General features: G+C 38.1%; 4 protein-coding genes and 1 long non-coding RNA gene across 9 annotated transcripts in view; 4 read left to right on the top strand and 1 right to left on the bottom strand.

The window, feature by feature from the left end:
- Positions 1 to 1612, top strand: part of LOC137877749 (MAPK/MAK/MRK overlapping kinase-like) — a 10035-nt gene extending 8423 nt beyond the window's left edge. For all 3 annotated transcript variants that reach the window (XM_068717824.1, XM_068717823.1, XM_068717825.1), the window contains exon 12: positions 1 to 1612. This exon is cut by the window's left edge and continues 576 nt beyond it. The gene's annotated coding sequence lies outside the window, so the exon portion shown is untranslated.
- Positions 1074 to 7262, bottom strand: wdr20a (WD repeat domain 20a). Its single transcript, XM_068717822.1, has 4 exons — positions 6673 to 7262; positions 4888 to 5070; positions 3290 to 4621; positions 1074 to 2150 (listed from the first exon to the last, which is right to left on the bottom strand). The coding sequence occupies exons 1-4, from the start codon at positions 6934 to 6936 to the stop codon at positions 2097 to 2099; spliced, it is 1833 nt and encodes a 610-aa protein (XP_068573923.1). The 5' UTR covers positions 6937 to 7262; the 3' UTR covers positions 1074 to 2096.
- Positions 7263 to 29029: 21767 nt separating this feature from the next.
- On the top strand, positions 29030 to 30406 carry LOC137877888 (uncharacterized). Its single transcript, XR_011103581.1, has 5 exons — positions 29030 to 29196; positions 29308 to 29341; positions 29431 to 29599; positions 29716 to 29837; positions 30116 to 30406. It is a non-coding gene; the product is annotated as an uncharacterized lncRNA (long non-coding RNA).
- Positions 30407 to 31469: 1063 nt separating this feature from the next.
- On the top strand, positions 31470 to 48072 carry galcb (galactosylceramidase b). 2 transcript variants are annotated; one of them, XM_068717815.1, is made up of 17 exons: positions 31470 to 31642; positions 31797 to 31865; positions 31946 to 32009; positions 33070 to 33183; positions 33519 to 33658; positions 37263 to 37301; positions 39965 to 40095; positions 42537 to 42692; positions 43062 to 43186; positions 44105 to 44232; positions 44456 to 44545; positions 44631 to 44720; positions 44808 to 44952; positions 45390 to 45570; positions 45787 to 45950; positions 46511 to 46587; positions 47239 to 48072. In XM_068717815.1, the coding sequence occupies exons 1-17, from the start codon at positions 31502 to 31504 to the stop codon at positions 47380 to 47382; spliced, it is 1998 nt and encodes a 665-aa protein (XP_068573916.1). In that variant the 5' UTR covers positions 31470 to 31501; the 3' UTR covers positions 47383 to 48072. The 2 variants fall into 2 exon arrangements, with proteins under 2 accessions (XP_068573916.1, XP_068573917.1); XM_068717816.1 differs by lacking the exon at positions 39965 to 40095 and adding an exon at positions 37526 to 37653.
- Positions 48073 to 48156: 84 nt separating this feature from the next.
- Positions 48157 to 65731, top strand: ak7b (adenylate kinase 7b). Of its 2 annotated transcripts, XM_068717813.1 has the most exons (18): positions 48157 to 48632; positions 48836 to 48988; positions 50677 to 50785; positions 54236 to 54330; positions 55355 to 55456; positions 55549 to 55632; positions 57063 to 57151; positions 57326 to 57416; positions 57575 to 57652; positions 58067 to 58216; positions 61042 to 61170; positions 61854 to 61959; positions 62340 to 62468; positions 62571 to 62636; positions 62816 to 63013; positions 63679 to 63899; positions 65383 to 65541; positions 65630 to 65731. In XM_068717813.1, exons 1-18 carry the CDS (start codon positions 48534 to 48536, stop codon positions 65666 to 65668), a joined length of 2097 nt encoding a protein of 698 aa, XP_068573914.1. In that variant the 5' UTR covers positions 48157 to 48533; the 3' UTR covers positions 65669 to 65731. The 2 variants fall into 2 exon arrangements, with proteins under 2 accessions (XP_068573914.1, XP_068573915.1); XM_068717814.1 differs by lacking the exon at positions 57575 to 57652.
- The last annotated feature ends 56769 nt before the right edge of the window (positions 65732 to 122500 follow it).

Below are 122500 nucleotides of genomic sequence, written 5' to 3'. Positions count from 1 at the left end.
AAAAAGTTGTCACAACCCTTGGACTTGTTCTGGTTGTCTGGTCTTATTTGACAACTTTGAATCGCAAATGATAAATTCAATAATAAATGACAAAAAAAATGTTTCACTGATCAACAGAAACAACAAATATCAACGTGAACAACACATTTAATTAAAACAAAATATGTTTAGGTATTCACCACTTCTAGCTGTGACACACAAAGTTTATAAATAGGTGGATTCAAAGTTGCAGAGCAATAAACATAAACCAAGGGTGGGATTGAATACTTTTCATAGGCACTGTATACTTATGATAGTAACTTTCCAAATGCTGCAAATGAACTCCTCAGGACAAAGTGTTCTGAGAAACAACATTACCTTTGGAGAAGTATGTTAAAGGCACATTGAACTGTAATGTAAATAAATAGAAAAAACTGATTTGGAACAGTCAAGAAAAAATAACTTTCCTTTTAGATCAATTATGTATGTGATCTGTATTTTATATGGCCTTAAAGAAAGTCCTAAAAAAAAAAAAAAAAATTAGCTCAGACAGTTCTTCCAATTAAAGCATTGTGGCTTTAAAAGAGTACCGTCTAATTCAGAGCTGAGAGCTCAGTGAAATGGACTGACTCTGCCTGCACTTTATTATGTTGGTTATTGTGAAGAATTACCAGATTAAAAAGTTAAGTGTCATTTGTACGATGTTGTCATTAAGGTGGTACAACCTCCTGAAACAAACATGTTACGGGGTCACTGAAGTCTTCATAGTATTAAAAAAAATGATTGGTTATGACAAAAAAATAAAGTACATTAATACGACAATAGTGTCAAACAGGAAAGACCCATCTGTTATCTGAAATCTTTCATGTGGCTTTTGTTAAATTTCTTTCAAGAAGAGAATCTGAGGCATAATGCAAGCTTGTATCAGTTTTGAGATTCAATTGTTGCTTCAAAGACTCCATACATCACAGCTCCTTCCTTGCAGCTGTGGCACTTTTTTGACAATGTAAGCAATTTCCACACCAGAAGCATTACAGCTGTCTTATGTAAATAGAGTACATGTGGGTGAACAAAAAAAGGAACAGAAAACAGTGTATTCAAGATTATTTTAATATTATTAATATGTATACTTTAGGCTTTAGAAATATATCTATCATGACAAAACTTCCACCGGAGTAATGGTAGTTTGCTTAGGGCCCCATCAAATCAATTAATTACAATATGCACATTATGATACAAAGCAGATTTTAATCTGAAATAATATTAAAATAAATGCTCAATAGATAAAAGGTTTTAATCATTTTTCTTCACCTACTGTTATTAGCCATCTGTGAGTTCTGAGCACACCCAAAATGTAAAGCCATTTTCTTAACTAAATTAAGTGCAAACTTTTTTCTTCTTCTTTAAAAAGACTGATTGCAGCATCCAACTTTATAGATTCAGATTTAAAGACTGAAGAGGACAAAGCCCAGTGCAACAAGGCAGTCCTCAACCCTCTTTTTTTGTTCCATTAGAGTAGTTATAAAAACAAACACAATAACAAAATCAGTGCAAAGTTGTTGATGGTGAGATTCTCCTAAAAAAAAAAAAAAAGACAGAAGGGGTGGGTGAATGTGAATGGATGCAAAATTTTCAGATGCTTACGCACTTGGTCGTAAAAAGGATAGTTCATCCAAAAATCAGTCAGTAACCCTGAGCCAAGACTGGGCTACACCACGAGGTTAAAAAGAGTACACACATTATGAAAATTACATGAACTATCCCTTTAACCTCAAGCCACAATTGTCTGGTTCACATCCAACAAAGCACCGCTGTCTTTCCAGAGGGGACAAACAGTCCGATGTGATTTGAAATGAAAGAATCTAAAATGTGTTAAAACTCCAGAGAACATTAGAGCAATAGTCCACAATTGCGCCACACCGTTTCTTGCTTCATTCCTCCTCTAGGTCAAGTGAGTGATAAACAAAAAAACAGAAAAGAAAAACAGAAAAGCCATCAACAAAATCAGGGGGGAGGGGAGGGTTATAAAAGAAAAAGGAAAACTTGCAATGCTTGCAGGGTGAAGAGCAGCATCAGACTCTGGGTTGCAGGGTTCTTTAGCAGCAGAAATATTGTGGCTATACTACTGTTCCACTGGGAGAGCTGGCTTGGTTTTGGGATGACAATAAACCCTGGAAAAAGGAAAACAAGGAGATTTGCATTGGGAAAGTTGACACACAGTAGCAAAAAAAAAAATCAAGCAACATTAGCTCATCAAAAAATCAGCCTCTTTCCACATCCCAGTCCCCTGCATTTAAAAAGGCTGTGCAGCGCAGTCAAAGTGGAGGCTGAGTACACGGTGTAAAGACTCTTTGAAAGGTTTGCTTGATCAAGGCACTTCTAATGTACATGACCAGATCATGAACTGGTTCTTCCAGGCCTTCGAGGGAATTTTTGTCCTTTTTTCAGGGAAAACTGTTAAGCATTACATTGTATTACAATGAGGTTTGTTTGAACTTCTTTCCTATTACTGAACTCTAACTGCACTTTTATTGTATTAAGTAGTTATCCAAACGTAGTAGTTATCCAGTAGTGGGAATCCACTACTGTGTGGTGCCATCATTTACAGCTGCTGGTGTACTCCTCAATAACATGACATTGTCTGTGTTCTGTTTGAGGACAGACTACCTGTTAATGTAACAATCTCACTAGACTAACTAGCCTTCAGACTGCCTGTATGTTCCAGATCCAGACTATCATGTGCCTCGTTCCGACAAAGTCTCTCAAAACACAGACAAAAAGGGAAGTATAAGGGAGAGTATACACGTTAAAGCTGTAAGCATGTGAGGAACTGCAGAGATTCTTTGGGCAAATACAGAGCATTTTGCATTAAAAGCTGAAATGTGAAAGTGTATGCAGATGACTTCTTGGCTATGCTGCTATGCATTGTGGGATGATTATGATGAACCAATGAACACACTTCATATGGATTAACGTCTTTGTTCCCCCCTCACAGGTCTACACAGGAAATCCTCCTTATCAGAATGTATTATATAACCAGACTAATATTTCCATAGCAGTGGATAGACTTAGGCATAATGAGTCTTTCCTTGGAAAGCAAAGCAGATATACATTTAACAAATCTGATATGTTACTCGCCTGCCTGCAGAGATCCGACCTATAAAAGCTATTCCAAATATCCATACCTATATTTTATGCTTTCAGAATATGTCTTGCTATTATTTAGTTACAGCCCATCAACTGACTTAAGGACAGCTTAAGATTGAAAGACACTTTTTCCCCCACATTTCCTACATTAAAAAGAACTTACCACTTTGCCTGGCCTCGCCCATGTGCAAATAAATCCCTCCTGACAAGCAGTCACTAAACAGTCCTCTAAAAATATGAGTACAGTCAGTCTCTCGTGTGCTATCTTTTTACAGATGAGGGGCTCAAGGAGGGGTACGTCCTCCATGCGCGGACACAGCAGCGTGCCCAGAGTCTTAGCGGGGTCCATTTTGGTTTTGGTCAGCAGGTTGAGCTTGTCACTGCTCTTGCTGCTGATGTGACCCATGCTGTGGTTGCGTTTGTGGTCCTTCTCGTGGTGGCGCTCCTTCCGGTCGTGGAGTGACAGCGTGGCAAACTTACTCACACCGGTAGCAATGGCACTGTCCATAATACCACTGCCGATGCCACCGCCGCCCTTGTTGGTATTGTTTGCCGTTGTGGTGCTGGCTGAATGGGGTAGGCTGTTGGAACGTGGTAATGCAGTAGAGAGGGAGTTAATGCCGGGAGTATTGGCACCACTGTTGTTTCCATTAGTAGTGTTACTAGAGGTGTTAGTGATTATTGTAGCACCCGCAGGAGGACTGGTAGCATTCATCACGTTAGTGTGTGTCCGTGTCCGTGAGAGCGGGAGATGGGGGAAAAGGATGTCCTCAGTGAGGTCCCATAGGCACAGCTGAGTGTCCTGGCCCACTGAGCCAAACCTGTATGTGACACTAACAGGCCGGCTGTCCGTGGAGTTGCGCTTGGAGAGTCGGGACTGCGTACTGTTGGCCCGGTCTCGTCCAAAGTGTATCATCTGATCCTGGAAGTCCTCGTCGCTGCCACTGAACTCCATTGGGTCACTCTCTTCCACGCTGGTGGTGTAATGGTCAAACGCCACCACACTAACCCATGACTTGTGCCCGTGACCTCGGGCGATGACTCTGCAGTCCAAAAACGACCACACGGTCACTAAATCGTCCTCTCCACCCGCAACTATGTACTTTCCGTCGGGGCTCCAGCACACGCACAACAAGCCGCCGAAGTAGCTCTTCATGATGCCATGAAGCTCGACCGCGTCAAAGTTGAAGACTCGTAGGAAACCGTCTTGGCTAACGCAGGCGAGGAACTTCCCATCTGGAGAGAAGGCAAACTCGTTCAGAGCCCCCTCGCCCACTGTCCATTTAAGGAGAGGGTTCCGCGTGGATTTACTCTTACAAGTGTGTACAGAGTAGTTCTCTCCCTGTTTCAGCAGTTGGTAGTGTGGTGCCGTGGTGCCACAAGTATGCTCCACGTTGTACAGGTACATATTCCCACTGGCGTGAGAGACCAGGAACAGGCTCTCAGAACCTGGCACCCATTTCACACAGGTTACTCTGGACTTATCTATTAGTCTCTGGCAGGAGAGAAGGGGGAAGTTGAGGGTTGAGAGGCAGTTGGCAGGAGAGAGCGGAGGGAGAAGGGGAGGGAGAAAAAAGAAATATCAGCAAAGTACCATCAAGAAAACTATGTTGAAAGTTAATTCGTCTATGTGGGATTTGACAGGATGCAACAAAAACAAATACGCTTTCACCTGCAATGGCGGACAAAAATATGTAGATCTCTATCTGACAACATTCCCTCTACTCACACAATCTAACCTCCATCCCTCAAGTCACCTACCTCCTCATTGAAGAGCTTGCTTGTCTCCTTCTTGATAGGGTCAATGAGCTGTACCTGTCCAGCAGAAAAACCCACCAGCAAGGACACACTTTCTGCTGTGGCCGTGAGGTGGTTGAAGTCATGACAGGTGGGCTGCGTTCCCTTGTAGATGCGCTTGTCTATGGGCTTGCTCAAGTCAGCAGCCTGAGGAGAGAAAGCGTGAATGCACATTCTTAAAATATCTAAAATGACTTAACTTTGTTGCATGACAAAGGCTGAAGGGACCATATTAATTCAAGTCCGTCAAAGTTTTCTTAAGTCGAGTATCTTGCAACCAAAGTGTACAAGAAGTGACATCTGAACTCAAAATAGTTCTGTACGACCTTTAGCAACACATCCAATAGCCAACAGTCACTGAGCAAAAAGAGGAAGGGCTCAAGTATAGCGGTATGCTTTTCTCTGTAGATGGAGAGATGTTAGTAATCATTCTGTATGATGTACAGTTTGTTTTTTAATGTCAGGTAAACGTTATTTTACTGCAGCGAACAACGCACCATGGGTATATACTGCAGATAATAAGCATAATAACAGTTCCATTAATGATTGACAGTTTACACTACTGGAAGAATGGAAAATGCATTGAAGATAATGAGTCAGTGGTTAGATGAGACACTGAGTGGTTCTGTCTCGCCTCAGAGTGACCAAATGTCACACCATGTCTTAAAAGTATTTAAAAATCAAGACTACAGTCATAAGCAAAGCTCTTATGACAAATTACATTATGCATGATATCAAAACAGTGCTTTGATGATTAACAATATCAGCAAAAAGGTTAGATAATAAGCCTATGTCAAGAGTGGTGAAGGATACTTCGAAGTAAGAAGGTAAAGTATATACACATACAGAAAATAAACAGGTCGATGTGATCTGATAGTTTTTACATATGAAAAAAAAAAACCATGTAGCCATGTATCTGCACCACACAATTGTGTCTTTTCCTACGAATTCTGTATTTTTTCTTGTGTTAGTTCAGCCTTTAGCCAGTGAAACACATGATATGCATATGTTTCTGTGCGAATAACTATAACGCCATGACACATTGATTTAAGTTAGAAATCAGATGATTCCTGACAACTTGATGTCGGGTTAGTGGCAAAACATATATGACTGCTTTATGATTTATTGTTCTTGTAGAATGTAACTTGGGACAGCAACTGAATTGTGACAATGCTGGATAACTAGTTACCAGCTGATTTCCACCTTGTTGTCTCTTTTGGCATATTTGTCGTTAGCATTTCCCTACAAGCAGAGCAAACTAAGCGCTAAGTGTCATTAGTCAAAGGGTGACGAGCCAAACGACTGTCCAGACACTGAATCGGCAGCATTGTGATTTGTCGACACCTGTCAGTCAAAAGGCGTCGACAGTTGTTACGGGTGGCACCGTACGAACTGTCACTGTCAACACAAACTAACGTTACAACGTTAACCGGTACAGCAGCAATGGCAACCCTGACAACTTAAATCAAATCAAACGGTCAACTATAGACTGGGGACGGAATTTAGCCCCCTGGCCTCGGGACTAAGTTAGCCGCTAACGTTAGCTTAGTGGCGTTGGCTAACGTTAGCTTCATCGTAGCATCAAGCTAACTAGCTGCAAGCTAATTTCAAAGTCAAGCACCTGTTAAGAGTTATTTAACACATATAACACAAGCCTGAAGTTCAGGCAGCAGCTAAGACAGCAGTGGTGTTGTTTTTTACATCCAGTATCACGGATTTCCGTTGACCATAGCCGCGTTAGCATGTTACCTTTCTAACGCCTTTGTAGATGTAGAAGTAGAGCTCACGGCCCACATTGAAACAGATCCGGTCGCCGTTGCCCGACTGGTCGTTGACGTTCACGAAGGAGACCTTGACGGGGTTCGAGCCTTGTGAGTTGAAAGGCACCCTGTTAGGACGGCTGTATTCGGAGTGAGTGAGGAGTTTATAGACGCCTTCCCGAGTGGTGAACTGAGTTTTAATTTCGTTCATCTCCTTCCCTCCTCCCTCCGCCGCCATCTTTGAAATTAACATTCATCCCTTTCCCCCAGGCCGGATCTTACGCACGGTGGGGGGAGCGGGCCATGTAGCGGACTCTAACTGGTTCACCGGGGAACTCGTGGATTTAGCGCCATACACACGACTGTACCTATTTTAGAATAACAAGTTTACCACAGCATTGAACTTTTCTAAAACATCGCAGTATTAACCGAATTGCAAACCATATGTTACTTATATTACATGTCGGAAAAGAAAACGTATACAACAATAAGTGCGTTCGTGGGTCCGTGTACGTTTTGATAGTCTGTTTTACCGTTCATTCGAAAAAAAACAAAATATGGAAACACCATCGTATTCTCGTTGTGCGTTTCAAACCGAAAACGGAAATGGGCCGTCGTATTTCCGTTTTTGGTGTCTGAATTAAAAAACGAAAAACCACAGAACCAAAGTCAAATAACGAGCCGAATTTCGTTTTTGCAAATCCCTTTTCAGTTTTTTGCTTTAAAACGAGACGCAGAGCACAACAGGTAACCCGGAAAGAAGAATATTTAAAAATAAAAATGAAGGCAATATAATGGCCGTATGCAATAAATAAATGAATAACGATTTCAGAATCAGAACCGTTTATATGCATGGTATGTTGAACATACAAGGAATTTTAAATGACGGGAGGTGCATAACATTTAACAATCAACAACAATCAAGATTATTATTTAATATTAATTTATCTATGTACACAGAATCAACTTTTCCATTGATCGGTGCATTGTTTGATGCAATACAGTTCGTAATATAGTTAAATCAAAGTCATTTTTGTGTTCACAGAAATGTTGCTGTTGGCACTGATATTTGTTTGTCCACTTTATTGTGCTGTTGATTAGTGACCGCAGAGCGTAGCCTGTAAGGACACGCAAAGTAAGTGTTCACCTTTCTACCACTAGATGACAGTATTAGTGTTTAAACCTATTAACCTGTGTCTTTGTTAATTATCTAGGTTATTGATACAGATGTATTTAATGCTGATTATTAGGGCCCGACAACGTCGGGCAGCGAGGTCCCTATTGAAACTGTAGGAATTATTATTATTATTAGGGCCCGAGCACCGACAACGTCGGGCCGCGAGATCCCTATTGAAACTGTAGGAATTATTATTAAGGCCCGAGCACCGACGTAGTCGGAGCGGAGGACCTATTGTTATTCTAATGTTTATTAGGGCCCGAGCACCGACATAGTCGGTAGCGTAGGACCTATTGTTCTTCAAATGTTTATTGTTGGAATGCTGATTCAGCATTCCAAGTATTGTTCTTCGAATCTTTATTCTTCAACTATTTCTTCCGTACGTATTTTGGCACTTAATAACGTCCACATTTCTTAAGCTACAGAAACCGTTCAAATATGAAAATGTTCAGCTTTTTCAGGAGAGGGGTGCTATTTCTCATAATTTTTTCAACTTTTTGAATTATTAAGCATTTTGCAACTTATTTTTTGAATGGGATGTCTATGGAGAATATTTTTAAATCCTCTTAAACTTGTTCAACTTTCAGATCCTTCTACTTCCTCATACTTTCAGCTACAGACACCATTTAAACTTTCAAATGTTGAGAAAACCCTGATCAATGATTGTATGTTATAATCATTTTGATATCTTTTACACTTTTTTAATAGTAGCATTTTTGCTTTCATGTGTTTTTCAGTCCTTTTCTGCTTTTATAATGGGTGTGTATTGCGCAGCTTAGAGTGCGTGATGTCATCGCTAGAGTGAAGAGAAGCCTGAGATTCCTGTGAAAAAAAATATTTGTCTTTTGCGACTGACTCCTCAATTTTCACTCTACATGCATAATTTTTGGATGGAAACGTAGCTAATCTTGTCCTTGTCGTAGACATATGACTTTGGAATCCCACAGGTTTACACATTTGGCTCAAGAGCCTTTACTTGAGAGGAAAACCAACTTTCTCCTCCATAGACCCCAATGTTAAAACGTACTTCAAAAAAGGCTTGCACAGACAACCGTACCCCATTTCTAAATTGCCATTGAAGCCACTTTTTTTTACACTACAGACACAATTTTCGCATGATCTGTTCTTCAACTCATCCTCCCTCTCCAGTATTAATATTGGAGCAATAGGGGCTATGGTTATGGGGTTTTGGGGGTTTTGTTTGACAGGTGTTTTCCAGTTTTTTTCTCATGAAAAGGCGGCAGGCTCACAGGTGTTCGTGCTTGAGCTAATTACTAATGTTTATAAACACACAGACTCACAGACTCTCCAACTGCTGCGTCGTCACCATAGGAACCAATGACACACACACACACACACACACACACTCTCTCTCTCTTTCTCTGTCTGTCTGTCTCTCTCTACACACTCAGTACATATAACTGTCTGTCTGCCTCACTCACTCACTCACTCAGTACATATAACTGTCTGTCTGCCTGTCTCACTCAATCACTCCATATAACTGTCTGTCTGCCTGTCTCTCTCTCCAAATCACTCAGTCAATGTAACTGTCTGTCTGCCTGTCTCTCTCTCCCTGACAGTCAGTCCGTCTGACTGTCTGTCTGCCTGTCTCTCTCTCCCACTCACTCAGTACATAAAACTGTCTGTCTGCTCTTCTCACTCAATCCAGATGACTGTCTGTCCACCTGTCTCACTCACGCACTCAGTACATATAACTGTCTGTCTGCCTGTCTCACTCACTCAGTTCATATAACTGTCTGTCTGCCTGTCTGTCTCTCTCTCTCCCACACACTCAGTCCATCTGACTGTCTGTCTGCCTGTCTCTCTCTCCAAATCACTCAGTCCATCAAACTGTCTGTCTGCCTGTCTCTCTCTCCCACACACTCAGTCCGTCTAACTGTCTGTCTGCCTGTCTCTCTCTCCCACTCACTCAGTACATATAATTGTCTGTCTGCTCTTCTCACTCAATCCAGATGACTGTCTGTCCTCCTGTCTCCCTCACTCACTCAGTACAAATAACTGTCTGTCTGCCTGTCTCACTCACTCAGTACAAATAACTATTTGTCTGCCTGTCTCTCTCTCCAAATCACTCAGTCAATGTAACTGTCTGTCTGCCTGTTTCTCTCTCCCACACAGTCAGTCCATCTGACTGTCTTTCTGCCTGTCTCTCTCTCCCACACAGTCAGTCCATCTGACTGTCTGTCTGCCTGTCTCTCTCTCCCACTCACTCAATACATATAACTGTCTGTCTGCTCTTCTCACTCAATCCAGATGACTGTCTGTCCTCCTGTCTCCCTCACTCACTCAGTACATATAACTGTCTGTCTGCCTCTTTCACTCACTCACTCAGTACAAATAACTGTCTGTCTGCCTGTCTCACTCACTCAGTACAAATAACTATTTGTCTGCCTGTCTCTCTCTCCAAATCACTCAGTCAATGTAACTGTCTGTCTGCCTGTCTCTCTCTCCCACACAGTCAGTCCATCTGAATGTCTTTCTGCCTGTCTCTCTCTCCCACACAGTCAGTCCATCTGACTGTCTGTCTGCCTGTCTCTCTCTCCCACTCACTCAATACATATAACTGTCTGTCTGCTCTTCTCACTCAATCCAGATGACTGTCTGTCCACCTGTCTCACTCACTCAGGACATATAACTGTCTGTCTGCCTGTCTCACTCACTCAGTTCATATAACTGTCTGTTTGCCTGTCTCACTCATTCACTCAGTTCATATAACTGTCTGTCTGCCTGTCTCTCTCTCCCACAGTCAGTCCATCTGACTGTCTGTCTGCCTGTATCTCTCTCCCACTCACTCAGTACATATAACTGTTTGTTTGCTCTTCTCACTCAATCCAGATGACTGTCTGTCTACCTGTCTCACTCACTCACTACATATAACTGCCTGTCTGCCTGTCTCACTCACTCAGTTCATATAACTGTCTGTTTGCCTGTCTCACTCACTCACTCAGTTCATATAACTGTCTGTCTGCCTGTCTCTCTCTCCCACACACTCAGTCCATCTGACTGTCTGTCTGCCTGTCTCTCTCTCCAAATCACTCAGTCCATCTAACTGTCTGTCTGCCTGTCTCTCTCTCCCACACACTCAGTCCATCTAACTGTCTGTCTGCCTGTCTCTCTCTCCCTTACACTCAGTCCATTTAATTCTCTGTCTGTCTGTCTGTCTGTCTGTCTGCCTGTCTCTCTCTCCCACTCACTCAGTACATATAACAGTCTGTCTGCTCTTCTCACTCAATCCAGATGACTGTCTGTCCTCCTGTCGCCCTCACTCACTCAGTACATATAACTGTCTGTCTGCCTGTCTCACTCACTCACTCAGTACAAATAACTGTCTGTCTGCCTGTCTCACTCACTCAGTACAAATAATTGTCTGTCTGCCTTTCTCACTCTCTCACACTCATTCATTCAGTCTCTCTATCTCTGTCTTCCTGTCATTCTGTGTTTCTCTCTCTGTCTTTCTTTCTGTCTCTCCCTCTCTCCCTCTGGCTCTCTCTCTGCTACCACTACTGCTGCTATTCATGCTACTACCAGTACCAATACTACTACAGCTATTAGTACAATTGCTACTAGTACTAATACTACTGCTATCACTTCAAATACTGCCATTACTATTACTACTTCTTCTACTACTACTACTACTACTGTTATATTAAATACTACGACCACTACTACAGCTATTACTACGACTACTGATACTACTACTTATACTGCTTCTTCTAATTACTAATACTTCTACTACTAATAATACTTCTACTACAACTACAACTTCTACTACTACAAATATCACTACTGCTGACATTTTTTAAGCCACAGAAGCTGTTCGAATATAAAAATATTCAGCTTTTTCAGGAGAGGGGTGATATTTTTCATATTTGTAATCTTTAAACTTTTTGAATTATGGGATATCTATGGAGAAAATCTTCAAATCCTGTTAAACTTCTTCAACTTTCAAAGCCTTCTTTCTCATACTTTCAACTACAGACACCATAGTTAGACGTTTCAACTAGAAGGGCTTTCAGCAGTGCAGTTTAAATGCTTTCGAGCTTCAACATTTTTCAGACCGGTAGTCTCTCATTTCTGTATTTTCAGCAATGTTTTTGCAATTCATTTCAGCTTTCAGCTTTCAGCATTCCAACGCATTTTCAGCAGGAAATGCATTTTCTAGTTATTATTCTTATTCTCCATCTTCCACATCAGAGTTTGCCGCGAAACTAGTCCCACAGCGTTGCCAACACCTAATCAAAAAGTAATTCAACACGTGCGGCTTGATCGGGAATCGTGAGCTATGACTGTTATAAGAAATTCGTCCAGCGGTTTCCCCGAAAATCGCGATCTACGATGAAAAATCGGCCCATTGACTTGAATGGGATTTCGGCGTGAAGAAAGCAAAAAAAACACTTAACTTTGGACCCATATTGACCAGCCATACTTTAACGTAGAAACATGATTCAAAGTTTAAAACGTAGACAAATTGATGGACGTTATTGAGCCAAATGGACATTTTGCTAGCTAGCATAGTTTTCATGAAGTCACCGATTTAGTTTCAGCAAAACTTTGGGTCTGTTTCAGATTTTATAATGGGTGTGTATTGCGCAGCTCGTTAAGTGCTAGAGTGATGACATCACGGTCAGAGTGAAGCAGAGCAGGAAAATGTTCTGTGATTTTTCCAAACAAATTGCTCCCATTCCCACAAGTTTTACTCTTTATACACCATTTTGGCCAAAAAGCTTGGAAATCTTGTGCTGGTCGCAACAAAGTGTCTATGGAATCCAACGGACTTACACATTTGGCTCAAACAGCCGTGGAGCGACATGAATTCCAACCAACTACTCCAGAAATTTCTTTTCTGATTTAACATGGGGTCCCATGTTAAATCAGAAAAGAAATTTGTCAAAGAAAGCAGACGGTACCAGTTTTGTAACTTGCGCTGGCGCTCACATTTATAACACTATGAACATAAAAAACATACCAGGGCGTTCGGCAGAGTCTTATCTCTCTCACGGTGCACTTATTTTATTGATTGGACTCATGGTTTTGGTATAAAGTGCATTTGTTTGACAGGTGTTTTCCAGTGTTTTCTCATGACAAGTCTGCCAAGCTCACAGGTGTTCTTAATTCAGCTAATTACTGATGTTTATAAACAAACAGACTCACAGACTCTCCAGGCCCTGCGTCGTCACCATGGCAACCAGTGACACGCACGCACGCGCTCTCTCTCTCTCTGTCTGTCTGACTCACAAATGCACGCAGAACAAATATATTTCTGCATTTGTATGTATTTGTGTGTGGATGTTTTCTATTTGTTTGTGTATTTGTGTGTATTTGTTTGTGGATCTCTTCACATTTGTTGGTGGGTTTTTTGAGACTCCCCTGCCTGGCAGGATTCACAAATACGTTTTTTTTAACATGGACCTATCTGTAGCCAATCAGATGTCAGCCTCATTTTCAAGCAATCACATGAGCGCAGCTCCCCTCTCCCCTCCCCACGAGGCTGCCAGCTGTGTTCACACCGAACGCAGGGCGAATTATTCGTGTGATGAGATTACATACAAAGTCTTTGCACAGACGCGATGAGACTGCAGTGATACGAAATTTGCGCGGCGCGTTTTGAGCGACGCGTTTGGGGCGTTTTGAGCGGCGCGTTTGGGGCGTTTGGAGCGTCGCGTTTGGGGCGTTTGGAGCGTCGCGTTTGGGGCGTTTGGGGCGACGCGTTTGGGGCGACGCGTTTGAAGCGACGCGTTTGGGGCGTTTGGAGCGACGCGTTTGGGGCGTTTGGGGCGACGCGTTTGGAGCGACGCGTTTGGAGCAACGCGTTTGGGGCGTTTGGAGCGACGCGTTTGGGGCGTTTGGGGCGACGCGTTTGAAGCGATGCAGTTGGCGCGATGTTCCTGCTGTCATCACTGACGTCCTGTTGTTGTTGAATCAGGAAGTACAAACTGTAGCCATCTGTGTTCACCCAGAGCTCTACACAGGGACGTGCGGTCAGGGTGTGATGATGAAATGTAAAAAACAAATGATGCTAAAATAAAATAAATATTATTATTTCTCTACTGATCTGCGCTATAAATGTAATTTCTGTATTATTCCAAACATTTTTATAATCAAAATCTCTGAATTAGCGCATGTCCTGTTCAAACAGAGAGGAGACAGTGAGGTGAGGCAGTGACCAGCTGTTCCTCACCTCAGACTGTGAATCCCTCACTAACTGGGTTGAGCGCGTGCCTTTTGCTGTCTCATTCCTGCACACACTGTAATATTTGTAGACACTTTTATTATATGTCCTTTCTTTCCATATAATAGGTACTGTATTTCACGTCTGTGTGGAACATATTTAGTGTTGCTGATCTGACATTAAGGGGAAGCAAACACTACTCTGCCTCAATGAAGGGTGCGCGAGAGCCCAAGGCTTGGGTTTATCGCGTCAATTAACACAGAGCAGATCGACCCAGGCAGGAAGTCAGACACCGATAAGGGATAGAGCATCCGGTAAGTTTTCAAAATAAAAGCGTCAGCTTTAACTTGGTTTAACTTTTTCAAGAGTATGAATCTAAAATGCAGAAAAGAGAGAAGCATTATCTCAATCGAACCTCAACGATACTGCCGGTAACATCAGCGTTTATGTATATATTGCGACGTCTTCGGGCAGTAGAAGCCACACTGTCAAAATTTCTTGCGAAATTTTCTAGTTATTATTAGGGCCTGAGCACCGACGTAGTCGGAGCGGAGGACCTATTGTTCTTCTAATGTTTATTATTATTAGAGCCTGAGCACGACGAAGTCGGGTCGAAGGCCCTATTGTTATTCAAAGAATTATTATTATTATTATTTTGCCTCTTAAATCGCATTTTTCAGGGCTTTATCATACTCAAAAACTCCCCAAATTTGGCAGACGTATCAGGGCTGCGTAGGTGATAAAATTAAAGATCTCATGTGGATTCTTGGCTTGATCGTTATAAATTGTCTCGATAGCGCCCCCTGCAGATTTTCAACAAAGCAGCCCCAGCGCCTCGTTTAACCTACATGTATGAAATTTGGTTGGCACATGTATCATATGGAGACTTAAAAAGAAGTCTCTTGGGACCATGCTCTAAAATTAACCAAAAGTCGGCCATTTTGATTTTTGTGTGAATTTTCCCTTGATTTCTAGTCGCTATACTTTAACGAACTCCTCCTAGGGACTTTGTCAGAGCCACTTCACATTTGGACAGTACAATCCAAAGACCTTTGTGATTAAAAGTTATCAAAAGCTTTATGTTTGATGGAATGGCGTAGCTGTGGCGTGGCGTTCATTTTATGCGACTCCCATTAAATTACATTTTCAGGCTTTGTATTTTGACAACTCCTACAGAGTTTATGCGATCAACATCAAATTTGGTCAGGACAATGTAAAGACCTTTGTGATGATAATGTATCAAAATGGTGAGTTTTCATTGAACGACCTTGACGTGGCGTGCGCCCACTTCGCTCACATTTTGTGCCATTCGCTATGAAAGAGGGAGTGTTGTAACTCCAAGGTACATTGTCCAATCTGCCCAAAATTTGTTATGCATAATGCTATTTCAGGCTTGAGCACATTTCTATGCCAAAATGTTCTCAAAGTCATAGCGCCACCTACTGGCAAAAGGAAATGACACGTTTTATACTTTGATTTACTCCTCCTAGCCAGTTGATCTGATGGACCTCACATTTTCGGAGGAAAGCCTTAAGACATTGATGATACTTCATCATGAATTTTGTGAGTTTTCGTTAAAATATGTTGCCATGGCAACGCATTATTCACCGTGAAATGGAAGCTCAGTTTTCTGTGGCTTAGGATGAACAAATAGTCATGGAGCTTTGCACATGTGTCAAAGGTGATAAACATAAATAATTAATATGGGGTTTTGCCTTTTCTTTTAGAAATTGCCTTGACAACGCCCCCTACTAATATTCAAAAGAGCAGCCCCAGCGGTACAGATCACCTAGATGTATGAAATTTAGTAGGCACATGTATCACATGGAGACTTAAAAAAAGTCTGTTGAGACTATGCTCTAAATTATACTGGAAGTCTGCTATTTTAATTTTTGTTTGAATTTTCCATTAATTTTTTACCATTTCGAGGCGCTATACTTTAATGAACTCCTCCTAGGGAATTTTGCAGATCCACTTCAAATTTGGTCAGTACAATCTAAAGACCTTAGTGATTAAATTATCAAATTCTTTAAGTTTTAATTGAATGGTGTAGACGTGGCGTAGCGGCCATTTTACGTGACTCCCCATGAAACAGCAAGCTGATGTATCTCCACTGGACTTGTTCAAATCTGTCCCAAACTTGCTATACTTGATACCAGTCATGGCCTGATGATGTCTCAAAGCCAATTTTCCATATAAGTCAAAGCGCCACCTCATGGCGAAAGGAAATCTGCATTATTTGACAAACAATATCCGATTCACATGTCATTTACATGATGTTGTCTACACTTGATGTAGACCCTAAAAGAGCACTTGATGTAGAGCAACATAATGCATGTTTGTATGTGTGCTCTAGCGCCACATAGTGGATTCAGGAACTAGTAGAATATTGGTGTAGCCCTTGTTAAAAATTAATTCAAATATCAGGATATAAATAGTTTTCTAAAACCAAGTTAAAACTGTACAAGTATGGGTAAAAATAGATATGGGTGGATAAAATGTATTTCAATAAGAGACTCAAAGTTCAAAAGTTGCAGTTCATGCAAATGAGCATAGTTTGTTTGATAAGTACATGATTCAGAACGTGTTCTCCCTAACAGCCTAACGTGTGTAGCAGTACGATATGTCAATCTTTGTTTTGACTTTGTTTAATTGGCTTGTCCTGAAACTAACAGCCAATCCAAGCCCATTCTCATGTAGAGGGGTGGGGCTTAGTCATATGCGGCCAGGTTCAGTGTGTTGGAGAAATGGAGAAACGAATTACCACCATCAAGTGACTATTGTGAGAGTGCAATAATGTTCATAACTTAATGGCTGATGACCAGTTATCCTGTGGTTTGGACTGTTGTGATATACAAGAGATAAATACGAGTTTGTGAATTGTTTTCTATACTGTGACTAAATATTATAGTGTAAAACAAGTTGTGTTGCTAAATCGCTAGTAGCCGTTTGCATTATCATAATAATCATTAGGGCCCGAGCACCGACGTAGTCGGAGCGGAGGACCTATTGTTATTCGAATGTTTTTTATTATTATTATTATGAGGGCCCGAGCACCGACGTAGTCGGAGCGGAGGACCTATTGTTATTCTAATGTTTTTTATTATTAGGGCCCGAGCACCGACGTAGTCGGAGCGGAGGACCTATTGTTATTCTAATGTTTTTTATTAGGGCCCGAGCACCGACGTAGTCGGAGCGGAGGACCTATTGTTATTCTAATGTTTTTTATTATTATTAGGGCCCGAGCACCGACGTAGTCGGAGCGGAGGACCTATTGTTATTCTAATGTTTTTTATTATTATTATTATTATTATTATTATTAGGGCCCGAGCACCGACGTAGTCGGAGCGGAGGACCTATTGTTATTCTAATGTTTTTTATTATTATTATTATTATCGTACCAGTTTCATCGCAAAAAGGAGGTACTTGGGATACTGGGAATCTTTTGAAATTTGGCACAAAATTCAATCGTGGTGAAAATTCCAGTATTATTGAGGTGTCCAGCTGCGGCATGACATTTTGGCTCGATAGCGCCCCCTACAGAGTAGCCCCAACTTTGGGTTTCACCTAGCTGTATGAAATTTGGTAGGTATGTGGAACGTGATGGGACGTACAAAAAAGTCAAAAGGAGGTATATCGTAAACCAAACAGGAAGTCGGCCATTTTGAATTTTATGACGTTTTTGGACCGTTTCAAGGCGCCGTACTTTAACGAACTCCTCCTAGAGATTAAACCCGATTGCCTTCAGATTTGGTCAGTATGCTCTTGAGACCTTGGCAGTGAAATGATACTCAAAGATCAAAAAGTTATCGAACTATGTGTCCGTGGCGTGGCGGCAAAAAAACACCATTCGCCATGAAACAGGAAGTTGTTGTAACTCGGCTGTACATTGCCTAATCTGCTCCAAATTTCTCATATGTCATAACATCCTGACCCTGAACACATGTATATGACAATTTAGAATCATAGTAATAGCGCCACCTAGTGGCAACAGGAAGTCATAGGTTGTGTACTTTGACACCCTACTGCTCACAGATTAATCGGATCCCTCTCAAATTTTGTCACAAAAGCCTTAAGACCTTGATAATGCTTCATTGTGAAAATTGTAGGAAGTTTTCGAAGCGTGGCGACGTGGCGGCTCTGCGAATTTCGATCCTTCGCCATGAACGAATAAACTGATGTAACTCGACTCTGCATCATCAGATCTTTACCAGATTTCACATGTTTGATTAAACTCCAGGCCTGAAGACATCTGCAAGCCAATTTTGAATCATAGTCATAGCGCCACCTACTGGCAACAGTAAGTTAAAGTCTTTATACTTTGGCTTGTTTCTCTTAGTTGGAAAATCAGATCAACATCAAATTTGTTCCACACAAATGTAAGAAGTTCATAATGCCAGTTCTCTAAGCTTTTAATGTTTCGTTGAACGCCGTTACCGTGGTAACGCAGTCTTCGCCGTGAAAAACGATGGTCATTTGGAGAGGTTAAAAAAGCTCGAAACACAAGCAAACTTGACACACAGATCACAAGGCCAAAATGTAGTTCTATAATATGATTTTATTCAATCAGAGTGTTAAATCGGCTCAATAGCGCCCCCTACAAAATTTCGACGAAGCAGCCCTCGCAGTACGTTTCACATAGATTAACAAAATTTGGTAGGCACATGTATCACATGTGGACTTAAATAAAAGTCTCTTGGGGCCATGCCCTAAACCCAACCGGAAGTCAGCCATTTTGAATTTAGTCTGAATTTCTAGTGTCGTTTTTTCAATTTTCAGGCGCTCTACTTTAACGAACTCCTCCCAGGGAACTAATCAGATCAACTTAGAATTTGGTCAGAACAATCTAAAGACCTTTGTGATTAAAAGTTACTCAAAGCTTGTTGTTTCGTGAAATGCCGTTGCCGTGGCGATGCATTCCTCGCCATGAAAAACAAAGGTGTTTTTGAGGGGCTAAAAATACTCAAAACAAAATCAAACTTGTCACACACATTTAAAATCCTGAATGTAGTTATCTGATGTTATCAGTTATCAGAGTGGCAACTCGGCTCGATAGCACCCCCTACAATATTTCGACGATGCAACCCTCGCAGTACGTTTCACCTAGATGTATAACATTTGGTAAGCAGATGTATCACATGTGGATTTGAGAGAGGAGACTGAATCATAATGTTAGATAAACACAAACAGGTTATTAAAAAATGTCAGCAGTCGTGATATTTGTAGTAGTAAAAGTTGTAGTTGTAGTAGAAGTATTAGTAGTAGAAGTATTAGTAATTAGAAGAAGCAGTATAAGTAGTAGTATCAGTAGTCGTAGTAATAGCTGTAGTAGTGGTCGTAGTATGTAATATAACAGTAGTAGTAGTAGAAGAAGTAGTAATAGTAATGGCAGTATTTGAAGTGATAGCAGTAGTATTAGTACTAGTAGCAATCGTACTAATAGCTGGAGTAGTATTGGTACTGGTAGTAGCATGAATAGCAGCAGTAGTGGGAGCAGAGAGAGAGCCAGAGGGAGAGAGGGAGAGACAGAAAGAAAGACAGAAAGAGAAACACAGAATGACAGGAAGACAGAGATAGAGAGACTGAATGAATGAGTGTGAGAGAGTGAGAAAGGCAGACAGACAGTTATTTGTACTGAGTGAGTGAGACAGGCAGACAGACAGTTATTTGTACTGAGTGAGTGAGTGAGACAGGCAGACAGACAGTTATATGTACTGAGTGAGTGAGTGAGACAGGTGGACAGACAGTCATCTGGATTGAGTGAGAAGAGCAGACAGACAGTTATATGTACTGAGTGAGTGGGAGAGAGAGACAGGCAGACAGACAGTTATATGGAGTGAGTGAGTGAGTGAGACAGGCAGACAGACAGTTATATGTACTGAGTGAGTGAGTGAGGCAGACAGACAGTTATATGTACTGAGTGTATAGAGAGAGACAGACAGACAGACAGAGAAAGAGAGAAAGTGTGTGTGTGTGTGTGTGTGTGTGTGTGTGTGTGTGTGTGTGTGTGTGTGTGTGTGTGTGTGTCATTGGTTCCCATGGTGACGACGCAGCAGTTGGAGAGTCTGTGAGTCTGTGTGTTTATAAACATTAGTAATTAGCTCAAGCATGAACACCTGTGAGCCTGCCGCCTTTTCATGAGAAAAAAACTGGAAAACACCTGTCAAACAAAACCACAAAACCCCCATAACCATAGCCCCTATTGCTCCGATATTAAAACTGAAGTGCAAGGATGACTTGAAGAACAGATCATGCGAATATTGGATCTGTAGTGTAAAAAAAAGTGGCTTCAATGGCGATTTAGAAATGGGGTGCGTTTGTCTGTGCAAGACTTTTTTGAAGTACGTTTTAACATTGGGGTCTATGGAGGAGAAAGTTGGTTTTCCTCTCAAGTAAAGGCTCTTGAGCCAAATGTGTAAACCTGTGGGATTCCAAAGTCATATGTCTACGACAAGGACAAGATTAGCTACGTTTCCATCCAAAAATTATGCATGTAGAGTGAAAATTGAGGAGTCAGTCGCAAAAGACAAATATTTTTTTCACATGAATCTCAGGCTTCTCTTCACTCTAGCGATGACATCACGCACTCTAAGCTGCGCAATACACACCCATTATAAAAGCAGAAAAGGACTGAAAAACACATGAAAGCAAAAATGCTACTATTCAAAAAGTGTAAAAGATATCAAAATGATTATAACATACAATCATTGGTCAGGGTTTTCTCAACATTTGAAAGTTTAAATGGTGCCTGTAGCTGAAAGTATGAGGAAGTAGAAGGATCTGAAAGTTGAACAAGTTTAAGAGGATTTAAAAATATTCTCCATAGACATCCCATTCAAAAAATAAGTTGCAAAAAGCTTAATAATTCAAAAAGTTGAAAGATTAGAAAAATTATGAGAAATATCACCCCTCTCCTGAAAAAGCTGAACATTTATATAGTTGAATGGTTTCTGTAGCTTAAGAAATGTGGAAGTTATTAAGTGCCAAAATACGTACGGAAGAAATAGTTGAATAAAGATTCGAAGAACAATACTTGGAATGCTGAATCAGCATTCCAACAATAAGCCCGCAGGATTACAGTCAGTGTGCTTTGGCACAGGCAGTATTACTGCCTTGTGCCACAAAGCCACACTGAATAATAAGCCCGCAGGATTACAGTCAGTGTGCTTTGGCACAGGCAGTATTACTGCCTTGTGCCAAGGAACTAGAAAATGCATTTCCTGCTGAAAATGCGTTGGAATGCTGAAAGCTGAAAGCTGAAATGAATTGCAAAAACATTGCTGAAAATACAGAAATGAGAGACTACCTGTCTGAAAAATGTTGAAGCCCGAAAGCATTTAAACTGCACTGCTGAAAACCCTTCTAGTTGAAACATCTAACTATGGTGTCTGTAGCTGAAAGTATGAGAAAGAAGAAGGCTTTGAAAGTTGAAGAAGTTTAACAGGATTTGAAGATTTTCTCCATAGATATCTTATTCAAAACAAATTGCAAAAAGCTTAATAATTCAAAAATGTAAAGATTATAAATATGAAAAGTCATATCACCCTCTCCTGAAAGAGCTGAACATTTTGATATTCGAATGGTTTCTGTGGCTTAAAAAATGTCAGTAGTAGTGATATTTGTAGAAGTTGTAGTAGAAGTATTGTTTGAAGTAGAAGTATTAGTAGCATTAGAGATATTTATAGTAGTAGTAGAAGTTGTAGTTGTAGTAGAAGTATTAGTAATTCGAAGAAGTAGTAGAAGTAGTCGTAGTAATAGCTGTAGCAGTGGTTGTTGTATTTAATATAACAGTAGTAGTAGTAGAAGAAGTAATAGTATTAGTAATAGTAATGGCAGTATTTGAAGTAGCAGTAATAGCAGTAGTAGAAATACTAGTAGCATTCATACTAATAGCTGTAGTAGTATTAGTACTGGTAGTAGCATGAATAGCAGCAGTAGTAGTAGTAGTAGTAGCAGTTGTAGTATAAGTAATAGTAGTACTGGTCGTATTAGCAGTAGTGGTAGTAATAATAGCAGTAGTAGTAGTGGTAATAGTCGCAACAGCAAAAGTTGTAGTAGAAGTAGTAATAGTAGTATTAGTAACAGTAGTAGTAATACTTGAAATATTTGCAGCAGTAGTAGTAGTTGTCGTAGTATTAGTAAGAACATTAATTATTTCAACAAAAAATCCTCATTTTGAGCTGTTTAAATACAGTTAATCCATGGGGCTTTTATTTTGAAAGGGTGGGGCTGGGTGGGTTGGAGAGGAGGAGAGGAGACTGATTCATAATGTTCGATAAACACAAACAGGTTATTAAATGACAGGCTTCATCACAAGCATTTCAGTTAGAATTCCCTCTCTGGGGCTTTTATTTTGAAATGGGTATGGGGTGTCAGGGGGGGGAGACAGAATCATAATGTTACATAAACACAAACAGGTTATCAAATGACAGGCTTCATCAAAAGCATTTCAGTAGGAATTAATTCGGTGGGGCTTGTATTTTAAAATGGTGTGAATGACTGTATGACAGAGAGACACACAGACAGAGAGAGAGAGACACACACAGAGAGATAGAGTGAGGCTTGTGTCTGTGAGTCTGTGTGTTTATAAACATCAGTAATTAGCTGAATTAAGAACACCTGTGAGCCTGGCAGCCTTTTCATGAGAAAAAGCTGGGAAACACCTGTCAAACAAATGCACTTTATAGCAAAACCATGAGTCCAATCAATAAAATAAGTGCACCATTTGAGAGATAACACTCTGCCGAACGCCTAGATGTGTTTTTTCTGTTTGTGGTGTTCAAAATGTGAGCTCCAGCACATTGTACAAAACTGGTACCGTCTGTCTTCTTTGAGAAAATTGTCGTCAGATTTAACATGGAGTCTAATGGAGCAGTCGGTTGGAGTTCATGTCGCTCTTCGGCTTTTTGAGCCAAATATGTAAATCTGTGGGATTCCAGTCATATGTCTACGACAAGGACAAGATTAGCTACATTTCCATCCAAAAACGATGCATGAAGAGTGAAAATTGAGGAGTTAGTCGCAAAAGACAAACATTTTTTTCATAGGAATCTCAAGCTCCTCTTCACTCTAGCGGTGACATCATGCACTCTAAGCTGCGCAATACACACCCATTATAAAGGCAGAAAAGGACTGAAAAACACATAAAAGCAAAATTGCTACAGATCAAAAAGTGTAAAAGATATCAAAATGATTATAACATACAATCATTGATCAGGGTTTTGTCAACATTTGAAAGTTTAAATGGTGTCTGTAGCTGAAAGTATGAGGAAGTAGAATGATCTGAAAGTTGAACAAGTTTAAGAGGATTTGAAAAGTTTCTCCATAGACATCCCATTAAAAAAAAATTGCAAAAAGCTTAATAATTCAAAAAGTTGAAAGAAATATTATGAGAAATATTACCCCTCTCCTGAAACAGCTGAACATTTTGATATTTTAACAGTTTCTGTAGCTGAAAAAATGTGGAAGTTATTAAGTGCCAAAATACGTACGGAAGAAATAGTTGAAGTTGAAGAATAAAGATTCGAAGATCAATACTTGGAATGCTGAATCAGCATTCCAACAATAAAGGCCTCGGCGGTTGAGATACCTGTAGGAGCCAGTTATGGCCTGTGCCATTTTTGTACACCCTTTTTCGTCACTTCCGTTTATTGAGTGACGTGGTGTTGGGGATAGCCACAATGGGGTTATCAGCTGTTCAGTGATGTTGGTCTGGTTGAAGGAATGGAAGGAGAGGGGGTGAGAGAGGGAGCCTCATTTTTTGTTGATCGCTATATACACGCTATTTTACAAGCTATATACACTATTATTGTCATTGTTTGATTTATGACTGTATGCTATCCAGAATCAAGTTTGTTTGTTGTCCCCGAATAAACTCACAACACTCAGCCACTGGATAGGCGTGAATCATTTACACCCAGTGCGTCCGCAGGTTGGTCTCCCCTTAGCCTCTCGGTGACTAAGTGGAAGTTGCTGATAGTCACCTATAATACCCATGCAAGCTTTTTACGAAGGGGGATTGCTTTTCTTTTTTTTGGGGGGGGAATTGTGAAGAATTTAAAGTTAAAAAGCAATGTTAGTAAGTTTAATAAGCACACCTAGTGGTGGATATAATGTTATAACATGTTTATTTGAAGAAGTGTTAAATCATAAAAGTATAATCATTATATGTATTAAACTATAAAATATAGTTACTGAATGTTTTGAGGGAAAGAGAGAGACCTTTGAGACGGGCTTTTCAGATCCGAAAATGACTGTATGGTAATGAGATGAGTTTGGAGAGCCGGCTTCAGGAATGTGAGATGTGAACAGTGGGGGAAGGAGACGTATTGATCAAGCAGAGATGTTGATGAATACAGCCCTATGGAAGCGTGGGGGTCGGGTGCACGCAGTTTTATGAGGAGGACAGGTCGGACCAGCGGACACTATTCAGACATTATCCGGATCACTTAGACCAATAGAGAGCATTGTCTGAAGACAGGAGGAGACAATCGAATTTCAGCCAATCACAAAGCTGATAATGGACTTTTGAAAGTAAACTACTGACTTTCGGGTATAAAAACATTGTTCGGAGAGACGTTATTCCGTTCGTCATGGCGATCCTCTTTTACAGTAAACTGGCGTTTGTCAGCCTGTTGGGGAGGGGAGTGTTTGAACTCGGTTTCGTGAATCCTTACTATCGATAGTGTAATTAAGTTTGTAACTGTTTTTTAGCTTCTGTGAACCTCCGCCGGTGGTCCTCAGGGGACAGGCCCAGACGATCCACGATGGCTTTACGCACGTCTGCGTAACTCTGCCTGGCCGCTGGAGGCAGCCCCAGGGCCGATGTCTGCGCCTCTCCCACCAGTAGAGGCAAGAGCCTGAATGCCCACTCCGTCGCAGGCCAGCCGCACAACTCCGCCATGGCCTCAAATGTGTCCAAAAATGAATGCACATCGTCGGCTGCCGTCATCTTATGCAGGACCACCCCGGCCAACGTAGAGGGGGCCGGCACCGGCGTAACTGCAGCAGTCTACTCTAGGGCGTGGGCCTGCCTCTCTGCCTGGGCCTGCAGTGCCCCCAGGAACTGCCGGTTGGTCTCCGCTTGGTCCTGCTGCATGGCCACGATCCCGCCCAGCATCTGCCCCAGCGCAACGATCGGCTGGGTCGGCATATCTGGTGCGCCAGTCTCCATGTGCTTGTGCTCCACGTTGGGCTCCAGTGTAACACACTTCGGGTTACCACCGGGGGATTCGTGGGCGCAGGGACTCCAACACACTCAGATATAGGTTACAAATTGCTTTATTCACCACACTTCAGCATTATTTGGTCGTGCAGTCTCCTGCAGTGCCTCCGACTGCACCCGTCGTCTGCTCCGTGGTTTGCCTCTCGTCTCCGGCCGCAGCTCTCCCAGCCTGTCTCTGGCTCTCCTGCGACTCTCGCGCCTGCTGTCACTGTTTGTGTTTAAATAGCAGAGAGACACTTACCATGATTTACTACAGGTGAGGCTAATAAAGCCTCTTACTGGCACCGTTTTACTGAACCACACCCCCCCACTCTGTCCCCTCTGCAGCTGCGCCCAACCACGCCCAGCCACCACAGTCTGCAAGCATGTTTCTTTATTGTAGCAGCACATGCTTTATATGGATGGGGTGTCCAAACACTATGGGGTATCGGCTGTCTGTGGTGTCTATTGGGGTTAGTGGGGCATATTTTCTGGAGGCTGTGCAGTTGGGTGATGGAAGGATGTATAATGTTGTTTACTACCAAATGTTGTGTTATAAAGACATGTTACTAGGGACTTTTTTTTTTTGTATTTAGAATGTTTAGAAACGGGGACGTTTCTTTATGGAGGAGGGGAGATATGTAAGCTATTATGTTGAGTATGTTAAGAAGCAGTGTTCCAGTGTATGTGTTTTGTGCTTCGATTGTGGAGGATGAGACAGAAGGAGGGAGAGAGGAAAGAGGTTCTGGCGAAGTGAGTGAGAAGGAATAAAGTGGCTGTCATCTTGGCGCCGAATACGGAGCCCCATGTTTGTTATTTTATTATTATCCTAAAGTATAGGCGCAACATAAACCCTCAGCTACACAAATATAAAGCTTGAGTTTAATCTGATCTGTCTTCACTGTTTACATGTTGAAAAAAATCGTATCAGTCCGATCCGATCGGCTGCAGCGTCCAATCACACAACTGATGAACAATGAGGGGGCGTGTCTGTTGTTAAAACACTTCCTGGAAGCCTGTTCTCGTGGGTCCTCGCTCATGGCTCCTCAGTGATCCTGACTCTCCTCGCTCCTCCGAGCTAAATAAGAGCTTTGGGACGGCCGTCAATATGGCGGCGCAGAACAAATTCCGGTTCAAGCGAGGATCGAGGAGCGAGGAAATGACAATCAAGAGACTTGGGATGTACCCAGAGACTTCCCAGGCAAAAAAAAAAGTACTTTTTTGTATTTAAAATATACTGACATTTTCAATAGTACACTGCAAATATACTATCAAAGAATTGTACTTTCTGTAAATATATAAAAAGTATACAAAAGTTACGCTTTCACCTATTTTCAAAATTCAACTTTTAACACACTTTAAAATAATTGTACTGTAGTATACTTTCAAGAAATATATTATTAAAAAAATATACTTTAAGTTAAAGTTCTGTGCAATTACTTAAATGTACTTCTTTGAACTTTGTTTTCAAACATATTTTTTTATATTTCAAAATGTATGCTCTAAATTACCATTGAAACAAATGCACCGGATGCACATTTTTTAACTATTTTGATATCTTGCCGTTTTAGTACATCTTATTCATGCTTATATTTCAGTACATTATGTGTATATTTCTTGAGGAAAATGTTAATTATTATTGATTATGTGTATTAGAAGAATGATGCACCGAAAGCCCCTTTATAACCTTTCCAATTGTTTAAATTGTCAAAATTGTATAAAGTACACAAATAGCTACACTCATAATCATTCAATAATATTTTTAAGTAAAATGTAGCTGAATTGTATGAAATCAAAAGTTTATTCATTCAAACACTTAAACATTAAGTAAATATGCAATAACCTGAAAATATGTATAACCTGAATGTAGGCAAATCAAGTAAACTTTATGTGACTGAATCATCACGTGACGCTCTGTGTAAGGAAACGTCACTTCACCAACGTGACACGTGACTGAGCGTGGACTTGGCATTCTGATCAGATTCTGACCGACCGAGCAGGACCAAGTTATAAGGTAAGTTCAATCATTTGCCATCTTAAGTAACATGTTATTTTAGAAGTATTTGTTTTACGAAGACGGATATGGTTCTTTTGACAATTATATTTGAGAGGTTGGTGAATTTAGGTTAGCACGTGTCCGAGGATGCTGAATGGCCTGCTATGTGAGTTAGCACGAGCTAGCGGCTTTGGCGCCGGTTAGCATAGTTGCGCTGATTGTGAAATACTCTGGCTTCGTCGCGACGTTGCTTCCAAAGCAGAGGACCTTCGGTAGAGAACACTCTGCTCACCAAGCTGCTGCCGCTCAGGCTGCGTGCGTCAACAGCTAACTTCCACCATGTGGCTATAGTCACATCGTGGTTCGCTAGCACTTGCTATCTGGCTCAGCACTAGCTAGAAACACCGCGTGAAAGGTAACAACGCTGGTTGTCGTGCACTGCGGGGCTTGTCGCAACCCGCGCCTGATACCATGCTTCGTTTCACGATGCCCCGAGGCGGAACGCCCTTCTGCTGCTAATGGTTATCTAGGCTATAGCCGGTTATGCTAATGCCGCTCAGGCTGCGTCATTTGCTAACACAGGCTACCTACATCTTAACCGGCTGCACCTGCTGCTCGAGTTCGGCACGAGCTAAACTGCAGAGAGGTTTACACAGTTGGTTGACATTACAGTATAAGTGGCTCGTTATACTGCGGTGGCCTGAAAAAAAACAAATAAAATAAATGCGATTTATTGCCAATTAATGTCATGGTTTCATATGCAGGGAATGTGATTTGGTGTTGTTGAGAGATCGTAGAAAAAGTATGAAAGCATAAAAGTATAACCATTATAACTTGTAACCTTTTTTTTATTCAAAGTGTAATCAGTATAACCTATAAACATTTTTTAATTTTGTTTGAAGTAATTAAACCTATAACTTGTTTTACTTTTTGATAGATGTGATGAACCTTATAAATTGTATATGTGTCTTTATTAGAATAGTCACTCTAAACTATATGCTTCCTCTTGTAAACGGGATCAAACCAGTTATGTTCTGTGTCAGCTCTAAAAAAGGGGAGGACTCGAGTGTGAGTTACTCATTAGCTTGAAGGAGGTTCCAGCCTGAGAACAGCATAAAAACAGCAGGGCAGCGCAGAAAAGAGGGAGGAGGGAGAGGAAGTACAGAGAGAGGGTCTGTATTATTCCTCATAGCAAAATCAGTGCGAACTGATAAAGAGGAGAACTCCGTATAGAAGGAGTGTTAGACTTATTACAGAAACTGTTTCATTGACTTGAAATTGTTGTATGTAATTGTTGTGCGAAAAATCTAAATAAAAAACCGGCCTTACATTTTGTAAGAGACTGAAACCAAACAACGTATTCTGGTTCTTTAAAACAATTTAAACCTCTTTCCCTGTCCGTTAACCGTGCGATCCAGACGTGACGACAGAAGCTACCATACGGTGCTTAAGGTAAGTAAAGGTAAGGGTGAAAACTGTGCAGTGTTACTCATAAAATAGTGAGAATGTTCACAATAGGCAATAGTAAAGTACAGACGAAGTACATAACTATTCTATACAGGGTGCTAGGGTTGCATCCCATTGAGAACGCCTAGGGCTTTAGCCGTAAAAGAATTTCAAGAAGACAATTAATCCGAAATCCTAACAATAGCGACGGGGTGAGATAAAAGGCCGAAGGTATTGTTCCAGCTCCTCAAAAAGGAACGTATATCCTTGCACAGCCGACGGAGTGACCACCGTGTTGGGTGCGAACGACTTCCCCGAAATATGGAATAATATACAATAAAATATGTACAATGCAAGATCAGGTAGACGCACCTCTGCAGCTGGTTATTTGTCATTCTGGTTGACAACTAACCTTGTAATATTTTCCATTACTTTCAGGTACAACACTACAGGGCCGAATCAACAAAGTAGATCACGTCTTGTCCAGGCAACCTCTCAATGCAGGTGAGTAACATAACATATGATGGTATTGATAAGTTCTATATGAACTAAGCCATAGTTTTCTGCAGAAATGTTGGCTCTATCTTGACCTTGTTGTTTTTTTTTCTCCTTTAGGTAGAATATGTGAATGGGCGTATGGGAATGTAAGGTGTGTGGAAAATCAGTAGGAAGTAGGTATGAATTGCTTAAACATTGCAAGCTACAACAATAAAACATTTCTTTCACTGTTTTTTTCAGGTAAATGCAGAATTCATGGGTATAACCACTTTGGTCAAGCCACGTTCCTGGCACAGCTTGACAAATACACAGGCAACATAATGATGGTCGTCAGCAATAGAGGAGGAGCTGGAAGGAAGATCCGGCTCGTCATATTCATATGTGAATAATGTCTATCAATTCATAATAGGTAGGTAGAGATCTTCCAACTGTATATTGTGTTCCATTTGTTCTCTCATATACAGCACACCTTGGCTGGCAGCACAGTGACAGTTTAATCGATCACGCATGACCCTTTTTTGCCAGGAGCTGGCTGCCCTGGTGTTCACAAAGGAGGTCCTTCCACTGGTCCACCCTGACTGGGAAGTCTGGGAAAGTGGGACCTCCTAAAAGACAACTGGACGTTGCCAAAGTGCAGGCCAATACAGGTCGGTAATTTGAGTTGTATGTAGACAATTTAAGGCTTCTGTGATTTATAAAGCAGCAGGATCACATGTTCGTGGTAAACACACCACCAGTGATGAAATATGTTTGACCTGCACTGGTAGGAATATTAGCATATCATATTGATATAGTTCCTCAAGTTAATCCTGATTTACTGTTCAAAAAATAATATTGGTTTAACAGGATTTCCTGTGTAGTCAAAATAGAAGAAAATGTTGTATGAATATGCTGTGACATCATCTCTCGTATCTTCTCTTAACAGACGCTGTTATTCAAGAGTCTCTGCGGACGAGTGCCTCGGCCGTGCGAGCGGCCATCAGACGGAAGTGAACGAGCAGTTCAACCAAAAGAAAGGAACATAACGTGGATCATGTTTGTGTTTCTATTTAGTGAGCGAGAGTCTGCAGCGTAGCAATTCTTTTTGATGGTTCAGTGTTCTTCTGTGTTTTAATCTGAAACATGGTCATTCTGTTTTGTTTAGTAATACATGTACCATGTAAACTTAAATCAGAACATGTTTTGCTCTCTTAAGTATATTTTTCTTATATTTCTCAAATGCATTATATTACAATTATTTGAAAGTGTTTAAAGTTTTAATTTGCAAATTGTTACATTTACGATGTTGGTACATTTTATATATTTGCAAATATTACAATTCTTGACAGTGTATTTGCAATGTACTATTATAAATATAATATATTAAGAATATATTTGAATTTCAATAAAGTGTTTGATTACTATCTGGGAAGTTCATTCAGCATTTAGGATACTGGTAATACATTTATAATATTGTGATGTAAAAGTATGTAGTGTACAAAGTAATATAGCATAGTAATAAGAAAGTGTGCTTTCTTAGTAATTGGAATAAGCCAAAAGTATAACTTTTGGTATACTATTACCACAATATAAATATATTAATGTTGTAATATTTACATATTTGTAAAATACTCCTAATATATTTCAAATATACTTAAAACACAAAAAAAGTATAATTTAAGTTGGCTATCAGCATGTATATTAATACATACAGTCATACTTAAATTGTACCAAGTATACTTTAAGTTGTTCCAATTTAGCACAAAAAAATATACTAAATACACTTCAAATTGTCCGTAACTAGTATTTAATCACAACTAAAATCTACTAAGTACAAAATAAGTTGTTCCAAAATAGCACTCTTTAAGTATACTGATGATTAGTAGGGCTTCAAGTATACTAGAGTATACTCAAGTATGCTAAGATTAAATATATTTAGCATATTTATTTTTCACCTGGGTTGAGATACCCCAGGACTGCTTAGACCCTGCTGCAGTAAAATGAGAGGTTTTTTTTAAACGGAATCCAGTGCTGAGAAACACTACCCATTTTGACCACAATAACCTCCTAAATCAACACAAAATGTCAGTTTCTTGTAGCTTTAAAGATTATGTTGTATAGACATCTTCAAAGAATTTTAATCCAAGAAAAAAAATGATAGTTTGTTATATATTGTTATCTATTTAAAAAAACAACTGAACTAGTAAAAAAAAATGTAAAAAACATACCGGAGGTGGCCTTGGAGATCACGTGAATGCTCAGCGTCGCAGTCACGTGATAGACAAAATAGTACACATCAGCCGCCGTGCGCACCTTCCAGCAATCTAGCAGGATGAAGCACAGAGAGCTGGCGGCGGTAGCTCTGATTCTGGGTTTGTCTTTGACTCTGTGCTCCTCTCAGTCTTACGTCCTTACCGATAAAGAGGGCCTGGGGAGAGCTTTCGACGGAATTGGAGGTTTGAGCGGCGGAGGGGTGAGTTAAGTCCGTTTATATCTACTTCCTGGTAACGTTACGATACTGTCAGCAGAAGGACGTAAGTTGAAGTTAACGTTAGTTGCTTATATATTTATGTTACGCTTACGTTACTCTTTTTCTCATGTAATATTTGATCCACTTCTTCCTTTAGGCGACGTCTCGGTTGCTGGTCAATTATGCTGAGCCTTACCGCAGCCAGATATTAGACTACCTCTTTAAGGTAGGACCCGGCGCACACCGGTCATTCACTGCTGCAGCGTTCACTTCTCCAGAAGTAAACCCGCTCTGTTTCTGTTTCAGCCCAACTTTGGAGCCTCTCTGCACATACTGAAGGTGGAGATTGGAGGAGACGCTCAAACTACTGGTGAGTGATATTGGTAACACTACAAATTATTAATAAAGTTGCAAAACCCCACATTTAAGGAGGTGGAAGCTGAAAAGCTTTTCATTTTCTCTTCAAAAAATGTCCGTGGATTAATTTTCTGTGACTTGACTAATAGAGCACTATCGTTTACTGGAATGTATGTTCCCTAATGTATCCCAAAATATGCTGATAATTGCTAGATGAGTGTGTTTGACATTAAATACACAAAATAATAATATCATCATGGTAATATAATTAAAAGAATCAAATATAAAATGTATAAAGTATAGTATTAAAGTGATAAAATGTTAACAACGTGGGGTTATGTTCCTGCATGCTGTGTTGGAGAGACTTCTAGATCATTTACTAGTGCAGGGCCCGTTCACATCGCATCGGTTCAGAACGGGCTTGACCCGCGGTGTTGCAGCTTGCAGCTTTCTTGAGGAAGTCTCATACAAACAACCTCACACTCAACGTTACACTGCCTTAGGCCTTGAGCAATACACCTGTTATGACATGGTTGCATCCCTTAGAAATGCTGGAGAATAAGTGTCATTTGGGTGCATAAGTTCTCTTTCTTAATTTGTTCTTGAATGTAATGTGGTGAGCGACAAAGAGCCAGCTGTACCCAGCATGCCGTTCAGAAGTTCAGTAAATAGGGGGCCCCTTTCAATACACTACACAATGTGTACATAATGCACTCCTAAAATATATGTCCAGTAGATCTGAAGAGTTTGCAATTGTCTCTGCACTGATGGACGGTTGTTGAGAAAAGGGAGGACAGACTTAGACAGACAGACAGAGACTCCTATTCTAGTTTGATGGTAGTGAAACTGTATTGTTTTCCATCTAACTCATTGTTACTATGTTCAGAACAACAGACCTCTGACAGGACACCAGATGTATAGTGTATTGTGATTGCTTTGATATTCAATTAGAGAGATGAAAGAAAGTGTTCTGCATCAAGGCCCTGGATAAACCCTGGATCAACCCTGGATCCTTAGATGACATACTGAGAAACAGGTTATTTTTGTGTTCTCTTATGATTTTGACGTTACAGATGGAACGGAGCCGTCACACATGCACTATGAGAACGATGAGAACTACTTCCGAGGGTACGAGTGGTGGCTGATGAAAGAGGCCAAGAAGAGGAACCCAAATATCACACTCATAAGTAAGAAAGAACAGTGTCGTTTGTTCTGCTCTAAACTGCTGGAAGCTCAAACAAATTGCTGGTAAAAGTGAGATCAATTATTGATCTAAATATTACTTTATTACCCTCTGCGAATGATATCAAGAACACCTGGTTGGATGTATGATGACTTTTTTTCATGCCTTTTTACAACGTGTTCATTCATTAAACAGGGCTGATGGGAAATGTGGTCTTACTGTGCACTCAGACAGAAATCACTGTATTGTCGAGGCCGTTAGTTTGACATTGATATTCCATTGATGCTATACAATGCATCTTCATCTTGCATGTGTCTGTCTGTTGGTGTCTTCACGTAGGTCTACCCTGGGCGTTTCCTGGGTGGGTGGGCCATGGTAAGAACTGGCCCTATGACTTCCCAGACATCACTGCAGCATACGTGGTGAACTGGATCCTCGGAGCCAAGCAGTACCATGACCTGGACATTCAGTATATTGGGGTACGTACTCATTTACTTTGAATCTCATTCATGTTCTAGCTCCACACTGCAAAGTAGAACTGCCTTTTTTATCAGATCAGCCCAAAACTTCAACAGAGGACATTGTTTTCATATTCATCTATATTGAACTTTTTTGTATGAGGTTAATGCAGTTAAAATGCAGTCACACCTACACACAGCAACACCTTTTATATTATGGTATAAGTGGGTAAAACGTACTTTAACAATAGAAGTCTGCTTTACGCATCAGAATGCTATTGTATTGTTGAGGTACAACTTGGATGTTATCGACGGTTCGATCCCCGGCTCCTGCTCTGTTAGTCTCATGCCAATGTGTCCTTGAGCAAGACACTTAACCCCAAATTATCCCGTAGCTGTCTACGGTGTATAGATAGATACTGAATTGTAAGTCTCTTTGGATAAAAGCGTCTGCTAAATGAGTGTAATGTAATGTATTTTGACAAGTCTGTTGCTAGCTCTCCCTGTCAGCTCCATGTGGGCCGTTTCAATGCGTTTACAGTAAATGTCAGTAGGGCTTTATAGTCAGTAAATATGGGTAAACTACAGTTTAAACATCTGCTGATTAACACAGAGATGCAAGCGACTGCTGTCTTTACTATGAACTGTCAAAATCTAAGAGCACAAATGAGATGCACGCACGCGTGCGTGCGTGCATCTCATTTGCGTGTGTGTGTGTGTGTAGAGGACCCGCGTGTGCAAATCAAGCAACTGCGCACGTATATTACTTTTACGAGCGCTCTCACATCACTCCAAGCAGAATATCTCTGCTCGCGCAAGCAAAATTTCAGCCTGCGAGGAGAAAACTATGCTTCGCAAAACTTTCACCTGCTCGCTTGCAAAACGCTTGCGAGTAGATTTTCTTTTGGACACTAAGTGGGCGGACCCAGTCACCATTGCATCACTATATTTAATTGGTTACAATCCTCGTCTTTGGTTTGACCGGATATCACTCTGACACAGCTCCTCCGCCACTGAACACTACTTCATTACATCTCAGAGGTATATAGTGTACTTTACTGACACCACAAACCTACAATGACCTTATAGAATATGATGCATTGCTGTAGATTAAACTAAACTACAGTATATAAAGGAGATAAAAACACAGGTACTTTTACTTTCGGTACTTAAAGTACATTTTGCTGATAACTTACTTGACTAAGGTTTTGAATGCAGGTATTTTACTCGTAGTGGATTGTTTCATCAGTATGGTATTGGTATGTTTACTGCAGTGAAGGATCTGAATAATTTTTCATCCACTATCTGGTCAGAGATTTAAGTTGGGCAAACAGTTAATATAGTGGTTCCTAACCAGATCCTCGACCGGGTTATTCTTGCTCATAGTATATACAACTACATTATATCTGTTAACTTCTGTAAACACATCAGTATGATTAAATATGATCACATCATGTTTTAATCAATAAAGAGGTTTGACTATCAAACCCATTGTATGTAATAGAATGATGGAGTGAATTTAAATCAATCTCTTCAACTTGACTCCGGTTTATTTACAAATGAAACACAATTGAGTAATTGTATTTCAAAACCCTATTCACACGCTCACTTTCAGATTTACCTCAGTATAAAGTGGTTTAGATCATCTGGATTACAGTTGTGATCAAAAGTTTACATACACTTGTAAAGAACATAATGTCATGGCTCTCTTGAGTTTCCCCGTTATTTCTACAACTCTGATTTTTCTCTGATAGAGTGATTGGAACAGATACTTCTTTGTCACAAAAAACATTCATGAAGTTTGGTTCTTTCATGACTTTATTATGGGTTAACAGAAAAAGTGATCAAATCTGCTGGGTCAAAAATATACATACAGCAGTGCTAATATTTGGTTACATGTCCCTTGGCCATTTTCACTTCAATTAGGCGCTTTTGGTAGCCATCCACAAGCTTCTGGCAAGCTTCTCGTTGAATCTTTGACCACTCCTCTTGACAGAATTGGTGCAGTTCAGTTAAATTTGATGGCTTTCTGACATGGACTTGTTCCTTCAGCATTGTCCACATGTTCTCAATGGGATTTAAGTCAGGACTTTGGGAAGGCCATTCTAAAACCCTAATTCTAGCCTGATTTAGCCATTCCATTACCACTTTTAATGTGCGTTTGGGGTCATTGTCCTGTTGGAACACCCAACTGCGCCCAAGACCCAACCTTCGGGCTGATGATTTTAGGTTATCTTGAAGAATTTGAAGGTAATCCTCCTTCTTCATTATCCCATTTACTCTCTGTAAAGCACCAGTTCCATTGGCAGCAAAACAGCCCCACAGCATAATACTACCACCACCGTGCTTGACGGTAGGCATGGTGTTCTTGGGGTTAAAGGCCTCACCTTTTCTCCTCCAATCATATTGCTGGGCATTGTGGCCAAACAGCTCGATTTTTGTTTCGTCTGACCACAGAACTTTCCTCCAGAAGGTCTTATCTTTGTCCATGTGATCAGCAGCAAACTTCAGTCGAGCCTTAAGGTGCCGCTTTTGGAGCAAGGGCTTCCTTCTTGCACGGCAGCCTCTCAGTCCATGGAGATGCAAAACACGCTTGACTGTGGACACTGACACCTGTGTTCCAGCAGCTTCTAATTCTTGGCAGATCTGCTTTTTGGTGGTTCTCGGTTGACTCTTCACCCTCCTGACCAATTTTCTCTCAGCAGCAGGTGATAGCTTGCGTTTTCTTCCTGATCGTGGCAGTGACAAAACAGTGCCATGCACTTTATACTTACAAACAATTGTTTGCACTGTTGCTCTTGGGACCTGCAGCTGCTTTGAAATGGCTCCAAGTGACTTTCCTGACTTGTTCAAGTCAATGATTCGCTTTTTCAGATCCATGCTGAGCTCCTTTGACTTTCCCATTGTAGCGTTTGTATCCAATGAGCCCTATTTAAATGGCCTCAGAGAAGTCACCAGTTGTAGTCACTCATAATCACTCACAAGAAGTTAAGAGGCCATGCTATGAAGCTCATTTCATTGACACAACTTTCTAAGTCACCAAAATTGCTAATTCATGTTGCTGTATGTATATTTTTGACCCAGCAGATTTTGTCACTTTTTCTGTTAACCCATAATAAAGTCATGAAAGAACCAAATTTCATGAATGTGTTTTGTGACAAAGAAGTATCTGTTCCAATCACTCTATCAGAGAAAAATCAGAGTTGTAGAAATAACTGGAAACTCAAGAGAGCCATGACATTATGTTCTTTACAAGTGTATGTAAACTTTTGACCACAACTGTACTTGTTGGCTTGTTTACAACCTGTCTGACCTTCTGACTGCTTGTGCTTCTTGACCTGCATGACTTTTTTTAGCGACTTCATCAATACAATAAAATGTTATGCTAACCAACAGAAATAGGAATAATAGCCAACACTATGGCAATACAACACAAGTAGTAGTAATAAACTGTAATAACTTGACAACTAACTTGGGGACAATGTTCCAGTAAGTGTAGGCGCTGTTACACCATGCAGCTCTAAAGTTCACATGTAACCTTTTTGCATGAAAAAGTTGAACATATAATGCTGCTTGATAGATTTGTTGTTTGCTGTGTAACTAAAATTTACTTTCTTCTTTTTAGATTTGGAATGAGAGAAACTATGACAGCAAGTACATCAAGGTAACCCTATCCTATTTTTTAATGCCCTCTCTTTGATTTGACTGATACATGTGCATTATGGGTAAGCTCAGCCTAAACTGTAAATTAAAGGTGAAAAACAGCCACCAACATTGAGTCGTGTCCCACGTGAGAGATGCATTTTAAATTACAGTGGTCCAGATCCTTTTGAAGTTGTAGCTCGACTTTTAGCTGGGTTGCTCTGAGAGCATGTCTTTGTTGCCAAGGTGCTCTGGAACATGCTGGATAAAGTTGGTCTCACCGGTGTTGGCATCATCGCAGCAGACGGCGATTGGAGCATCGCTAATTCTATGCTCGTTGACCCCTACCTTAATGAGTCTGTTGAGGCGATTGGGTGAGTACAGTTGGCTCGATGTCACACTCAGAAGTGGCACCATATAAAATTCTCACTGCATAGTCAGTCATTTGATCCAATGCCAGTGCAATCACGATGTAAAGTTGTGGGGTTTCAACCGTGTGCTGCGATTTCACCGAAGGACAATGTAACCCCTGACAACTGATTGACTAAACATGTGATGCACAGATGGTGAAATGTCCACTGCAACAATCTTCTTCTCTACAAATCCATCTGCTGTACTACCTCACAGCTGAATGTTTGTGGCTGTTTTTCTGTTGGGTGTGAAGAATTAAAAGAGACAAGTTCAATCATAGACTAACTTGATAAGCTGCATATGTGCATGCTCCTATATAGTGCGTCCATGTGCATGGGAGAGTATTTTTCTATAAAGCATGACATTTTTACCATTATGTATTAAACTGTACAGTATTCTGCTGCCATCATGTAAAACAAAGCAAAATGCGATGTGAAAGTGGTTTTAAAGCTGCACTAATCAATATGTTTATGTTAAAGATGGGGTTGGTAATCTTCCTCAAAAACATTTGTGTTTTGATTACATCCTGACAGCAATCAATCAAATGCTCAAAAAAAAAGGAAGAAAAAGTGGTATCTGTTGCGAGACTGTAACAAGCTTGTCCAATCATTTCATTTGGCCCCAATGAAATGATTGGTCGGCGTACCTGCCTGTCTACCTACCCGCCTTTGCGTATTCTGCCCGTGCACTCATTGCTCGTCACCAAAGTCTTCCACAAGCTGCTAGCTCAACAGCCGTGAGTGCTAACAGCAGCTATGTTGGTTGTTTATGTTCACAATGATAATTGTGGGGGAGTGTCTTTGGAGCGAGGCCTGATGGGGCGGGCTGTTAGGATTGGTGACTTTCTTGCTAGATTTATAAACTTTTGGAGCTAGTGCTGCTAGCTACTTTCATTAGAGAAGAGTTGGCAACACTGGGTTGGGTTTTTAGGTTGGATGGTTAGACAATTTATATAATCTAGCTTGATAGTTTTTCAAGATTACCAACCGTAGATTTAACAGAGGATCAAATTACGTGTGATGTGAAAGGTGTTGCTCATAGTGACAAACCCACCGACAAAAATCACTTGGCAGAAAAATGGTTTAATCCATCAATCTGATTAATCTTCTTTCAGTTGAATTATCAAATATTGATTGTTGAAATCTGATATCCATCTTTGCATATCTGCCTTTGCTCAGCGGATACTGTATGTGTACATTTGTGTTGTGCATGTTGCATGTAGGCCGTGGTCACGTGTTATAAATGGTACTGTACAATTTATTTCAAAAGGTCATTCAGATGATGGCTGCCTGGATACATTCTGTCACCAGTCATGTAAACTTTGACATCAATAGTAGCAGTACACACAGTGTGGCTCTCTGGTAGCAAATATAGAGAGAGTATCTTTGACAAAGATGGACTGCAGACTGATCTGAGCTCTCATGTTTGGTGATAGGATCATGTCTCTGGTTATGGGAGTTAAACAGGGAGCGATTTAGCGTTTGCAACCCATATGTAGCAGGGTAGCAAACGCTAGCTCACCAGATGTCTTCTAACTGGAAAATGTGTTTACAAGTTATCCTTTACTTACACTATACTCATTTTGCAATTTAGTGTTGAAAAGACAAAAACAGTGTTTCTTACGTGTGGAGTAACTTGTCCCCAGATTAAACTCTGGGAAGTACTTTGTGCAACACTGGTATTTATCTGCACTTGGATAATCATGAATCAATTGAAAGAAATCCAAGTTGAACTAGGAGACAAGTGTTGATATTCAGTCTCAATAATCCACTCTACAAAGGGTTTTAGCCTCGATTAGTTTTAGTTCAAGTTTCTAGCCCACAAATTCTGTTCAATTAACTTTTAACTATTTCAGTTGTAGCAGGTAGACGTTTTGTGCAAAAAGGTCTTATAAACCAATGTCACACCACCCACCCAAATGGCAGACACAGTTGGAGACGAGCTGGTGAACATAGTGGAGCATTCAGATCATTTTCTCAGGAGTTGGTGGAGACCAAACCAGGAGAGTGAATATTAGACTTTTGTCAGTTTCCCAGAAAGACCACAACAAATTAATTAATTAATGAATATGATTGTCCACAGTGCAAACATGTAGCCATATCAACTTAATCAGATGACGATATGTCAGATGCTTGGCTGGCTGCCCCCAAGTGGCCAAAAAAAAGAGTAAAAGCAGCTGCAAAGTCTGTTTTACATGGTCGCAGCAAGTACTGCTAAAGTTTGTGTGTTCCTCTGCTCTCTGTCTTCCTGTGTGACTGTCACCGGCTGTACCAGCTGCTGCGGTACACTCTGGATAAGAGTGGTCTGGAGACAGTCAGGATCATAGCCAGTGACAACCTGTGGGAGCCCGTAGTCCTGTCTCTGCTACTAGATCCCGAGCTCAGCAGAGCCGTAGACGTGATAGGGTAGGACCATCGTCTGCATGCACAGCCTCTGTTGTCAGCTTCTTGTGAGAATTGTCTCTAACACTGAGCTGTTAACAGGAGATGCATGTGCTGAATCTGTGCACATCTATAAAGACTTGGGAATATAGTATTTACCTGCATGGTGTGATATACATTACTAGCAATATTAATGTACCTGTGGTCTGATCTGAGTGCATGACCATCTTCTTCCATTTGTTTGTGTTTTTAAGCTACTAAAGAAATGCCAATCATATTTTCTGTTGCTGATTGTAATCACTTTCGTTTGTGTGTCAGGACAGAAAAAAAATATGTCTTAGATCGTTTTGAAACGGTGTCTCCTTTTTTATAGTTTGTCCACCAGATAGCAGTGACACGTTTATTTTTCAACTGTATAATGTGTATACGTATATAAATGTCCCACTCTCTACATGTATGGATCCAAATTATGTAGTTTCCGAATTTAAGGCATCTCTATCGTTAATGCTTATTTGTGTTAAGAGACAAATGTAAGCAGATCGGCAGATTGTTTTTTTGGATACCTGTCTTCATTTAACAAAATAAGCATTTTGAAATGGCCTATATATTTGATTTATTTATTATCAAATCTTCTCAAAGAGGACTACAAATCTTAAGAAGCCTTTAGTGCCAACTTTCAGTACTTTCTGATACCCATGTTGGTCAAAAATGATGGGAATCTATTAGGGCTGCAACGACGAATCGATAAAATCGATCAAATTTGATTATTAAAAGAGTTGGCAACAAATTTCATTATCGATTCATTGTGTCGTGCAACTATTACGCCACTCAATAAGTCAGAGATGTTTGAGTATAAAAAAAAAAAAAAAAAAAAAAAGTTGAGTTGAGCGCAGAGCAAAAAAAAAAGAAGAGCAGAGCGACGGTAGAGGAAAGACCATCAGAGAGACTCGTAACGTTGTTCTGAAACACATGGCGGAGGCAGAGAAATCAGTACGACCTAAGTCATCCAAGGTGTGGGAGCATTTCACACCAAATAAATCGGAAGTGTGTTAATTGCAAGATATGCAAAAGCGACATGGCATGGCACGGGAGCACCACGGTGATGATTCAGCACCTAAAACGTAAACATGTTGGAGTCCTTGATGAGGAGGAAGGGAGTTCAACAGCAGGGTTAGTCACTACAGAATCCTACTTTTGTTCCGTTTTGAAGTGAGGAACGTAACGTCCCTCCAGTAGCTCTTCTGGTGCTGGTGTTTACTCGTTATCCAGCTTGACAAGCATGACAAGTTAGCGTTAGCTCGTTAATAACAGTAGTAAAGCAGGGGTGGTATAGTTTGCAAGACTAAAGACACGTTTTTATTCACTCGCCTTTTCCCCGCCGATACATTGATTCATTGAAAAAATAATCGACAGATTAATCGATTATTAAAATAATCGTTAGTTGCAGCCCTAGAATCTATTCTCCCTCCAGTATTAGCCAGACAGTATGTTAAAGTTTCAGCACATTGCAGTGTTTTCCACATTGTTCTTGAGGCTGTGTGACACAGCTGCACTTCTCTATAAGTTTAATTTAAACCATGTGATTACATGTTGGTATGTGCTGAGTCACTGAGGTGTTAACTCCTACTGTCTTCAGCAGTGAATGACATGTTTTTTTCTTCTCTTTCTGTAATAAACAGGCTCTAAGTTATGAGTGTAAACTGAAATGAATCACAGTGTGAACCATGACCTTTGAGAGACAGGTGTTTTCCTTCTTAATATGTTGTATTGTTCTTTTTCTGGCGGTTGGCTAGTTGATTGGTGCACCGCTACTATCTACCAATACCGCCATGCATGAAACCCAGTAACTACATACGGTAGTTGGTAAAAGTTGGGTTTTGACATGAGTCTGTCTTTCTAACGTCGGCTCTAACATAGCCTATGAATATTAAATGCTTTGCTATTATATTGCTCAATCTAAATCTCGTACTTCACCCTGTCTCAGAGGAACAGACGACTACACAGCTAGAGCGAGAGAGATGTGTTAAGGAAAAAGGCTGTTGAGATAGCAATGGATACCCTTTGCTAGAGCTAAAAGGACTTAGTCATTTTCCTTGCTGTTATCTGTAATTGAAAATATGCATTTGGATGAACTGACTTCTGCGTATGTCAGTTTGCTATTCTACATAACTAAATGAGGCTTAAGTTAATCATGGTGGACGAAAGAAAACCCCACAGCTCAACTCCTACTAAAGCTAACTAGCTTAGCAAAGTATAGTAACTGCAATGTCAGCTTAGTGGAATTCATGTGATATGGTTAAGTTATTAAGCTACCTCTTTAAATGACACATTTAATGTGTACATGAATGTGATTGTCTTACATTGATATCTATTTATTTTATGTGAGCTCAGATCTTTTCTCATGACCTTGAGTGTTGGTGTGACACTGAAGGACCTTGACTGTGTGTTGTTGGTGTGCCATTCAGGGCCCACTACCCGGGCACCACCTCAGTGAAAGAGGCCCTGAAGACACAGAAGAAGCTGTGGTCGTCAGAGGACTACAGCACCTTCAACGATGAGGTGGGAGGAGGCTGCTGGGCTCGCATCCTCAACCAGAACTACGTCAACGGACTCATGACTGCGTAAGTAAATACACAAGCAGCGCTTTGTGGTGGAACAACGAGCATTTCTGACCAAATGTGTTGTTTTCATTTGGATTGTAGAATTTCATCAAATGCTTTACTTGAATGACCTGAAATGTATGCGTGTAGGGAATTACTTAGCATCCATTTTGTTTTTTATTAACGTATGAGAGAAAATTAAAAAAGGAAGTTTTTTGTACCCAGTTTTATATTGGTTTATTTTAAGCAAACATAAGAAAAAAAATCATCAAATACAAGAGGAAAAATCAGATGCCATGGTGGGGTAAGGAGTGACTGTAACGATGCAGATGGAGCCTGGGTTAGGTCCCTGTGTGCAGCTGTCTGCTTGATGACTGGTTCTTCCTCCAGCACCATCTCCTGGAACCTGGTGGCCAGCTACTACAAGGATCTGCCATTCAGCAGAGACGGGCTGATGACGGCTGAGGAGCCCTGGAGCGGCAACTATGTGGTGGAGTCTCCTATCTGGATCACAGGTGAAACCCATTCATTTAAAAAGTTCCAATAAGACAAATATGTTGCTTATTCACCCCGAGCAATTATTAGAGAGGGGATGTGTGCATACATCCAAATGCAGCAAATAACAAGGATCATTTAGCCTGGCTTTTAACAGTAACAAGCCTTCACAGGGCGGTTAAGGCACCAAACATGGCGGGGGGACCTTGTTGCATATCAATCCCTGTCTCTCTCCCCTCGTCTGTCTTCTGTCAAAATGTCTGATAATGCATAAAGATGACAACTGGCACCGTGGGAACACATGTTTCTGTTCATGTTTACACTCACTACTGTCAGTCAGTGTCCCTGTGTCTCCACAGCTCATGCGTCCTCACACACTGTGAAGCCGCAAGGCCTTGCTTCACACCTAACTCAATACCACTCCCTTGTTGCCTTTTATGAGATACCACTAGCAGAATTTGAGGATGTACTAACGCACAATCAGTGTACACGGTTGATTTAGCTATTCACATACAAAGCATTAAGGTCGAACGCAGTATTGAGATAAACATTTATAGTTTGTTTTTTCTTCTTTCCTCAGCACAATTTCTTTGACGATGTCTTTCTTTGGTGTCTTCCTTTTGACTCAGTATGAGTTACAAGAATATGCCTTCCTGTTTTTTCTATGTTTCACATGTGTTTTGGGAACATGTAATGGGTCAAATGTTTGACATGACACAGAAATCTAACTTTACCTCATTCATATGAACCTAATAGAGAAGTGATATGATTATTTTGTCACATTTAGTGGACAGTTATGGGGCCTCTCTGACTGATTGTTTTGGCTCTTAAAGAAAGAAATCTTTGAAAATGTTGAGCAAGTGTTGTTTTTAAAAATCTTTGTCATCTGAAACAGTTTATTAACTAAATGTTACAATTTTGCGCTGTTTTCCTCATAGCCCACACCACACAGTTCACCCAGCCAGGATGGAGCTACCTGCAGACTGTTGGACATCTGGCACAAGGTGGAAGTTATGTAGCACTGACTGATGGGAAAGGAAACCTCACTGTTGTCATAGAGACCATGGTAAGTTAGGCTTTCCCATTTAGATTTTTACTTTTTGCTTCCAAAGTTTTCCTTCTCTGGTTCTGTATTTTAAAAATTATGTTATAAAGTTGTTAAGGGTGTAGCTGAACAGAATATAAAAGAGAGCTACATGTTTAGGTTTCATGTTTTAAGCCTCTTGTACTATTTTACACAAAACCAACAATATTCCTCTTGAATGTTTTCTCCCCCATTTCCTTTACAGACTCACGATCATTCATTGTGCATAAGGCCTCCGCTGCCTCCCTTCAATGTGACATCCCAGAATGCAACTTTCCAGCTAAAGGGATCATTTGTAAGTTCCTCGGCGGTCTTCATCACACTGTTTAAAATTAGCCAATGGTTCTTTTGTCTTATTCTAGGTTATTTATTCTTCCTAGGCCTCCATTAAGGAGCTCCAAGTTTGGCGGTCACAGTTTAACTTCAAAACGAAAAAGTCCTCCTTCTTTGAGAAACTAACTCCACAGAAGGTAAAAGATTCCTTTTACAAAAAATGTTGGCACCAAATAACAACTTGACCAGTTTTTTTTACACGTTTGTTTGTCACATGATTTCAGCTTTTAGATGGATCATTCACTTTAGAGCTGGCTGAAGATGAGGTTTACACATTAACCACCATTACAACAGGGCAGAAAGGCAGCTACCCTGACTCCCCTCCCTCTGCTCGCTTCCCTAAAGTCTACAAGGACGACTTTAACGTCCGTAAGTACGGCATGTACAGAACCCAAGTCGCTTATTGAGTTCTTCAAATATCATACAATTTTAATAGATTTATATCAGACAAGGAAATGATTTCACTGGAACAAACTACAAACTAAGTTATAGTACACATTAAGAGCAATAGATGATGTTTTTTCCCCAATTGAAGTGAAACCAGATAATTATATCCTTTTGGAAAGAATGGTATAAACAAAGAGAAAACGCAGGAACCAAAGTTTAATTCCGAAAAGGATTTATTTGTAAAAAGTAATTTAATGTTGAGTTAAGGCAGGGCCATAGTGGAAACTATGAGTTTTCTCAAAGTATTAATAAATATAATAACAGTTTGATGTAATTCTTGTATTTCCCCATGTACTTTGTCCTGATACCTTCTTAACACTCTCCATCTATCTTCTCTGTCTGTATCCGAACTCCTGTAGGAAACCCTCCCTTCTCAGAGGCTCCAGACTTCGCTGACCAGACGGGGGTGTTTGAGTACTACATTAACATGACCGACCCCGGACCTCACGTCTTCACCTTACGGCAGGTTGTGACTGAGAGACCCGTCACATGGGTGGCTGACGCTGACCAGACCATTAGTGTCATAGGAGACTATCAGTGGTGAGGGGATGGTACCTTAAAGTACCTCATAGTGTTTGTGTCTCAGACTGTTATAAAATGAGAGGTTTTCTAAAGGGACTCTGGTGCTCTCAAACACTACTGCTTTTATCCACAGAGACTGCAAAACTCAATACAAAATGAAAGTTCCTTGTAGTAGCTTTAACTGTGTGAAATCCAGGAGCATGCCAGATGTCCATCAACACTGTGATGTTACAGGGAGAACCTGACGGTCTCATGTGATGTCTTCATGGAGAGCGTTAAGGCGGGTGGTGTGTTTATAGCAGCCAGGGTGGATAAAGGAGGCCAGTCAGTCCGCAGCGCTAAAGGAGTCTTCTTCTGGGTGTTTGCAGACGGCACATACAAAGTTACCCATGATCTCGGTCAGTAGTATCACCCTCTGCTTCATACACATTGTATTATATCGACCAAAAATTTGGAAGTATTTCAATGGGAAAATGTTCTCAGATTTTTGGGTAGACTTATAAAGATTACAGCAAGCAATATTCTATAATTCTTATTGTCAACAAAAAAGACCAAAATCAACAATGTGTTAGTGAATTCCAAAAACTGGCCACTCCAGTTTTTAGCACATGTTGCTGGGATAGGAGGAAATGGTGCATTTGTTGGGGACTATTTTCAGTGGTGGACTAATCCACATTTAGTGCTCCAGTGAGTATTTGGGGTAGTGAGTATGTGGGATTGCTTTATTAAAATGCCTGTCAATCACTGTGAGAGCACATTTCCACTTGTGTTTTTCTGTCTTGGTTTTGGTATTTTAATGGAATGTGTTGATATTAGGAAAAGTACAGATTACCATAGGACTAGTCCTTTTAAAGAAAATAAAAAGTAATCTGATAACAGTTGTAAATAAACATATTTTTGAAGATGTTGACTGACCTGAGTACATGCCATTTACTGTTGTGTTCTCTTTTGTTATCAGCTGGACAGACTGTACTTGCGGAGGGACTGTCTGGTACCCGAGCGTATGGTTGGCACACTTTATCACTCACTGTAGAAGTAAGTGGAGACTTAAGATTCTTAATGTTTGGAAAGCTTTTACACTGACTCTCCTTTATGTCCAATTAAAAAATGTGGGCTTTTGGCAACTTGACATAATGGTTAATATGTTGTTAAAGACCAAAGAATATAGCAGGTTGACTGAATACAAATACTTTGAATCTAATCTAATCTCAAAGTCTTCACGAGCACTCTTCAGACTTCAGTTTGATTAAACCACAATCCCACATTGGATTCTTTTTGCTATCAAGTAAATTAAGTGACATTGAAAATAATCATTAGTTGTTGTCCTACTTGAGTGTTGTTGTAGTAAAATATTTATAGTTATTTAGCAAGCTGATAGCTTTAAATGATTGAGCAGGTCACACTATAATTTCCATAATACAAAAAATAAGCATGGACCTTGTTTTTGAGCAGTCTTTCTTAAACTCCATTGACTCACTCAGGTTTTGCTGGTTGCTCAGCTCAGTAGGTATTGACTGGACCTGCAGTGACTGTTGTTAATATTGGTTACAATGTAATCCCATGATAACTGAACCTCTCAGCCACACCTGCATGTGACAAAGCAGATAGAGTCCTGCTGTATAATGAAGTTGATAAGTGTATGTAGTATTTCCTGTAACTTGTCACTGTGATCCCTCCCCCCTGTAGGGTCAGTATGTGTCGGGGCTGCTGAATGGATACCCACTGTGGAAGAACGCTGTGGTACTGACAACAAAGAACGGCTGGGCTGCCATAGGAACACACTCATTTGAACTGGCTCAGTTTGATAACTTTGCTGTGGTGGCAGAATAGTGATTTAACTGTGAAAAAAATATTTACATTAAGATGTGAATATTTTTATCAATTTAATTAACACCTCAGTGTAGGGCTGTAGTGAATAGTTTGAATCTTCATTCATAATGTTGACATTCAAATTATTTATGGAAACATTGTGGTCTCTCACAGACACGCACAGCGAGCGACTCAGCCCTCGTCTCCGTAACTGCCTCTGTCCAAATGTAGTGTAATATTCTGCTTCAATCCATATTTGTTGGCATTTGGTCTTTCAAAAACATTTTCAAAACAGTCAAACAAGTTGTTGCTCTCTGGCTTGCAGCGCACAAAGGGAGGCACACACCGGTGTCAACAGGGCTGCTTAGCAACATTCTAACGTCATAAATTACATCTATATCACCACAATAAAATATAATCATGATTTGTCCCATCTTTTAGGCTGCTGACATTGTAAAATGTGATGTTAGACATTCCAAGCTTAATTAAAAAACATCAATAGAAGGTGTGCTAAATATGGATTTGATTTTGTTTTTCTCTATAAAGGTGTGACAAGAATTAAGAGGAAATAATAGGCACATAATGTAATTTCAACACTGTCTGATATCATTATAAATCATTGTTTTTTAAGGAAGATTTTAAAATATATTTTAATGTTTTGCTTTGTAATGATTTAAAAATGGCTGAAATAAAAAGGGGTTGTTCTTATAATCGTTTCATCTGGTTGATAAATAATTGGCTTCAACATTCCCTTGTCTAGATGTTGTGAAGAAATGATGAACACTGGTTGGATTCAAGGGGGTCTAAACATTTTATTTTGGATTTGATTTGGTCCGCAAGTTTGTGTCATATCAAAGTTTTGCAAGGTCTTCTGTATTAAGATCATAGACTATGTGAAGAGGATAATCATGGACTTGGGACCTGTGTGTAGGGTTCATGCTCGAATGCAAAGTCTTCAGCATGTAATATGCATTGTTGTGATACATTTATACTATATGGAGGCATGTGTCATGTCTCATGGGGTGTCTCCATTGGTATAGTATTTTACCAATAGAAACCGCTTACTGTAATAGCCATTTTGTTGCACTGTGCCGCGCGAACACGCTCTAGTCGCTGGCGCGAGGGGGCCATCTCCATGGCAACGGTCCACCAACAACACTTTTGAGGCTAATATGGCGGAGCCCAGGATGGAAAAACTCAAAGTGTCACCTCACGTTAGAAGAGTTTTTATCAACAACATAGACTCATACGCGTCCAAATGTATTGCTCAGGTGAATATATTCAATGTGGAAGGTCTGAATTGAGTTAGTCAAACTGGGAACGTTAGCTAGCATTAGATGAATTCAGCAGTTAACGCTAACTTTACATGGTGTGTAGCCATAGCGTACCTGCAATGTAATTCACGTAAAAACACTTTTGTGAACAACTTTGGCCAGCATCACTGATAAGTTCACGTATTCATCTTTCTCTGCAGTGTTTGTCTGAACATTTGGCCGAACAGACGGAGACTGAGGAAGAGGAGGAAAGGGTGAAAACAAGCCGCAGCGGAGCGCGAGCTTTTCACGTTGTTGGAACTGTTTCTGGCAAATATGACGTGGACATTCCATATGTTCTGGAGGAGTATTTAGTAAGTAACAGTTGGGCCTGTCCCTTCTTATATACTGTGTAAGTGCTACTTACGTCTGTCCACTAGTTGTGTTCTGTGTGTAGCTCACTGCCAATCAACATTATTGATGATAAAAGTAACTAGAAAATTCCGCAGGAAATGTTGACAGCGTGGCTGCTACTGCCCGAAGATGTCGCAATATATATACATGGCAATGTTACCGGTACTGTCGTTCAGGTTCAATTTGGTATTTCAATTGAGATATCGCTTCTCTCTTTTCTGCATTTTAGATATATACTCTTGGATTTAATCTTGTATTCGTGATAGACAGTACACAAATTGCTCCCGTCATTTCTGTATTGGAGATATACATCTTTGTTTGAGATATATCCTTTGAAAATTATATTTCTGTATTTGTGATGGAAAAACTTGAACTTAACATGAATCTCATTCTGAGCTAATACAGTTACTCTGTGGGGCTGAGAGAGAGAGAGAGAGAGAGAGAGAGAGAGAGAGAGAGAGAGAGAGAGAGAGAGAGAGAGAGAGAGAGAGAGAGAGAGAGAGAGAGAGAGAGAGAGAGAGAGAGAGAGAGAGAGAGAGAGAGAGAGAGAGAGAGAGAGAGAGACTGGTTGCCATGGTGAGGACGCACCTGGTTGGACAGGCAGACTGATTAAGAAACTTTACAGTAAACAGTGATTTTGAACAAAACTGCTTCTTTTAACAAAAAGCAGGAGTCTGAGTGCCAAAATATGAGTATCATGAGAGAGAGAGAGAGATAAGACTCTGCCGAACGCGTGATGTGGTATTTATGTTTGTGGTGTTACAAATGTGAGCTACACAACAATATACAAAACCGGTACCGTCTGCTTTCTTTGAGAAATTAGTGGTCAGATTTAACATGGAGTCTATACGAGCAGTTTGGTTGGAGTTCATGTCGCTCTGCGGCTGTTTGAGCCAAATGTGTAAGTCCGTTGGATTCCATAGACACTTGACTGCAACCAGCACATTTCCAATCTTTTTGACCAAAAATGGTGTATAAAGAGTAACTGGAAGCAATTTGTTTGGAAAAATCACAATATTTTCCTTCTCCGCTCCACTCTGACAGTTATGTCCTCACTCTAGCACTAAACATTCCATGCAATACACACCCATTTTAAAATCTGAAATGGACCCCAAATTTTCCTGAAACTTAAACGTTGACTTAATGAAAACAGTGCTAGCTATCAAAATGCCCATTTGGCTCAATAAAGTTCAGCGTTTGTTCAACGTTTTAAACTTTGAATCATTTTGCTACGTTAATGTATGGCTTGTCAATATGTTTTTTTTTTGTTTGTTTTTTTAAGTCTTCACGCCAAAACCCCATTCAAGTGAATGGAGAAATTTTGCTCAGTTTTTCGTGATTGTTGGGAAAACCGCTGGGTGAATCTCTCTAGAAAATACATAGCACACGTTTCCCGATCAGGCCGCACGTTTTGATGTATTTTTTGCGCAGGTGTTGGCAACGCTATGTGAGGAGAAGCGCAGCAAACTTTTGCCCGGGAGAATATTGTGATTAAGCGCGATGGATTATATACAGTGTGCTTTTGCACACAGTTTTACCTGCTTTGTGCTACAAATCCACACTGAATTATAATCATTCAAAATGTGTGCTTTGTGATGAGCTTTAGAAATGAAATTGGCTTGACTTTAATGCCTTGTTTGCATTCAAGCAACCGAACAGGGATGAACTACTTTCAAAGCTGTTGGACTGCGATGTTGTCATCTACAACATTACCCAGCATGCTGAGCAGGTGAACGAAGCCCTCTGGGCCGTTTCAGGTCAGTTCTCTGTCGGGGGGGGGGGGGGGGGGGGTTGATGGGTTTACAGGCTCTTCATTACATTACAGTCATTTAGCAGACGCTTTTATCCAAAGCGACTTACAATAAGTGCATTCAACATTGGTAATCAAAAGAACTACTAGTCACCAGAAGTCATAAGTACATTTCCTTTTCCAAACAAGCATCTAAGAGCATGAAGCAGAGCATAACTCAGAGGCAAAGTTCAGTGCAGAAACAAGTAAAACAGTTAGTGCTATAAGTAATACAAATACAATAAGTGCAACAAGCTAGTATGAATACAATAAGTGCTAAGTGGAAGGCTCAGGGTAGCACTTCCTGAAGAGGTGGGTTTTCAGCCTGTGCCGAAAGATGGGCAGTGACTCTGCTGTCCTGACGTCAGTGGGAAGTTCATTCCACCACTGTGGGGCCAGGACAGAAAACAGCCGTGACCGGGTCGATCGGCCGCCAGGACCTCTGAACGACGGGGCAACCAATCGCCCCGAGGCAGCAGAGCAAAGTGGTCGGGCGGGGGTGTAGGGCTAACCCTTCCCCGGAAGGAACAGTAGCTCAGTTTTGTCTAGGTTGAGCTTGAGGTGGTGTGTCGTCATCCATCTCTGTCGAGTGACCCACTTTGAACCCGGACTGGTGGGGGTCCAAAAGGCTGTTCTGGTGGAGATAGGAAGACAGTTGGTTAAAGACAGCACATTCAAGTGTTTTGGATAGAAAGGGTAGAAGAGAAACCAGTCTGAAGTTCTTGACATCAGAGGGGTCAAGTGATGGTTTCTTCAGAAGGGGGGTGACTCTGGCAGTCTTGAAGGCCGTGGGAAAGCATCCTGAAACAAGAGATCTGTTGATGAGGTGGGTGAGGAAAGGAAGGAGTTCAGTCGCAATAGACTGAAGAAGAGGGGAATAGATCGGGTCAAGGGAGCATGTGGTGGGGCGGTTAGACGTAACAAGGTTGAGGACCTCGTTAGGGGAGAGAGGAGCCAGATAGGGTAAGATGGGGCGTGGAGATGGGAGGGAGAGCTGTGGGGGCAGGATTGGACAGGGAGAGAGGGGCTGAGAGAAGGAGGATCTGATATCGTTTACCTTCTTGTCAAAGAAGTTGGCGAAATCATCAGGGAAAAAGGAGGAAGTAGGAGGAGGGGGTTGGAGGTTGGAGGAGTGAAGTTAAAGTTTCAAAAGAGTTTTTTAGGATTGGAAGCAGAGGTTAGGATTTTAGCGCTTTAGCAGTAAATAGAGAGGAGGAAAAAGTGGAAAGAAGAGCTTGGAAGTTAAGAAGGTTCTCCGGGAGTTTGCCTTTTCTCCATTTACACTCAGCCTCTCTTAGGCTCCGTCTATCAGTACGCACTGAGTCCGACAGCCACGGGGCAGGTGGAGTTGGCCGTGCAGGCCTCGAGGTGAAGGGACAGAGTTTGTCCAAAGAAGAAGTAAGGGTGGAGAGGAGAAGATCAGTAGCAGTATCAGGGGATAGGAGCGAGAAGGATTCAGGGTCAGGGAGAGCAGAGGTGACAGAAGAGGAAAGATCAGCAGGGGAGAGGGAGCGGAGATGACAGGTAGAAACCATGTGGGTAGGTGGAGGAAGTGATGGGGGAGAGGATAGGGAGAGGGAGTAGGACATGAAATAGTGGTCAGAGAGCTGGAGGGGAGTGACAGAGAGGTTAGCAGTAGAACAGTGCCTAGTGAAGATAAGATCCAGCTGGTTGCCAGCCTTGTGGGTAGGAGGAGAAGAGGAGTGGTAAAGGTCAAAGGAGGAGAGGAAGGAAAGAAGAGGTTCAAACTTATCGGTCTGGATGTTGAAGTCACCGAGCAGGATGAGTGCCGAGCCATCGTCATGGAAGTGCGAGACTAATGTGTCGAGCTCCTCCAGGAACTCACCAAGAGGCCCTGGTGGGCGATACACAACAGCAATGGTGAGCTTGACTGGATAAGCGACAGTAACAGCATGAAATTCGAAAGAGGACGGGGAGAACTGAGGAACAGAGACGAGAGAGTATTTCCATTTTGGGGAAATTAGCAGGCCAGTACCACCACCCCGCCTCGCAGCTCTGGGAGTGTGAGAGAAAGAGTACACATCTGACAGAGCTGCGGATGTGGTGGTGTTTTCTGGTGTGATCCAGGTCTCAGTTAGAGCAAGAAAGTTAAGGGAGAGCAAGGAAGCGTAACCTGGGATGAACTCAGCTTTCGGCACTGCCGACTGGCAGTTCCAGAGCCCCCCTGCCACCAGTTGCTCGCCCCGAGCTGAGAGAGTAGGATAGATGAGGTTAGTGGGGTCACGGCTCCTGAAAGATGGCCAATGTCTACGTGACCGCCGAGCAGAGAAACGGACAGAAATAGGATGCAAACACATGATAGTACACGCTCGAGAAGTCTTAGCTTGACGAAGTCGGGCTTGAAAAAGTCGGCCTGTTGCCTTTGTTTGCCAGACGCTTCCAGCAGTGGTTAAGTACAGCTATCTACTGATTGCTCATTGTCTGCCAGGAGTGGAAGCTCCGCCTTTGCAATCAGCAATCAAGGCTTGTTGAAACAAGCAGAAACTCAGAAAGCACTTCACAACTGAGGCCACTGAGACGGGCCTAAGTACAGCTATCGAGACAGTTTGAAGCAAGTTAGTTTAAAGCAGGCCTAAGTACAGCTATCAAGACACTTTAGTTTAAAGCAAGAACAAGATACTTATCAAATGCAGGTGAGTTTAGAAGTTCAGCTGTTCCTCCAGGAGATGGATACACTGAAGTTAAAACTCAAACTGGATTACTTATTGTTCATTGTTCGTTATCTTACGAATGTTCACACTTTTTCAATGGGTGACTACAACTGCACCTACAGTATGTAGGCCAACATAGGTTTGGTGTTTAATATTCAATCAAAATTAATATTATCTATCCTCTCATATTAATTGAGGTACTGTTTGTCGTTATGAGAGTAAAATGTATTTGACTTTGATTTGTTTAAGTTCTCAGTGTATATTTTGACACTTACTAAACTGTTTGAATTAATAACTCTTATACCTGTACAGTGTCATCAATAGTAGGAACAGCAGGCATGGTAGCCACTCTTGTTTTTATTTGCCCATAGTGCTACATGAGTATTTTCTATAATATAAATATTGCTGCTCAATGTCTGTTTTTAGAACTACTACTACAATAATTACTAATATCATAACTTCAGTCCTGGGATCAACATCAGTCTAGTGTCACACTATGATGGACCCTGACTCTGTGCTTTCTATTTCTGACTATTATGTCATAGCTGATGCCTTTTAATATCTATTTTTAATAGTCTCGGACATAATTCATGTTTTTTACCTTTTAAGAGTAACCTCTTCACCAATAATGACCTCAAATTAATGGAAACCGTCTCAATAAAATGTGTATGACATATCTGCATGTCGTGACAGAATAGTTTCATAATTAATTATTTAGGTAATAACCTCTTGTGCTGTATTTGTAGCTCTCCACAATGAAATGGGCCGTTTTTCTGGATCAAAGATGTTCATCCTCATCTCCACAGTGATGACCTGGGCGTGCAGCAAGCCAGTCGATCCTGTAAGTGGACACATACAGTACCTCGAGCTACTCTAAAATCGTATCTGTTTGTGTAACATGAATCACGGTTTATTCCTCTTTACAGATTGTAATGGAGGTATTTGTGCATTCATGCATTTATTTGTTTTTATTCTACTTGATTAAAATTGTGCTACCATCTCCAGTTCCATATCATGTAGCATGTCGTCTTTAAACATGTAAGAGACACCACAGAGTATTTTCCTCACATTTCTTTCTGATCAACAGCCAAAAATTGTTCACCTTATTTAATAATTATAGCAGCAGATCTGATTCCTCACACTATAACAGCTAGTGTTTGGTATTTGTATTTGATAAATTGTTGAATACATTCATATGTTTTTCTGTCAATAATAAAAGGCATGATTATTTTTTATGAGCCATATGTAACTTCCAACTTGTCACATGCTGTCAGGACACTTGGCGTAACTGTCTAACGCACTGGGTAGCCCAGCTCACGGTCGCAGTCAACACGTGGTTAACATTGTGAATTCAAACAGAAACATTGCAACAATTTGGGTTAAAAATACTAACTCTGCAAAGTGAAAGTGAAACTACGTGATGTGAACACAAAGACAAACAACAGGTTGTTGGTTTCGCATGGGACACAAACAGATGTCTCCTGATTGAAAGTCTTGTGTTTGTTTGATCCTCCCACCCTGTGTGGCTTTTTTGGTTTTTATACTACGTCATCACACTCCTGGAGCATTTTTATCTCCACATCTAATAATGACCTGGATGGGTTCACATCGTAGTTACTTGAAAGCCCAGTGCGCCTCATACAGATGCTAACAGGTGTCTTGTGGGCTGTAACATCTGAGTAACTTCAATATGTCTTTAATATATCCATTTTTTTTTTTTTTTACAGTAACCCCAATGAATGCATTACAGGTCCTTTTTAACAATGTCCCAGCTCTGTTTACTCACTAGTGCTGGTCAAATCAGATGTATGTTGAAGTTGGATACTTTTTGGTTTTTAGGTTTTGTTGTCTGTGTTGTGCTGCAGGATGTCCCTTTCACTGATGAGATTTTCTGGGGACGAAAAGCACATCCCAACTTTAAACCACACATTGACCTGGAGAAGAAGGTGGTCAAAATGGGCAAAACTGTGAGCTTCAATTTCCTTGGCATTTTGTGCAGGAGACACATGTGATTGACAGGTATGGCTCTGACTGTCACATATATGGCTGTTGCTTTTAGAAGAGGACATTGTTCTCCACATACGTGGTGGCATCAGGACTTCAGTACGGGATGGGAGAGCAGGTCTTCCACTACTTGTTCAAGGTGAGATTAGAAGACAGATAACTTTAGCTTTAGTTATCAACAAGATCTGTTTTATCTCCTCATTATACAGATGTGTCTGTCTATTTATCACTGAAACTGATAGCGTGTATGAGAGAGAGAGAGAGAGAGAGAGAGAGAGAGAGAGAGAGAGGAGACGAGAGGAGAGAGAGAGAGAGAGAGAGAGAGAGAGAGAGAGAGGAGAGAGAGAGAGAGAGAGAGACGAGAGAGAGAGAGAGAGAGAGAGAGAGAGAGAGAGATGAGAGAGAGAGAGAGAGAGAGAGAGGAGAGAGAGACGAGAGAGAGAGGATGAGAGAGAGAGAGAGAGAGAGAGAGAGAGAGGAGAGAGAGAGAGAGAGAGAGAGAGAGAGAGAGAGAGAGAGAGAGGCATGCAAGGATAGTCTTCCTGACTGAATTTACGCTAGAACTTAATTTCTGGCTACCGTCTTTGTTCTGATTCGGAATTATAGTCACAACATTTCCTTATGGTGCAAGAGACAGAATATTCTTTACTCAGATGGTTGGAAGAGACTTTGAAAACCTTCAGAACAGCAGTATACTGCTGGCTATTTATTTTTTATAAAAACAGACTTAGCTGTGTGACTCAAATATAATGAGAGTAGATTAGAGACACAAACGGGTGAAAACGTGTTCTGCTCTTTCTTTCATGTTGCTGCCAGTGTTGGTCTTGTCTCTATCTGTTCAGGTTTATTTTGGATCGGGATCTAATTAGGTGCGGGTCCCTTTTTAGATTCTGTCTTTTTCTCTATGTTGATGAATGTTGAATGGAGGTGCTTGGATTCAAGACAAATTTCAGACTTGATCTGACAGTAAAGTATCATCTCCATTATCATTTTTGAAATTTCGGTACATTTACACCGAACACGTTTCCCATAAATATGGCTATTGTGACTCTATAGGGTTATTGTGCTGACTTTGCACTTACCACCTCCATTTGTTGAAGTACGGGGAAGCCTCTCACGCAAAACAATGTACATCGGGGCGACCTGTGCAACCCTCCTACAGCATTAACCTGACTTTTACATGATTTCACAAATCATTACGAATGTTTATCTCTGAGTCTGACCAAAAGTAAATACCGAACGAAGCTGTCTGGAATGCTCATTATGGCTAACTGCATAGGGAGCTACATCCAGGGCAAGTTACCATTGTAATGTTGGATCAAAGTGGGGGAAGGAAAATTAACAACCAGATGCTGGTGTTTATTCCAGGTGGGAACAGCTTTTAAAATGTTGTTAATTGCTTTATTTCACAACATGGAGGGTCGACCTAACCTCAGTGTTTTCATCACAAATGTTTGTCCCGTGAAGAATTTGAGCCTGAATACCAACTAGCAGGCCCCATCACAAACAATGTGATATGTGTGAATTTGTTTCATATGTGTAATTAATTAAAACAATCTGTATTATTAGACATCATGGCTAGGACAAGAACATGAAATACTTGTCTTTGGAGACGGGACAAACATCGTCCCCACGATTCACATCACTGACCTGGCAAGGTTGGAAATGCACGTTTTTTTCTTGATAGCTTTAAAAAATTATGAGGTTATATATTCCACAGAGCCCTGCTTTGCAAAAAGCTTTAATAACTCTGATCCTTATTGACTTAATTCGGTGACATATACATTAGATATAAAGTAAATATTTATACAATGTGATTTCTTTGTTTTAAGTGTGATTCAGAATGTGATTGAACATCAGCCCGAGCCGTATTACCTTCTAGCTGTGGATTTTTCCAACAATACCTTGGAGGACATTGTGAAGGTGTGTATAGCAACTGATTATTAAATCATTATTAAACTTTATTGTTTTACACAAATGACAAATCAGTTTTACACAAATATCAGGTTTTATTATATTTGTGACAGACTCAAATGCTTGACCTGACTTATGTAATGATATGTGAGTTTTTTTTCCAAAAGGAAGTTGCCTCTATAATGAGACCAGGGAAGGTCCAGAAAAGGCCATTTGAGGAGGCCTTTCTCACTAAGGACTTGAGTGTACGTCGTACTAGTTTAAAATACACTGTACTGCAATGCTCAGGAGATTTTTTCTTGTAATGTTTAATTGCTATTGAACTAGAAATGAGAGCTGACTTCTTCCCAGCTCAAAATTTTATAAAGCCTTAAAAAAACAGTGCAGCATTTATAGAGATACAAGTATTTGCTTTTGTTTCTCTGGTAGTGAGATGAGAAGATAGATATATATCTCATGTTTGCATGTTGCTGGAGGCTGCTTGTTTCAGTGTTTATGCTAAGCTAGGCTAACCTCGTCCTGACTCCGGACTCAACACACGGACGCTAGGTTGATATACATCTTGTCATCTCACTCGTAAATAAATTGTGAATGAGCTTATTTCCCAAAATGTTTTATTATTCCTTTAAACTCTCTTGACGTATGTCTTCTCCTGACAGACAATGGAAATTGATTCCTTGCTTGTCAACCTACACATGGAGGCTGTCCATATCAAGGAACTATTCTCTATCAACTGGTTGTGTGAGACTGGTCTGGTGGACAACATAGAGCTGGTGGGAGAGGAATACCAGAAAGCCAGGGGACTACTGGTAAAGCAGACACACGTCCCAGTCCCAAGAATTTGCTAGTGTTAAAAATATGAACTGTTTAAATCATAATGAAATGGATAAACTATATCAAAACTTCATAGATATACAGTTGCTACTTGTTCTAGATCAGTGATTCTCAACTGGTGGGTATGTACCCGTTTTCAGTGGGTCTCGGACCTTTGCCTGAAGAAGGGAAAAAAAAAAAAAAAGAATCTTGTGCTTTTATTTTGAAGGGGATTTTTTATGCAGCGGAGTTATTCACACTCCTTAACAGTATTTGGCGTTAATGCCTTGTAATGCTAATAGACACCCATTTCACAGTATAGAAGAACACCCACAAAGTTTGTTTTCATATGCTAAGTGAGCGAAACGCAACTACGACACCGACTACAAGAGATATGGATTTTCTTACATTGAGGACAAAAGAGGGCAAAAACCTCAGTGCAGTGTTTTGTGCAGCAAGGTTCTGGCACAAGAAAGCATGAAGCTGTCAAAACTGAAGCGTCATTTGTTGGATCAATCCGCAGCAGATAAACTGAAAACTATACCTCTGTCAAATGACACTATAAGTAGGTGAATTGAAGACATGTCGGATGACATCAAACAACAGACCACAGCTCGAATTAAGGCAAGCGGTCATTTTGCATTACAAATGGACGAATCTACAGACATAACAAAGCAGTTTTACTCGTTTACGTGAAACATGTGGGACGGGGACTGACAGGAACAAGAGAGCTCCCTACTACTACGACTGCAGAGGACATTTTCAGCTCAGGTTCAAACTGCACCATCTTTTCATTAAATGAATTTCAGAAATTTAAAATTTGGGTCGCAGCTTGTCATTAAGGGGTGATGGTGGGTCCCGCAGCCAGACCAGTTGAGAACCACTGTTCTAGATAACCCATGTCGGTGTGTTCTTATGGGGTCAGATCGGTCTCAATAATTGCAAATGCACACAGAAAGACTCACAAATGCAAACAAAGATTTACAAATGCCCAAAAAAAAATCAAATATATTCGATTTACAAATGCATGCAGAACGATTCACAAATACATTTCAATGCACACATAAATACATTACGATTTATATAAATGTAAAAAAAAATCACAAATATATTTCTGCATTTGTATGTATTTGTTTGTGGATTTTTCTATTTGTTTGTGTATTTGTTTGTGGATCGCTCCACATTTGTGTGTGGGTTTTTTGAGACTCCCCTGACTTGGCAGGATTCGCAAATGCGTTTTTTTCAACATGGGGAAAAAACATCTGCAGCCAATCAGATGTCAGCCTCATTTTCAACCAATCACATGAGCGCAGCTCCCTGCTCCCCTCCCCACGAGGCTGCCAGCTGTGTTCACACTAAACGCGGCGCAAATTATTCATGCGACGAGATTACATACAAAGTCTATGCACAGATGCGATGAGACTGGAGTGATGCGAATTTCGATGGCGCAAATTTGCTTCAATTGCCAAAACGCCCCAAACGCCTGAGTTGAAATTTTTCAACTCCGGCGAAAAAAATGCTGTAATGCCGCCTATCAGCGTTGAGATGTTCCTCCTGTCATCACTGATGTCCTGCCGTTGTTGAATCAGGAAATAAATACTGTAGCCGTCTGTTCACCCAGAGCTCTACGATATCTCATATTAATAGAGACCGGACCAAACTGTGTGTGTGTGTGTGTGTGTGTGTGTGTGTGTGTGTGTGTGTGTGTGTGTGTGTGTGTGTGTGTGTGTGTGTGTGTGTGTGTGTGTGTGTGTGTGTGTGTGTGTGTGTGTGTGTGTGTGTGTGTGTGTGTGTGTGAGAACCATATGGTACAAACAATAAAAAAGACGCTGCCGTATTTATAACCAAGATGACGTTATTTTGAGTGTTGATGGAGCTGCTACAATGTTAGCATAGCCTAGCACCGATCGATCCAAGCTCCATTGAGAAAACAAGTATTTTAAGAGTTATTTGCTTGTCGTCTTGCGGAGAGAAACAAAACATGAATTCAGACTTTTTACAAATCATTATGTAGTTATTTCGGCATCCCTATTTGTCCGTTTATTGCAGTTAAATCACAGCCAAATCTGTTTATTTGGGGTTCATACAGCTGTAGTAAACCAGCCAACGTGTGGCTTTCTAGACAGTGAATACAGCTCGATAAAATTCACGGAGCTCCTCCGGACTATGTTATGAACCCAGACATGACGGCATTTAGTTTCCCGGGATATCTGGGACTTCCACAACAAATACTGAGCAGAAATATAGGTTATTTTGTCCATGGTTGATGGCGGACAGTTGATGGCGGACGGCTTAAGGACGATAAGCCACGCCCCCTCTCCGGCGAGTCAAGCGCGATTCACGCGAATGAACACAAATGGTCCCCGGTAAGACCCGCGGCGCGAATGACGTGATTAACGCACCGAGAATAATTTGCGGCGCGTTTGGTGTGAACACTAACGCTGGCAGCCTTGTGGGGAGGGGAGGAGGGAGTTGCGCTCATGTGATTGGTTGAAAATGAGGCTGACATCTGATTGGCTACAGATAGGTCCATGTTGAAAAAAACGCATTTGTGAATCCAGCCACGTCAGGGGAGTCTCAAAAAACCCACACACAAATGTGGAGCGATCCACAAACAAATGCAGTGCGATCCACAAACAAATACACAAACAAATAGAAAAATCCACACACAAATACATGCAGAAATATATTTGTGAATTATTTTTTTTTTACATTTATAGAAATTGTTATTTATTCATGTGTGCATTGGAATGTATTTGTGAGTCTTTCTGTGTGCATTTGCAATTATTGAGACTGATCTGACCACATATGTTCTCTCCAGCCCATCCGCCTGTGTGTATTGGGGCCTCCTGCAGTGGGAAAGAGCACGGTGTCCAGACAGATCAGTGAATACTATAAACTCCAATACATCACACTGAAGGAGACCATCTCTGAAACCATCTCACAATTGGTGAGCTTCTCTAAGGCACATACACATACACACATGTACTAGTGTCGGTGTTAACTTTGGCAGCTATTTTAGGTTTAATCTTAGTCTTTAGACCAAAATGCTTAACAGTTTGGTCATTTTTATCCCTAAAACGTTTTAGTCAAGTTTTAGTAGACAAAAAGTAATTACATTTTCGTCAACTTTTTAGTTATTAAGCATGCAGTCCTCCTGAATGTGCTCAGTAGTGATGGGCGGCTCAGTCGCACCCACCTGGCTGTTCAGCCAATCAGCCAACATGCTGAAATATGCCTTCATCAACCACCCGAACCAGATCCAACCTGCAGAATTTATGCATTACAGTAGCATAGTAGTCAGGCCTGTGTACTGAGACAAGAACGTCTGTCTGTCTGTCTGTCTGTCTGTGAGTGACAGAAAGAGGGGAAGAGAAGGTGGCTGATGACGAAAATAAAGAGAGATCATAGAGAGATCTTAAAATGTAATTTTAGTCTAGTCAACTTTTTTCGTCAACAGTTTTTATATGTTGGTATCACAATTTGTGCCGTCTCCTCATCGTCTCGTCTTCGTGATGAACAAAAAAAGGTAGTTTTCGCTAACAAAATTTACAGTGGCTATTGTTAACTAAACACCAATGGACACACATTTCCTGTACATGTCTTTCAATGTCCTAACAATTCCATCTCTAGGAAGATAATGTGAAGAATGCTGATCCAGATGCAGAGAATGAGGACTCTGCAACAGAGGCCCTGGAGCTTCTGAATAGCCTGAAGGACAGTATGAAGCAGAACGGAGGTACACACTGTGACAACCAGGGTTCACCCGCCTGGTACCACCTGCATACACCCCCAGAAAAATCACTGTCTGCTGCCCTCACTGATTAGTCATTGGTTCACGTCAGCGTTCAATCCCCGTCTTTATCTGCAGTGTCAGTTTGCAGAGAGCAGTGCAGAGACAACCTGAGCTGAACTTAGTTATATTTGAGGGGAGAAAGTTTTATTATGATGTCTTAGTTGCATTATGGGAAGTGTTTGCTCTGATCTTTTTTATTTTTTTTTTAAAAATTTTACAGTCTTTAACCATTCTTTCCCCACTTTATGAAAGATGTAAATCATTGGAATGCCCCTTTTAAGATTATTCTTCCACAGTGTAATGTCAACTTCTTTGTCCGTTAGGTCTTTTGGATGACCAGCTGTTGATGAAGGTGGTGAGGAACAAGCTGATGTCTAATCCATGCAGAAAACAAGGTTTTGTTCTGGACGGCTTCCCCAAGACATATGAACAAGCTCAAGAGCTCTTTTATGGTGATACGCTGACACATAGCTCCTACTACACTACTGCATACACTCAGTATAACATGGATACATATTATACATACATAAACATCTGTATGTTTTCATTTTTAGCTGAAGAACTTGAATCAGAAGACGGAGCATCCCAGATGTCTTCATACAGCAAGAAGATGATGCCAGGTCTGTGTGGTGGTATTTTCCATGTTGAATGTAAGATTGAAGCTTGTAGACCATATAGCAAACACAAGGACAAGCTACAAATATGTCACTGTAAACAAAGACCAAGGTGCTCTTTGCAATATTGATACAAAGTGTCCAGAGTTGTAGTATTTGAAATGGTTTCCTTGTGTGTACCACAGAGTTTGTGTTGTGCCTGGACGCGTCGGACGTCTTCCTGAAGGATCGGGTGATGATGCTGCCTGAGAGGCTGGTACGGGAGCACAACTATGAGCAGGAGCACTTCCTGCGACGACTGGCCAGATACAGAGGGAACAACGAGGAGGAGGAAACTGTTGTAAACTACTTTGATGTGCTGGACATCACCCCTCTGTACCTGGGTAATCCATTACGCATGACTATGTTTTACATTTTTGAAACCTTGAATTACAGATGGGTGAAATATCGAATAGACTTGATTTTGGTCCGCCAGATTTATGTCCTAACTGGTTTTTAAACTAACTTTTTTGTAAGCTTACGCACATTGTGTTCACCTAACAGCAGCAGTTGTGGTCTGCCTGTCACCACATTTGTCACAAGTTCACAAACACCAATATGATTGTAAAGGTGAGCACTACATCAAAGCCACCTACGAAAAATATGTTTTTTTTTCCAAGATCGTGTTGAGCTGTGTTTTCATATTTTAATATTTCAATAATAATTTCACTTTAAAATGATAGCAGACAACCTCAGAGTCACTCAGACAATATAATGACATGCTGTGTTCCCTCTAAATTCAGATGCGTTTACTATACAGATCAGCTGAATGTGTATGAACATACTCATTAAAGGGTTAAATCAAGCCGTCATATTATTTTAGAGAAAATACTGAGATATATATAATATCACAGCATTGTTCAAAAATATCTAGATAGTATTTATACGCCATATCGACCAGCCCGACCTTAACCGTGATGAGGGCAAAATAAAACATGTTTGAAGTAAATCATCAGAAATGCCTTTCACTGACAGATATTTTCACTGTTTTCCTTGTTGTCCTCTCCAGAGATCACCAGTAGTGATGAACCTGACTGCCTGCTGCTGATGCAGAAGATCTTCGACATGGTGGGCAAGCCCAGGAACTACGGCCCCACCAGCCAGGAGGTGGAGGAAGAGGAGAGGAGGAAGGCTGAGGAGAAGATGAGGAGAGAGGCCCAGGAGAAAGCCGAGGAGGAGAGGAAGGAGGCAGAGGAGGCCAAACACAGGGCTGCACACTGGGAGGAGTGGGTAGGTACTGGGAGGAGAGTTGGGGTCTGGTGTTGGGATGTTGTTTGAAGAAGGATATGTGATGCTTCACAAACATACCAAAGCTGATAATACACAAGTTGCAGGCATTAGGTGCAGGTCAGGCTGCGTGTCGTATGACACTTATATTAAACTCAACTTATTAGGTTTTACCAAGGCTTGGTCTTCCTCATTGGATGGAGTTTGCTCTGTTGTGAACTCGGGTCTAGATGTGCACCATGTGTATTCATCAGACAGACGCAGCAGTGTGCGTGTCATGTTAAGCGTTTGCAGTTTGAGTCTCTCTCCTCATTGCATATCCATTTAAGGGAGGATGTGGCTCATAATAGGGGGAGACATGTTAACAGAGGCTGATAATGTGTTCTGCTGGAATTGTTGAGGTCATGCAACTGTTAGTTTAACGGGGGAAATTCAGACTAGCCTAAAACATAGGGCAGATGGGATTTACTCAAGGAAAGCTGTAGAGGGTGACATTAACATGAATTAAGGCTAATGTATTCATGAAAATCAGTTTTTAGAAACAAATGAAGCTATAATGTAATTATGAATGAAGACAATATCTGATCGCTGTAACACAAACAGAAGGTGGACAAGGATCGAACTGGAATTTTAACATGACCTGTGAACTATAAAATAACCACAGGCTGCAACTGAACTTTTCTTAGTTTTGTTGAAGGAACAGTGTGTAAAATTTAGGAGGATTTATAGGCAGAAAAGGAAGATCATATTCATAACTATTTTTAGTTCATGTGTCTGAAACAAAGAATGTTGTGCTTTATTTAGCTTAGAAAAAGTCATTAATTAGATATTAATGACTTTGAGCGGGTCCTCTTCTACGGAGTCTGCCATGTTGCACCATCATGTTTCTTCAGCAGCCTAGAACGGACAAAGTGAACACTGGTTCTAGATAGAGCCTTTCACACTTTTACATTACCTAAAGGTTGCGTACCAAAACTCTGTATTACACAGGCCGGAGTAGTTATCAATACTTTAGTACTTTTTAATATTTTGGTGTAATTTATTATCACACTGCAGCGAGCATCTCCTCTGCTCTTAGTCTATAGTCGGGGCTGAGCTCCTCCAACTACGTGCAATAAAACATTCTGTTTGTGAACTGTGGTTTTCCTATTGAACAGTTATTGTGTAATACATTGAGAACCGAGAGACACAGATCCTATGTAGTACACAACTAAAAACATTATCTCTGTCATAGAAATAGATTGTGTTAGCCCGCTACAACAGTCACAGTTCTTTGCAATGGCAACAGTGCACATGAAAAATGTCCGCCGCGCTGATCATCCTGCTGTTGATGTGAATGTCTGTTCTACTCTCATTCTATTTCTATTCTATTTCTATGTCTTAGACAGTACACATGCAGTAGTTGTACTAAACCAGTGTATCATTCACGTTTGATAGTGTTTGAATATTAGATTACGTATATTAATGATGCATTAATATGTGTCAGACTAAGAGTTTGGAGGAGGTGAGGCAGCAGGAGGAGGAGGTGCTGGAGGCCGAGTCGGTCCCCATGAGGAACTACCTGATGGAGCATGTCATGCCCACTCTGTCCCAGGGCCTGATGGAATGCTGCACAGTTGGACCACAGGACCCCGTGGACTTCCTGGTATTACCCTCAGCACTGGTATTAACTCATTCTTATCATCTGTCTTCTTGGTTTTGATCACAATCTCTTTTGGTTTGTCTTGTTCCAGGCGGAGTTCTTGATGAAGAACAATCCCTTCAACTACTGAAAGTGGAGGTCATTTCCTCTCGTTCTACCTGATGCAAATACAAAATAAACTGAAAAAAACATTGTTTTTCTCCTAATTTTCCCGACAACCTCCTGGAGTCTTGTCACTGTATTTCAACCGTCACACGCCAAGTGTCCCTCTGTTCATGCTGGGATTTTGATTAGATCTGATTTGTAAGTGGCCCATTCTCCTGCCCCTCTTGTATTTACACACAGCTTTGTTTGGGCTCTTGTGTGCCGGCCATTACTTAAAAGCCCCCCAAAAAAGTGGATGAAGCCAAACGCTAAATCCGATTATCCAGTTAATTTGCATAATGAACTTGGTAAACTCCAAAGTAGACACGCTCGGGTCATAATTGCTTTGATTTGGCTTCAGATATCCAGGAAGGATTACAAATGGCTGCTAATTTGCCTCGCTCTCATGTTGCCACTCGCAACTCCAAAGTGTACATAATTGGTTGCGACAGAACACCAAATTATTTCATTGTACATACTGAATCACCACACGGTGAAATTGAGTTTATTTGGGAAACATTGTGACTCGAGCCGACGACTGGACTGCACCATCTGTGGGGCCCAGGTACAAACACGACATGGAGAGTTTACTGAAAATAAAATACGGTAATACAATATTTTCATAGTCTCATGAGTTCTGAAACATGAAGCAGATATTTAATTTTCTATCTCAGTGAACATACATTTGACAACACCTCTATGTTCACTGGGGGAGGAAGAACTGAGATTGTTTACTGAAGCCAAAGTAATACCACAATGAAAAAAATACTTTTTTTTCTGACTGAAACTGAACATTGTAGTTGTGAGAGCATCGATGGGGTGCGGGGCCGGACTGGGTCGGCTGGGGGGTATCGGCATGCGGTTGCTCGGCTCCCGGCCTCCCTGCGGTGTGGTGTGGGCCGGACTGCTTGGACCACCCTCCCTCTCTCTTTAAAAAAACACAAAACATACCAACAAAAACAAAACAAGGGTAACAGCAACCAATAGAAAGTCTGGTCATGGTTTATGAGATTTCTTTTTTTTTTTTTATTAATCTTAGTTATGAATATACATACTTTCTATTGTGCATTATATACACCATACTGATTGGATGTGTGCAACATCTAATGTAATAGGCAGGCACAAACTTTCCAGAGAAAGATAACTATGACAGTTCACGTTAGATATAATCCCCTCATGATTTACAACAGTGGTTTAGGAGAACAAACTATAGAAAATGTATTTTCATGTAGAGGTGATTTCTGGCATCTTCAAAGCAAAAGATTCGGTTTGGCTTTACTTGAATATATAACCACATGGGAACATTTAGGGAATGTTCCGTGAAAGTTACCTGTTTACTAATGTGTTAATCACTTTGTCTTTTTTTCATTTAAACTTGATTAAAATGAAACTGTCACATTTTGTAGTGGGCTTGAACACATAAAGAGTAAGCTGTATTGATAGAGGCTAATTGTCAGTTTTGGTTTGTTGTTAATTTAAAGTTTCTGTGAGGATTTTTCCACTGGTTTTAAACAGTTTCTTTTCAAAGAACCTTGAGAAGACTTTTTTCTAAAAGAAAGAAAAACTTAATTTTTCAATCTTCCGTGTTGTCACTTTCGCGCAACTTGAAAGTGACATTTCTTCTTGATAAAAGGAATGACTCGAACATATGCTTCTCTACGATGTATGGGACAGCAGCACACTTGGTCAGGGTAAACACCACTCTTACTGTGGTGGCCTGTTCTTTGTTCTTCTTACATACTGGGCCACGTTACGGGGCTCTGTTTCTCGACTCACACGTCCGAATGATAAGTTTGCAGACGCTGACTCCATTGTCGTCATTTGTTCGATTTATTTTCACTTTCATCAAACGCATAATAAGTCTAACGTGAGGTCAAAGACTGCCGATGCCCGTTCTATACAAAGGAAACAACTCGAGACTCAGTCCCACCCCTTCCTCATATCACAGCTGATCCTCATCTGATTAACAATAGTTCCCAAAGAAAAAATAATTATTCAAAATACAAATTTAACATCCATTCTTAAGTCAAAGGAATGTATTTAGATCACACAAATATATTAGCAAATTTAGAAAATATGATTTGTACTCAAAACTAAGAATATGTCTCTCACACTTACAGTACATTATAAACTGCAGAGTAGAGAAAGAAAAGGTGGTGGGATGGATAGGACATGTAGATTTTCCACACATTCACTATCAGATGACACAACAAAACTCAACCGCAGCACTGGCTACGAGCTGTGCATTGGAGTCATTTAACAGCATCGTCTTGTACACTTTTCTGTCATTTTTTATGTCAGTGAGTTGAAATCCGAATGCAGAAGAGGTTACATTTCTTCAGTATTCCCAGATACAGATGCAAGCTTAAGTTTCTTGTCTGGCGTCATGTAACTGACAAGAGCCTGTGACTTTAAGTCAAATTTTACATTATCTTTGTTATAAAAACAGAGCCCCTGAGTTAAAAAAACAGCTTCACAGGTATTTGGGGAACTATGCCCACTCGGCATGTTGATGACCTGTACTTACTGAATACCTTGGAAAACAAAAAAGAAGGCAAAAATAATATGACTACTCAAAATGTCAGTTCACAGTTTACAGACCCAATTCCTGCCTCAACTTTGACCTACTGCCTCTCTGGCAGACGCTTTGTTTGTGGGCGATCTTAGACACTGAAATAAATATAATATATATTGTTCACAAACACAGTATATAAACTAGAAAATGCATTTCCTGCTGAAAATGCGTTGGAATGCTGAAAGCTGAAATGAATTGCAAAAACATTGCTGAAAATACAGAAATGAGAGACTACTGGTCTGAAAAATGTTGAAACCCGAAAACATTTAAACTGCACTGCTGAAAACCCTTCAAGTTGAAACGTCTAACTATGGTGTCAGTAGCTGAAAATATGAGAAAGAAGAAGGCTTTGAAAGTTGAAGAAGATTAACAGGATTTGAAGATTTTCTCCATAGATATCCCATAAAAAAAAATTGCAAAAAGCTCAATTCAAAAAGCTTAAAGATGACAAATATGAAAAGTCATATCACCCTCTCCTGAAAGAGCTGAACATTTTGATATTCTAACTGTGGTTTCTGTGGTTTAAAAAATGTCAGCAGTAGTGATATTTGTAGTAGTAGTAGTACTAGAAGTTGTAGTTGTAGTAGAAGTATTATTAGTAGTAGAAGTATTAGTAATTAGAAGTAGTAGAAGTAGTCGTAGTGATAGCTGTAGTATTGGTTGTTGTATTTAATATCACAGTAGTAGTAGTAGTAGTACAAGAAGTAGTTGTATTAGTAATAGTAATGGCAGTATTTGAAGTAGCAATAATAGCAGTAGTAGAAGTACTAGTAGCATTTGTACTAATAGCTGTAGTAGTATTAGTACTGGTAGTAGCATGAATAGCAGTAGTAGTAGTAGTTGTCGTATAAGTAATAGTAGTAGTGGTAGTATTAGCAGTAGTTGTAATAATAACAGTAGTAGTGGTAGTAATAGTCGCAACAGCAAACGTTGTAGTATAAGTAGTAGTAGTATTAGTAGCAGTAGTAGTAATACTAGAAATATTAGCAGCAGTAGTAGTAGTTGTCGTAGTATTAGTAAGAGCATTAATTATTTCCACAAAATCCTCATTTTGAGCTTAATGTTTAAATACAGTTAATCCATGGGGCTTTTATTTTGAAAGGGTGGGCTGGGTGGGTTAGACAGGAGGAGAGGAGACTGAATCATAATGTTAGATAAACACAAACAGGTTATTAAATGACAGGTTTCATCAAAAGCATTTCAGTTGGAATTCATTCGGTGGGGCTTGTATTTTAAAATGGTGTGTGTGTGTGTGTGTGTGTGTGTGTGTGTGTGTGTGTGTGTGTGTGTGGGGGGTCCTCTAAAAGTCTCTTATACTATTAATACTACCTGAATGACTGTATAAGAGAGACACACAGAGAGATAGAGTGAGGCTTGTGTCTGTGAGTCTGTGTTTATAAGCATCAGTAATTAGCTCAAGCATGAACACCTGTGAGCCTGGCCGCCTTTTCATGAGAAAAGACTGGGAAACACCTGTCAAACAAAACCCCAAAAACCCCATAACCATAGCCCCTAATGCTCCAATATTAAGACTGGAGAGGAAGGATGACTTGAAGAACAGATCATGCGAAAATTGTGTCTGTAGTGTCAATAAAAGTGGCTTCAATGGCGATTTAGAAATGGGGTACGGTTGTCTGTGCAAGACTTTTTTGAAGTACGTTTTAACATTGGGGTCTATGGAGGAGAAAGTTGGTTTTCCTCTCAAGTAAAGGCTTTTGTGCCAAATGTGTAAATCTGTGGGATTCCACAATCATATGTCTACGACAAGGACAAGATTAGCTACGTTTCCATCCAAAAATTATGCATGAAGAGTGAAAATTGAGGAGTCAGTCGCAAAAGACAAATATTTTTTTCACAGGAATCTCAAGCTCCTTTTCACTCTAGCGGTGACATCACGCACTCTAAGCTGCGCAATACACACCCATTATAAAAGCAGAAAAGGACTGAAAAACACATAAAAGCAAAAATGCTACTATTCATAAAGTGTAAAAGATATCAAAATGATTATAACATACAACCATTGATCAGGGTTTTCTCAACATTTGAAAGTTGAAATGGTGTCTGTAGCTGAAAGTATGAGGAAGTAGAAGTCAGTAGTCATTCAGTAGAATGTCAGATCAGCAACACTAAATATGTTCTACACAGACGTGAAATACAGTACCTATTATATGGAAAGAAAGGACATATAATAAAAGTGTCTACAAATATTACAGTGTGTGCAGGAATGAGACAGCAAAAGGCTCAACCCAGTTTGTGAAGGATTCACAGTCTGAGGTGAGGAACAGCTGGTCACTGCCTCACCTCACTGTCTCCTCTTTGTTTGAACAGGACATGCGCTAATTCAGAGATTTTGATTATAAAAATGTTTGGAATAATACAGAAATTACATTTATAGCGCAGATCAGTAGAGAAATATTAATATTTATTTTATTTTAGCATTATTTGTTTTTTACATTTCATCATCACACCCTGACCGCACGTCCCTGCGTAGAGCTCTGGGTGAACACAGATGGCTAAAGTTTGTACTTCCTGATTCAACAACAACAGGACGTCAGTGATGACAGGAGGAACATCGCGCCAACCGCGTCGCTTCAAACGCGCCGCTCCAAACGCGTCGCCCCAAACGCGTCGCCCCAAACGTGCCGTGCAAAATTTGCGTCACTGCAGTCTCATCGCTTCTGTGCAAAGACTTTGTATGTAACCGCAGCGCGCGAATAATTCGCCCTGCGTTCGGTGTGAACACAGCTGGCAGCCTCGTGGGGAGGGGAGGGGGGAGCTGCGCTCATGTGATTGCTTGAAAATGAGGCTGACATCTGATTGGCTACAGATAGGTCCATGTTAAAAAAAAGCATATTTGTGAATCCGGCCAGGCAGGGGAGTCTCAAAAAACCCACCAACAAATGTGAAGAGATCCACAAACAAATACACACAAATACACAAACAAATAGAAAACATCCACACACAAATACATACAAATGCAGAAATATATTTGTTCTGCGTGCATTTGTGAGTCACATTTATTTGTAAATCCTTCTGTGTAGAGACAGACAGACAGACAGACAGACAGAGAGAGAGAGAGCGCGTGCGTGCGTTTCACTGCTTGCCATGGTGACGACGCAGGGCCTGGAGAGTCTGGGAGTCTGTTTGTTTATAAACATCAGTAATTAGCTGAATTAAGAACACCTGTGAGCCTGGCAGACTTTTCATGAGAAAACACTGGAAAACACCTGTCAAACAAATGCAGTTTATACCAAAACCATGGGTCCAATCAATAAAATAAGTGCACTGTGAGATAGATAAGACTCTGCCGAACGCCCTGGTATGTTTTTTATGTTTATAGTGTTATAAATGTGAGCGCCAGCGCAAGTTACAAAACTGGTACCGTCTGCTTTCTTTGACAAATTTCTTTTCTGATTTAACATGGAGTCTAATGGAGAGTCGGTTGGAGTTCATGTCGCTCCACGGCTGTTTGAGCCAAATGTGTAAGTCCGTTGGATTCCATAGACACTTTGTTGCGACCAGCACAACATTTCCAAGCTTTTTGGCCAAAAATGGTGTATGAAGAGTAAAAATTGTGGGAATGGGAGCAATTTGTTTGGAAAAATCACAGAACATTTTCCTGCTCTGCTTCACTCTGACCGTGATGTCATCACTCTAACACTTAACGAGCTGCGCAATACACACCCATTATAAAATCTCAAACAGACCCAAAGTTTTGCTGAAACTAAATCGGTGACTTCATGAAAACTATGCTAGCTAGCAAAATGTCCATTTGGCGCAATAACGTCCATCAATTTGTCTACGTTTTAAACTTTGAATCATGTTTCTACGTTAAAGTATGGCTGGTCAATATGGGTCCAAAGTTAAGTGTTTTTTTTGCTTTCTTCACGCCGAAATCCCATTCAAATCAATGGGCCGATTTTTCATCGTAGATCGCGATTTTCGGGGAAACCGCTGGACGAATTTCTTATAAAAGTCATAGCTCACGATTCCCGATCAAGCCGCACGTGTTGAATTACTTTTTGAGCAGGTGTTGGCAACGCTGTGGGACTAGTTTCGCGGCAAACTCTGATGTGGAAGATGGAGAATAAGAACTAGAAAATGCATTTCCTGCTGAAAATGCGTTGGAATGCTGAAAGCTGAAAGCTGAAATGAATTGCAAAAACATTGCTGAAAATACAGAAATGAGAGACTACTAATCTGAAAAATGTTGAAGCTCGAAAGCATTTAAACTGCACTGCTGAAAACCCTTCTAGTTGAAACGTCTAACTATGGTGTCTGTAGCTGAAAGTATGAGAAAGAAGGCTTTGAAAGTTGAAGAAGTTTAACAGGATTTGAAGATTTTCTCCATAGATATCCCATTCAAAACAAATTGCAAAAAGCTTAATAATTCAAAAATGTAAAGATTATAAATATGAAAAGTCATATCACCCCTCTCCTGAAAAAGCTGAATATTTTGATATTCGAACAGCTTCTGTGGCTTAAAAAATGTCAGCAGTAGTGATATTTGTAGTAGTAGAAGTTGTAGTTGTAGTAGAAGTATTATTAATAGTAGAAGTATTAGTAATTAGAAGAAGCAGTATAAGTAGTAGTATCAGTAGTCGTAGTAATAGCTGTAGTAGTGGTCGTAGTATTTAATATAACAGTAGTAGTAGTAGAAGAAGTAGTAATAGTAATGGCAGTATTTGAAGTGATAGCAGTAGTATTAGTACTAGTAGCAATCGTACTAATAGCTGTAGTAGTATTGGTCATGGTAGTAGCATGAATAGCAGCAGTAGTGGTAGCAGAGAGAGAGCCAGAGGGAGAGAGGGAGAGACAGAAAAAAAGACAGAGAGAGAAACACAGAATGACAGGAAGATAGAGATAGAGAGACTGAATGAATGAGTGTGAGAAAGTGAGAAAGGCAGACAGTTATTTGTACTGAGTGAGTGAGTGAGACAGGCAGTCAGACAGTTATATGTAATGAGTGAGTGAGGGAGACAGGAGGACAGACAGTCATTTGGATTGAGTGAGAAGAGCAGACAGACAGTTATATGTACTGAGTGAGTGGGAGAGAGAGACAGGCAGACCGACAGTTAGATGGACTGAGTGTGTGGGAGAGAGAGACAGGCAGACAGACAGTTATATGTACTGAGTATGTAGAGCGAGACAGACAGACAGAGAAAAAGAGAGAGAGTCTGTGTGTGTGTGTGTCATTGGTTCCCATGGAAAAAACATTGCTGAAAATACAGAAATGAGAGACTACCTGTCTGAAAAATGTTGAAGCCCGAAAGCATTTAAACTGCACTGCTGAAAACCCTTCTAGTTGAAACATCTAACTATGGTGTCTGTGTATGAGAAAGAAGAAGGCTTTGAAAATTGAAGAAGTTTAACAGGATTTGAAGATTTTCTCCATAGATATCTTATTCAAAACAAATTGCAAAAAGCTTAATAGTTCAAAAATGTAAAGATTATAAATATGAAAAGTCATATCACCCTCTCCTGAAATAGCTGAACATTTTGATATTCGAATGGTTTCTGTGGCTTAAAAATTGTCAGCAGTAGTGATATTTGTAGAAGTTGTATTAGAAGTATTGTTTGAAGTAGAAGTATTAGTAGCATTAGAGATATTTATAGTAGTAGTAGAAGTTGTAGCTGTAGTAGAAGTATTATTAGTAGTAGAAGTATTAGTAATTAGAAGAAGTAGTAGAAGTAGTCGTAGTAATAGCTGTAGTATTGGTTGTTGTATTTAATATAACAGTAGTAGTAGTAGAAGAAGTAGTAGTATGAGTAACAGTAATGGCAGTATTTGAAGTAGCAGTAATAGCAGTAGTAGAAATACTAGTAGCATTCATACTTTTAGCTGTAGTAGTATTGGTAGTAGCATGAATAGCAGCAGTAGTAGTAGTAGTAGCAGTTAGAGTATAAGTAATAGTAGTACTGGTAGTATTAGCAGTAGTGGTAGTAATAATAGCAGTAGTAGTAGTGGTAATAGTTGCAACAACAAAAGTTGTAGTAGAAGTAGTATTAGTAGAATTAGTAGCAGTAGGAGTAATACTCGAAATATTAGCAGCAGTAGTAGTAGTTGTCGTAGTATGATTAAGAGCATTAATTATTTCAACAAAAAAAGCCTCATTTTGAGCTTAATGTTTACAGTTAATCCATGGGGGCTTTTATTTTGAAAGGGTGGGGCTGGGTGGGTTAGACAGGAGGAGAGGAGACTGAATCATAATGTTAGATAAACACAAACAGGTTTTTAAATGACAGGCTTCATCAAAAGCATTTCAGTTGGAATTCATTCGGTGGGGCTTGTACTTTAAAATGGTGTTTGCGCGTATGTTTGTGTGTGGGGGGGTCCTCTAAAAGTCTCTAATACCTGAATGACTGTATAAGAGATACACACGCAGAGAGAAAGAGACACACAGAGAGATAGAGTGAGGCTTGGGTCTGTGAGTCTGTGTGTTTATAAACATCAGTAACTAGCTCAAGCACGAACACCTGTGAGCCTGGTTGCCTTTTCATGAGAAAAGACTGGGAAACACCTGTCAAACAAACCCCAAAAACCCTATAACCATAGCCCCTATTGCTCCAACATTAATACTGGAGAGGGAGGATGACTTGAAAAACAGATCATGCGAAAATTGTGTCTGTAGTGTCAATAAAAGTGGCTTCAATGGCGATTTAGAAATGGGGTACGGTTGTCTGTGCAAGACTTTTTTGAAGTACGTTTTAACATTGGGGTCTATGGAGGAGAAAGTTGGTTTTCCTCTCAAGTAAAGGCCTTTGTGCCAAATGTGTAAATCTGTGGGATTCCACAGTCATATGTCTACGACAAGGACAAGATTAGCTACGTTTCCATCCAAAAATTATGCATGTAGAGTGAAAATTGAGTCAGTCGCAAAAGACAAATATTTTTTTCACAGGTTTTCTCAACATTTGAAAGTTTAAATGGTGTCTGTAGCTGAAAGTATGAGGAAGTAGAAGGATCTAAAAGTTGAAAAAGTTTAAGAGGATTTGAAAAGTTTTTCCATCGACATCCCATTCAAAAAATAAGTTGCAAAAAGCTTAATAATTCAAAAAGTTTAAAGATCAGAAATATGAAGAGACATAGCAGGGGTGTCCTTAAAAAGTTGAACATTTACATAGTTGAACGGTTTCTGTAGCTTAAGAAATGTGGAAGTTATTAAGTGCCAAAAGATGTAAGGAAGAAATAGTTGAAGAATAAAGATCCGAAGAACAATACTTGGAATGCTGAATCAGCATTCCAACAACTAGAAAATGCATTTCCTGCTGAAAATGCGTTGGAATGCTGGAAGCTGAAATGAATTGCAAAAACATCACTGAAAATACAGAAATGATGAATGTCTGAAAAATGTCTGAAAAATGTTGTAGCCCGAAAGCATTTAAACTGTACTGCTGAAAACTCTTCTAGTTGAAACGTCTAACTATGGTGTCTGTAGCTGAATGTATAAGAAAGAAGAAAGCTTTGAAAGTTGAAGAAGTTTAACAGGATTTGAATGTGGCTCAGGACGGATGATTTCCCAGTTTCATGATGTTTTTCCATTAGAATATGGTGCTTACATAACTTTACTGGTTTAAGGTACATTCTCAGCCTTTTATGCTCTCAAAAGATGTTTCAGGCTGGGTAGAGTCCAAAATTGGATTTTGTGAAAGCAAACATAGTTTCAAAGATTTTCTTCAAAAATGTGGCTCAGGGCAGATGATTTCCCAGTTTCATGATGTTTTTCCATTATAATATGGTGCTTACACCACCATATTTCTCATGATGTTTTCTTAAATGAGAATATGGTGCTTACATAACTTTACTGGTTTAAGGGACATTCTCAGCCTTCTATGTTTTGAAAAGATGTTTCAGGCTGGGAAGAGACCAAAATTGGATTTTGTGAAAGCAAACATAGTTTCAAAGATTTTCTTCAAAAATGAGGCTCAGGACAGATGATTTCCCAGTTTCATGATGTTTTTCCATTAGAATATGGTTCTTACACAACTTTACTGGTTTAAGGTACATTCTCAGCCTTTTATGCTCTGAAAAGACGTTTCAGGCTGGGTAGAGGCCAAAATTGGATTTTGTGAAAGTATACATAGTTTTAAAATTTTTGTATAAAAGTGTGGCTCAGGACAGATGATTTCCCAGTTTCATGATGTTTTTCCATTAGAATATGGTGCTTACACACTTTTACTGGTTTAAGGTACATTCTTAGGCTTTTATGCTCTGAAAAGACGTTTCAGGCTGGGTTGATGCCAAAATTGGATTTTGTGAAAGTAAACATAATTTCAAAGATTTTCTTCAAAAATGTGGCTCAGGACAGATGATTTCCCAGTTTCATGATGTTTTTCTATAAGAATATGGTGGTTACACTAACATATTCTCATGATGTTTTTCAATGAGAATATGGTGCTTACATAACTTTACTGGTTTAAGGTACATTCTCAGCCTTTTATGCTCTGAAAAGTTGTTTCAGGCTGGGTAGAGGCCAAAATTGGATTTGTGAAAGTTTACACAGTTTCATTGATTTTCTTCAAAAATGTGGCTCAGGAGAGATGATTTCCCAGTTTCATGATGTTTTTCGATTAGAATATGGTGCTTACACACTTTTACTGGTTTATGGTACATTCTCAAGCTTTTATGCTCTGAAAAGACGTTTCAGGCTGGGAAGAGGCCAAAATTGGATTTGTGAAAGTATACATAGTTTCAATAATTTTCTTCAAACATGTGGCTCAGGACAGATGATTTCCCAGTTTCATGACGTTTTTCCATTATAATATGGTGCTTACACACTTTTACTGGTTTATGGTACATTCTCAGGCTTTTATGCTCTGAAAAGACGTTTCAGGCTGGGTAGAGGCCAAAATTGGATTTTGTGAAAGTAAACATAGTTTCAAAGATTTTCTTCAAAAATGTGGCTCAGGACAGATTATTTCCCAATTCATGATGTTTTTCCATGAGAATATGTTGCTTACACAACCATATTTTCATGATGTTTTTCAATGAGAATATGGTGCTTACATAACTTTACTGGTTTAAGGTACATTCTCAGCCTTTAAGCTCTGAAAAGATGTTTCAGGCTGGGAATAGGCCAGAATTGGATTTTGTGAAAGTAATCCTAGTTTCAAAGATTTTCTTCAAAAATGTGGCTCAGGACAGATTATTTCCCAATTCATGATGTTTTTCCATTAGAATATGATGCTTACACAACCATATTCTCATGATGTTTTTCAATGAGAATATGGTGCTTACATAACTTTACTGGTTTAAGGTACATTCTCAGCCTTTTATGCTCTGAAAAGACGTTTCAGGCTGGGTAGAGGCCAAAATTGGACTTTCTGAAAGTATACATAGTTTCAATGATTTTCTTCAAAAATGTGGCTCAGGAGTTATGATTTCCCAGTTTCATAATGTTTTTCGATTAGAATATGGTGCTTACACACTTTTACTGGTTTATGGTACATTCTCAGCCTTTTATGCTTTGAAAAGATGTTTCAGGCTGGGTAGAGTCCAACATTGGATTTTGTGAAAGTATACATAGTTACAAAGATTTTCTTCAAAAATGTGGCTCAGGGCCGATGATTCCCCAGTTTCATGATGTTTTTCCATTAGAATATGGTGCTTACACCACCATATTTTCATGATGTTTTTCAATGAGAATATGGTACTTACATAACTTTACTGTTTTAAGGTACATTCTCAGCCTTTTATGCTCTGAAAAGATATTTCAGGTTGGGTAGAGACCAAAATTGGATTTTGTGAAAGTAAACATAGTTTCAAAGATTTTCTTCAAAAATGTGGCTCAGGACAAATGATTTCCCAGTTTCATTATGTTTTTGCATTAGAATATGGTGCTTACATAACTTTACTGGTTTAAGGTACATTCTCAGTCTTTTATGCCCTGAAAAGACGTTTCAGGCTGGGTAGAGGCCAAAATTGGATTTTGTGAAAGTATACATAGTTTCAATGATTTTCTTCAAAAATTGGCTCAGGAGTTATGATTTCCCAGTTTCATGATGTTTTTCAATGAGAATATGGTGCTTACATAACTTTACTGTTTTAAGGTACATTCTCAGCCTTTTATGCTCTGAAAAGATATTTCAGGTTTGGTAGAGACCAAAATTGGATTTTGTGAAAGTAAACATAGTTTCAAAGATTTTCTTCAAAAATGTGGCTCAGGACAAATGATTTCCCAGTTTCATGATGTTTTTGCATTAGAATATGGTGCTTACATAACTTTACTGGTTTAAGGTACATTCTCAGCCTTTTATGCTCTGAAAAGAGGTTTCAGGCTGGGTAGAGGCCAAAATTGGACTTTGTGAAAGTATACATAGTTTCAATGATTTTCTTCAAAAATGTGGCTCAGGAGTTATGATTTCCCAGTTTCATAATGTTTTTCGATTAGAATATGGTGCTTACACACTTTTACTGGTTTATGGTACATTCTCAGGCTTTTATGCTCTGAAAAGACGTTTCAGGCTGGGTAGAGGCCAAAATTGGATTTTGTGAAAGTAAACATAGTTTCAAAGATTTTCTTCAAAAATGTGGCTCAGGACAGATTATTTCCCAATTCATGATGTTTTTCCATGAGAATATGTTGCTTACACAACCATATTTTCATGATGTTTTTCAATGAGAATATGGTGCTTACATAACTTTACTGGTTTAAGGTACATTCTCAGCCTTTAAGCTCTGAAAAGATGTTTCAGGCTGGGAATAGGCCAGAATTGGATTTTGTGAAAGTAATCCTAGTTTCAAAGATTTTCTTCAAAAATGTGGCTCAGGACAGATTATTTCCCAATTCATGATGTTTTTCCATGAGAATATGTTGCTTACACAACCATATTTTTATGAAGTTTCTCAATGAGAATATGGTGCTTACATAACTTTTCTGGTTTAAGGTACATTCTCAGCCTTTTATGCTCTCAAAAGATGTTTCAGGCTGGGTAGAGTCCAAAATTGGATTTTGTGAAAGCAAACATAGTTTCAAAGATTTTCTTCAAAAATGTGGCTCAGGGCAGATGATTTCCCAGTTTCATGATGTTTTTCCATTAGAATATGGTGCTTACACCACCATATTTCTCATGATGTTTTCTTAAATGAGAATATGGTGCTTACATAACTTTACTGGTTTAAGGGACATTCTCAGCCTTCTATGTTTTGAAAAGATGTTTCAGGCTGGGAAGAGACCAAAATTGGATTTTGTGAAAGCAAACATAGTTTCAAAGATTTTCTTCAAAAATGAGGCTCAGGACAGATGATTTCCCAGTTTCATGATGTTTTTCCATTAGAATATGGTTCTTACACAACCATATTCTCATGATGTTTTTCAATGAGAATATGGTGCTTACATAACTTTACTGTTTTAAGGTACATTCTCAGCCTTTTATGCTCTGAAAAGATATTTCAGGTTGGGTAGAGACCAAATTTGGATTTTGTGAAAGTAAACATAGTTTCAATGATTTTCTTCAAAAATTGGCTCAGGAGTTATGATTTCCCAGTTTCATGATGTTTTTCCAATAGAATATGGTTCTTACACACCTTTACTGGTTTAAGTTACATTCTCAGCCTTTTATGCTTTGAAAAGACTTTTCATGCTGGGAAGAGGCCAAAATTGGATTTTGTGAAAGTAAACACAGCTTCAAAGATTTTCTTCAAAAATGTGGCTCAGGACAGATGATTTCCCAGTTTCATCATGTTTTTCCATTATAATATGTTGCTTACACAACCATATTCTCATGATGTTTTTCAATGAGAATATGGTGCTTACATAACTTTACTGGTTTAAGGGACATTCTCAGCCTTCTATGTTTTGAAAAGATGTTTCAGGCTGGGAAGAGACCAAAATTGGATTTTGTGAAAGCAAACATAGTTTCAAAGATTTTCTTCAAAAATGAGGCTCAGGACAGATGATTTCCCAGTTTCATGATGTTTTTCCATTAGAATATGGTGCTTACACCACCATATTTCTCATGATGTTTTCTTAAATGAGAATATGGTGCTTACATAACTTTACTGGTTTAAGGGACATTCTCAGCCTTCTATGTTTTGAAAAGATGTTTCAGGCTGGGAAGAGACCAAAATTGGATTTTGTGAAAGCAAACATAGTTTCAAAGATTTTCTTCAAAAATGAGGCTCAGGACAGATGATTTCCCAGTTTCATGATGTTTTTCCATTAGAATATGGTTCTTACACAATCATATTCTCATGATGTTTTTCAATGAGAATATGGTGCTTACATAACTTTACTGGTTTAAGGTACATTCTCAGCCTTTTATGCTCTCAAAACATGTTTCAGGCTGGGTAGAGTCCAAAATTGGATTTTGTGAAAGCAAACATAGTTTCAAAAATTTTCTTCAAAAATGTGGCTCAGGGCAGATGATTTCCCAGTTTCATGATGTTTTTCCATTATAATATGGTGCTTACACACCTCTACTGTTTTAAGGTACATTCTCAGCCTTTTATGCTTTGAAAATATGTTTCAAGCTGGGAAGAGGCCAACATTGGATTTTGTGAAAGTATACATAGTTTCAAAGATTTTCTTCAAAAATGAGGCTCAGGACAGATGATTTTCCAGTTTCATGATGTTTTTCCATTAGAATATGGTTCTTACACAACCATATTCTCATGATGTTTTTCAATGAGAATATGGTGCTTACATAACTTTACTGTTTTAAGGTACATTCTCAGCCTTTTATGCTCTGAAAAGATATTTCAGGTTGGGTAGAGACCAAAATTGGATTTTGTGAAAGTAAACATAGTTTCAATGATTTTCTTCAAAAATTGGCTCAGGAGTTATGATTTACCAGTTTCATGATGTTTTTCCAATAGAATATGGTTCTTACACACCTTTACTGGTTTAAGTTACATTCTCAGCCTTTTATGCTTTGAAAAGACTTTTCATGCTGGGAAGAGGCCAAAATTGGATTTTGTGAAAGTAAACACAGCTTCAAAGATTTTCTTCAAAAATGTGGCTCAGGACAGATGATTTCCCAGTTTCATCATGTTTTTCCATTAGAATATGGTGCTTACACAACCATATTCTCATGATGTTTTTCAATGAGAATATGGTGCTTACATAACTTTACTGGTTTAAGGTACATTCTCAGCCTTTTATGCTCTCAAAAGATGTTTCAGGCTGGGTAGAGTCCAAAATTGGATTTTGTGTAAGCAAACATAGTTTCAAAGATTTTCTTCAAAAATGTGGCTCAGGGCAGATGATTTCCCAGTTTCATGATGTTTTTCCATTAGAATATGGTGCTTACATCACCATATTTCTCATGATGTTTTCTTAAATGAGAATATGGTGCTTACATAACTTTACTGGTTTAAGGGACATTCTCAGCTTTCTATGTTTTGAAAAGATGTTTCAGGCTGGGAAGAGACCAAAATTGGATTTTGTGAAAGCAAACATAGTTTCAAAGATTTTCTTCAAAAATGAGGCTCAGGACAGATGATTTCCCAGTTTCATGATGTTTTTCCATTAGAATATGGTTCTTACACAACCATATTCTCATGATGTTTTTCAATGAGAATATGGTGCTTACATAACTTTACTGTTTTAAGGTACATTCTCAGCCTTTTATGCTCTGAAAAGATATTTCAGGTTGGGTAGAGACCAAAATTGGATTTTGTGAAAGTAAACATAGTTTCAATGATTTTCTTCAAAAATTGGCTCAGGAGTTATGATTTCCCAGTTTCATGATGTTTTTCCAATAGAATATGGTTCTTACACACCTTTACTGGTTTAAGTTACATTCTCAGCCTTTTATGCTTTGAAAAGACTTTTCATGCTGGGAAGAGGCCAAAATTGGATTTTGTGAAAGTAAACACAGCTTCAAAGATTTTCTTCAAAAATGTGGCTCAGGACAGATGATTTCCCAGTTTCATCATGTTTTTCCATTATAATATGGTGCTTACACAACCAATATTCTCATGATGTTTTTCAATGAGAATATGGTGCTTACATAACTTTACTGGTTTAAGGTACATTCTCAGCCTTTTATGCTCTCAAAAGATGTTTCAGGCTGGGTAGAGTCCAAAATTGGATTTTGTGAAAGCAAACATAGTTTCAAAGATTTTCTTCAAAAATGTGGCTCAGGGCAGATGATTTCCCAGTTTCATGATGTTTTTCCATTATAATATGGTGCTTACACACCTCTGCTGTTTTAAGGTACATTCTCAGCCTTTTATGCTTTGAAAAGATGTTTCAAGCTGGGAAGAGGCCAACATTGGATTTTGTGAAAGTATACATAGTTTCAAAGATTTTCTTTAAAAATGTGGCTCAGGATAGATGATTTCCCAGTTTCATGATGTTTTTCCATTAGAATATGGTGCTTACATCACCATATTTCTCATGATGTTTTCTTAAATGAGAATATGGTGCTTACATAACTTTACTGGTTTAAGGGACATTCTCAGCCTTCTATGTTTTGAAAAGATGTTTCAGGCTGGGAAGAAACCAAAATTGGATTTTGTGAAAGCAAACATAGTTTCAAAGTTTTTCTTCAAAAATGAGGCTCAGGACAGATGATTTCCCAGTTTCATGATGTTTTTCCATTAGAATATGGTTCCTACACAACCATATTCTCATGATGTTTTTCAATGAGAATATGGTACTTACATAACTTTACTGTTTTAAGGTACATTCTCAGCCTTTTATGCTCTGAAAAGATATTTCAGGTTGGGTAGAGACCAAAATTGGATTTTGTGAAAGTAAACATAGTTTCAAAGATTTTCTTCAAAAATGTGGCTCAGGACAAATGATTTCCCAGTTTCATGATGTTTTTGCATTAGAATATGGTGCTTACATAACTTTACTGGTTTAAGGTACATTCTCAGCCTTTTATGCCCTGAAAAGACGTTTCAGGCTGGGTAGAGGCCAAAATTGGATTTTGTGAAAGTATACATAGTTTCAATGATTTTCTTCAAAAATTGGCTCAGGAGTTATGATTTCCCAGTTTCATGATGTTTTTCAATGAGAATATGGTGCTTACATAACTTTACTGTTTTAAGGTACATTCTCAGCCTTTTATGCTCTGAAAAGATATTTCAGGTTTGGTAAGACCAAAATTGGATTTTGTAAAAGTAAACATAGTTTCAAAGATTTTCTTCAAAAATGTGGCTCAGGACAAATGATTTCCCAGTTTCATGATGTTTTTGCATTAGAATATGGTGCTTACACCACCATATTTCTCATGATGTTTTCTTAAATGAGAATATGGTGCTTACATAACTTTACTGGTTTAAGGGACATTCTCAGCCTTCTATGTTTTGAAAAGATGTTTCAGGCTGGGAAGAGACCAAAATTGGATTTTGTGAAAGCAAACATAGTTTCAAAGATTTTCTTCAAAAATGAGGCTCAGGACAGATGATTTCCCAGTTTCATGATGTTTTTCCATTAGAATATGGTTCTTACACAATCATATTCTCATGATGTTTTTCAATGAGAATATGGTGCTTACATAACTTTACTGGTTTAAGGTACATTCTCAGCCTTTTATGCTCTCAAAACATGTTCAGGCTGGGGAGAGTCCAAAATTGGATTTTGTGAAAGCAAACATAGTTTCAAAGATTTTCTTCAAAAATGTGGCTCAGGGCAGATGATTTCCCAGTTTGATGATGTTTTTCCATTATAATATGGTGCTTACACACCTCTACTGTTTTAAGGTACATTCTCAGCCTTTTATGCTTTGAAAAGATGTTTCAAGCTGGGAAGAGGCCAACATTGGATTTTGTGAAAGTATACATAGTTTCAAAGATTTTCTTCAAAAATGAGGCTCAGGACAGATGATTTTCCAGTTTCATGATGTTTTTCCATTAGAATATGGTTCTTACACAACCATATTCTCATGATGTTTTTCAATGAGAATATGGTGCTTACATAACTTTACTGGTTTAAGGGACATTCTCAGCCTTCTATGTTTTGAAAAGATGTTTCAGGCTGGGAAGAAACCAAAATTGGATTTTGTGAAAGCAAACATAGTTTCAAAGTTTTTCTTCAAAAATGAGGCTCAGGACAGATGATTTCCCAGTTTCATGATGTTTTTGCATTAGAATATGGTGCTTACATAACTTTACTGGTTTAAGGTACATTCTCAGCCTTTTATGCCCTGAAAAGACGTTTCAGGCTGGGTAGAGGCCAAAATTGGATTTTGTGAAAGTATACATAGTTTCAATGATTTTCTTCAAAAATTGGCTCAGGAGTTATGATTTCCCAGTTTCATGATGTTTTTCAATGAGAATATGGTGCTTACATAACTTTACTGTTTTAAGGTACATTCTCAGCCTTTTATGCTCTGAAAAGATATTTCAGGTTTGGTAAGACCAAAATTGGATTTTGTAAAAGTAAACATAGTTTCAAAGATTTTCTTCAAAAATGTGGCTCAGGACAAATGATTTCCCAGTTTCATGATGTTTTTGCATTAGAATATGGTGCTTACACCACCATATTTCTCATGATGTTTTCTTAAATGAGAATATGGTGCTTACATAACTTTACTGGTTTAAGGGACATTCTCAGCCTTCTATGTTTTGAAAAGATGTTTCAGGCTGGGAAGAGACCAAAATTGGATTTTGTGAAAGCAAACATAGTTTCAAAGATTTTCTTCAAAAATGAGGCTCAGGACAGATGATTTCCCAGTTTCATGATGTTTTTCCATTAGAATATGGTTCTTACACAATCATATTCTCATGATGTTTTTCAATGAGAATATGGTGCTTACATAACTTTACTGGTTTAAGGTACATTCTCAGCCTTTTATGCTCTCAAAACATGTTTCAGGCTGGGGAGAGTCCAAAATTGGATTTTGTGAAAGCAAACATAGTTTCAAAGATTTTCTTCAAAAATGTGGCTCAGGGCAGATGATTTCCCAGTTTCATGATGTTTTTCCATTATAATATGGTGCTTACACACCTCTACTGTTTTAAGGTACATTCTCAGCCTTTTATGCTTTGAAAAGATGTTTCAAGCTGGGAAGAGGCCAACATTGGATTTTGTGAAAGTATACATAGTTTCAAAGATTTTCTTCAAAAATGAGGCTCAGGACAGATGATTTTCCAGTTTCATGATGTTTTTCCATTAGAATATGGTTCTTACACAACCATATTCTCATGATGTTTTTCAATGAGAATATGGTGCTTACATAACTTTACTGGTTTAAGGGACATTCTCAGCCTTCTATGTTTTGAAAAGATGTTTCAGGCTGGGAAGAAACCAAAATTGGATTTTGTGAAAGCAAACATAGTTTCAAAGTTTTTCTTCAAAAATGAGGCTCAGGACAGATGATTTCCCAGTTTCATGATGTTTTTGCATTAGAATATGGTGCTTACATAACTTTACTGGTTTAAGGTACATTCTCAGCCTTTTATGCCCTGAAAAGACGTTTCAGGCTGGGTAGAGGCCAAAATTGGATTTTGTGAAAGTATACATAGTTTCAATGATTTTATTCAAAAATTGGCTCAGGAGTTATGATTTCCCAGTTTCATGATGTTTTTCAATGAGAATATGGTGCTTACATAACTTTACTGTTTTAAGGTACATTCTCAGCCTTTTATGCTCTGAAAAGATATTTCAGGTTTGGTAAGACCAAAATTGGATTTTGTGAAAGTAAACATAGTTTCAAAGATTTTCTTCAAAAATGTGGCTCAGGACAAATGATTTCCCAGTTTCATGATGTTTTTGCATTAGAATATGGTGCTTACATAACTTTACTGGTTTAAGGTACATTCTCAGCCTTTTATGCTCTGAAAAGACGTTTCAGGCTGGGTTGATGCCAAAATTGGATTTTGTGACAGTAAACATAATTTCAAAGATTTTCTTCAAAAATGTGGCTCAGGACAGATGATTTCCCAGTTTCATGATGTTTTTCTATAAGAATATGGTGGTTACACTAACATATTCTCATGATGTTTTTCAATGAGAATATGGTGCTTACATAACTTTACTGGTTTAAGGTACATTCTCAGCCTTTTATGCTCTGAAAAGTTGTTTCAGGCTGGGTAGAGGCCAAAATTGGATTTGTGAAAGTTTACATAGTTTCATTGATTTTCTTCAAAAATGTGGCTCAGGAGAGATGATTTCCCAGTTTCATGATGTTTTTCGATTAGAATATGGTGCTTACACACTTTTACTGGTTTATGGTACATTCTCAAGCTTTTATGCTCTGAAAAGACGTTTCAGGCTGGGAAGAGGCCAAAATTGGATTTGTGAAAGTATACATAGTTTCAAAGATTTTCTTCAAAAATGAGGCTCAGGACAGATGATTTTCCAGTTTCATGATGTTTTTCCATTAGAATATGGTTCTTACACAACCATATTCTCATGATGTTTTTCAATGAGAATATGGTGCTTACATAACTTTACTGGTTTAAGGGACATTCTCAGCCTTCTATGTTTTGAAAAGATGTTTCAGGCTGGGAAGAAACCAAAATTGGATTTTGTGAAAGCAAACATAGTTTCAAAGTTTTTCTTCAAAAATGAGGCTCAGGACAGATGATTTCCCAGTTTCATGATGTTTTTGCATTAGAATATGGTGCTTACATAACTTTACTGGTTTAAGGTACATTCTCAGCCTTTTATGCCCTGAAAAGACGTTTCAGGCTGGGTAGAGGCCAAAATTGGATTTTGTGAAAGTAAACATAGTTTCAAAGATTTTCTTCAAAAATGTGGCTCAGGACTAATGATTTCCCAGTTTCATGATGTTTTTCCATTAGAATATGGTGCTTACACAACCATATTCTCATGATGTTTTTCAATGAGAATATGGTGCTTACATAACTTTACTGGTTTAAGGTACATTCTCAGCCTTTTATGCTCTGAAAAGACGTTTCAGGCTGGGTAGAGGCCAAAATTGGACTTTGTGAAAGTATACATAGTTTCAATGATTTTCTTCAAAAATGTGGCTCAGGAGTTATGATTTCCCAGTTTCATAATGTTTTTCGATTAGAATATGGTGCTTACACAATTTTACTGGTTTAAGGTACATTCTCAGGCTTTTATGCTCTGAAAAGACGTTTCAGGCTGGGTAGAGGCCAAAATTGGATTTTGTGAAGCAAACATAGTTTCAAAGATTTTCTTCAAAAATGTGGCTCAGGGCAGATGATTTCCCAGTTTCATGATGTTTTTCCATTATAATATGGTGCTTACACACCTCTACTGTTTTAAGGTACATTCTCAGCCTTTTATGCTTTGAAAAGATGTTTCAAGCTGGGAAGAGGCCAACATTGGATTTTGTGAAAGTATACATAGTTTCAAAGATTTTCTTTAAAAATGTGGCTCAGGACAGATGATTTCCCAGTTTCATGATGTTTTTCCATTAGAATATGGTTCCTACACAACCATATTCTCATGATGTTTTTCAATGAGAATATGGTACTTACATAACTTTACTGTTTTAAGGTACATTCTCAGCCTTTTATGCTCTGAAAAGATATTTCAGGTTGGGTAGAGACCAAAATTGGATTTTGTGAAAGTAAACATAGTTTCAAAGATTTTCTTCAAAAATGTGGCTCAGGACAAATGATTTCCCAGTTTCATGATGTTTTTGCATTAGAATATGGTGCTTACATAACTTTACTGGTTTAAGGTACATTCTCAGCCTTTTATGCCCTGAAAAGACGTTTCAGGCTGGGTAGAGGCCAAAATTGGATTTTGTGAAAGTATACATAGTTTCAATGATTTTCTTCAAAAATTGGCTCAGGAGTTATGATTTCCCAGTTTCATGATGTTTTTCAATGAGAATATGGTGCTTACATAACTTTACTGTTTTAAGGTACATTCTCAGCCTTTTATGCTCTGAAAAGATATTTCAGGTTTGGTAAGACCAAAATTGGATTTTGTAAAAGTAAACATAGTTTCAAAGATTTTCTTCAAAAATGTGGCTCAGGACAAATGATTTCCCAGTTTCATGATGTTTTTGCATTAGAATATGGTGCTTACACCACCATATTTCTCATGATGTTTTCTTAAATGAGAATATGGTGCTTACATAACTTTACTGGTTTAAGGGACATTCTCAGCCTTCTATGTTTTGAAAAGATGTTTCAGGCTGGGAAGAGACCAAAATTGGATTTTGTGAAAGCAAACATAGTTTCAAAGATTTTCTTCAAAAATGAGGCTCAGGACAGATGATTTCCCAGTTTCATGATGTTTTTCCATTAGAATATGGTTCTTACACAATCATATTCTCATGATGTTTTTCAATGAGATTATGGTGCTTACATAACTTTACTGGTTTAAGGTACATTCTCAGCCTTTTATGCTCTCAAAACATGTTTCAGGCTGGGTAGAGTCCAAAATTGGATTTTGTGAAAGCAAACATAGTTTCAAAGATTTTCTTCAAAAATGTGGCTCAGGGCAGATGATTTCCCAGTTTCATGATGTTTTTCCATTATAATATGGTGCTTACACACCTCTACTGTTTTAAGGTACATTCTCAGCCTTTTATGCTTTGAAAAGATGTTTCAAGCTGGGAAGAGGCCAACATTGGATTTTGTGAAAGTATACATAGTTTCAAAGATTTTCTTCAAAAATGAGGCTCAGGACAGATGATTTTCCAGTTTCATGATGTTTTTCCATTAGAATATGGTTCTTACACAACCATATTCTCATGATGTTTTTCAATGAGAATATGGTGCTTACATAACTTTACTGTTTTAAGGTACATTCTCAGCCTTTTATGCCCTGAAAAGATATTTCAGGTTGGGTAGAGGCCAAAATTGGATTTTGTGAAAGTATACATAGTTTCAATGATTTTCTTCAAAAATTGGCTCAGGAGTTATGATTTCCCAGTTTCATGATGTTTTTCAATGAGAATATGGTGCTTACATAACTTTACTGTTTTAAGGTACATTCTCAGCCTTTTATGCTCTGAAAAGATATTTCAGGTTTGGTAAGACCAAAATTGGATTTTGTAAAAGTAAACATAGTTTCAAAGATTTTCTTCAAAAATGTGGCTCAGGACAAATGATTTCCCAGTTTCATGATGTTTTTGCATTAGAATATGGTGCTTACACCACCATATTTCTCATGATGTTTTCTTAAATGAGAATATGGTGCTTACATAACTTTACTGGTTTAAGGGACATTCTCAGCCTTCTATGTTTTGAAAAGATGTTTCAGGCTGGGAAGAGACCAAAATTGGATTTTGTGAAAGCAAACATAGTTTCAAAGATTTTCTTCAAAAATGAGGCTCAGGACAGATGATTTCCCAGTTTCATGATGTTTTTCCATTAGAATATGGTTCTTACACAATCATATTCTCATGATGTTTTTCAATGAGAATATGGTGCTTACATAACTTTACTGGTTTAAGGTACATTCTCAGCCTTTTATGCTCTCAAAACATGTTTCAGGCTGGGGAGAGTCCAAAATTGGATTTTGTGAAAGCAAACATAGTTTCAAAGATTTTCTTCAAAAATGTGGCTCAGGGCAGATGATTTCCCAGTTTCATGATGTTTTTCCATTAGAATATGGTGCTTACATCACCATATTTCTCATGATGTTTTCTTAAATGAGAATATGGTGCTTACATAACTTTACTGGTTTAAGGGACATTCTCAGCCTTCTATGTTTTGAAAAGATGTTTCAGGCTGGGAAGAAACCAAAATTGGATTTTGTGAAAGCAAACATAGTTTCAAAGTTTTTCTTCAAAAATGAGGCTCAGGACAGATGATTTCCCAGTTTCATGATGTTTTTCCATTAGAATATGGTTCCTACACAACCATATTCTCATGATGTTTTTCAATGAGAATATGGTACTTACATAACTTTACTGTTTTAAGGTACATTCTCAGCCTTTTATGCTCTGAAAAGATATTTCAGGTTGGGTAGAGACCAAAATTGGACTTTGTGAAAGTATACATAGTTTCAATGATTTTCTTCAAAAATGTGGCTCAGGAGTTATGATTTCCCAGTTTCATAATGTTTTTCGATTAGAATATGGTGCTTACACACTTTTACTGGTTTAAGGTACATTCTCAGCCTTTTATGCTTTGAAAAGATGTTTCAAGCTGGGAAGAGGCCAACATTGGATTTTGTGAAAGTATACATAGTTTAAAAGATTTTCTTTAAAAATGTGGCTCAGGATAGATGATTTCCCAGTTTCATGATGTTTTTCCATTAGAATATGGTGCTTACATCACCATATTTCTCATGATGTTTTCTTAAATGAGAATATGGTGCTTACATAACTTTACTGGTTTAAGGGACATTCTCAGCCTTCTATGTTTTGAAAAGATGTTTCAGGCTGGGAAGAAACCAAAATTGGATTTTGTGAAAGCAAACATAGTTTCAAAGTTTTTCTTCAAAAATGAGACTCAGGACAGATGATTTCCCAGTTTCATGATGTTTTTCCATTAGAATATGGTTCCTACACAACCATATTCTCATGATGTTTTTCAATGAGAATATGGTACTTACATAACTTTACTGTTTTAAGGTACATTCTCAGCCTTTTATGCTCTGAAAAGATATTTCAGGTTGGGTAGAGACCAAAATTGGATTTTGTGAAAGTAAACATAGTTTCAAAGATTTTCTTCAAAAATGTGGCTCAGGACAAATGATTTCCCAGTTTCATGATGTTTTTGCATTAGAATATGGTGCTTACATAACTTTACTGGTTTAAGGTACATTCTCAGCCTTTTATGCCCTGAAAAGACGTTTCAGGCTGGGTAGAGGCCAAATTGGATTTTGTGAAAGTATACATAGTTTCAATGATTTTCTTCAAAAATTGGCTCAGGAGTTATGATTTCCCAGTTTCATGATGTTTTTCAATGAGAATATGGTGCTTACATAACTTTACTGTTTTAAGGTACATTCTCAGCCTTTTATGCTCTGAAAAGATATTTCAGGTTTGGTAAGACCAAAATTGGATTTTGTAAAAGTAAACATAGTTTCAAAGATTTTCTTCAAAATGTGGCTCAGGACAAATGATTTCCCAGTTTCATGATGTTTTTGCATTAGAATATGGTGCTTACACCACCATATTTCTCATGATGTTTTCTTAAATGAGAATATGGTGCTTACATAACTTTACTGGTTTAAGGGACATTCTCAGCCTTCTATGTTTTGAAAAGATGTTTCAGGCTGGGAAGAGACCAAAATTGGATTTTGTGAAAGCAAACATAGTTTCAAAGATTTTCTTCAAAAATGAGGCTCAGGACAGATGATTTCCCAGTTTCATGATGTTTTTCCATTAGAATATGGTTCTTACACAATCATATTCTCATGATGTTTTTCAATGAGAATATGGTGCTTACATAACTTTACTGGTTTAAGGTACATTCTCAGCCTTTTATGCTCTCAAAACATGTTTCAGGCTGGGGAGAGTCCAAAATTGGATTTTGTGAAAGCAAACATAGTTTCAAAGATTTTCTTCAAAAATGTGGCTCAGGGCAGATGATTTCCCAGTTTCATGATGTTTTTCCATTATAATATGGTGCTTACACACCTCTACTGTTTTAAGGTACATTCTCAGCCTTTTATGCTTTGAAAAGATGTTTCAAGCTGGGAAGAGGCCAACATTGGATTTTGTGAAAGTATACATAGTTTCAAAGATTTTCTTCAAAATGAGGCTCAGGACAGATGATTTTCCAGTTTCATGATGTTTTTCCATTAGAATATGGTTCTTACACAACCATATTCTCATGATGTTTTTCAATGAGAATATGGTGCTTACATAACTTTACTGGTTTAAGGGACATTCTCAGCCTTCTATGTTTTGAAAAGATGTTTCAGGCTGGGAAGAAACCAAAATTGGATTTTGTGAAAGCAAACATAGTTTCAAAGTTTTTCTTCAAAAATGAGGCTCAGGACAGATGATTTCCCAGTTTCATGATGTTTTTGCATTAGAATATGGTGCTTACATAACTTTACTGGTTTAAGGTACATTCTCAGCCTTTTATGCCCTGAAAAGACGTTTCAGGCTGGGTAGAGGCCAAAATTGGATTTTGTGAAAGTATACATAGTTTCAATGATTTTCTTCAAAAATTGGCTCAGGAGTTATGATTTCCCAGTTTCATGATGTTTTTCAATGAGAATATGGTGCTTACATAACTTTACTGTTTTAAGGTACATTCTCAGCCTTTTATGCTCTGAAAAGACATTTCAGGTTTGGTAAGACCAAAATTGGATTTTGTGAAAGTAAACATAGTTTCAAAGATTTTCTTCAAAAATGTGGCTCAGGGCAGATGATTTCCCAGTTTCATGATGTTTTTCCATTAGAATATGGTGCTTACACACTTTTACTGGTTTAAGGTACATTCTTAGGCTTTTATGCTCTGAAAAGACGTTTCAGGCTGGGTTGATGCCAAAATTGGATTTTGTGACAGTAAACATAATTTCAAAGATTTTCTTCAAAAATGTGGCTCAGGACAGATGATTTCCCAGTTTCATGATGTTTTTCTATAAGAATATGGTGGTTACACTAACATATTCTCATGATGTTTTTCAATGAGAATATGGTGCTTACATAACTTTACTGGTTTAAGGTACATTCTCAGCCTTTTATGCTCTGAAAAGTTGTTTCAGGCTGGGTAGAGGCCAAAATTGGATTTGTGAAAGTTTACATAGTTTCATTGATTTTCTTCAAAAATGTGGCTCAGGAGAGATGATTTCCCAGTTTCATGATGTTTTTCGATTAGAATATGGTGCTTACACACTTTTACTGGTTTATGGTACATTCTCAAGCTTTTATGCTCTGAAAAGACGTTTCAGGCTGGGAAGAGGCCAAAATTGGATTTGTGAAAGTATACATAGTTTCAAAGATTTTCTTCAAACATGTGGCTCAGGACAGATGATTTCCCAGTTTCATGACGTTTTTCCATTATAATATGGTGCTTACACACTTTTACTGGTTTATGGTACATTCTCAGGCTTTTATGCTCTGAAAAGACGATTCAGGCTGGGTAGAGGCCAAAATTGGATTTTGTGAAAGTAAACATAGTTTCAAAGATTTTCTTCAAAAATGTGGCTCAGGACTAATGATTTCCCAGTTTCATGATGTTTTTCCATTAGAATATGGTGCTTACACAACCATATTCTCATGATGTTTTTCAATGAGAATATGGTGCTTACATAACTTTACTGGTTTAAGGTACATTCTCAGCCTTTTATGCTCTGAAAAGACGTTTCAGGCTGGGTAGAGGCCAAAATTGGACTTTGTGAAAGTAAACATAGTTTCAAAGATTTTCTTCAAAAATGTGGCTCAGGACAAATGATTTCCCAGTTTCATGATGTTTTTGCATTAGAATATGGTGCTTACACCACCATATTTCTCATGATGTTTTCTTAAATGAGAATATGGTGCTTACATAACTTTACTGGTTTAAGGGACATTCTCAGCCTTCTATGTTTTGAAAAGATGTTTCAGGCTGGGAAGAGACCAAAATTGGATTTTGTGAAAGCAAACATAGTTTCAAAGATTTTCTTCAAAAATGAGGCTCAGGACAGATGATTTCCCAGTTTCATGATGTTTTTCCATTAGAATATGGTTCTTACACAATCATATTCTCATGATGTTTTTCAATGAGATTATGGTGCTTACATAACTTTACTGGTTTAAGGTACATTCTCAGCCTTTTATGCTCTCAAAACATGTTTCAGGCTGGGTAGAGTCCAAAATTGGATTTTGTGAAAGCAAACATAGTTTCAAAGATTTTCTTCAAAAATGTGGCTCAGGGCAGATGATTTCCCAGTTTCATGATGTTTTTCCATTATAATATGGTGCTTACACACCTCTACTGTTTTAAGGTACATTCTCAGCCTTTTATGCTTTGAAAAGATGTTTCAAGCTGGGAAGAGGCCAACATTGGATTTTGTGAAAGTATACATAGTTTCAAAGATTTTCTTCAAAAATGAGGCTCAGGACAGATGATTTTCCAGTTTCATGATGTTTTTCCATTAGAATATGGTTCTTACACAACCATATTCTCATGATGTTTTTCAATGAGAATATGGTGCTTACATAACTTTACTGTTTTAAGGTACATTCTCAGCCTTTTATGCCCTGAAAAGATATTTCAGGTTGGGTAGAGGCCAAAATTGGATTTTGTGAAAGTATACATAGTTTCAATGATTTTCTTCAAAAATTGGCTCAGGAGTTATGATTTCCCAGTTTCATGATGTTTTTCAATGAGAATATGGTGCTTACATAACTTTACTGTTTTAAGGTACATTCTCAGCCTTTTATGCTCTGAAAAGATATTTCAGGTTTGGTAAGACCAAAATTGGATTTTGTAAAAGTAAACATAGTTTCAAAGATTTTCTTCAAAAATGTGGCTCAGGACAAATGATTTCCCAGTTTCATGATGTTTTTGCATTAGAATATGGTGCTTACACCACCATATTTCTCATGATGTTTTCTTAAATGAGAATATGGTGCTTACATAACTTTACTGGTTTAAGGGACATTCTCAGCCTTCTATGTTTTGAAAAGATGTTTCAGGCTGGGAAGAGACCAAAATTGGATTTTGTGAAAGCAAACATAGTTTCAAAGATTTTCTTCAAAAATGAGGCTCAGGACAGATGATTTCCCAGTTTCATGATGTTTTTCCATTAGAATATGGTTCTTACACAATCATATTCTCATGATGTTTTTCAATGAGAATATGGTGCTTACATAACTTTACTGGTTTAAGGTACATTCTCAGCCTTTTATGCTCTCAAAACATGTTTCAGGCTGGGGAGAGTCCAAAATTGGATTTTGTGAAAGCAAACATAGTTTCAAAGATTTTCTTCAAAAATGTGGCTCAGGGCAGATGATTTCCCAGTTTCATGATGTTTTTCCATTAGAATATGGTGCTTACATCACCATATTTCTCATGATGTTTTCTTAAATGAGAATATGGTGCTTACATAACTTTACTGGTTTAAGGGACATTCTCAGCCTTCTATGTTTTGAAAAGATGTTTCAGGCTGGGAAGAAACCAAAATTGGATTTTGTGAAAGCAAACATAGTTTCAAAGTTTTTCTTCAAAAATGAGGCTCAGGACAGATGATTTCCCAGTTTCATGATGTTTTTCCATTAGAATATGGTTCCTACACAACCATATTCTCATGATGTTTTTCAATGAGAATATGGTACTTACATAACTTTACTGTTTTAAGGTACATTCTCAGCCTTTTATGCTCTGAAAAGATATTTCAGGTTGGGTAGAGACCAAAATTGGACTTTGTGAAAGTATACATAGTTTCAATGATTTTCTTCAAAAATGTGGCTCAGGAGTTATGATTTCCCAGTTTCATAATGTTTTTCGATTAGAATATGGTGCTTACACACTTTTACTGGTTTAAGGTACATTCTCAGCCTTTTATGCTTTGAAAAGATGTTTCAAGCTGGGAAGAGGCCAACATTGGATTTTGTGAAAGTATACATAGTTTAAAAGATTTTCTTTAAAAATGTGGCTCAGGATAGATGATTTCCCAGTTTCATGATGTTTTTCCATTAGAATATGGTGCTTACATCACCATATTTCTCATGATGTTTTCTTAAATGAGAATATGGTGCTTACATAACTTTACTGGTTTAAGGGACATTCTCAGCCTTCTATGTTTTGAAAAGATGTTTCAGGCTGGGAAGAAACCAAAATTGGATTTTGTGAAAGCAAACATAGTTTCAAAGTTTTTCTTCAAAAATGAGGCTCAGGACAGATGATTTCCCAGTTTCATGATGTTTTTCCATTAGAATATGGTTCCTACACAACCATATTCTCATGATGTTTTTCAATGAGAATATGGTACTTACATAACTTTACTGTTTTAAGGTACATTCTCAGCCTTTTATGCTCTGAAAAGATATTTCAGGTTGGGTAGAGACCAAAATTGGATTTTGTGAAAGTAAACATAGTTTCAAAGATTTTCTTCAAAAATGTGGCTCAGGACAAATGATTTCCCAGTTTCATGATGTTTTTGCATTAGAATATGGTGCTTACATAACTTTACTGGTTTAAGGTACATTCTCAGCCTTTTATGCCCTGAAAAGACGTTTCAGGCTGGGTAGAGGCCAAAATTGGATTTTGTGAAAGTATACATAGTTTCAATGATTTTCTTCAAAAATTGGCTCAGGAGTTATGATTTCCCAGTTTCATGATGTTTTTCAATGAGAATATGGTGCTTACATAACTTTACTGTTTTAAGGTACATTCTCAGCCTTTTATGCTCTGAAAAGATATTTCAGGTTTGGTAAGACCAAAATTGGATTTTGTAAAAGTAAACATAGTTTCAAAGATTTTCTTCAAAAATGTGGCTCAGGACAAATGATTTCCCAGTTTCATGATGTTTTTGCATTAGAATATGGTGCTTACACCACCATATTTCTCATGATGTTTTCTTAAATGAGAATATGGTGCTTACATAACTTTACTGGTTTAAGGGACATTCTCAGCCTTCTATGTTTTGAAAAGATGTTTCAGGCTGGGAAGAGACCAAAATTGGATTTTGTGAAAGCAAACATAGTTTCAAAGATTTTCTTCAAAAATGAGGCTCAGGACAGATGATTTCCCAGTTTCATGATGTTTTTCCATTAGAATATGGTTCTTACACAATCATATTCTCATGATGTTTTTCAATGAGAATATGGTGCTTACATAACTTTACTGGTTTAAGGTACATTCTCAGCCTTTTATGCTCTCAAAACATGTTTCAGGCTGGGGAGAGTCCAAAATTGGATTTTGTGAAAGCAAACATAGTTTCAAAGATTTTCTTCAAAAATGTGGCTCAGGGCAGATGATTTCCCAGTTTCATGATGTTTTTCCATTATAATATGGTGCTTACACACCTCTACTGTTTTAAGGTACATTCTCAGCCTTTTATGCTTTGAAAAGATGTTTCAAGCTGGGAAGAGGCCAACATTGGATTTTGTGAAAGTATACATAGTTTCAAAGATTTTCTTCAAAAATGAGGCTCAGGACAGATGATTTTCCAGTTTCATGATGTTTTTCCATTAGAATATGGTTCTTACACAACCATATTCTCATGATGTTTTTCAATGAGAATATGGTGCTTACATAACTTTACTGGTTTAAGGGACATTCTCAGCCTTCTATGTTTTGAAAAGATGTTTCAGGCTGGGAAGAAACCAAAATTGGATTTTGTGAAAGCAAACATAGTTTCAAAGTTTTTCTTCAAAAATGAGGCTCAGGACAGATGATTTCCCAGTTTCATGATGTTTTTGCATTAGAATATGGTGCTTACATAACTTTACTGGTTTAAGGTACATTCTCAGCCTTTTATGCCCTGAAAAGACGTTTCAGGCTGGGTAGAGGCCAAAATTGGATTTTGTGAAAGTATACATAGTTTCAATGATTTTCTTCAAAAATTGGCTCAGGAGTTATGATTTCCCAGTTTCATGATGTTTTTCAATGAGAATATGGTGCTTACATAACTTTACTGTTTTAAGGTACATTCTCAGCCTTTTATGCTCTGAAAAGACATTTCAGGTTTGGTAAGACCAAAATTGGATTTTGTGAAAGTAAACATAGTTTCAAAGATTTTCTTCAAAAATGTGGCTCAGGGCAGATGATTTCCCAGTTTCATGATGTTTTTCCATTAGAATATGGTGCTTACACACTTTTACTGGTTTAAGGTACATTCTTAGGCTTTTATGCTCTGAAAAGACGTTTCAGGCTGGGTTGATGCCAAAATTGGATTTTGTGACAGTAAACATAATTTCAAAGATTTTCTTCAAAAATGTGGCTCAGGACAGATGATTTCCCAGTTTCATGATGTTTTTCTATAAGAATATGGTGGTTACACTAACATATTCTCATGATGTTTTTCAATGAGAATATGGTGCTTACATAACTTTACTGGTTTAAGGTACATTCTCAGCCTTTTATGCTCTGAAAAGTTGTTTCAGGCTGGGTAGAGGCCAAAATTGGATTTGTGAAAGTTTACATAGTTTCATTGATTTTCTTCAAAAATGTGGCTCAGGAGAGATGATTTCCCAGTTTCATGATGTTTTTCGATTAGAATATGGTGCTTACACACTTTTACTGGTTTATGGTACATTCTCAAGCTTTTATGCTCTGAAAAGACGTTTCAGGCTGGGAAGAGGCCAAAATTGGATTTGTGAAAGTATACATAGTTTCAAAGATTTTCTTCAAACATGTGGCTCAGGACAGATGATTTCCCAGTTTCATGACGTTTTTCCATTATAATATGGTGCTTACACACTTTTACTGGTTTATGGTACATTCTCAGGCTTTTATGCTCTGAAAAGACGATTCAGGCTGGGTAGAGGCCAAAATTGGATTTTGTGAAAGTAAACATAGTTTCAAAGATTTTCTTCAAAAATGTGGCTCAGGACTAATGATTTCCCAGTTTCATGATGTTTTTCCATTAGAATATGGTGCTTACACAACCATATTCTCATGATGTTTTTCAATGAGAATATGGTGCTTACATAACTTTACTGGTTTAAGGTACATTCTCAGCCTTTTATGCTCTGAAAAGACGTTTCAGGCTGGGTAGAGGCCAAAATTGGACTTTGTGAAAGTATACATAGTTTCAATGATTTTCTTCAAAAATGTGGCTCAGGAGTTATGATTTCCCAGTTTCATAATGTTTTTCGATTAGAATATGGTGCTTACACACTTTTACTGGTTTAAGGTACATTCTCAGCCTTTTATGCTTTGAAAAGATGTTTCAAGCTGGGAAGAGGCCAACATTGGATTTTGTGAAAGTATACATAGTTTCAAAGATTTTCTTTAAAAATGTGGCTCAGGATAGATGATTTCCCAGTTTCATGATGTTTTTCCATTAGAATATGGTGCTTACATCACCATATTTCTCATGATGTTTTCTTAAATGAGAATATGGTGCTTACATAACTTTACTGGTTTAAGGGACATTCTCAGCCTTCTATGTTTTGAAAAGATGTTTCAGGCTGGGAAGAAACCAAAATTGGATTTTGTGAAAGCAAACATAGTTTCAAAGTTTTTCTTCAAAAATGAGGCTCAGGACAGATGATTTCCCAGTTTCATGATGTTTTTCCATTAGAATATGGTTCCTACACAACCATATTCTCATGATGTTTTTCAATGAGAATATGGTGCTTACATAACTTTACTGGTTTAAGGGACATTCTCAGCCTTCTATGTTTTGAAAAGATGTTTCAGGCTGGGAAGAAACCAAAATTGGATTTTGTGAAAGCAAACATAGTTTCAAAGTTTTTCTTCAAAAATGAGGCTCAGGACAGATGATTTCCCAGTTTCATGATGTTTTTGCATTAGAATATGGTGCTTACATAACTTTACTGGTTTAAGGTACATTCTCAGCCTTTTATGCCCTGAAAAGACGTTTCAGGCTGGGTAGAGGCCAAAATTGGATTTTGTGAAAGTATACATAGTTTCAATGATTTTCTTCAAAAATTGGCTCAGGAGTTATGATTTCCCAGTTTCATGATGTTTTTCAATGAGAATATGGTGCTTACATAACTTTACTGTTTTAAGGTACATTCTCAGCCTTTTATGCTCTGAAAAGATATTTCAGGTTTGGTAAGACCAAAATTGGATTTTGTGAAAGTAAACATAGTTTCAAAGATTTTCTTCAAAAATGTGGCTCAGGACAAATGATTTCCCAGTTTCATGATGTTTTTGCATTAGAATATGGTGCTTACATAACTTTACTGGTTTAAGGTACATTCTCAGCCTTTTATGCTCTGAAAAGAGGTTTCAGGCTGGGTAGAGGCCAAAATTGGACTCTGTGAAAGTATACATAGTTTCAAAGATTTTCTTCAAAAATGTGGCTCAGGGCAGATGATTTCCCAGTTTCATGATGTTTTTCCATTAGAATATGGTGCTTACACACTTTTACTGGTTTAAGGTACATTCTTAGGCTTTTATGCTCTGAAAAGACGTTTCAGGCTGGGTTGATGCCAAAATTGGATTTTGTGACAGTAAACATAATTTCAAAGATTTTCTTCAAAAATGTGGCTCAGGACAGATGATTTCCCAGTTTCATGATGTTTTTCTATAAGAATATGGTGGTTACACTAACATATTCTCATGATGTTTTTCAATGAGAATATGGTGCTTACATAACTTTACTGTTTTAAGGTACATTCTCAGCCTTTTATGCTCTGAAAAGATATTTCAGGTTTGGTAAGACCAAAATTGGATTTTGTGAAAGTAAACATAGTTTCAAAGATTTTCTTCAAAAATGTGGCTCAGGACAAATGATTTCCCAGTTTCATGATGTTTTTGCATTAGAATATGGTGCTTACACCACCATATTTCTCATGATGTTTTCTTAAATGAGAATATGGTGCTTACATAACTTTACTGGTTTAAGGGACATTCTCAGCCTTCTATGTTTTGAAAAGATGTTTCAGGCTGGGAAGAGACCAAAATTGGATTTTGTGAAAGCAAACATAGTTTCAAAGATTTTCTTCAAAAATGAGGCTCAGGACAGATGATTTCCCAGTTTCATGATGTTTTTCCATTAGAATATGGTTCTTACACAATCATATTCTCATGATGTTTTTCAATGAGAATATGGTGCTTACATAACTTTACTGGTTTAAGGTACATTCTCAGCCTTTTATGCTCTCAAAACATGTTTCAGGCTGGGGAGAGTCCAAAATTGGATTTTGTGAAAGCAAACATAGTTTCAAAGATTTTCTTCAAAATGTGGCTCAGGGCAGATGATTTCCCAGTTTCATGATGTTTTTCCATTATAATATGGTGCTTACACACCTCTACTGTTTTAAGGTACATTCTCAGCCTTTTATGCTTTGAAAAGATGTTTCAAGCTGGGAAGAGGCCAACATTGGATTTTGTGAAAGTATACATAGTTTCAAAGATTTTCTTCAAAAATGAGGCTCAGGACAGATGATTTTCCAGTTTCATGATGTTTTTCCATTAGAATATGGTTCTTACACAACCATATTCTCATGATGTTTTTCAATGAGAATATGGTGCTTACATAACTTTACTGGTTTAAGGGACATTCTCAGCCTTCTATGTTTTGAAAAGATGTTTCAGGCTGGGAAGAAACCAAAATTGGATTTTGTGAAAGCAAACATAGTTTCAAAGTTTTTCTTCAAAAATGAGGCTCAGGACAGATGATTTCCCAGTTTCATGATGTTTTTGCATTAGAATATGGTGCTTACATAACTTTACTGGTTTAAGGTACATTCTCAGCCTTTTATGCCCTGAAAAGACGTTTCAGGCTGGGTAGAGGCCAAAATTGGATTTTGTGAAAGTATACATAGTTTCAATGATTTTCTTCAAAAATTGGCTCAGGAGTTATGATTTCCCAGTTTCATGATGTTTTTCAATGAGAATATGGTGCTTACATAACTTTACTGTTTTAAGGTACATTCTCAGCCTTTTATGCTCTGAAAAGACATTTCAGGTTTGGTAAGACCAAAATTGGATTTTGTGAAAGTAAACATAGTTTCAAAGATTTTCTTCAAAAATGTGGCTCAGGACAAATGATTTCCCAGTTTCATGATGTTTTTGCATTAGAATATGGTGCTTACATAACTTTACTGGTTTAAGGTACATTCTCAGCCTTTTATGCTCTGAAAAGAGGTTTCAGGCTGGGTAGAGGCCAAAATTGGACTTTGTGAAAGTATACATAGTTTCAAAGATTTTCTTCAAAAATGTGGCTCAGGGCAGATGATTTCCCAGTTTCATGATGTTTTTCCATTAGAATATGGTGCTTACACACTTTTACTGGTTTAAGGTACATTCTTAGGCTTTTATGCTCTGAAAAGACGTTTCAGGCTGGGTTGATGCCAAAATTGGATTTTGTGACAGTAAACATAATTTCAAAGATTTTCTTCAAAAATGTGGCTCAGGACAGATGATTTCCCAGTTTCATGATGTTTTTCTATAAGAATATGGTGGTTACACTAACATATTCTCATGATGTTTTTCAATGAGAATATGGTGCTTACATAACTTTACTGTTTTAAGGTACATTCTCAGCCTTTTATGCTCTGAAAAGATATTTCAGGTTTGGTAAGACCAAAATTGGATTTTGTGAAAGTAAACATAGTTTCAAAGATTTTCTTCAAAAATGTGGCTCAGGACAAATGATTTCCCAGTTTCATGATGTTTTTGCATTAGAATATGGTGCTTACACCACCATATTTCTCATGATGTTTTCTTAAATGAGAATATGGTGCTTACATAACTTTACTGGTTTAAGGGACATTCTCAGCCTTCTATGTTTTGAAAAGATGTTTCAGGCTGGGAAGAGACCAAAATTGGATTTTGTGAAAGCAAACATAGTTTCAAAGATTTTCTTCAAAAATGAGGCTCAGGACAGATGATTTCCCAGTTTCATGATGTTTTTCCATTAGAATATGGTTCTTACACAATCATATTCTCATGATGTTTTTCAATGAGAATATGGTGCTTACATAACTTTACTGGTTTAAGGTACATTCTCAGCCTTTTATGCTCTCAAAACATGTTTCAGGCTGGGGAGAGTCCAAAATTGGATTTTGTGAAAGCAAACATAGTTTCAAAGATTTTCTTCAAAAATGTGGCTCAGGGCAGATGATTTCCCAGTTTCATGATGTTTTTCCATTATAATATGGTGCTTACACACCTCTACTGTTTTAAGGTACATTCTCAGCCTTTTATGCTTTGAAAAGATGTTTCAAGCTGGGAAGAGGCCAACATTGGATTTTGTGAAAGTATACATAGTTTCAAAGATTTTCTTCAAAAATGAGGCTCAGGACAGATGATTTTCCAGTTTCATGATGTTTTTCCATTAGAATATGGTTCTTACACAACCATATTCTCATGATGTTTTTCAATGAGAATATGGTGCTTACATAACTTTACTGGTTTAAGGGACATTCTCAGCCTTCTATGTTTTGAAAAGATGTTTCAGGCTGGGAAGAAACCAAAATTGGATTTTGTGAAAGCAAACATAGTTTCAAAGTTTTTCTTCAAAAATGAGGCTCAGGACAGATGATTTCCCAGTTTCATGATGTTTTTGCATTAGAATATGGTGCTTACATAACTTTACTGGTTTAAGGTACATTCTCAGCCTTTTATGCCCTGAAAAGACGTTTCAGGCTGGGTAGAGGCCAAAATTGGATTTTGTGAAAGTATACATAGTTTCAATGATTTTCTTCAAAAATTGGCTCAGGAGTTATGATTTCCCAGTTTCATGATGTTTTTCAATGAGAATATGGTGCTTACATAACTTTACTGTTTTAAGGTACATTCTCAGCCTTTTATGCTCTGAAAAGACATTTCAGGTTTGGTAAGACCAAAATTGGATTTTGTGAAAGTAAACATAGTTTCAAAGATTTTCTTCAAAAATGTGGCTCAGGACAAATGATTTCCCAGTTTCATGATGTTTTTGCATTAGAATATGGTGCTTACATAACTTTACTGGTTTAAGGTACATTCTCAGCCTTTTATGCTCTGAAAAGAGGTTTCAGGCTGGGTAGAGGCCAAAATTGGACTTTGTGAAAGTATACATAGTTTCAAAGATTTTCTTCAAAAATGTGGCTCAGGGCAGATGATTTCCCAGTTTCATGATGTTTTTCCATTAGAATATGGTGCTTACACACTTTTACTGGTTTAAGGTACATTCTTAGGCTTTTATGCTCTGAAAAGACGTTTCAGGCTGGGTTGATGCCAAAATTGGATTTTGTGACAGTAAACATAATTTCAAAGATTTTCTTCAAAAATGTGGCTCAGGACAGATGATTTCCCAGTTTCATGATGTTTTTCTATAAGAATATGGTGGTTACACTAACATATTCTCATGATGTTTTTCAATGAGAATATGGTGCTTACATAACTTTACTGGTTTAAGGTACATTCTCAGCCTTTTATGCTCTGAAAAGTTGTTTCAGGCTGGGTAGAGGCCAAAATTGGATTTGTGAAAGTTTACATAGTTTCATTGATTTTCTTCAAAAATGTGGCTCAGGAGAGATGATTTCCCAGTTTCATGATGTTTTTCGATTAGAATATGGTGCTTACACACTCTTACTGGTTTATGGTACATTCTCAAGCTTTTATGCTCTGAAAAGACGTTTCAGGCTGGGAAGAGGCCAAAATTGGATTTGTGAAAGTATACATAGTTTCAAAGATTTTCTTCAAACATGTGGCTCAGGACAGATGATTTCCCAGTTTCATGACGTTTTTCCATTATAATATGGTGCTTACACACTTTTACTGGTTTATGGTACATTCTCAGGCTTTTATGCTCTGAAAAGACGATTCAGGCTGGGTAGAGGCCAAAATTGGATTTTGTGAAAGTAAACATAGTTTCAAAGATTTTCTTCAAAAATGTGGCTCAGGACTAATGATTTCCCAGTTTCATGATGTTTTTCCATTAGAATATGGTGCTTACACAACCATATTCTCATGATGTTTTTCAATGAGAATATGGTGCTTACATAACTTTACTGGTTTAAGGTACATTCTCAGCCTTTTATGCTCTGAAAAGACGTTTCAGGCTGGGTAGAGGCCAAAATTGGACTTTGTGAAAGTATACATAGTTTCAATGATTTTCTTCAAAAATGTGGCTCAGGAGTTATGATTTCCCAGTTTCATAATGTTTTTCGATTAGAATATGGTGCTTACACACTTTTACTGGTTTAAGGTACATTCTCAGCCTTTTATGCTTTGAAAAGATGTTTCAAGCTGGGAAGAGGCCAACATTGGATTTTGTGAAAGTATACATAGTTTCAAAGATTTTCTTTAAAAATGTGGCTCAGGATAGATGATTTCCCAGTTTCATGATGTTTTTCCATTAGAATATGGTGCTTACATCACCATATTTCTCATGATGTTTTCTTAAATGAGAATATGGTGCTTACATAACTTTACTGGTTTAAGGGACATTCTCAGCCTTCTATGTTTTGAAAAGATGTTTCAGGCTGGGAAGAAACCAAAATTGGATTTTGTGAAAGCAAACATAGTTTCAAAGTTTTTCTTCAAAAATGAGGCTCAGGACAGATGATTTCCCAGTTTCATGATGTTTTTCCATTAGAATATGGTTCCTACACAACCATATTCTCATGATGTTTTTCAATGAGAATATGGTGCTTACATAACTTTACTGGTTTAAGGGACATTCTCAGCCTTCTATGTTTTGAAAAGATGTTTCAGGCTGGGAAGAAACCAAAATTGGATTTTGTGAAAGCAAACATAGTTTCAAAGTTTTTCTTCAAAAATGAGGCTCAGGACAGATGATTTCCCAGTTTCATGATGTTTTTGCATTAGAATATGGTGCTTACATAACTTTACTGGTTTAAGGTACATTCTCAGCCTTTTATGCCCTGAAAAGACGTTTCAGGCTGGGTAGAGGCCAAAATTGGATTTTGTGAAAGTATACATAGTTTCAATGATTTTCTTCAAAAATTGGCTCAGGAGTTATGATTTCCCAGTTTCATGATGTTTTTCAATGAGAATATGGTGCTTACATAACTTTACTGTTTTAAGGTACATTCTCAGCCTTTTATGCTCTGAAAAGATATTTCAGGTTTGGTAAGACCAAAATTGGATTTTGTGAAAGTAAACATAGTTTCAAAGATTTTCTTCAAAAATGTGGCTCAGGACAAATGATTTCCCAGTTTCATGATGTTTTTGCATTAGAATATGGTGCTTACATAACTTTACTGGTTTAAGGTACATTCTCAGCCTTTTATGCTCTGAAAAGAGGTTTCAGGCTGGGTAGAGGCCAAAATTGGACTCTGTGAAAGTATACATAGTTTCAAAGATTTTCTTCAAAAATGTGGCTCAGGGCAGATGATTTCCCAGTTTCATGATGTTTTTCCATTAGAATATGGTGCTTACACACTTTTACTGGTTTAAGGTACATTCTTAGGCTTTTATGCTCTGAAAAGACGTTTCAGGCTGGGTTGATGCCAAAATTGGATTTTGTGACAGTAAACATAATTTCAAAGATTTTCTTCAAAAATGTGGCTCAGGACAGATGATTTCCCAGTTTCATGATGTTTTTCTATAAGAATATGGTGGTTACACTAACATATTCTCATGATGTTTTTCAATGAGAATATGGTGCTTACATAACTTTACTGGTTTAAGGTACATTCTCAGCCTTTTATGCTCTGAAAAGTTGTTTCAGGCTGGGTAGAGGCCAAAATTGGATTTGTGAAAGTTTACATAGTTTCATTGATTTTCTTCAAAAATGTGGCTCAGGAGAGATGATTTCCCAGTTTCATGATGTTTTTCGATTAGAATATGGTGCTTACACACTTTTACTGGTTTATGGTACATTCTCAAGCTTTTATGCTCTGAAAAGACGTTTCAGGCTGGGAAGAGGCCAAAATTGGATTTTGTGAAAGTATACATAGTTTCAATAATTTTCTTCAAACATGTGGCTCAGGACAGATGATTTCCCAGTTTCATGACGTTTTTCCATTATAATATGGTGCTTACACACTTTTACTGGTTTATGGTACATTCTCAGGCTTTTATGCTCTGAAAAGACGATTCAGGCTGGGTAGAGGCCAAAATTGGATTTTGTGAAAGTAAACATAGTTTCAAAGATTTTCTTCAAAAATGTGGCTCAGGACTAATGATTTCCCAGTTTCATGATGTTTTTCCATTAGAATATGGTGCTTACACAACCATATTCTCATGATGTTTTTCAATGAGAATATGGTGCTTACATAACTTTACTGGTTTAAGGTACATTCTCAGCCTTTTATGCTCTGAAAAGACGTTTCAGGCTGGGTAGAGGCCAAAATTGGACTTTGTGAAAGTATACATAGTTTCAATGATTTTCTTCAAAAATGTGGCTCAGGAGTTATGATTTCCCAGTTTCATAATGTTTTTCGATTAGAATATGGTGCTTACACACTTTTACTGGTTTAAGGTACATTCTCAGCCTTTTATGCTTTGAAAAGATGTTTCAAGCTGGGAAGAGGCCAACATTGGATTTTGTGAAAGTATACATAGTTTCAAAGATTTTCTTTAAAAATGTGGCTCAGGATAGATGATTTCCCAGTTTCATGATGTTTTTCCATTAGAATATGGTGCTTACATCACCATATTTCTCATGATGTTTTCTTAAATGAGAATATGGTGCTTACATAACTTTACTGGTTTAAGGGACATTCTCAGCCTTCTATGTTTTGAAAAGATGTTTCAGGCTGGGAAGAAACCAAAATTGGATTTTGTGAAAGCAAACATAGTTTCAAAGTTTTTCTTCAAAAATGAGGCTCAGGACAGATGATTTCCCAGTTTCATGATGTTTTTCCATTAGAATATGGTTCCTACACAACCATATTCTCATGATGTTTTTCAATGAGAATATGGTACTTACATAACTTTACTGTTTTAAGGTACATTCTCAGCCTTTTATGCTCTGAAAAGATATTTCAGGTTGGGTAGAGACCAAAATTGGATTTTGTGAAAGTAAACATAGTTTCAAAGATTTTCTTCAAAAATGTGGCTCAGGACAAATGATTTCCCAGTTTCATGATGTTTTTGCATTAGAATATGGTGCTTACATAACTTTACTGGTTTAAGGTACATTCTCAGCCTTTTATGCCCTGAAAAGACGTTTCAGGCTGGGTAGAGGCCAAAATTGGATTTTGTGAAAGTATACATAGTTTCAATGATTTTCTTCAAAAATTGGCTCAGGAGTTATGATTTCCCAGTTTCATGATGTTTTTCAATGAGAATATGGTGCTTACATAACTTTACTGTTTTAAGGTACATTCTCAGCCTTTTATGCTCTGAAAAGATATTTCAGGTTTGGTAAGACCAAAATTGGATTTTGTAAAAGTAAACATAGTTTCAAAGATTTTCTTCAAAAATGTGGCTCAGGACAAATGATTTCCCAGTTTCATGATGTTTTTGCATTAGAATATGGTGCTTACACCACCATATTTCTCATGATGTTTTCTTAAATGAGAATATGGTGCTTACATAACTTTACTGGTTTAAGGGACATTCTCAGCCTTCTATGTTTTGAAAAGATGTTTCAGGCTGGGAAGAGACCAAAATTGGATTTTGTGAAAGCAAACATAGTTTCAAAGATTTTCTTCAAAAATGAGGCTCAGGACAGATGATTTCCCAGTTTCATGATGTTTTTCCATTAGAATATGGTTCTTACACAATCATATTCTCATGATGTTTTTCAATGAGAATATGGTGCTTACATAACTTTACTGGTTTAAGGTACATTCTCAGCCTTTTATGCTCTCAAAACATGTTTCAGGCTGGGGAGAGTCCAAAATTGGATTTTGTGAAAGCAAACATAGTTTCAAAGATTTTCTTCAAAAATGTGGCTCAGGGCAGATGATTTCCCAGTTTCATGATGTTTTTCCATTATAATATGGTGCTTACACACCTCTACTGTTTTAAGGTACATTCTCAGCCTTTTATGCTTTGAAAAGATGTTTCAAGCTGGGAAGAGGCCAACATTGGATTTTGTGAAAGTATACATAGTTTCAAAGATTTTCTTCAAAAATGAGGCTCAGGACAGATGATTTTCCAGTTTCATGATGTTTTTCCATTAGAATATGGTTCTTACACAACCATATTCTCATGATGTTTTTCAATGAGAATATGGTGCTTACATAACTTTACTGGTTTAAGGTACATTCTCAGCCTTTTATGCCCTGAAAAGACGTTTCAGGCTGGGTAGAGGCCAAAATTGGATTTTGTGAAAGTATACATAGTTTCAATGATTTTCTTCAAAAATTGGCTCAGGAGTTATGATTTCCCAGTTTCATGATGTTTTTCAATGAGAATATGGTGCTTACATAACTTTACTGTTTTAAGGTACATTCTCAGCCTTTTATGCTCTGAAAAGATATTTCAGGTTTGGTAAGACCAAAATTGGATTTTGTGAAAGTAAACATAGTTTCAAAGATTTTCTTCAAAAATGTGGCTCAGGACAAATGATTTCCCAGTTTCATGATGTTTTTGCATTAGAATATGGTGCTTACATAACTTTACTGGTTTAAGGTACATTCTCAGCCTTTTATGCTCTGAAAAGAGGTTTCAGGCTGGGTAGAGGCCAAAATTGGACTTTGTGAAAGTATACATAGTTTCAAAGATTTTCTTCAAAAATGTGGCTCAGGGCAGATGATTTCCCAGTTTCATGATGTTTTTCCATTAGAATATGGTGCTTACACACTTTTACTGGTTTAAGGTACATTCTTAGGCTTTTATGCTCTGAAAAGACGTTTCAGGCTGGGTTGATGCCAAAATTGGATTTTGTGACAGTAAACATAATTTCAAAGATTTTCTTCAAAAATGTGGCTCAGGACAGATGATTTCCCAGTTTCATGATGTTTTTCTATAAGAATATGGTGGTTACACTAACATATTCTCATGATGTTTTTCAATGAGAATATGGTGCTTACATAACTTTACTGGTTTAAGGTACATTCTCAGCCTTTTATGCTCTGAAAAGTTGTTTCAGGCTGGGTAGAGGCCAAAATTGGATTTGTGAAAGTTTACATAGTTTCATTGATTTTCTTCAAAAATGTGGCTCAGGAGAGATGATTTCCCAGTTTCATGATGTTTTTCGATTAGAATATGGTGCTTACACACTTTTACTGGTTTATGGTACATTCTCAAGCTTTTATGCTCTGAAAAGACGTTTCAGGCTGGGAAGAGGCCAAAATTGGATTTGTGAAAGTATACATAGTTTCAATAATTTTCTTCAAACATGTGGCTCAGGACAGATGATTTCCCAGTTTCATGACGTTTTTCCATTATAATATGGTGCTTACACACTTTTACTGGTTTATGGTACATTCTCAGGCTTTTATGCTCTGAAAAGACGTTTCAGGCTGGGTAGAGTCCAAAATTGGATTTTGTGAAAGTAAACATAGTTTCAAAGATTTTCTTCAAAAATGTGGCTCAGGACTAATGATTTCCCAGTTTCATGATGTTTTTCCATTAGAATATGGTTCCTACACAACCATATTCTCATGATGTTTTTCAATGAGAATATGGTACTTACATAACTTTACTGTTTTAAGGTACATTCTCAGCCTTTTATGCTCTGAAAAGATATTTCAGGTTGGGTAGAGACCAAAATTGGATTTTGTGAAAGTAAACATAGTTTCAAAGATTTTCTTCAAAAATGTGGCTCAGGACAAATGATTTCCCAGTTTCATGATGTTTTTGCATTAGAATATGGTGCTTACATAACTTTACTGGTTTAAGGTACATTCTCAGCCTTTTATGCCCTGAAAAGACGTTTCAGGCTGGGTAGAGGCCAAAATTGGATTTTGTGAAAGTATACATAGTTTCAATGATTTTCTTCAAAAATTGGCTCAGGAGTTATGATTTCCCAGTTTCATGATGTTTTTCAATGAGAATATGGTGCTTACATAACTTTACTGTTTTAAGGTACATTCTCAGCCTTTTATGCTCTGAAAAGATATTTCAGGTTTGGTAAGACCAAAATTGGATTTTGTAAAAGTAAACATAGTTTCAAAGATTTTCTTCAAAAATGTGGCTCAGGGACAGATGATTTCCCAGTTTCATGATGTTTTTCTATAAGAATATGGTGGTTACACTAACATATTCTCATGATGTTTTTCAATGAGAATATGGTGCTTACATAACTTTACTGGTTTAAGGTACATTCTCAGCCTTTTATGCTCTGAAAAGTTGTTTCAGGCTGGGTAGAGGCCAAAATTGGATTTGTGAAAGTTTACATAGTTTCATTGATTTTCTTCAAGAATGTGGCTCAGGAGAGATGATTTCCCAGTTTCATGATGTTTTTCGATTAGAATATGGTGCTTACACACTTTTACTGGTTTATGGTACATTCTCAAGCTTTTATGCTCTGAAAAGACGTTTCAGGCTGGGAAGAGGCCAAAATTGGATTTGTGAAAGTATACATAGTTTCAATAATTTTCTTCAAACATGTGGCTCAGGACAGATGATTTCCCAGTTTCATGACGTTTTTCCATTATAATATGGTGCTTACACAACCATATTCTCATGATGTTTTTCAATGAGAATATGGTGCTTACATAACTTTACTGGTTTAAGGTACATTCTCAGCCTTTTATGCTCTGAAAAGACGTTTCAGGCTGGGTAGAGGCCAAAATTGGACTTTGTGAAAGTATACATAGTTTCAATGATTTTCTTCAAAAATGTGGCTCAGGAGTTATGATTTCCCAGTTTCATAATGTTTTTCGATTAGAATATGGTGCTTACACACTTTTACCGGTTTAAGGTACATTCTCAGCCTTTTATGCCCTGAAAAGACGTTTCAGGCTGGGTAGAGGCCAAAATTGGATTTTGTGAAAGTATACATAGTTTCAATGATTTTCTTCAAAAATTGGCTCAGGAGTTATGATTTCCCAGTTTCATGATGTTTTTCAATGAGAATATGGTGCTTACATAACTTTACTGTTTTAAGGTACATTCTCAGCCTTTTATGCTCTGAAAAGATATTTCAGGTTTGGTAAGACCAAAATTGGATTTTGTAAAAGTAAACATAGTTTCAAAGATTTTCTTCAAAAATGTGGCTCAGGACAAATGATTTCCCAGTTTCATGATGTTTTTGCATTAGAATATGGTGCTTACACCACCATATTTCTCATGATGTTTTCTTAAATGAGAATATGGTGCTTACATAACTTTACTGGTTTAAGGGACATTCTCAGCCTTCTATGTTTTGAAAAGATGTTTCAGGCTGGGAAGAGACCAAAATTGGATTTTGTGAAAGCAAACATAGTTTCAAAGATTTTCTTCAAAAATGTGGCTCAGGACAAATGATTTCCCAGTTTCATGATGTTTTTGCATTAGAATATGGTGCTTACACCACCATATTTCTCATGATGTTTTCTTAAATGAGAATATGGTGCTTACATAACTTTACTGGTTTAAGGGACATTCTCAGCCTTCTATGTTTTGAAAAGATGTTTCAGGCTGGGAAGAGACCAAAATTGGATTTTGTGAAAGCAAACATAGTTTCAAAGATTTTCTTCAAAAATGAGGCTCAGGACAGATGATTTCCCAGTTTCATGATGTTTTTCCATTAGAATATGGTTCTTACACAATCATATTCTCATGATGTTTTTCAATGAGAATATGGTGCTTACATAACTTTACTGGTTTAAGGTACATTCTCAGCCTTTTATGCTCTCAAAACATGTTTCAGGCTGGGGAGAGTCCAAAATTGGATTTTGTGAAAGCAAACATAGTTTCAAAGATTTTCTTCAAAAATGTGGCTCAGGGCAGATGATTTCCCAGTTTCATGATGTTTTTCCATTATAATATGGTGCTTACACACCTCTACTGTTTTAAGGTACATTCTCAGCCTTTTATGCTTTGAAAAGATGTTTCAAGCTGGGAAGAGGCCAAAATTGGACTTTGTGAAAGTATACATAGTTTCAAAGATTTTCTTCAAAAATGTGGCTCAGGAGAGATGATTTCCCAGTTTCATGATGTTTTTCGATTAGAATATGGTGCTTACACACTTTTACTGGTTTATGGTACATTCTCAAGCTTTTATGCTCTGAAAAGACGTTTCAGGCTGGAAGAGGCCAAAATTGGATTTTGTGAAAGTATACATAGTTTCAATAATTTTCTTCAAACATGTGGCTCAGGACAGATGATTTCCCAGTTTCATGACGTTTTTCCATTATAATATGGTGCTTACACACTTTTACTGGTTTATGGTACATTCTCAGGCTTTTATGCTCTGAAAAGACGATTCAGGCTGGGTAGAGGCCAAAATTGGATTTTGTGAAAGTAAACATAGTTTCAAAGATTTTCTTCAAAAATGTGGCTCAGGACTAATGATTTCCCAGTTTCATGATGTTTTTCCATTAGAATATGGTGCTTACACAACCATATTCTCATGATGTTTTTCAATGAGAATATGGTGCTTACATAACTTTACTGGTTTATGGTACATTCTCAAGCTTTTATGCTCTGAAAAGACGTTTCAGGCTGGGAAGAGGCCAAAATTGGATTTGTGAAAGTATACATAGTTTCAAAGATTTTCTTCAAAAATGAGGCTCAGGACAGATGATTTTCCAGTTTCATGATGTTTTTCCATTAGAATATGGTTCTTACACAACCATATTCTCATGATGTTTTTCAATGAGAATATGGTGCTTACATAACTTTACTGGTTTAAGGGACATTCTCAGCCTTCTATGTTTTGAAAAGATGTTTCAGGCTGGGAAGAAACCAAAATTGGATTTTGTGAAAGCAAACATAGTTTCAAAGTTTTTCTTCAAAAATGAGGCTCAGGACAGATGATTTCCCAGTTTCATGATGTTTTTGCATTAGAATATGGTGCTTACATAACTTTACTGGTTTAAGGTACATTCTCAGCCTTTTATGCCCTGAAAAGACGTTTCAGGCTGGGTAGAGGCCAAAATTGGATTTTGTGAAAGTATACATAGTTTCAATGATTTTCTTCAAAAATTGGCTCAGGAGTTATGATTTCCCAGTTTCATGATGTTTTTCAATGAGAATATGGTGCTTACACACTTTTACTGGTTTAAGGTACATTCTTAGGCTTTTATGCTCTGAAAAGACGTTTCAGGCTGGGTTGATGCCAAAATTGGATTTTGTGACAGTAAACATAATTTCAAAGATTTTCTTCAAAAATGTGGCTCAGGACAGATGATTTCCCAGTTTCATGATGTTTTTCTATAAGAATATGGTGGTTACACTAACATATTCTCATGATGTTTTTCAATGAGAATATGGTGCTTACATAACTTTACTGGTTTAAGGTACATTCTCAGCCTTTTATGCTCTGAAAAGTTGTTTCAGGCTGGGTAGAGGCCAAAATTGGATTTGTGAAAGTTTACATAGTTTCATTGATTTTCTTCAAAAATGTGGCTCAGGAGAGATGATTTCCCAGTTTCATGATGTTTTTCGATTAGAATATGGTGCTTACACACTTTTACTGGTTTATGGTACATTCTCAAGCTTTTATGCTCTGAAAAGACGTTTCAGGCTGGGAAGAGGCCAAAATTGGATTTTGTGAAAGTATACATAGTTTCAATAATTTTCTTCAAACATGTGGCTCAGGACAGATGATTTCCCAGTTTCATGACGTTTTTCCATTATAATATGGTGCTTACACACTTTTACTGGTTTATGGTACATTCTCAGGCTTTTATGCTCTGAAAAGACGATTCAGGCTGGGTAGAGGCCAAAATTGGATTTTGTGAAAGTAAACATAGTTTCAAAGATTTTCTTCAAAAATGTGGCTCAGGACTAATGATTTCCCAGTTTCATGATGTTTTTCCATTAGAATATGGTGCTTACACAACCATATTCTCATGATGTTTTTCAATGAGAATATGGTGCTTACATAACTTTACTGGTTTATGGTACATTCTCAAGCTTTTATGCTCTGAAAAGACGTTTCAGGCTGGGAAGAGGCCAAAATTGGATTTGTGAAAGTATACATAGTTTCAAAGATTTTCTTCAAAAATGAGGCTCAGGACAGATGATTTTCCAGTTTCATGATGTTTTTCCATTAGAATATGGTTCTTACACAACCATATTCTCATGATGTTTTTCAATGAGAATATGGTGCTTACATAACTTTACTGGTTTAAGGGACATTCTCAGCCTTCTATGTTTTGAAAAAGATGTTTCAGGCTGGGAAGAAACCAAAATTGGATTTTGTGAAAGCAAACATAGTTTCAAAGTTTTTCTTCAAAAATGAGGCTCAGGACAGATGATTTCCCAGTTTCATGATGTTTTTGCATTAGAATATGGTGCTTACATAACTTTACTGGTTTAAGGTACATTCTCTGCCTTTTATGCCCTGAAAAGACGTTTCAGGCTGGGTAGAGGCCAAAATTGGATTTTGTTGAAAGTATACATAGTTTCAATGATTTTCTTCAAAAATTGGCTCAGGAGTTATGATTTCCCAGTTTCATGATGTTTTTTCAATGAGAATATGGTGCTTACACACTTTTTACTGGTTTAAGGTACATTCTTAGGCTTTTATGCTCTGAAAAGACGTTTCAGGCTGGGTTGATGCCAAAATTGGATTTTGTGACAGTAAACATAATTTCAAAGATTTTCTTCAAAAATGTGGCTCAGGACAGATGATTTCCCAGTTTCATGATGTTTTTCTATAAGAATATGGTGGTTACACTAACATATTCTCATGATGTTTTTCAATGAGAATATGGTGCTTACATAACTTTACTGGTTTTAAGGTACATTCTCAGCCTTTTATGCTCTGAAAAGTTGTTTCAGGCTGGGTAGAGGCCAAAATTGGATTTGTGAAAGTTTACATAGTTTCATTGATTTTCTTCAAAAATGTGGCTCAGGAGAGATGATTTCCCAGTTTCATGACGTTTTTCCATTATAATATGGTGCTTACACACTTTTACTGGTTTAAGGTACATTCTCAGCCTTTTATGCTCTGAAAAGTTGTTTCAGGCTGGGTAGAGGCCAAAATTGGATTTGTGAAAGTTTACATAGTTTCATTGATTTTCTTCAAAAATGTGGCTCAGGAGAGATGATTTCCCAGTTTCATGACGTTTTTTCCATTATAATATGGTGCTTACACACTTTTACTGGTTTATGGTACATTCTCAGGCTTTTATGCTCTGAAAAGACGATTCAGCTGGGTAGAGGCCAAAATTGGATTTTGTGAAAGTAAACATAGTTTCAAAGATTTTCTTCAAAAATGTGGCTCAGGACTAATGATTTCCCAGTTTCATGATGTTTTTCCATTAGAATATGGTGCTTACACAACCATATTCTCATGATGTTTTTCAATGAGATATGGTGCTTACATAACTTTACTGGTTTATGGTACATTCTCAAGCTTTTATGCTCTGAAAAGACGTTTCAGGCTGGGAAGAGGCCAAAATTGGATTTGTGAAAGTATACATAGTTTCAAAGATTTTCTTCAAAAATGAGGCTCAGGACAGATGATTTTCCAGTTTCATGATGTTTTTTCCATTAGAATATGGTTCTTACACAACCATATTCTCATGATGTTTTTCAATGAGAATATGGTGCTTACATAACTTTACTGGTTTAAGGGACATTCTCAGCCTTCTATGTTTTGAAAAGATGTTTCAGGCTGGGAAGAAACCAAAATTGGATTTTGTTGAAAGCAAACATAGTTTCAAAGTTTTTCTTCAAAAATGAGGCTCAGGACAGATGATTTCCCAGTTTCATGATGTTTTTGCATTAGAATATGGTGCTTACATAACTTTACTGGTTTAAGGTACATTCTCAGCCTTTTATGCCCTGAAAAGACGTTTCAGGCTGGGTAGAGGCCAAAATTGGATTTTGTGAAAGTATACATAGTTTCAATGATTTTCTTCAAAAATTGGCTCAGGAGTTATGATTTCCCAGTTTCATGATGTTTTTCAATGAGAATATGGTGCTTACACACTTTTACTGGTTTAAGGTACATTCTTAGGCTTTTATGCTCTGAAAAGACGTTTCAGGCTGGGTTGATGCCAAAATTGGATTTTGTGACAGTAAACATAATTTCAAAGATTTTCTTCAAAATGTGGCTCAGGACAGATGATTTCCCAGTTTCATGATGTTTTTCTATAAGAATATGGTGGTTACACTAACATATTCTCATGATGTTTTTCAATGAGAATATGGTGCTTACATAACTTTACTGGTTTAAGGTACATTCTCAGCCTTTTATGCTCTGAAAAGTTGTTTCAGGCTGGGTAGAGGCCAAAATTGGATTGTGAAAGTTTACATAGTTTCATTGATTTTCTTCAAAAAATGTGGCTCAGGAGAGATGATTTCCCAGTTTCATGACGTTTTTCCATTATAATATGGTGCTTACACACTTTTACTGGTTTATGGTACATTCTCAGGCTTTTATGCTCTGAAAAGACGATTCAGGCTGGGTAGAGGCCAAAATTGGATTTTGTGAAAGTAAACATAGTTTCAAAGATTTTCTTTAAAAAGTGGCTCAGGATAGATGATTTCCCAGTTTCATGATGTTTTTCCATTAGAATATGGTGCTTACATCACCATATTTCTCATGATGTTTTCTTAAATGAGAATATGGTGCTTACATAACTTTACTGGTTTAAGGGACATTCTCAGCCTTCTATGTTTTGAAAAGATGTTTCAGGCTGGGAAGAAACCAAAATTGGATTTTGTGAAAGTAAACATAGTTTCAAAGATTTCTTCAAAAATGTGGCTCAGGACTATGATTTCCCAGTTTCATGATGTTTTTCCATTAGAATATGGTTCCTACACAACCATATTCTCATGATGTTTTTCAATGAGAATATGGTACTTACATAACTTTACTGTTTTAAGGTACATTCTCAGCCTTTTATGCTCTGAAAAGATATTTCAGGTTGGGTAGAGACCAAAATTGGATTTTGTGAAAGTAAACATAGTTTCAAAGATTTTCTTCAAAAATGTGGCTCAGGACAAATGATTTCCAGTTTCATGATGTTTTTGCATTAGAATATGGTGCTTACATAACTTTACTGGTTTAAGGTACATTCTCAGCCTTTTATGCCCTGAAAAGACGTTTCAGGCTGGGTAGAGGCCAAAATTGGATTTTGTGAAAGTATACATAGTTTCAATGATTTTCTTCAAAAATTGGCTCAGGAGTTATGATTTCCCAGTTTCATGATGTTTTTCAATGAGAATATGGTGCTTACTTAACTTTACTGTTTTAAGGTACATTCTCAGCCTTTTATGCTCTGAAAAGATATTTCAGGTTTGGTAAGACCAAAATTGGATTTTGTAAAAGTAAACATAGTTTCAAAGATTTTCTTCAAAAATGTTGTTTAGGACAGATGATTTCCCAGTTTCATGATGTTTTTTCTATAAGAATATGGTGGTTACACTAACATATTCTCATGATGTTTTTCAATGAGAATATTCTGCTTACATAACTTTACTGGTTTAAGGTACATTCTCAGCCTTTTATGCTCTGAAAAGTTGTTTCAGGCTGGGTAGAGGCCAAAATTGGATTTGTGAAAGTTTACATAGTTTCATTGATTTTCTTCAAGAATGTGGCTCAGGAGAGATGATTTCCAGTTTCATGATGTTTTTCGATTAGAATATGGTGCTTACACACTTTTACTGGTTTATGGTACATTCTCAAGCTTTTATGCTCTGAAAAGACGTTTCAGGCTGGGAAGAGGCCAAAATTGGATTTGTGAAAGTATACATAGTTTCAATAATTTTCTTCAAACATGTGGCTCAGGACAGATGATTTCCCAGTTTCATGACGTTTTTCCATTATAATATGGTGCTTACACACTTTTACTGGTTTATGGTACATTCTCAGGCTTTTATGCTCTGAAAAGACGTTTCAGGCTGGGTAGAGGCCAAAATTGGATTTTGTGAAAGTAAACATAGTTTCAAAGATTTTCTTCAAAAATGTGGCTCAGGACTAATGATTTCCCAGTTTCATGATGTTTTTCCATTAGAATATGGTGCTTACACAACCATATTCTCATGATGTTTTTCAATGAGAATATGGTGCTTACATAACTTTACTGGTTTAAGGTACATTCTCAGCCTTTTATGCTCTGAAAAGACGTTTCAGGCTGGGTAGAGGCCAAAATTGGACTTTGTGAAAGTATACATAGTTTCAATGATTTTCTTCAAAAATGTGGCTCAGGAGTTATGATTTCCCAGTTTCATAATGTTTTTCGATTAGAATATGGTGCTTACACACTTTTTACTGGTTTAAGGTACATTCTCAGGCTTTTATGCTCTGAAAAGACGTTTCAGGCTGGGTAGAGGCCAAAATTGGATTTTGTGAAGCAAACATAGTTTCAAAGATTTTCTTCAAAATGTGGCTCAGGGCAGATGATTTCCCAGTTTCATGATGTTTTTCCATTATAATATGGTGCTTACACACCTCTACTGTTTTAAGGTACATTCTCAGCCTTTTATGCTTTGAAAAGATGTTTCAAGCTGGGAAGAGGCCAACATTGGATTTTGTGAAAGTATACATAGTTTCAAAGATTTTCTTTAAAAATGTGGCTGAGGACAGATGATTTCCCAGTTTCATGATGTTTTTCCATTAGAATATGGTTCCTACACAACCATATTCTCATGATGTTTTTCAATGAGAATATGGTACTTACATAACTTTACTGTTTTAAGGTACATTCTCAGCCTTTTATGCTCTGAAAAGATATTTCAGGTTGGGTAGAGACCAAAATTGGATTTTGTGAAAGTAAACATAGTTTCAAAGATTTTCTTCAAAAATGTGGCTCAGGACAAATGATTTCCCAGTTTCATGATGTTTTTGCATTAGAATATGGTGCTTACATAACTTTACTGGTTTAAGGTACATTCTCAGCCTTTTATGCCCTGAAAAGACGTTTCAGGCTGGGTAGAGGCCAAAATTGGATTTTGTGAAAGTATACATAGTTTCAATGATTTTCTTCAAAAATTGGCTCAGGAGTTATGATTTCCCAGTTTCTTGATGTTTTTCAATGAGAATATGGTGCTTACATAACTTTACTGTTTTAAGGTACATTCTCAGCCTTTTATGCTCTGAAAAGATATTTCAGCTTTGGTAAGACCAAAATTGGATTTTGTAAAAGTAAACATAGTTTCAAAGATTTTCTTCAAAATGTGGCTCAGGACAAATGATTTCCCAGTTTCATGATGTTTTTTGCATTAGAATATGGTGCTTACACCACCATATTTCTCATGATGTTTTCTTAAAATGAGAATATGGTGCTTACATAACTTTACTGGTTTAAGGGACATTCTCAGCCTTCTATGTTTTGAAAAGATGTTTCAGGCTGGGAAGAGACCAAAATTGGATTTTGTGAAAGCAAACATAGTTTCAAAGATTTTCTTCAAAAAATGAGGCTCAGGACAGAATGATTTCCCAGTTTCATGATGTTTTTCCATTAGAATATGGTTCTTACACAATCATATTCTCATGATGTTTTTCAATGAGAATATGGTGCTTACATAACTTTACTGGTTTAAGGTACATTCTCAGCCTTTTATGCTCTCAAAACATGTTTCAGGCTGGGGAGAGTCCAAAATTGGATTTTGTGAAAGCAAACATAGTTTCAAAGATTTTCTTCAAAAATGTGGCTCAGGGCAGATGATTTCCCAGTTTCAGGATGTTTTTCCATTATAATATGGTGCTTACACACCTCTACTGTTTTAAGGTACATTCTCAGCCTTTTATGCTTTGAAAAGATGTTTCAAGCTGGGAAGAGGCCAAAATTGGACTTTGTGAAAGTATACATAGTTTCAAAGATTTTCTTCAAATAATGTGGCTCAGGAGAGATGATTTCCCAGTTTCATGATGTTTTTCGATTAGAATATGGTGCTTACACACTTTTACTGGTTTATGGTACATTCTCAAGCTTTTATGCTCTGAAAAGACGTTTCAGGCTGGGAAGAGGCCAAAATTGGATTTGTGAAAGTATACATAGTTTCAATAATTTTCTTCAAACATGTGGCTCAGGACAGATGATTTCACAGTTTCATGACGTTTTTTCCATTATAATATGGTGCTTACACACTTTTACTGGTTTATGGTACATTCTCAGGCTTTTATGCTCTGAAAAGACGATTCAGGCTGGGTAGAGGCCAAAATTGGATTTTGTGAAAGTAAACATAGTTTCAAAGATTTTCTTTAAAATGTGGCTCAGGACAGATGATTTCCCAGTTTCATGATGTTTTTCCATTAGAATATGGTTCCTACACAACCATATTCTCATGATGTTTTTCAATGAGAATATGGTACTTACATAACTTTACTGTTTTAAGGTACATTCTCAGCCTTTTATGCTCTGAAAAGATATTTCAGGTTGGGTAGAGACCAAAATTGGATTTTGTGAAAGTAAACATAGTTTCAAGATTTTCTTCAAAAATGTGGCTCAGGACAAATGATTTCCAGTTTCATGATGTTTTTGCATTAGAATATGGTGCTTACATAACTTTACTGGTTTAAGGTACATTCTCAGCCTTTTATGCCCTGAAAAGACGTTTCAGGCTGGGTAGAGGCCAAAATTGGATTTTGTGAAAGTATACATAGTTTCAATGATTTTCTTCAAAAATTGGCTCAGGAGTTATGATTTCCCAGTTTCATGATGTTTTTCAATGAGAATATGGTGCTTACATAACTTTACTGTTTTAAGGTACATTCTCAGCTTTTTATGCTCTGAAAAGATATTTCAGCTTTGGTAAGACCAAAATTGGATTTTGTAAAAGTAAACATAGTTTCAAAGATTTTCTTCAAAAATGTGGCTCAGGACAAATGATTTCCCAGTTTCATGATGTTTTTGCATTAGAATATGGTGCTTACACCACCATATTTCTCATGATGTTTTCTTAAATGAGAATATGGTGCTTACATAACTTTACTGGTTTAAGGGACATTCTCAGCCTTCTATGTTTTGAAAAGATGTTTCAGGCTGGGAAGAGACCAAAATTGGATTTTGTGAAATCAAACATAGTTTCAAAGATTTTCTTCAAAAATGAGGCTCAGGACAGATGATTTCCCAGTTTCATGATGTTTTTCCATTAGAATATGGTTCTTACACAATCATATTCTCATGATGTTTTTCAATGAGAATATGGTGCTTACATAACTTTACTGGTTTAAGGTACATTCTCAGCCTTTTATGCTCTCAAAACATGTTTCAGGCTGGGGAGAGTCCAAAATTGGATTTTGTGAAAGCAAACATAGTTTCAAAGATTTTCTTCAAAAATGTGGCTCAGGGCAGATGATTTCCCAGTTTCATGATGTTTTTCCATTATAATATGGTGCTTACACACCTCTACTGTTTTAAGGTACATTCTCAGCCTTTTATGCTTTGAAAAGATGTTTCAAGCTGGGAAGAGGCCAACATTGGATTTTGTGAAAGTATACATAGTTTCAAAGATTTTCTTCAAAAATGAGGCTCAGGACAGATGATTTTCCAGTTTCATGATGTTTTTCCATTAGAATATGGTTCTTACACAACCATATTCTCATGATGTTTTTCAATGAGAATATGGTGCTTACATAACTTTACTGTTTTAAGGTACATTCTCAGCCTTTTATGCCCTGAAAAGATATTTCAGGTTGGGTAGAGGCCAAAATTGGATTTTGTGAAAGTATACATAGTTTCAATGATTTTCTTCAAAAATTGGCTCAGGAGTTATGATTTCCCAGTTTCATGATGTTTTTCAATGAGAATATGGTGCTTACATAACTTTACTGTTTTAAGGTACATTCTCAGCCTTTTATGCTCTGAAAAGATATTTCAGGTTTGGTAAGACCAAAATTGGATTTTGTAAAAGTAAACATAGTTTCAAAGATTTTCTTCAAAAATGTGGCTCAGGACAAATGATTTCCCAGTTTC

This window comes from Cebidichthys violaceus, unplaced genomic scaffold (assembly GCF_023349555.1).
Source record: "Cebidichthys violaceus isolate CVI_PGR_0920_01 unplaced genomic scaffold, fCebVio1.0.p SCAF_22, whole genome shotgun sequence".
NCBI classification, from domain to species: Eukaryota; Metazoa; Chordata; class Actinopteri; order Perciformes; family Stichaeidae; genus Cebidichthys; species Cebidichthys violaceus.
Note: the sequence above shows the minus strand (reverse complement) of the source record. Positions and strands in the feature narration are given on the sequence as shown.

Coding starts and splice junctions, on each gene's coding strand:
- ak7b (XM_068717813.1), top strand. CDS start 48,534: ATGGCGGAGCCCAGGATGGAAAAACTCAAAGTGTCACCTCACGTTAGA. Junction 48,633..48,835: donor CGTCCAAATGTATTGCTCAG/GTGAATATATTC, acceptor CTTTCTCTGCAG/TGTTTGTCTGAACATTTGGC. Junction 57,152..57,325: donor CACATCACTGACCTGGCAAG/GTTGGAAATGCA, acceptor CTTTGTTTTAAG/TGTGATTCAGAATGTGATTG.
- wdr20a (XM_068717822.1), bottom strand. CDS start 6,936: ATGTTAATTTCAAAGATGGCGGCGGAGGGAGGAGGGAAGGAGATGAAC. Junction 5,071..6,672: donor TCTACAAAGGCGTTAGAAAG/GTAACATGCTAA, acceptor TTCTCTCCTCAG/GCTGCTGACTTGAGCAAGCC. Junction 4,622..4,887: donor GCAAGCTCTTCAATGAGGAG/GTAGGTGACTTG, acceptor CTCTCCTGCCAG/AGACTAATAGATAAGTCCAG.
- galcb (XM_068717815.1), top strand. CDS start 31,502: ATGAAGCACAGAGAGCTGGCGGCGGTAGCTCTGATTCTGGGTTTGTCT. Junction 37,302..39,964: donor ATGACAGCAAGTACATCAAG/GTAACCCTATCC, acceptor CGGCTGTACCAG/CTGCTGCGGTACACTCTGGA. Junction 44,546..44,630: donor TCCAGCTAAAGGGATCATTT/GTAAGTTCCTCG, acceptor TATTCTTCCTAG/GCCTCCATTAAGGAGCTCCA.